Here is a 144,179-nt window from a genome sequence, read left to right as displayed (position 1 = left end):
TGTTGCTCTGGACCATCAGATACCTTTTGGGCCTAAAACAATCCAAACAGCAGGAAAAAGTCAAAACACAACTATAGTTGAAAAAAAGTCATGGTCCTATACGGGAGTTGAAGTCCTGGATGAAAGTTTTCCTCCAGCAGCCTGGTTGCTCCTCATGTGGACTGCATCAGCATGAGAAGACATACTGCAGCTACACTGCTGTATGGGGATGTAGTTTGTAAGACACAGGTCTGTAAAAGCAAGCGTATATAGGTTGTATAAGGGCAAAAGGTCCGCAGCTCCTCTGCTTTATTGGGATCTACCTGTGCACGTGCCTGTTGGAGAGGCAAAGGCCAAAAGTTCAGCATTAGTGGACAGCCACTCCACTTCCTGCTCTCATGCCGTGGTGATTACACCTCAGGCTCATTAGTCGTGGCTACTGCAATCTGAACATATGCTGCTCCTGTGCTATTTGCATTCTTGAGCCTCAGCAGGGAAGAAGAAGAAGACACATTTGCATACTGCGTCAGCCCACCAGAGATGGAAATAGCTGCAGACCTGCCTTCGAATTGTGTAACCAACAACAACAGTGGTCATTATGTTCTCCCACCCCCCTTTCCTTACCTCCCCCTCAACACCTCTCTCTTTTCTTCCTATACCCATCTGCCCACTGAACCTTTAATCGTGTTGTACTCTGTTCTGGGGGTTCTTCTTCTTTTGGTCAGGAGGAACAAAAAAGCTCTACTTTACACAAGTTTCTTTACATCGTGAGTCCATCATAAACTTGAAGTTACTGAGATGCTAAATATGACATCACTAATTTTAACTGCTCTTTTCCTCTAATTTTGAAGAACAACTTAATGTCAGTTACTGATTGTGTGGTGTGTACGCGTACGTCAGTCCAAGACGAATCAGTGCCTCCCACTCTGATAGGTCACTGGAGAAAACTTCAAGTGCATTCAGGGTCAAATGTGTTAGAGCACAGGTGTCAAACTCCAGGCCTTGAGGGCCGGATACATACGTACATACATGCGTGTGAATCAGCATCAGAGAAGATGAGCCTGCTGCTCACCTGATCAGAGTTCAGTAAAGTCTTTCCTGATGATCTCTTTTCTGGCTTCTTGTTTAAAATCTTACCGAATGAAACACGATGAATATTTGACCATTTATGATCGTGTGAACATGTCGTGTCTCTTGGTCTCTCAGTCAAATCCACTGCTTACTACTGATGTTTAGTGTCGAAAAAAGTAAGATGGCCATATTTAGATGCTTCAACAATCAACGACATGCCACCATAGGGCAGGGGTGGGGAACTCCAGGCCTCGAGGGCCGGTGTTCTGCAGGTTTTAGATGTGTCCTTGATCCAACACAGTTGATTTAAATGGCTAAATTACCTCCTCAACATGTCTTGAAGTTCTCCACAGGCCTGGGAATGAACTGATCACTTGATTCAGGTGTGCTGACCCAGGGTGAGATCTAAAACCTGCAGGACACCGGCCCTCGAGGCCTGGAGTTCGACACCCCTGTGTTAGAGCTCTAATTTTTACCCACGTTTGGTACCAGGATCATTGCCTGGTTCAAAATCACTTTATAATTTGATTTTAACGCATATTTAATGAACTTGATTTTTTATACATCTGTTAAAAAATGTATTTTATTTATAGAGCATCAATTCATAACAATAGTAAGATGAAGCCTGGATCAGTTGACCCACTCTGAGCGAGCGCCTGTGGGTGTCTGTCTCCTGAATCCAAACTGGAAGCTGGTTCCACCGAGGAGGAGCTGAAAGCCGAAGGCTCTGCCTGAACCTGCTGCTGTAAGATGGGCTCTGTACTGAAAGAAAACTGCATAAAAAAGAACATATATGCATTCAAATGTGCAAAGCAGGACACTTGCGATATGACATTTTGTCCTACAAGTGAAAATACATGCATCCATTACACATATCCGTGCTTTAAACAATAGTTTTAATATGAGAACGTCTTTTAATCCAAATGTAACTTCAATATGCGTATAATTTTATCTTCACAGAGCAGACAGCCGTGCCTGTAATGCACCACGAGCTGCACGTTCCTCGTTTTCATTCCCGTTTTCATGGAGCAGCACTCGACAGATAGCACAATGGCATTTCCTGACGGCACGCCCAGCGCCCATGCTTTAATTTACATCTTGATTTATGAGCTCCAGAGAGACAAAAAGAGAAGGAGTAAAACGACCCACACAGACTCCGAATATCTGAATGAACAATAGGCAAAAGTACATTAATGTGATTACTGAGACAAATGCATTGTGTTTGCTTTTGCTCCCAGCGATTTCCCTCGTGTCGTTTAGTTTAATAAGTGCAGGCGTTTCACGCCGCGGCTGCAGAGGGGCTGCATGCAGGCTGGTTAAACCCAGCTGCTGCTTCCACAGTATCGGGAAACCCCGAGAAGGTCGATAAGGTTTGCAATCCTCTGCAGAGAAAGGGGCAGATACAGCACTGTCCGCTGGGAAGGATTTCACTGCACGGGGACAGAAACAATAACTTAAAGGAAACAGCGAGAGAATGACTCAAATGATTAATATAATTCAGCAGTGGAGGCCATTGTCCCTGCAAAATGAATAAAGCGAGAGGCTGGCTAAGAGAAAAATGTCTTCAACTAAATTACATGAAAAGCAGATATGTGGTGAATAACTGGAGATTTCATTCAGGACCAAAAAGATTTTGCTGAATTGGTTTAAATCGGAGCTCGCCATTGTTCTCCTCAGTCGTTTGAGTAGCACAGATAAAAAAGTTTAAGAAACTTTGGGGCTGAAATACCAAAGCAACCGAAAAACTGAAGATATGATTAGAAAAATGTGGAAAGTAGATAAAAGCTGCAGCGATGATCACACTGTGTGTTTGTTTGAGTTTCCCGTTTTATTTATTCTGTGTTCCTGATATAATTTAATCTGAGATTTTTTATTTTTTTTATGTTTTTTTGTGTCCTGTTTGGATCTTTAGCATCAGAATTGTTGTCTTAAGGCCAAGAAAGATGCCAAGCGGATTTATTTTACCAAGTGGATCATCATGGCCTTATTGGTCCATTTGATTGACCTTTATTATAATTATGTATTTATTTTATTTTCGGTTGCTTCAAACGGGACAGACATGACTGGGGGACAGGACAGGGAGAAAGAATGAAAGAAAGAGAGGGAGAGAAAGAAACCAGAGGGGAGAAGAGACGGTGAGAAAGGGGGGAGGAAAGAAAGAAAAACAAACAAAACACCTGGATCACCTGTATGGAGATAAGAGAAAACAAACAAGAAAGAGCAACATAACAAAAACAGCACCATCACAATAAACTAGCTAGCAGTAGATAACAGTAGATACTAAATATTAAACGCTATTGTGCAGCACGCAAGATAGACAGCGCACAATGTGCTTTGAGGCAGCAGCCAAGAAAGGTGTAGTCCGCGTCTGTGCACACCTGTGTGGATCAGCACGCTTGTATTCAAAAGGTTTCTCCATGTAATGATCTGCTAGGGAGTGTGGGGAGCCATAGCCCCGTCCCCCAGGGCATGAAGCAGGTATGGAGGAGATCCAGGCCCCAGACATCCAGAGGCCCCAGAGTACGAGGACCCGAGGAGGACCACAAGGGGGGAACCGTGCCACCCCCCTGGGAAGAGCTGAGTAGAGCCCCAAACGAGAGGTCATCCAGCAGCTACGGAGCAGAGGCCAGAGGGGGCTGCAGTGATGCGCCCGCGGCCTTGCCGGCAGCCAGCTGAGCCAGAGAGGACCAAGCTTCAGGCCCAGAGGCCAGAGGGCATCCCACCCCCCGGAAGGGGCCCAGCCGGGCCACAGGCGCCAGGCCCCGCCAATCGGACACCAGGAGTGAGCCGGTACATACATGAGCGCCCAGCCCCAGTTGACAAGAACCACCAACACACCAACGTCTGAGGGCATCAGCCAAATCTGAGATTTAGAGTTTAAGTTCCTCTCGTGTCAGCTCTTTCCCATTTTTAGCTTTGGTTTTCATTTCCTGTTTTCTTTTGATAGTTTCTCGTCTCCACCGGGTTTAGCTTTGGTTCCTCTCGTCGTCTTTGATTGTTGCCACCTGTGTCTTGTTACCTTGCTGTGTCTGAGTCTGGCATCTTTATTGCTGTTTGTCACAGGTTTGTTTACCTTCACTGCACGATGTGTGCAACTTTTAGCATGATGAGTATAGTAATAAACAAAGAAATAAGTGGAGACCTCCAGATGCTGACACGTTTTGGATCAGTAGCACTGCTGTGTTTGTTGCATCATATTGCTGTAATTGTTTATATGCTTTATATATTCTGAGGTAAGTTGATCTATAGTGTTACATCATATTCTATAAGGATGTTATGTGTTTGTAGACTTTCTGCCCAGTTTGACCCATTTAGCAGAAGTCAGCCTGTTTAAGGCTCTGATATCTATTCTGTGTGACTTAAAGCAGTTATGACATGGTCTGATTTTCTCACCCAATAAAGGAAGATTTCATATATCAGTCTACTCTTCATTCTATCAGACACAGTTATCACAGCTCGTACATTTGCTTTTTACACATGTATGTAAGCAATGAGCCAAATTTAGTAATGCCAACATATTAAACGAACAATATTTGTCTCATATATAACACATCTATATATACACTGTCACAGATACTCATCTTTGAGTGAAGATTTAAGGTGATAGGAAATATAAATAACTGCAACTTGAATCTTTGACCCAGAGTTCAAGCTCACTGCTGTAATATATCCTGTAATATTTATAAATATATCACAATAATCTGACAATACTATAATATTGTCCATATTATATTTACATTACCACAGTGAGATGATTTTAATCTCATGAACAACATTAGCTAATTGTTATTACTAACTAATAACAGGATTCAAACACAAGTGTAACTTATAAACACATGTTCATACTTTTATTCCACAATCAGAGAGAAAGAAAAAGAGAGAGAGTGCAGGACACACAGGTGACAGTCTCAGGTGTACACACTGCTACAAAACAGGAGGATTTAGTGTTTGTGTTATTACGAGTGCTGAACGAGAAGAGTTCCAGATGGTACAGTGGACACATGTGTGACTCTGTGATTAAAGCATCTTTCAGCTTAACGAGTGAACCGTCAGCTCGTTCAAACACACGTTAAAGTCCGTTTGGCTCGACACCACCGAACAGAGGCAGCAATATAACATAGCTAACATTAACAGTGCAGTGAATCCTGCTTGTGCCATGATATTCAGGACTGCAAACCGAGCAGCATCACTGACTTTCAGCTTGTTTGTGGATATATGACTGACTTTAATTATCCACAAAATCATCACATCCTCTGTAAGATTAAGGTCGACTATTGAACGGCGCATATTTTAAAGTAGAGGCTTTAAAACCAAGTTAACACTGTAAGTACAAACATCACTAATGTCACACAACTTTGCCGACATGTGGCCAACAGCAATGTTTTAATGTTCTTCATTATTAAACATTCGCACATAAATAAGTGACGTCATGTTCAGTACTTACTTTTGACAGTTCACTCTTGGCCGCTCCCTTCTGCCGTATTTCGCGGCAAAATTATCCACACCCACCGCCGCGCTATGAATTGTGGGATATATGGGACCACGAAGCGTGCACCGGACCACGCTTGATATTTGGGGAAATCGACGGCGCATTTGGAGTATGCATTTGAAGTACACTTTGGATTGGGACAGCCGTCATCGTGTGGCGGTGACGTAATCGCACTCAAAATGCGTACTTCAAGCGTGCGGTCTCTTAATTGGGACACAGCCTTAGACGCGTCCCTACCCCAACACAGCTGAATCAAATGATTGGATTACCTCGTCAGCATGCCATCAAGTTTGGCAAAGGCCTGATAACAAGCCCTTTATGTGATTCAGGTGTGTCAGAACAAGGACGCGTCTAAAAGCTGCAGGACAGTAGCTCTAGAGGACTGGAGTTGGATACAACTGCTATAGATAATATTGAAACTTATTATTATTGGGGGCGTGGCCTCTTTGACTGACAGGTGGATGGTGACACAGGCGGCTCTAGCTGCTAGCTTTCTGCTAGGCCTGACCTCAGCTGAGTTCCTGAGCCGGACCTCTGGACCGTGTGTGTGCTGTCGGAGCATCTTTAATGATGTTATCTGACCAGTAATAAAGCAGACTGATCAAGAGGTCTGAGCTCCAGGTTTTTGACTGAAATTCTAAGACGCCATTGGGCTGTTACTGATTAGCAGGTTTCTGTCTCTGTGTAAGGCTCTTATACGTCCACCTCATCCAAATATGGGCAGGTGTGGAAACAAAAACCAACAGGTGGCGTCATCATTTTGGTCCAAACCGAACAGTGAAAAGCCAAAAAGAAGAATCCCTAAAACATCTCCAGGTTCAACGTTGAGTATTTGACATGCGTGCATCATTTGTGTTTAAATTCACTGGTTTCCTGTAAACACTCCGGCTTATTTCTGCTCCGTCAACAGGATTATTTCACTTTCACTCACTGATGGTTTTGCTCACCGTGTGTCCCTGAAATGACTGTCTGACAACAACTTTCTGAGTATTTTGAAGCAGACCTTTCCTTCAGGCTGTGTCTGTGGTGGAATTATGTATGAAGCAAACATACATTTCTTTTCTTCGCATAATCCTTTTATACCCACGGAAATCTCCAGTCGCACGCTGAGCATTTTCGCTGCAAGGCCAGTGTTCAATCAATTTTTTACTACGAGCATCAGCAGGGGATACTTGACCTCCACCAGAAAGGAGGCATCTGTCCCTCGAGGGTGTCATTAAAGGGGTGGGAAACAAAGAAGGAAGGACTGCATAAGAAATCATAAGAAAAAATGCCACAAAAAGATTGAAAGATAACAAGAAACAGATGAGAGGATGCTGATAGAAGAGGACAGCTGGTCAGCTGTTGTCCCAGACTTTGTCCAAATACAGCAGCTGTAAAACAATAAACAAGTGTAGAGGAAGGAAGGGGGAGAGGAGGGCACATGAGGGCAGGGGATGACGGAGCGAGGCTGGAGGAGGACGGGGAATTAAAAGCACAAACACAGGCACAAATAATGGGAGCAGCAGAGGGAGCAGCCGGCCACAGAAGGAGGAAAAATCAAAGAAAGAGGGACAGAGGCCCGTTCCTCTGGCCTTTCAGCATGAGGATGTGTCAGAGGAGGCGGGAGGAGGAGGAAGGACAACACCTCTGAGTGCTATTCTGCCACTGTTAGTTCAGACCGAGCGCCCTCGTAAAGAGGCCGGGAGACTGGGGGCCGTTTACGGTGCCAGCTTTTTTAGAAACAGATGTTTTACTGGATCAACCTGGCACTGTAGCAGCGAGGGGGGAGGACAGGTAATAAAGACCGGAGCTGACAGACACAGAAAGAAGCTGAAAGGCACAGAGGAAGAAGAAAGGAAGAGCAAGAACAGGCTGAAATAATGAGGCTGGCAGAGACAGAGATGGAGGTCATTCTCAGGATTTTTTGTTTCTGCCAGACTCCGGAGAGAAATTCTTTTTTAGCTGATAATTGTAGAAACTGGAGGCACAAACAAAAGTACATAGATGCAGTATTTATGAAGTAACAGTACTGCAGAGCCAAAGAACGAAGAGAGAGAAAGGAAAGGGCTCTGTGCTCCGTTTCAGACATAAAATATAACCTGTGATAAGACTGAAGCCGGACAATTCATCAGCAGGTGAGCAGTGGAAACACCGTTAAGCTCGTTGCTGGACTCTCTCATGTTGAGCAGCCCTCCGTGCTTTAGCACAGCTAACGAATTAGCATGCATAAATGTGCCTGATCACAGCCTCGAGAGCTTTGGGACTATTCGCAGTTTAATTCAGTGTGTTGTAGCGTGAGGGACTCCACTTTAGCTTTTACCATCTAGATTTGATCCAAAGTGACCATTTGAACAGGCGGGGGTGGAGCCAAAGCCATGTTTCAGGTTATTTACCATGCTGATCACGTTAAAAGTGAGTGATGGCATCGTCCTGTCAAGTTCTCCGATGTAGACCTCTGATCTCTTATCTGACATATTTTGAACTTTTTGGGTTTAGCTTGCAGTGAAACTCAACTAACAGTAAGGAGACAGCTGAAGGCGTGGGTTCGCAGCGACGGCTGAAGGCGTGGGCTCGCAGCGACGTCTGAAGGCGTGGGTTCGCTGCAACGGCGTGCATTTGCAGCAACGTCTGAAGGCGTGGGTTCGCAGCGACGGCGTGCATTTACAGCAACGGCTGAAGGCGTGGGTTCGCTGCAACGGTGTGGGTTTGCAGCAACGTCTGAAGGCGTGGGTTCGCAGCGACAGCTGAAGGCGTGGGTTTGCAGCGATGGCTGAAGGCGTGGGCTCGCAGCGACGTCTGATGGCATGGGTTCGCTGCAACGGCGTGGGTTCGCAGCGACGGCTGAAGGCGTGGGTTCGCAGCGACGGCGTGCATTTGCAGCAACGGCTGAAGGCGTGGGTTCGCTGCAACGGTGTGGGTTTGCAGCAACGTCTGAAGGCGTGGGTTCGCAGCGACAGCTGAAGGCGTGGGTTTGCAGCGATGGCTGAAGGCGTGGGTTTGCAGCGATGGCTGAAGGCGTGGGCTCGCAGCGACGTCTGAAGGCGTGGGTTCGCAGCGACGGCTGAAGGCGTGGGCTCGCAGCGACGTCTGAAGGCATGGGTTCGCTGCAACGGCGTGGGTTCGCAGCGACGGCTGAAGGCGTGGGTTCGCAGCGACGTCTGAAGGCGTGGGTTCGCTGCAACGGCGTGCATTTGCAGCGACGTCTGAAGGCGTGGGTTCGCTGCAACGGCGTGCATTTGCAGCGACGTCTGAAGGCGTGGGTTCGCTGCAACGGCGTGCATTTGCAGCGACGTCTGAAGGCGTGGGTTCGTTGCAACGGCGTGGGTTTGCAGCGATGGCTGAAGACGTGGACTCGCAGCGACAGCGTGGGTTGGCAGCGATGGCTGAAGGCGTGGACTCGCAGCGACAGCGTGGGTTGGCAGCGATGGCTGAAGGCATGGACTCGCAGCGACAGCGTGGGTTTGCAGCGACGCCGAGGATCGTGTCTCAGTGAGACGAAGGTGCAGATCTAAATGTTTTTGACACCCTGATACACGGACAAATTATTCATTCGCGGTTGCCAAAATGCCCCGCCCCCCAGTAACTGCCAGCTTCAGTCAAACTCATTTCCAGGTTCACGATCGCCCTCCACCACCACCTCCACGCATTCACCCCCCGCCCCTCCCTTCAGCACACCTTACTTACTTCCACTGCTGAGCCAAAGGGCTTTTTTTTAACCCCGCAGGCTCTTAAAACTGGATTTTGACACATCGCTGCTGAGCGGCGTTTAATCTAACCGTCTGTAATTTGAAAACTCAACTTAAATTATCTTCTGTTTGACCAGGTCGGTGAAAGGCTGATATTAGAGTAAACTTTTGGCCCCTCTGTGGATTTTAAGGTGAGCACACATCGAGCGTTTTCCTGTTCTTTCATTTATGAGCGGCGTCTCCTCCTCTCACACGTCTCTCTGTATTCCTGTCTCTTTGCGCACTGACCCTGTTGTGTTGCCGTACACTTCACCCCTGCCCCTCCCTCTGCAGGCCAGCGCTCCGATCATGCCTTATTGATGAGAGAAACCACAAACTCGCACATGAGAGACGAGAGGTTTGGGGAGGACAGATGGGGGTGGAGGATGGAGAGTATTTGGGTGGGTGTGGGAGACAAATGGAGGCTCAGACAAAGCGAGGCAGCGTGACGGAAGAAGAGAGGCCGAATCCAATTGTGTGTTTTCATGAACTCGCTGCTACCTGAAGACTCGTGGAGTCCCACAGGTTGCAGGGCTTCCTCGCACTTGTATCTCGTCACGCTGTAAAGCGGATTACATGTCAGAGCCAAACAAAACCCCCGCAGCGCGCGCACGCTAACAGGTATGAAAAGGTGTTTGGAAACGCAGCCAGGTGAAAGCCCGCTTACTTATCCGATTCTGCTGCGTATCTGTGGGATCAGGCGGCTTCTGCTTCACCTGGAGAACAGTTTGCATGACATCGCTCTGCAGTAAGTCGCGAAGAAACAGAAGAGAAGGAAAAACAGAGAAAAGTCCCAGTCGCCCTGAATCCCATCAGCTGGATTTTAAAGGCTTTTATGTGCGATCGGGGGTCAATAGTGTTTGTTCTCTCAGGCGAAGCCATCGACAAATTAAAGCTCCTTACTTTAGCTCTTTTAAATCAGCACAAAGCACAGCGGATAATGGTGATGCTTTACACTGTAGTGCAGCTGAAAAGTTTGTTTTTCCAGCACAAAGGCAAAAGTGAGGACGCTCTCAAAGTTTCCACGAGTAAAAGAAAAACGGAAAACAAGAAAATGTTTAAAACAGCAGCATCGCAGCTGAAAGGTGCTCGTCATCAAAGACGGACTGCTGAGACCAGACTGCTCGAGTCCTCACTAAGACCAAACAGTGGACCACATCAGTCCAGCTCTGAGGTCTTTACACTGGCTGCCTGTCCGTCAGAGGATAGACTTTAAAGTTCTGATGCTGGTCTATAAAGCTCTGAATGGTTTAGGACCAAAATACATCAGTGACCTCCTGACCCAGTATGAACCTTCCAGATCCCTCAGGTCATCTGGATCCGGTCTTTTATCAGTTCCCAGAGTCAGAACCAGACACGGAGAAGCTGCATTCAGCTTTTATGCTCTTTATATCTGGAACAAACTCCCAGAAAGCCTCCGATCAGCTGAAACACTCAGTTTATTTAAATCCAGGTTGAAGACTCACCTGTTCTCAGCTGCATTTGAATAAAGCACCAAATCCACACTTAAGCTTAAATTTCAAAACTTACATTTAACTACTGATTTTATCTACTGTTTTTTAATCAATTTTAAATCATGCTTTTTATTTGTTTTTGTTTTTTAATGTCTCTGTAAAGCACTTTGAATCCCCTTGTTGTTGAATTGTGCTCTATAAATAAACGTGCCTTATACGCTGCTTAAAATATTAAAAAACACATGAATGAATGAAAATGATCAACCTGCAGAGAGCTGAATTTAAATATTCCCTAAAAATCCAAATGAGAAAAACGATGCAGCATATTCGTCCATTTTGCCAAAGTTTCATTGCACCAACGACTGGTCTTCGGTAGTTTGCATGGCCCCCACGTGCTCGTATGCATGGCTGACAGTGCTCCTAATGAGACGATGGATGGTGTCCCGAGGAATCTCCTCTCAGATCTGTGGGATCACTGAACACCTGGACGATCTCAGGTGCATCCTGACCGCATCAGCTGGACCAGAACATAATCTCCCACAGCCGTTCTATTGGATTTAGGTCAGTCCATCATTTCAATTCTGTCTACCAGGAACTGCCTGCATACTCTCAACACGTCAGTCTGGACATTGTTCTGTACCACGTGGACCCCAGGACCCACTGCACAGTGGGGTCTGACAGATCCAGGGATTTCATCCTGACACCTAACGGCAGTCACCTGTCAAAGTCTGTGCATCCCTCTGTGGATATGCCTCCACAGACCATCACTAACTTACCACCAACCAGTTATGCTGAATGATGCAGGCAGGATACGATTCTGCAAACCCTTTTACGTCTGGCACATTTGCTCCCATCTGTGAAAAGCTCAGTTATGATATTCTATGACAAATATTAATTGAGCTCCACAGTGAGGAGCAGTGAGGAGAAGATACCGATCCTGCTGATGGCTTAAGGCCTTTTACGGCCCCGTCCAGCTCTCCTACAGGAACTGCCGGTCTCCTGGAGTCTCCTCCATGCTCCTCAGACTGTACTGGGAGACGCAGCAAACATTCTCACCTGTGCAGCCTCTGTAGGGACCAGGTATGTCCTCATGCTACCAGCAGTGACACTGACCTCCACCTCCAACAACCTCTAACGCACAGGTTAATTTCAATAACACCAATAACAAGCCCCTCCTCCCCTAAACTGACCAGATCAATGCCCCACAAGTTTAACAAGCTTGATGCTAAACTCTGATTTAAAACTGTAGCTTTAATTGTTTAATTGCATAATCTTTTTTTAATACAACTGTAAGATTTTTGCTCTTATCATAAGCTTCATATTATTTTTCTGAGGATGCTGGAGGTGATTTTCCTCCATATTTAGCCCTTATACTGCCGTATTAAAGGAAACTGGGCTTTTCATGGGAGCATAACTCGCTTCTCTGCATGATTGTTTTATGGCCGCAGTAATAATTTAAGGACACCGAGGCCCTAACGTCTGCTGCTCTCACTGCTGGGATGCTCTCTCTCTCTCTCTCTCTCTCTCTCTCTGCGTTTTTAATGAAAACTTTAATGAAGAGTTCATGCAGGGTTAACTCAACGCTCTCCACCGCGCTCTGTAACTGAGATCAGACCTGCAGGCGAGCCGGTTGTCTGTCACGCTGGATCATCCTCACCAGCGCTCGCTGTCAGCACCATTCACCAAACGACCAGCGCTTCTTCTTCAAAACCAGATTCAGCACATCCTTAATGTTTCTGCTGCGTGAACGTCTTTTATTAAGACCACGTGAACTTTTCACGGCTGGTTATATAAACGGCTCATACCACAGATGATGATGATGGTCACTGCTCTTCACTGTGGTTTGTGTGTCCAGTTAAATATCATCACAAACTGCTAAAAAAGTGACGTTTTAATGTAAAAATTGGGTTTTAAATCTAAAAAGTGGGATCGCACCATTTAAACCAGCTTACTGTCGTTAGTGGTGCAATCCATCAAACTAATCTAACTCCGTCAAACACCTCCACGTGCGCTGCTCTGCTCTGCACCACGTGCACCTGCACTGAGGCTCGTTGGCCGGCTGCCCGCTGCTCTGCCACGAGTGAATGAGAATTGACGAGTTCGACCGATGATGCAGCTAATACTGAAAAATAAAGTCCACTCAGGTAACTAGTCGGTGAAAACATGAGCTGAAACAGACACACTCAGCATTCTTAGTTTAGACGTTTGTGTGACCTTTCTCTGCTGTTGCGTTTGCTCTGACTGCTGGAATTATGAATGTGTGTCCATAACCTCTGAAAAAAAGCCAAAGCTGTAATCTACGTACTCCCAGAGGAACAGAAAATAATCTGTTAATGATGCAAATAAGCTGTAAGAAAAGCAGTTTGCCGCCTGAAAACAAACAAGCTGAAAATGTCTTCCTCAGGTTCACAGCTGCCTCCTCCACACACCTCGCTCTCTTCATGATGTGATTCATTCATCCTCCTTTGTTGTGAACGCTGATGATGATTGTTTAGAACTGCTAACTTTTTTCCAAACGTGACGTGTGCGGCGTTTAACGGCGCTGCAGTCGGATTCTGGTTATGATTTCACACGTAACATTCATGCAGGTAACAGCAGGAGGAAACGCCAGCGCGAGTAGTTTCGCTGCATTACTGGGGTCGTGTGGTCGGTCAGCAGATGGTCGGAGAGGGAAAAGAAACAGGAGATAAAAATGAAACCATAAACTTACGATGCAGTTTATTAGAAACGGGACACAAATTCTGCTTTTATTCAGAACAGTTTCAGTTTTTCGCTGACTTTTCTTCGCCGAGCCCGGCACTGTGTCCTTATTATCGATGGCAGGGTGCACACAGGATGGTGGGAACAAATGACATTTATGGCAGAGCTGTTGTATTGGATTAAAGGTGCTCAGTGAGCTTGATAAGAGTATTAATTAAGTCTCTATCTGCCTCTGAAGTCTGATGAAGCACCACGATGCAGACGAGCTGCTCGCTGTCTGCTGGGCTTCACCCTGAACTAGACCTGCAGACCTTTTTGGAGCCTTTCGGAGCATTTTTAATGACTTCATGGCTGCTGTGAGTTTAATCGTACTAACAGACCGTCAAAGAAGGTTTGCAGGGAAGGAAAATTCCCTTCAGGGGCTACGGTGGAGCCAGGGATGCAGATCCACTCTGCACATATTTACTGATCCATGCAATGAGCAAAAAGCAGCATTTAAACTGGTTTGTAATAAAGACAATGGGATGCAATAAACCCCAAAGTGCACCAAATGAATACGACTGAGTGATGTAATGTGCTTATAGTGATTAAAGCGATGCAGATGGGAGCTCTCCAGGATATTGCACTGTCACAAAGAATATGCAGCACGCGTAAGACGTGTAACGAGAAACTAACATGAGCTTTGTTTCCATTCGTTGCATCATTTCTACAAGACAAAAAAATATTCCTCTTCATTAGCATAAAATTGTTTGATATCAAAACATCTATTTGATTTTGTTTTTTTCTGTCTCGCTGTGTACAATTTAATGCATTACGAGTCTCAGTAAATACCTCGTGCAGTAAACTCTGCTGGGAATTTCTCAGGCTCATTATAAAGACCACTTTTCTTTCTGTCCTCTTTAAATCCGTGACAGCCCCGTGCTTTATATTTTTCTCCTCTTGACTTTTATCTCATTTTTTCCCCTTTTGTGTCTCAGCCTGACAGCCTCCCTCCGATTTTCTGTCTCCTTTTTTGCATCTGCCTTTCAGCAGCTATCCACGGAGACGGCTCCAAGAAAAGAATCAACCACAAAGGAAGCTTAATAATTGCCACATAGCAGGAAAGACAAACGTTACATCTGGATAAATGTGTTGGGAGACAGGTGAGAGGAGGAAACGTGGAGATGACAGACAGGAAGCGAAGGGAAAGAGAGGAAGAGGAGGCGGAGAGGGAAAGGGGCGGAGGGTGCCTCGATAAAAAAATTGCCTCGCACTAAATTAGTGCTGCGAGTCACAATTAGTCACACTTCAAAGGAGGAATTTTGTTTGGAAATTGGATGGCGAACATGTTGGATTTGATCAAAATGAGATCGAGACCTTGTAAATCTTCAAACCACCGATGATATAATACGGCAGAGTCAGGCAGATGAGACACGAGTGCACATGCAGCCTTCTTTACTTCATCCGGTGAACGTTTCATCTCTTCTTCATGCCGCCTTGCTCTCTTTAGCAGATGTCTGGGAGCAGGCATGACCTGCCAGGCCTTTCCATCCTTCCCGATACGACTGAAGTGAAACGCATCAAAGCATCGACGTGTGTCGAATCTGAGCGGCGCCCATGACGATGAAAGGAACTGACGCCAGCGCTGTGCATTCGTTTGCCTTTAATGGGGAGAATTTTTGGAAAGAAAAGCATCTTGACTTCTTTTAAAATGTTTCAGTGCTCATGTTTTCAAGCTTCTTCAGTTTTAAGAGCAACACAGAAGAGCCACCTCCACGGGACAAGACTTGGCTTTCCATCTGCATCTAAAGGTCAAAGGTCAGTCTCTCGAGGATGCCAATGTTCACATTTTGGACAGAGAGGACAGATGGTTTGAAAGAGTGAAAGAAGCATCTATGTCCACTGTGAGCGACCATCTTTGAACAGAGGCGGTGGTTTACGACACCAACTCTCTGCCATCTATAATCCAGTTTTGAGTTCCCTCCCCAGACGCCTTAATGCCCACTCACACCTTGGGCCATCTGACCTCAGGAATCACATGATTGGGTGGGGCCAGGTTTCACAATGAACTCACCCGAAACTCTGGCTGATTGGGACCCACACCCAGTTCCACACCTTGGCTCATGTGATTAGGTAGAGGATCAATAGGGGGTCCGTGACCCTCTTGGGGGGAAACTCCCACGGGCTTAAATCTGACCCTAGAACTGAAGAAGCTTCTCGGATGAAACTTAAAGAAGTCCAGACGCTTTTCTTTTTAAACTCCTTAGACTACGACGACCTGGATGACTGAGAAGTTTCACAGACATTTCTTCTTTAAGTCTCGACCACAGACTGGTGGACATGGCTACCCTGAAGCCACCGAAAAAGTCACCCATTGGTTTGTGAAGTCCCACCTTGATCTGGGGGTGCTTTCTGTCAGTCTTGCAGTTTCAGTATATCCTAATCGGATAATCGTCACCTCTGAATGTTTAACGTTACTGAGAACAAGTGACTGAGAAAAACTCCTGTGGGAACTGCGTCGCCCCCTGGTGGCCCTTAAGAATGCAGGAAGTAAATTACGGTGACCAGACTAAGCCGCTATTGGAATGAAAATAGAGTTCTAACTTCAACACTCAAAAGGAAGTAAAACACTGCTTGTATCCAAGTATTGCAGTCATGTGATCATTAACCACGAGATGTTACCTTGGCTGTGATATGAGTCAAGTGAAGTCATCCTGAGTCACATGGGTCTGAAGGCTGCTCGATGACCATCAGGCAACCACCAGGGAAAACTGGATATTCCATGACCAGTTGGGAAATGGACACTGGTGGTAGCTGGGTGAAATCAGTCACAAAGGATGCTGCACTGATAGGGATGGGTACCGGTATCCGGTGTCATGATGGCACCGGTTCTGACATAAACGGTAGTAACCAGACCGAAAAGCAGCGCACATTTCGGTGCTTTTTTTCCTGAGCTGTGATACACTTTAGATTCTAGCCAATCATTTTACGTTTCCGAGGATAGTAGGCGGGTCCAGGTACGTACGTTCTTTTAGAGCAGAGCTACAGATTAAAAACGCCCAAGGCGAAGCGGTCAAAGTCTGGCTGTACTTCACAGCAAAAGATGCAAACTCAGCAGCTGCAACAAGTGCTTTAAGCTGATACTGTGATACTGTCAAAGGAGGTAACACCTCAAATCTGATGAAACACCTGGCGACGCATAGCGTTTTTTTAAAAGCCGAGAAATGCGCCGTATTTGATAGCTTGCTGCGAGACCTCACACCGAGCACATCTACTGCGGGTGTGGTGCCTGTTATCGACCCGGAGTTAGCAACATCCCCCAAAAACCCGAAGAGGAGAGTCCTGGCCCCTAGCCCTGCCAGTGTAGCAGAAATGATGAGGATGATGATGCAGCAGCAGCCGTTCTTCTCTGCGTGAGTAGCTTAATGTTGTTCGTGTGTAATTTACGTTGAGTAGACTAACCACGTTATTACATTAATGCATGTAAGGTGAACTAGCAAACATCATCATAGCTACATGCGGCTGTCTTCTTGTTTGATGGCAGATACTCCCTTCACCCTGGACAAAAAGGCTAAAATGACCAAAGAAAAAGTGGAAAACAGTTAAACATGAGAGGTTTTTGGACAAAGTTTGTGTTTTTTCCATTGATTAAGCTGCTTCCAGCCAAGAGTGATACCATATATGCCCCATAGCTGCAGAAAAGGCTAACATTGTTATCTTTTTACAAAAAAAACAGTTAAACATGAGAGGTTTTTGGACCAATTTTGTGTTCTCCATTCTTTAAGCACCGGTTCGAGTACTGTTTAAGCACCGGCACCGTTTCAAAAGTACCGGTTTGGCACCGGTATCAGATAAAACCTAAACGATACCCATCCCTATGCACTGAAGATTTCCTTGGATAGTCCTGCTGGTTGCTAGCAGGCCACCAGTAGTTTGCTTCTGAGACGAGTCTACAAACATTCACTAACTACTATCTGAGTTGTGTGAAGTGCAACATTTTTATACATGGAAACTTGTTTTTGTTGAGTTTTCCGAGTGAATCTATTAATTTCACAGGTGTAACAGGTCATCTTCATCAGCTGTTCTCACACAGAAACATCACATGTATATGACAACAACTATATCAGGTTTCTTGCTGTGCTTTGCAGATGAGGAGGGATGTAAAGACACTCGTCCAGTTTGCTGTTTAAGTGGACAAAAATCACCATCTTCTCCTTTTTCCCGCTGCTCTGTGTCTGTCATCCATGTGCATGTTATCATTAATGGATCCATTTATAGACTGTACAAACAACAACAGGATGCCCGCTCATCTTCATCTCATGTTTCTTTCATGTACTAACAGCTTCATCGCATGCAGCAGTGAGAGGATCAGAAGCAAATGTGAGATTTTGCAGATTAGTGGCTTAAAGTTCATCCATTAGTATCACATGATCCATATGCAGGTCTCCACAATAGCTTTCTGAGCATTAGCGATAGCAAAACGATGTCTCCCAGTTTTTCTCTGCTAAGTCTGAGATGTATCTGTGGAGATATGATGCAAAATCTCACAACGGTGACCCACAAATGTCTGGATCCACTGAAAAAGTGAATCACACAGTGATTGCAGAGCTCTAGCATCTATGTCAGTTTGAGGGTAAATTGCTGTCCTGCAGCAACTGCGTCACAATTTGTGGAGCAATTTTTGACTTCGAGTTTCGGGTCTCTAAAGTTGTGGCTCGAGTCTGAATGTAAGTAGCTGCTGTGAACTTCTGTGCATGTAGAAGACGTCAGATTGGCTATTTTCACAAGTTTATCACAACCTGATCCCACTCACTCACTGACTGATAGCAGACCGACTCCATCTTATCGCTGTTTCAGCGTGACGCACCGAAGTCTCTTTGAGGATGACAGCAGACTGTGATTGGTCGCTGTCTGGCCCCCAGCTCGAAGCAGCCATCTCAACAAGGCTGCCAGCTTATTGCACACACAGTGATTTACCCATGGACTGTAACATAAAGGTCTCCATGCAGACACCTACACGTCTTTTTGAATAGTCCTGCTAAAAACAAAGCAAAATGGTCACATGACCTCCTCGGTGGCGGTGCAGCTGCTCTAATAACAGAGTTTTATCAATAGTGAAAAAATACGCAGAGCCTAGAGACACGATCGAATCTACCACTGTCAGTTATGCAGGTTATGAAAGGCTAAATGGTATAAATGTCAGCGTAGCCTCTCATTGGTCATGCTAATCGCAGCACAAACTGTGCGGTGATGGGTGGAGTCAGGAAGGCTGTTATCTTATGCATCCGTGATGCCCGTTTGCTAAATTTAAACGGTGGCACGACGCAGATCTGCGTCTGTCCGTGATGCCCGTTTGCTAAAGTACACGTTGTCTGTGTGTCCTCCGGCCGGCTGAGCCAACTAATCAGTTATAATCAGGTAACCAATCAGGGCGCAGGTACACCAATTAGGGAGTGCCGGGGATCCTGGGAATATCAATTAGAAGAACTGATTTGGTCTAATTTAGAACAGCTGCTACGGAGCGCTCTGGGTGACGGCGAGAATTCCCCCTCTGCAAGAACGAGATGTGCACCTGACACACACACAGGAGCAACACCACGTGGTAGGTCCACATCGAAAGCAGGACATGTATGCTATGAGCGTGTGTGTGGATGCACTTCAACCTGTAAACGTGTGATTCTGTTCACGTTCTGTCCTGCAGGATGAACACACACACACACACACTCGGGATAATAATCCTAACTATTTGCTCTGAGCAGCCGTGTGGAACCACTCTGAGCTCCGAGGACAAAGTCACATTCTCGCTGACGCTGTCTCCTCTTCACTCTTTTGTTCAGCCTCTCCTCTTCCTCACAGCTTCTCTGCAGCTCGCCTCTCCTCTTCCTCACAGCCTCTCCTCTGCACTGACTTCTCCAGACAATTAGAGCACTACATCACATACGGCGCATCGCCTCGGTCTTTAATATTTAAACATAATGTTCATTTGCAGAGAAGATAGCCGGCTGCAATGGAAGTGGTTGTTTTGTGGATGTGAAAAAGGACCTCGAGCAATTTCAGATATTATTCTTATTATTTTGCCACCAAACGACAGTAAACATGTCACATGCCACTTCGTACAGCCGCCTGTGTCGCCACCCACCTGTGAGTCAGAGAGGCCACGCCCTCAATACTGCAAACACTGCTCAAACCCAGTGACAGCATCAGGCTGTTACTTACCTGTTTGTTGTTTTATTAATTTCACAAATTGAATAGAAAGTCGACAAATGAAATAAAAGTTGAAACATTTTGGTAACACATGTTACAGTATGACATCATGATTATAGATGGATTTGTTTAGCTTTACATGAATTTGTTGCTAACTGTGGAAACAGAAGAGTGATAATAATAAACAGAAATAGAAGCAAAGTAATAAAAAGTCTGAAAATGGAGTCGATGCAATAAATAAACAGAGAAACAGACGCAGAGTCTTACTTTACTCAAGACAGTCTCTCTGGCCTCCCTAATGGAGTGTGCAGGGTGCTGTAATGGTTACCAGTATAACAGGTTGGCCTCGAGCCACTTTAACTCTCCTCGACTTTATTACCCCTAATGGTTTTGGCCGAGGCCGTATATGCTGTCGATCCGAAGTCCATAATGAATCCCTACTGCTAGCTTTTAGCCGCTGAGCTTTAGGTGGACTTTTAAATGTGGGAATCAGAGAGTTGTTTGTTGGGGTGTACCAAAGATAATCAGCTCGTCTCGATAACCTCTGTTAAATTTAGACAGCCCAGCAACTGTGCGTGTGTGTGTGTGCGTCGGCCTGCACATCCCAGCAGTCATAATAGTGCAGGGCTTATTTTTAGGACGGGGAGACTGAACTCTCTGACAGAACTTACTGACCACTGCTGCTGTTTTTATGTTATCAGAGTCAGAAACACTTTTACATTTTCTTCTTCTTTTCTCTTTGAGCACGAAGATCTGTCCTGTGAGATCAGTGATCAGAAACATTCAGTCAGTTATCATCTACTTCCTGCCAGCTCGGTTATCCAACAGCATCCAAAAATTTATTTAAGTAGCGCCACATCACAACAACAGTCGCCTCAAGCTGCTGTCTGTCTTGAGGCGACCACAGACATGGATACATGTCAGCAGAGATGGGCAGTCATCTCCCCACTCCTGCTTGTTACTTGTAACACGTTACTGTAATCTGATTACTTTTTTCAAGTAACGAGTAAAGTAAGGGATTACTATTGCAAAAACGGTAATTAGATTACCGTTACTTTCCCGTAGGAACGCTGCGTTACTGCGTTACTAAAACCGTGATTTTTTGCGAGAATGTCTCATGACAGTGACGTAAGCGAGTGCGACGTTCGTGACAACAGCTGTGTGCAGATCAACAATGGATCATATATCGAGTGCAGAGAGAGTATGAGCGTGCAGCGTTTAAAGCGTGGAAGTACTGACCTTACTTTGAGTTTGATTCCATAAAAAGTGACAAAAACATTAGTGTCCGTTGTGCGTGGGAAGAAAACTTCTTTTTACAGCGAAAAACCCTAAACTTCCAAACAAGCACCGAGTAGCTACGACGTAATGGGAAACTCACAGAGAAACTCGCGGATTCTTCCACTGACCGCTGCACACCTGCACCAGGGTAACCCTCCGCCTACCCCACTCCTGCTTTACAGGTGAAAATAGAGCAACAGGACCGCTAGTCTTTGACTTTATTTATTTTCTGCTGTGTTTTACTTGCATCTATTTGAAAGACTGAGTGTAAACACACAAAATATTTTATTTTATGTGCTGGAATGTGCAGAAAATAGGTTTAAATGTTAAACTAATTTCTTCCAGTCAGAGAATGTTGCAGATAATTAAATGTTTGCTTGATGCATAAAGTTAAAAGATTAAAACGAATAAAACAAGTTTTAAAAAGAGACTTTTCCATTTGATTACATTTTGTATGATGATTATGCAGAAAAAGTAGAATTGGGCTGAAAGATCTATCACTGTATCACCTATTCAGGTTGTAAATCGTGTTTTTAAAAAGTAACTAAGTAACTAAGTAATTAATTACTTTTGAAAATAAGTAATCAGTAAAGTAACGGGATTACTTTTTGGGGAAGTAATCAGTAATTAGTTACTGATTACTTTTTTCAAGTAACCCGACCAACACTGCTTGTCAGCATCCAATCGAAATCCTAGAATTTCACCGACACTGGACGTTGTGGTAGCACAGTAACCTCACAGCAGCCATGGAGGTGACTGTAGGCAGACAGCTAGCAGCTACACCCGCCTGTGTCACCGTAGGCCACAGGCTGTAATCCCGACCTTTTATTTCTTATTGAGTGAAGTTGGAGATTTCGCTGCAGATTTATTATCACTTTTATTGGCTTTAACTATTTCCCAGACAAACTGAACCCTATTTATTCCTGTCTGTTGTGTGCCTGTATCAGAGTGTGTGCTTGTCTCTTCTTACTACAGAGTCCAGAGTGGGTGTGTTGAAGAAGTCAAGGCTTTGCAGCAGTAATTTATGGACTCTATCAATGCCCTTTCATGCTGAGTCGTATCATAATCATTTGTTTGGGGGGGTTGCAGTGTATTGTCTTTGCACTGCGTGATCCATGTTTGTGGTGCAGCTGGTTTAACAGCCTCTGAGTTGACGTATGCATGCACGTGCTGCACCGATGCTCTTTAGGAGTTCACAGATATTTGTCACCTATTGACCGTATAGCCCATTTCCACTGATATGTAATCTCAGCGCTCCTTCCTGCTGCCAGCTATCTGCACTAACATACTATTAGTCTCACATGCACACACACCTACACACAGCCACAGGCTCGGTGATAAGTCACTCGGACTCTCTTTATTTGGCCTTCCTGCTCACTGCTGATAATCAGGCAGCAGATAATTCTGCAGGAGCCATTATTAGCTTCTTGAACGCGAGGCTGCCGCCGAACAGCAGCAGTGACACAAACAATATGACCTTTATATTCAAAAACACTTCTCGGTTAGCGGCTGCTTTCACCTCGGTGTTGCCGTGTGGGTGGGAATACTCTGTCTTAGACACATGAGCCTTTATTAAGATACTCTGCAGAGCCTCTGTGGGCAGAGCAAGCCGGTAACACTGTCAGGGTCAGAGGTTTGAGTCCCAGTGGAGCGACTGTGCTGAGCATTTAAGAAGCTGCACAAACCTTCAGTGTGTTCATCTCATCGCTGCCTCGTTAGTATGTGCTGGTTTGGTCGGTGCTGCAGATTAAAACTCGAAAAATGCAGATATTGTGTTTGTGTTTGTTGGGAATCCAAGACAAATCCTACAGTTTCAGAGCTGAACTGTAACATATACTGCTGTACGACTCACACACAGCTGCACTCACAGCATGTCTGTCACTGCCCGTCACTTCTTTGGACGATTTGTCACCAACGTCTCGTCTGCAGGACCTGAGGCTCACATTTATTACACTGAATGAAAATAACAATTAATGACAGATCATCTTCTGATCAATGATTTAGGGCAGAGGTATCCAAAAAGTACTTCCTGTTCTGGATTGTTCAGGCCGTCAGCGAAGGCACCTTGATGAGCCGTGGCACTGCCGATGGTTTCCACAAATGTTCCAGAGACTGGATGTCAGGCGCTGCCGTCCTGGCGAAGCTGCTGGTGTTTCACATTTACAAGATGTCCTCAGGCGGCAGCGTGTGGCCCGTTGGGTCATAACAAAACAAGATATGTAGTTCAGGTTTATTGTTATGCAAGAGCCTGTTTTAAACATAAAACTCAAAAAAGCCGTAACCTTGAAAACAGGTGATAGGAACGATCCTCCTGACATCCAGCCTGGTCATTTATGTCCTCTGCTTGTTTGAGCTACCCCACCAAGTCCTGATGTACTAAATAAAGCACATCCTGGGGATTCCATTGATCCAAAGATGCGTTTTGCATGTTTAGGCAGCTAATTAGAAGCTAAAAAATGTTAAACACATAAAAATTAGCCACACGTGAGGACGATCTCAGCTGTCTGTTTGGCAGATAAATGTACTTTTTAACTGTTTTCTTGGCAGAATCAGCAACATTTATGTTATCGATCTGAACTGATTGAACTTTATGAAACTTTGATCGTGTGTAGGAGTTTAAATAAAACTTATAATATATAAATCCTTATTTTGGGGCAAAGTGGCCAAAATTTTGTTAGTTTTAGAAATGATTGCTTAGGCTTTCTGGCAACTTAGTTACAGGCTTCAAAATCAACTTGACTAACAAGTGGCCCCACCCAATGCCAGGGGCAGCCAATCAGAACAAAGTCAGCTGAAAGGGGGAGGGTCTAAAGCAGGGGTGTCCAACTCTAGGCCTCGGGGGCGGTGCTCTGCAGGTTTTGATCCAACACAGCTGATTTAAACGGCTAAATGACCTCCTCAACATGTCTTGAAGTGAGATCTACAACCTGCAGGACACCCTCAAGGCTTGGAGTTCCCCACCCCTGAGCGGTTGGATGTGGAGCTCCACCCACAGTATAAGTCAAATCAGCATTGCATTGGTAGGTCCGTAGCAGACAGATATCCACGTCTCTGTCTGACGCGCGCTCACACTTTGCAGCACGGACTCGCACATTAGCAGAGCCACATACGTCTCAGATTAGCTTGTTATTGTTGAAGGTGAGGAACAAAGGTGGTGACATGAATGGAGAACTAATGGTGCTGCAGGTTACAAGATGGGGAGGAGGCCACAATAATCAGGTCCCATTCTCTCTTTAGTTTTTAATCCAGCCTGAACTGTTGTTAATTATCACAGCACCTCCTGAACCCGGCCTCGGCACAATGGCTGCTTAATGAGAGCACAGGTGATTGGAGAGGCATGTGCTCGTGCACAGCAATAACTACCAGGAGGGCATTCATCACTGATTAGGCTGCGCTTTGCATCTAGCTACATCACGGAGGTGCCGGTAATCACAGTGGAGACCACGCTCGAGGGTATAATGGCTTTAAAAAAAGTACCTGAAAACTTTTCTTCACACTGGTGTAATTAAGAAATATAATTAAGGGTAAAATAGAGCCATTATTATATACAGGGAGCGCATAAAGATGAGATATAAACACATACATGCTGATGAGACGTGAGCGCTGTAATGTATAATTCAGTTCTTCTGTTGATCCTTCATACAACGGACGTTTCCTATAAATACATTTAAATACTCTAATTATCTCACATTTCTCTGCATTTCAGTAGAAGCTCATCAAACAGCACCATTACTTTGTAATCTACTGTATTATTCACAGTATTTATCCCAGCATGCTTTGCTCTATCACATGGAAACATGTTGTGGTTCAGCTCTTGGATTTTTAGTCTTTCAGTGTAAAATTCTCCTGCTGTTGGTATAAAATGAACAAATCTCACTTTAGTTTTCCTGCTTTCTTTAGCTGCGTCTTCATGCAGAGCGTCACTTCCTGTCGCCATGCGTTCAAACCAAGTCTGAAGCGTTTGAGCTGCACAGCCACAAATGCTGAAGCTGTGTAGCATGAATAGATGTTCACCGCGTTCCTTTTAAATAATATATTCAAATTATGCACAATCTTTGCTTCAAGCTGCTTCATCAAAGCCTCTGGCGGGATTTTCACTGTTTTATTGGCTCGACTGTTTTCTTGTAAATTTGTCGTGTTTGTTTCTTTCATGTCTTATTTACTTTTCATTTCTTTTTCATGTAAGATTGACAGATTTTTTAGTCCATTTACCAGTTTTTTAATATAAATTTGCCAGTTTCTTCTTGTCAATTTTGGTATTTTAAAATTTAACTTTTTTTTTTTAATTGAATTGAATTTTATTTCACTCAACAACAACAACAACAGATTATAATTTTACATAAAAGTACTCAAACAGTAACCGAAAAAGGAATAGGCTGAAGCCTTATGGCTTATACTTATCCTATCCCCCATAGAAATAATCAAATCCTTAACCAAGAAAATAAATAGCATTGATAAATAAGTTGTATAACAGTTTGAAAAGAAATCAATGATAAATCAAGAAATTAAAGCAACACAAAAAAATTTTAACAAACTAAATTTCTATTGAATTTTTTTTTTTGAAAAAAATTGAAAAATTTCTGTAACCTTGTATAATACAAATTTTTAAAATCTTCCTGAAGAATGACAAAGAAAAACACATCTTCAGTTCATCATTAAGTCCATTCCATAATTTCACTCCCAAAACTGACACACATCTATACTTAACATTGGTTCTCACTTTAGGTATTTCAAACTTATAAGACCCCCTCAAATCATATTTTCCATCTCTTAGTTGAAACATACTTAAAATACATTTTAAGTATGTTTGCTTTGCTAACCCACCAGCGTAACCTTGCCAGCACTGCTGCCTGTGGGAGCTGTGACTCGTCTCTGTAAACAAGAGGACTTAAATGGGATTGCAGTGATCCAGATTAACTGTAGTCTCTCTCTCGCTCTGTGTGACTCAGATTTAGCAACTGGTGGCACGATGCACTCGATTTTTCTTCTAAAGTTGCAAGTTATCAATTTACCACTTTTTATTGTAAGTTGTAAGCTTTCCCGTCCTTTTCTTGAGACTTTGCCAGTTCTGCTTTGCTTTTGGCAAACTGACATGTTTAGTCACGCCGGGAGAGGCCGAGTTCGGATGCTCAGCTGGTTGCATCGGCTCATACCGATTAACTTTAAAGTTTAAAATGAAAAACATAAAAACAGGTTTGTTTTTCACATTTCTATCAATCTGGGTTTTTCTGAAAACCACGAGGAGCCACAGGAGCTGGGCGGGTTCGAGGCCCCCGGCCCAAACACCGCTTACAGTAAAGAGCATCTTTTAATCGCCATCGTTGCCGGTTCAGTGCCAATATGCAGTTTTATCATCAGCTGAATTCCAGAGCTCGGATTGATTTCCGTTTGTCGGCATCACACGGGAGCCCGGCGGCACACCTCCTCTTCCCTGCAGCACCTGCCTCTGCCTTCGGTGCAGCACGCACTACAAAGTTCTTCTCCTCGCCTTGAAATCCCTGCACAGTACGGCCCCCTCCCTTCATATCCACTCTCCTCCGTCCCCGCACAGCCCGGCCCATCTGCTCTCCCCTCCTCCCAGCGGGCTCGCCTCCATGGATGACAGGGCTTTCAGTGCTGCTGGCCCACCGCTCCGCGATGCCTCAGGGTCTGCGCCAGCGCACATCTGTTGCTTCTTCAAAGGTGCGACTGCAAACACATCTTTGTAGAGCAGCTCCCCTTTCAGCTTCTTAATCTGCATGAAGAAAATGTATCCGGCTCGCCTCACACGTCCTCCTATCACCAGCTCATTTCTGCTCTTTCAGCTTTTAGGAGCTTTTCTTTACTCGTTTACTTAATTCAGTGGAATTTGTACAAAGCAGCACTTGAATGACCAATATTAACAAATACAGTTTAAAAAAAAATGATGTTTTAATGAAAACATCAAGATACTTGGATCAGGAAACATCACTTCATCCTTTAATCACGAGTTATTATTAATCTCTTCCACAGCGTGTCTTTGTCCCGTCTCCATCCCGGAGCTCCCAGCCAAGTGTTGATTGTTGGCTTTTCCTTACAATATAAAGTCTCAGAGGTGGGTGCTGTTGTGATTTGGCGCTGTATAAAATAAAACTGAATGAAATCCTTCACATGGAAGTCATTCCACGAGTTGTTGGACATCATCTGGGAAGATCTCTGAAGTTACATTGCCAATAAAAATATTGTAATACAGGAAAAACCTTCATAAATGTCACATCCTGTGGATGTTACTGGAAAGTTTGTGCTGAATCTGTCATAAATAAATCAGAGTGAAGAAAGGATGCGTGCTTTTTTTTAAAAATTTATTTACGGACCATATAATCTCTTTTGACACTGGTAATAAAAATGTTTTGCATGAAAAAATGTTGCACTTCTAAAAACCAACAGGAGTGTCTGCAGATGTTTTCATCAGAGCGCTGTCAGGTTAAAGACGGACTAAAAGTTGAGGAGGAAGTAGATGTGTGAAAACGGCTCCAATCAAAAGCACTTAGACTATGATTTGATTTCACAAACCTTCTTCTTCTTCTTTTGTCCCTCGCTGGCGCTCGGCAGGGGAGGTTTTGCACGAAGCCAATACATCGCTGTGGGTGCCGCAGGGTTTCCATCTTGACAGTGTTGGGGAGTAACGGAATACATGTACCGCCGTTACGTATTTAAAATACAAAATATGAGTAACTATTCCGTTACAGTTACCGTTTAAAAAGGTGGTATTTAGAATACAGTTACTTTGTTGAAATAAATGGATTACACGGCGGTACTTCCCTGTTTCATATTGTGTCAGGACTGTTTGGGTTTTGTTTGACAGCTACGTTCTGTTGTTCCAGGCGGCAGCGTTACGGTTGCCATGGTTACAGGGTGACGCTCTCTCTCTGCGTGTTTCCTGGGTGAGAGAGGCCTTGTTGTTGTTGTTGTGCTAAGCTAACAGGCAGAATGCTACAGGTATAGCTCTAAAGAATGTAGCATCATGGGCAGTGTAGTCCGTGCTGCAGGGAGAATGGACTGCCATACCCGTTATGTGTCTGTGAGCGAGGGAGGGAGAAAAAGGAAAAGTACGAGCTGTCATCGAGCAGAAACGGGAGCTGGAAGCATGTAAATATAATAATAACCACTGCAGCCAAGAAGAGAGCCTGACGAGCCCAGCTGTAAGTAAGCTGTTAAGACTCGACTGTACACCGTGTTCGTGTTTTCCTCTGAAACAATAAGCTCTGTTGGAGCAGCCTTTCAACGCCTCTCTCTGTCTCTGCTAGCAAAGTTGACCCAGACAACAAAGTAAAGCTAGTTTTCAGCTACGAGCCGACACGAACCCACCGTATTAGCCAGAGGTCCCTTTACTACGGTTCGGAGCCGCGGACCTTCAGTAACAGTAATAAATCACAGCAATAGTACATTCATGTAGTTGTAAACAGCATGATAATATATTAAGTAATCCAAAGTATTCAGAATACGTTACTCTCATTGAGTAATGTAATGGAATACGTTACAGAATACATTTTGGGGCATGTAATCTGTAATCTGTAATGGAATACATTTTAAAAGTAACCTTCCCAACACTGCATCTTGATCAGCGATGCACGTCCAGGCCTCGTGGTCTTTTGCCTTCACCTTTGCTTGCTCGAGGGTTAGACGTCGTTGTTTAAGCTCATCTTCAGTTTGCTTGATCCAAGTCTTCTTGGGCGCATCACTCTTGGTTTTCCAGTGGCGTGGTGCTGCTGCATCGAGAGGCGATATGACAGGCGATGGCTGCTCATGTGGCAAATGTGGCCAAACCATTGCGGTCATTGCTTCCTAACGATCACAGAGGGACACTCGGAGAATCTGATGTAAACAGCGCATTTGGAAGAGGTCGTGTTTGAGGATGACCCAGGTCTCCGACTCATAGAGAAGAATGGGCAACACTAGCGTACGGTGCAGGCGGATTTTGGTGGTGAGGGTTTGTCTTCTTCCAGATGCACCATCGAAGGGAGGTGAACGTCGCCGCTGCTGATGCCACTTTCTTTTCTTGCACCAGAGAGCCGAGGTATTTGAACTCCGCACTTGTTCGATTTGCACGCCTTCGAGATGCAGGCGTGCAAATCAAAGGATTTCACAACTAATGAACTTAAAATAATCAAGCTTGTTTCTAAACTTGAGCTCAGATGTAAAAAGATCAGCAACGAAAGCCGTTAAAGGAGAAATACTCGTGTCTGTGGTCACTTAGGATTTATGCAAGATTTTCAAGGACACGGGAAAGTAACACAGAGAGGAGAGAAAAGTCTCACAGCGGTTGTAAAATATCACTCGAGCTCTATTCTGGCTCTGAGATCCAGTTTGAAAAGAGCCAACAAAGCTGAACTTCAGAGAAACGTCTCCATCTATCTTCATCTCCTTCCTTTGTTGGCCTTTAGGGAGCCAACAGTTTGCCTTTCTTTAGTTTTTCTCTTCTGAGAGTTTTTTATCTTCACCTTTTGATCTAAATTCTTGTGGGTGTTATGAATGTTAGTTTAGTTTGTGCGTGACCTTCATTTACAGGAGAAATTCAAGAATTAGATGGAAAAAAGATCTGGGTTAGGTTTACTAAAGATCAGCTTTTCATTTGATTCAAGCAGATTTCCATCCCATTATTAAAGGTTGTTTTGTGTCGCAGACGATGTTTTAATGTAGCTTTTGTATTTGATAAGAACCGATGGTGGGATTTAAACCTATCATGGTCAATCGTAAGCCCTTTGGCTACAGCCTGGCTTCATTCATGTTTGTATCATATGAGTTACCAGGATGTTAACCCTTTAAAACCGGTCGGAGCTGCACGCTCTGTTTTGCGTAACTATTTTTAAATCCCGGTAGCTCTGCAACCACGTGAGCTAGCGCAATAATTTTTTTTGCATATGAAACCGGAGGAGTTGTACTTACGTCTTATGCCATCAGCTTGTCCTCGGTCACAGTTTCCTTCCACATATAACTTTGCAAAAACTGCATAAAAAGCACTTGCAGCAACAAAAACATAATATTCCAGAAACACGCTTTGCCGATCCGATCAGCTGTTCGTAACACTTCCTACGTTGGAATAGACGTCAGCGCGAACTATCGCATGTCCGCCATGACCTGCCCGAAACCGGAAGTGACGTCATTTTCGCAGAAATGTAGTTTTTTGGGGGGTTTTTTACCATCAGGGCCTCATGAGCCTATACTGGTGTTTTTAAAGGTTATGTTTGACTTTCTGACTTTCTGTGTGGTTTCTGGGATGCTTAGGACTCATATTGCACTGCTGGAAATAGTTTATTTTGATGCATATGCTGTTTTTCTGCAAATTTGCATTATAATATTTATTTTCGTTTTTCCTGCAGTGTATAAAAATTGGTGTATTTCAAAAATAAAACTATGAAGACACTCAAAATAAATTTCCTGTGGTGGGAAACTATTTTGTGCAACTTTTTTGTATTTACAGTTTTGAGGGATAAGCCTCTTAAATTTCTCTAACTAGAAATATATGTTAAAAAACAAAAAGGATTTCAATTTTTTTGTAGTTTATTGCACTTTTTTGCAATTTATGTAATTACTATGCACTTAATGCAGACATATTATTAAAATCTGGGCTATAATGGTTGTATTGATGTATAGCAACTTGAAATGCTCCCAAAAATGGCTCCACAACATGTAAAAATATAATATAAGCTCTGGCGGACTTGGTTCTATGGTAGGTCTTAAAGGGTTAACTTGATTATAGTCCTATAGATGAATTTTGAATTTAAGGAAGAAACGTAGTTTCACACATAATCTGATTTTCGTTCCACTTATTCAAACACGTCTGGATTTCACATATTTCATAAATCTAAACATGAAATATCGAACCAAAGCTGGAGCGTAGGGAATTGAATTAAAGATGTGGAATTTATATTTATCTCATCATTTCAATGTAATGACACTGACAGGAGACATTACTGACACATGAATCGATGCACATCACAGCTCACATTCACCGATGTCCTCGTGTTATCGATCGTGTGGCTGATGACAGCTGGCCTCGCACACATGTTGAATTTAATGAGCGCTGATTGATGATCACACGTTTAATTTGTCACGACGGTGATGTTTTAGTCAAAGATACATATGACATAGATCAGAGGCAGATTCTTCCATTAGTTATCTATAAACACATGGGAGCCGTATTGATTAGCTGATGTTATTTACTGAGCGAATGAATCGATCCATCAGTCCCGTCTGCACCGTGAGAGGATGTCTCCTATCATGTGACGCACAGTCATGTTTTAGCTTTTTGATCCCACAGTCGTGTTTGCAGTGATTATTATTATCGCTGCTCTTCAGACTACAGAATCTCTAATGATTTTAACGCACTGCTAAAGAAAGCTCATCGTTTTATCATCTGTTCATCAGAGAGCTACGGTGGCCCCTAGAGACAAAACACGTACAAACTCCAAAACACAACAGAAGTTCTCCAGGACACTAGGGGCAGTGTTGCCAACTTAGCGACTTTGTCGCTATATTTAGCGAGTTTTCAGGCCCCTTAGCGACTTTTTTTCTAAAAAGCGACTAGCGACAAATCTGGCGACTTTTTCTGGTGTTATTGGAGACTTATTTATGACGACTTTTTGACGTGAAAGCGCGTATCGCTCTTACTCTCAACAAGCAGCGGTGCACCTCACCCGTGCTAAAGCACTCACGGGCGGAGGATAGTCCTCCCCCAGCTGCAGGAGACGTTCACACCTGTGCGTCCAAACTGCAAATGAATCGTGCATGAGCGAAGCCGCTGCTCCCGCACTGACTGTAACGCAGTCAGTTCTTCTTTTACTGTTATGCTGTTTTGTGGATCACAAGGTTTAAAACTACTTATAAACACACACACACACAGTAACTCCACCAGAGCGCCAATTTCGGGTCACTTTTGCCGGTCCAAGCCCGGGTAAAGGAGCAGGGTTGGAATTGTGACATTAAAAAAACAATAATTGTTAAAAGAAATTTAATTTGTAGTTTAAATAAACTCTAAATGCATTTAGGACGTTTGTTACTCACTTTATGTCTCTTCCACGATGTTATTTCTCTCTCCAACAGCGTAGGTTACAATTACATTAGCATGACCAATTATGCAAATTAGGCGATGACGTCATTTGGCGACTTCTAGCGACTTTTAGGACAGCCAATAGCGATTTTCCTTACTGAGGAGTTGGCAACACAGCCTAGGGGCAGTGTTGAGCTTCTCTCTGAGCAAAGCCCACTGACTGTTAGCTGATGTCAGATTTGACTCCACCATAAACCAAACGTTCATAGTAATTAAAAACAAATCAAACAACAGTTTGCACGTTAACTTTCTTATAAAGCGTGTTTGTTCTGTCCTTGCAGGTATCCAACTCCAGGTGTTTGCAACAAACTTGCCGTTTATTTTGCAAATCAAGCTCAACACTGCCCCTAGTGTCCTGGAGCACTTCCGTTGTGTTTTGGAGTTTGTGCGTGCTTTGTCTCTAGGGGCCACCATAGAGAGCTGCTGGGAGGACTGGAAACCAGCTTTTACTGGTGCTCGTACAGTCAAACTGGATTTTGATTCTCAGTTATAAAAAGGTGTTTTGTTACTTTTTTTAATTGTTGAAATACCAATAACAGAAATTCTGCGTTTAGAAGCATCCATGCATCATGTCCTACTGGGAACCAGTCAGCTCACTTCCTGCTGACTTCTAACTCAGCTAAACCTCACCTGCTTCTTCATGGACACCTGGATGTTGAACTTTATTAGGAGGACGACTGTTTTCGATTGTCAGTGGTGCTTCGGTGTGTGGACCTGGATGTAGTTAACATCACAGATTAATATTCGCTCTTTAGCGTTAAGTCTTGGACCTTTTTCTCTCCGGAATTGCAACAGTGGTCTTTGCTTGACTCAGCACAGTCACTGGGAATCTGCTTCCTGCTCTGAATCAAAGCACATGATCTGCTGGGGGCTGGCCAAAGGCTTTTTAGCATGTTGTCAGTGCCGCTGGCTCAAAGAGTGGAGAAAAACAAGCAGTGCTGACAGCAACAAGCTGCTGATTACTCAGCAAGTCCTCGCTAACCTAAGCACGAGCAACACGAGTTCACAATATTAGTTCACATTATTATTAATCTAAGAGGAGCCACGTTTGACCTGTCGAGTCCAGCAGGTCAGCTCCGCCCGGCCGCTTCACCTGGGGAGATGAGATGTTATCGGCCTTCCTCCTCCTCCCTTTTTATTCCAGATAAATGTTGCATGTTGTCGACTGCACTCGTAAGAATCTTAGCAGTGACCTTGGAGCGAGCGGAGAAGTGATTTCGTGAGCGTATTTGCACAGAGTAATCCCATAGATCACATTTCTGACTGCAGTTTGAGGCAGATAAACAGTCGTCTGGGCCAGATTACATTCTGAGTGTAACCTTGCCAGCACTGCTGCCTGTGGGAGCTGTGACTCCTCTCTCCTATAAACAAGAGGACTTAAAAGGGATTGCAGTGATCCAGATTAACCGTAGTCTCTCTCTCGCTCTGTGTGACTCAGATTTAGCAACTGGTGGCACGACGCAGACTTGCTTACCTCAGTTTAGCTGTATTTAATTTGCTTTGGAGCAGCTTTATTAAAGAGCCACTTTTAAACACCTCATGTCCTCACATTGGATGCAGTTACCTTTCACCCCGCGGGGAGAAGCGTTCCGGGCCACGGATCGGCAAAAACTCCTGACAGAGCTGGGAAATGAGTCAGTCCAAAGGTGTCCAAAGGCGTGAGGAGCTTAACACACGATGCCCACACTCGCACTCAGCGGCCTCTTCGACCCACAGGCAGCTGTAGTCACTCCAACAGATGGTAGAGTTACTGTAACTGTGAGATTTGGTACTAAGACGAGTATTTGTGTTGGTAAAGTCCTGCATTCACCAGCTGTGTTCAGATAAGCATCAATCGTTTGACTACTTTAATAAATCTCAAGTCAAGTCAAGTCAAGTGGCTTTGTTGTCATTCCAACCACGTGCACGTACAGTACAGTGTGTCTCTGAGACCACGGTGCTACATATGACACACACAGGGCTGCAAGTGTGCAACAACTGCAACAACAAACACAACAAACACAACAGAAAAGTGCAACAATGACAAAAGACTGAGCGCTGTGCAAAAAGTAACTAAATGAATGAAGATGCGTGAGATTGTGCAACACTGGCTTCACTCGTCATTCCCCAAATGAGGATGAGGAGGCTCTCACAGCACCTCAGCTGGATCCGCTCTCAGGATGTTGGGTTTAATATTAATCTTTAATATCTATTAATTAAACCCAACATCTGCCAGGTGACCCGTGTAGGGTTAGAGCTGTGGTTTGCTTGTGTTGCGTGTTTTCTGACTCTCACAGCACATTTACTGCTCATTTTGGTCTCCTAGTTCTTTGGTCATGAGCTTTTCTGTTTGCCGTACGTTGACTGAACCCTGACACTTGATGTGTGACCAGATGGATGTTAAAAAACACTAAATAAGGTTAATGTGGTTAGAAAACCTGCCCAGGCCTTCGAATCCCCACATACTCGCGTTTTAGATAAAGTGCTTCTTATGTCGGGCTCAGCTGTCACCCTGATGTGATGCTCACCTTCAAACACTCGTTTTTTTAAAGGTTACAGATTAAACTCACACAAACTGGTGCGACCTTCTTTCTCTTTTACCCCAGATGTCAAACCGTTCACAGCTTTTATTTTTTAATGAAAAGTTTCACTTTAAAACATAAAAGTTTAACAAAGGCAGATTTTTGTTTAGTTGCTGAATTTGAATCTTTTTGCTGACCAGTAAGTCTGCTCGCTCGAGCAGCCTGAGCAGCGTAGTTAAGTGAAAGCTGAAGCAAACACCATCATTAGTCATCAAATTAAGGCAACGCTGCGGAGGAAAAAGCGTCGGTGGCATTGTCCACTGGCAGGGAACGCTCACGCTAAGTAGCCCAGGCTTAAGCGGTCGAGTTGTTAAACAGGGATTGGAGGGAAGTGTAAGAGGATTGGCTGTAAGTGACCTCAGATCGCTGCCTTTGGTCTGTAACTCCACACAGTGCTGCAGCTGCCACACGGTTCATAATGAGAGGCCGTCTGGGAGGGAGGACAGTGTGCTAAAATAAAAAGATGGTGCTGGATGACATGACGCTCTTCTCTTCACAGTCGATGCAGATCTGATGAATAAACACAGGGAGCTGAACTGAAGGTCTCAAAGTACGGTCGTCTTTATGTCTCAGCTATGACAGGATCAGCACATGTAACCAGGGTTAAAAGTGAGCAGTGAAGGATTCAAATGGATTCTGAATCACAGTGAGAGCCGCGGGACAGCAGCCAGGATCAGGCTGATCGGACACACTCTGTTAAAAGCAATGAGAAGCTGCTGCTGCTAAAAACTTTGGTTAAAACCACAGAAAACAGACAATAGTTTGTATTTTATACTGAAAAGAATAAAATCTTGATGCATGCTGATGAATTCCTACAAGTAAGAGAGGGACAGCAGCAAAAGATGGTGGAGCTGAAGATGTTCAGATGTTCACTGAGCAGCATGGATCAGAAATGAGTCAGAGAGGAGGGGCTGAGAGGGTTTGGACATGTGCAGAAGGGGGAGGGTGATGAAGATGGAGGAGAAGACGAGCTCAGAGGAGGTTCATGGATGTAGTGAAGGAGGACATGCAGAGGGCTGGTGTGATGGAGGAGGATGCTGGGATAAGAGGAGATGATCCCCTCTCAGAAAAAGAACAGAGAGCTTTTATTTATTTAATTTTTTTTTAAAGAGTATCAGTCTGCTATTAAGAAACGGTGGACTTTTATTTTGAAAATCTGCCACACAGCAGCTTCCGTCTGTTCCTGATGTAACAAATTCAAATGTAACAAATTCAAATGTAACAAATTCAAATGCAACAAATCAGCGTAGAAAACATACAAAAAATAAAAACGACTAAATGTAGTAAAGACAATGTTTTGGGTAACGAGGAAGTCCAGATTCTGCTCACCTCCTGGTTTTAGGAGTAACAATTATTTTATATCAGGTAAGCTCGATATTGATGTGTGTGTGTGTGTGTGTGTGTGTGTGTGTGTGTGTGTGTGTGTGTGTGTGTATTCCTAATAGCAGTGGCCCATGGCACAGTGCCAATCATTCCTCACTCCCCAATTACAAAGAGCAGAGGGCTGCAGGTAATCACCATTGATCAGTGCACACACACACACACAGTGTGGGTTTGGAGCATTGATCGGCCCGGCCCAGCCTGCAGGGAAGGTGGTGTGTGTGTCGGAGAGGAGAGACAATAGAGATACACAAACAGAGACGGGCAGAAAGACAAATACATGGACGTGACAGGCAGAGAAAAGACAGCTTCATGCTAACTGCAGCTGAGCGAATAACTGCAGTCACTTTGAGAGTTTACCTTAAATGTAATATAATGAGCTTAAAAAAGCAGGCATTGTTAAAGATGAAACCAGCTGCTCCAAGGCTTCTCATCCTGTGACCTCGCACAGAAAGCGGTGGAGCTGGACGCCATCCTCACGTTTCAGGGCTCTGTGAGCTCCTCCACCAAGCTGAGCCATGTCTGCTTTAAACTGGCTTCATTTCGGCTGATTACAGTTGTTGTCACGCTGTACTTTATGGAAATAAGCTGTGCTTTATTTCGCATTAGAAAAAACTAGAAATAAATCATTCTTTATCAGAAAAAAGCAGCACAGTCCCTACCCTAATTACACACCTTACGGTCTAATTTAAACCTGATAAAGTGCCATTAGATCCTAAATATACTTTAACAGAACTATGCCAGATTATATTTAGCCTGGATAAAAGTGAGACTCAGAGGACAATACTTTAGTCTTTATTTAACGTAGTTTTTCCTCACAGCAGGATCATTCGTCGCTAACTAGAAGAAAACTGTGTTGTTAGCTTCGACTGAACCACACAGGCTCACACGCTAAGAATGATGGGTAATCCACTGCAGCGCTTACATCTGCAAAAGGTGTTTGGGCTTCTGATCCACCAGGCAAAGGAGCAGCGATATGCAGCGTTCAAGCTCCACGTGTATAATCAGTTACCCAAGCGTGGCGTATAATAGTGACAAAAACCAGAATGCACTTACCAGTTCATCATGAAACAAGGCAAAGCAGGCTGTTGTTCAGCAGACACGACCAAACGATCAGACTGAGCCAGAATGAGCGAGGGAACATCACGGATCAGAACACAAGTGGGAACTAATGGGAACTCATGAAAGCCTCAAACCTGCCACCAGGGGGCGATATCTGTGGCAGTGAGGGGAACATTTTTGGGTTCAGCTCCTGACAGTTGAGTTCATTTCCTCTATTTTAGTCATTCTGGGAGGATTACGCAGTGCACTTTCAAAGCCCAGCCCATCCTCACTCATCACTTCCTGTTTGAAAACATCAAGACGATGCGTGACGTCATTAAACGGGGTCAGGGGGAAATGAGTCGCTGCCTGGTTGATGATGTATTTTGTAAGGACGACGCCAACTTGTCTGCAAACACACTTTACGCTCCGAACTTTAAAACTTGAGAAGTTACAACACAAACCTGAAACAGAGCGTTCGCCTTCAAATTAAAAGTCACGTCTTCCCACCGACACCAACACAACCGAGAACGTTTTGAACTCTCAGCGGTGCCTCTAGGATTTGTTCACTTTGGGAAACAGCCGGATGGAGCTGCAGAAAGCCCGCCGAGCAGCGTCTGTCTGGTAGCTTTTCCTTTTTTCCAGGACAGAGAGATGGTGGGTGTCATGGCGATCGCTGACTCTCTCCTTTCACTGTAATGTGAGCTGTGCCTGCAGGTGTGGGGAGATGGATTCATCATTAGGTAGAGTTTTGCCACCTGAGGCTGAAACCCTGAGTGTATTAAATATGAACTAAGGTCATGTTCGCCTTCAAGATGCTGACCGGTGCTCATATTGTGCTCGGTTATAGTGTGAGTGTGTGTTGTTGTGGACCGTCTGTGCAGTCGTTATGATGCTCTTTATGATTTTCCATCAGCTGGGTTTGAAATTTAAAAAATGGGTTAATAATCTCTGGAGGTTCTTTGTTTTAAATCAGGTTATTAGCCCAGCTAGCCATCTGTCTGTCCACAGGCCAAAGAGCTTTGGTCGGATGGTTTCAGGTTGAGAAGGTTTCAGAATCACAGAATATCTGATCCAGAGCAGATCTGACCAATAAACAGAGAGAGACACTCTTCAGCCAATGAACACGTCCTGGATTGATTATTTTTATTAAATCATAATAAGACTGAGGCCATAAACTCATCAGGACAGCGTTCACTGAGGTCAGCTGCACAGAAGGCTCCTTTTCTCATAGACAACAGTCCGACTTCTTTTCAAATCAAATCAAATCAAAATTTATTTATATGCACATATTAAAACAACAGTGTTGACCATAGTGCTTCACAGTCAGTAAAAGCATGAGACAGTTAAAACAAACAATAAAAGAGGACAACAAACAATAGGTAACAACACAACAAGCTAGAACAGCCAACTGGACAGAATCAAAAGCCAAAGTAAAAAAAATAAGTTTTAAGACGTGATTTAAAAGACTTGGTTAGGTGCCACGGATGCAAAGGCTCAGTCTCCTCTCGACTTCATTCGAGTCCTAGGTTGTGCTAGGAGCCTGTGATTGGACGATCTAAGTGCTCTGTTGGGATTGTATGAGTGGAGGAGTTCAGAAAGATAGCTGGGCGCTAAATTATTCAGAATATTAAAAGTGAACGAAAGAATTTTAAAATCTATACGATATTTAACAGGGAGCCAATGTAGTTTGGCTAAAATTGGAGTTATGTGTTCATGGATTCTCGTACCTGTTAAAAGACGCGCAGCTGCATTTTGAATTAACTGAAGCCGGCAAAGAGAGGAGTGTTGGAGGCCCGAGTAGAGGGAGTTACAGTAGTCCAGTCTGGATGTGATAAATGCGTGGACAAGCTTTTCAAGGTCCTTTAAAGGAAGGAAAGGCTTTGCTTTGGAAATCTGACGCAACTGGTAAAAGCTGTTTTTTACCACAGTGGAGACGTGTTTCTCAAGTTTAAAACACTCCGAGGTTTCTTACAGTGGGCGAGAGATGGCTAGCGAGAGGGCCAAGGGCAGAGTGTGACTACCAAAGACTATGATTTCAGTCTTATTCTCATTCAATGTAAGAAAATTATGTGATAACCAAATTTTAACTTCATGCAAACAGTTGAACAGAGGTTGCAAAGAAGCAGACACATCGGATTTCAAAGGTGAATAAATCTGGATATCATCGGCATAACAGTGAAAGGAGATGTTGTATTTTCTAAAAGCAACATGTACAAAGAGAAAAGAGCAGGACCGAGCACGGACCCTTGAGGCACACCACAATAAATAGGAGCAGAAGCCGAGGAGTGTTGCCCATAGCAACAGAGAACGACCTCTCTGAGAGGATTTAAACCAAGATAAAACCTTTGAGACCAACAACATTTTCACAAGCAGAGGAGTCGCCCCCAGCTGGACATTAGAGCAAATGCAGGTTTAAGACCCTTTGTGTGTCCATCATTTTTATACAGTCTTTAAACCTCACTCTCTGATGCATGCACGTGCACGTGGTTTCTGTTGCAGCAGATCCTGAGTGATTCTTTACCGTCTGAAACATGAGCAGCAGCCTCGCGGACAGCCTGTGTCATCGGTCCTTCACTCACTGCTTGATCAGAAACTGCTGAGTGACATCAAGCAGCGAGTGCTATCCAAAGTAAGAAGACTGGCCTCATGATACAGACATTAGTGGTGTTATTAAAATGACATGTGGATCCATAAAGTGTCAGTGTGGCTAATGCGATGGGGCCGCTTAATGATTCAGTGAAGCGGCAGCCGAGTATTCATCACGCGTGCATTGATTTTCAGCTCCACACAGAGTCATCACCCACCGTCTTCAATAAAAACGTTTTATACAGAGGAATATGCACGCACAGGGTGACCCCGTTTGCTCCGTGCATGCATGAGTTTTAACGTTAACGACTACGTGGACGATCCGGTGAAAGGCTGCATATAGAAACAAATAAATGGAGGCTCTGAAAGCAAAGAGGGCGGCGTGGAGAATGATGTGAGTGCAGGGGAGGGCTACTGACTGCTGCTCACATCCAGTGAAAGGTTACGCTAATCGATTATAAACAACATGTTATCGACTCCTGTTTTCAGAGATGCATTTAAGCTTTCAGCTTCTGTCTCGCTGCAGCTCCTGTAAACAAAGGACACGCATCTACACCTAACAAAAATCAGCACCTGCTCATTTCCAGACGTCCTCTGTGTGTCACAGCTTATCATGTTCCCGGGGTCACGTTTCTGTGGGATTCACAGATAGACCTCCAACCCTGTATTTCAGACCTTTTATTAGTCATCTAGAGAGAACTGATTTGACCTCAGTGTTGGAGATACCTGATGACCTACACATTAATGACCTTTCTGTGATTTCCATACGTGCCCTAAAATATGTAACAAGCCTTCAAAGGCCTCGTCTCCTTGAATGCCACAGAAATGACCGGACATCTCTGATGAGAACAAATGTAACCTCGATGGTCCTGATGGTTTCCAGCGTTCATGTTTGGATCTTTGATTTCTGATTTGGGGGGTTTACGGGTGTTTTCGGAGGTGCACTCCTAAACTTTTGATCAGCTGTAAAACAGCCTGTTTCAGTTTAAGCGTGTTTTGTCTCTCTCCCATTTCTTCTTGTTGCATGTTGAAACTCTACTTGGAGCCTTGTTAAGATCCAACCATGCAAAATAGGATTTTTTGTCATTTTTCAAGTGGTCTTAAACTTCTGATCAGGATTGTATTGTATCAATAAATGACCATTCAGCTATGAGTTTGATTGCAGTAGGAAGTTTTGAAGTATTTTCTCGGTTGGCCGGTTGATTCTTTGGTTTGCTGAAAGGAAACAGAGAGAAATGCTGATGAGTTACAGACAGCTGAGCGCACTAAAAAGTGCCAGAGAAAACGCCGGCCTCTGTTTTTGTTCTGAGGAACGAACGTGTGTCATGGTCTGGGTGGTTTTCCACAGCATCGGCTCCTCCCCTCTGGGTGGAGTTTTTGTTGTTCCTCACCTGATGGCAATTATACCGGAAGTATTTATGACCTGCGCACTCAACTGGTCTTCGCCAGATTATCTGCCAACTTTAGTCAGTTCTCGGCCTCACGTCTGTTCCTTGGTGACTCATCGTGTATATTAACCTTATTTCCTCTGTTTTCTCGTCAGCATCTGAAACCCACCTACCAAGCTCTCCTGGATACAAGTTTGCAGCCGCCGGTAATCTGCTCTCCTGCCTGCCTCCCTGCATTGCACGCAGCACCCACCTGGACCTCTCCTGCCTCCCTCCTCCACGCAACCCCCACCTGCAAGCTTTGCCCTGGCCAGCCACAGTTTCCCCTGCCCAGTCCCTGCACCCAGTTATCCCTGCCATCTAGTCATAGTCATAGTATTTTCTCTCGCCTCAGACGTCTAGTTTGTGTTAGTTCTAATTCTAGTCTGAAATTTCTGTTAGCCTCTGAGTAAATAAAGACTCTTTTCGTTACAGCGCACCTCTGGCCTCCGGGTTTGAAACTGCACTTGAGTCCATCCCATTTCCACGGGCCACTGTGCCATGACAACGTGCTGACACGATAAAGCTGCCGACCGCTCTGCGGGTGGTTCTGAGAGCCGCTGACCCGCCCTCTTATCATGTGAGTCATTAAGCCACCCCACCATCAGGTGAGCCTGGTCGAAGTGTGAGTGGGGCCTGAGTGCTCCAGTTGGATGTAGATGGTCATCTTGGTTTTTCTCTCAAACTACCCGTGTTCTCGGTGTAGCGAGCGTAAGCATCCCCCAAAGATAAATGTACTAAGTGGCATGATAAACAGGAAAGCGTTGCCTCACTCTCAGCAGGGCAGGTTGGATCATGAAGCCAGCTCAGCCTCTGTTTACTTCCCCGGGTGAGAAAGCTTCATTCAGCCCCCTCCGTAACTCTGGAAAGTCCCTTTGTAGGAGTCGACTCACACTCGGCGCATGTGTGCAAATAATCCATTCATTCACTGCATTCTTCGGAGCATTAAATTGAAAACTTTTAGCTATTAAAATCCTTTCCTTCAGCTCTCGTGCTGATGCACTGCGTGTAAATATTATTTGCATTAATGCAACGATGGTCGTCGCCGCAGCCTCCACGGTTCAGATTTCTCCTTCTTCTGCTTCTCTGCCACAGACGGAAGGAAGACAGAGTGTTTAATCTGCATTCACATGTGCAGAGTAAACACAACCCCGTGACCTACAGCGCACACACACGGTCCTGCGGCTCGTTGAAATGCCCCTCTGGAAAATGCTGTGTAATGAGAGGATCCATAAAAGCAGACATTCGGCTTTAAAAGTGAATTAGGTAATTTCACACGTTGCCGCTTGCAGTGAGAACAGGTGAGAGAAAGTGGAAGACTTCAGGTCACAGACGTGGATGTCGCAGTGTGACACATTAGCCTAAGTCTATTAAAACTCCGGAGAAAGGGCTGATTAGCACATAGCACGCCGACTGCACCAGGATTAACGACACAGCGAATGATGCACGCGATAAAGTCCCATGAAGAAACGGATGGATCCTGGATGTTTCCTTCGCCCACAGCGAAGAATCTCAGAGCATCTTTGTTATTGTCTGTCTTCATTGTAACTGGGTCACCAGATATTACTTTCTACATGAACCCCTGCTTTAGGCTCTGTGAGGCCACTGAGACAGCGCGAGGTTTTCCATCGCTCCCTCGTCTCGTCTCATTGGCTGTGTTGTTACCATCAGAGGAGCAACACAAGAACCACATTCACCTGCAAACCAGCAAATCCTGCTCCGATGACTCATAATGAGAGAAAAACTGCATTAGCAGAGCTGCTGCTTTAAACTTCCTTGGATCGTGACTGATGGCAACATGCAGCTCAGCAGTGCGACACTATGACCTCAGCGCGGCGTGTGCAGCAGCATCCGTGCATGTCTGTGTTAAACCGTGTGACAGACACAACAACGGATGCACGATGATGTACCTGATGTTGGCGACGACTGTAAAACTCAAACACACGCCGTTTCTCACAGACTTTACAACCAACGCTCTCCCGGTGACCTTGCAGCAGACTCCTGCGACCTGTGTGAGCCTCAGACTTTGTTTGGAAGGATTGCATCAGTAAGTTGTTTAATGTTAATGCGATGCATTAAAAAACACGTCGCTCAAATTCTTTTCAGACTGTGTCATCAGCAGTGTTGGTCAAGTTACTTGAAAAAAGTAATCAGTAACTAATTACTGATTACTTCCCCAAAAAAGTAATCCCGTTACTTTACTGATTACTTATTTTCAAAAGTAATTAATTACTTAGTTACTTAGTTACTTTTTAAAAACATGATTTCCAACCTGAATAGGTGATAAAGTGATAGATCTTTCAGCCCAATTCTACTTTTTCTGCATAATCATCATACAAAATGTAATCAAATGGAAAAGTCTCTTTTTAAAACTTGTTTTATTAGTTTTAATCTTTTAACTTTATGCATCAAGCAAACATTTAATTATCTGCAACATTCTCTGACTGGAAGAAATTAGTTTAACATTTAAACCTATTTTCTGCACATTCCAGCACATAAAATAAAATATTTTTTGTGTTTACACTCAGTCTTTCAAATAGATGCAAGTAAAACACAGCAGAAAATAAATAAAGTCAAAGACTAGCGGTCCTGTTGCTCTATTTTCACCTGTAAAGCAGGAGTGGGGTAGGCGGAGGGTTACCCTGGTGCAGGTGTGCAGCGGTCAGTGGAAGAATCCGCAAGTTTCTCTGTGAGTTTCCCATTACGTCGTAGCTACTCGGTGCTTGCTCGGAAGTTTAGGGGTTTTTTCGGTGTAAAAAGAAGTTTTCTTCCCACGCACAACGGACACTAATGTTTTTGTCACTTTTTATGGAATCAAACTCAAAGTAAGGTCAGTACTTCCACGCTTTAAACGCTGCACGCTCATACTCTCTCTGCACTCGATATATGATCCATTGTTGATCTGCACACAGCTGTTGTCACGAACGTCGCACTCGCTTACGTCACTGTCATAAGACATTCTCGCAAAAAAAATCACGGTTTTAGTAACGCAGTAACGCAGCGTTCCTACGGGAAAGTAACAGTAATCTAATTACCGTTTTTGCAATAGTAATCCCTTACTTTACTCGTTACTTGAAAAAAGTAATCGGATTACAAGTAACGCGTTACTGCCCATCTCTGGTCGTCAGTACGACTTCACACATCAGTGTGTGTGAGATAGACCAAAGGCAGGAGACAGATGCTGTCCACTGTAGCAACGATTTATTTACCAAAAAATATTTACAAAAATCAAAAAACTCCAAACTCAACTCGGTGCAAATACACAAAACTGAACTTAAACCAACAAAAATGAAGGTGACGTGCGCTGAGCTATTTCTTCTCTGGAATATTCCGTCCATAAACTTACGATGCTGATCTTTATGAGCAATACAAACATTCCAGGGTGTAGTCGATACATATCACAACAAAACACCCATTTCTTAACAAACAATGCTAAAACTGACTTTATTAAATTCTCCCCCTTCCGCCCCCGGTGCCTTCCTGTGACCTCAGACTAAACAGGAAGCTATGAATACAGGAAGTGAAGCTGCACTTCCTCCTTTTGCTCCTGGAACACAGGAGGTGAAATCAACAAAGTAGACAACTAACAGTTAAAACAAATGTTAACTTTTAACCAAGATGTTACATAATCTGTAAAAGTGCAAAACATGAACAAACACGGGATGATTAATGTTTGCAAACTCCAGGATAAAAATAATGTGTGGCCAAGTTTAAAACAGGAACGTTAACTAATCTTCTGGTCTTCACACTCAGACATAAACCGTCACAAACACCTGAGCAGAGTGAAATGAGGTGGTGGTTTGGAAGCTGTTTGCAGATCACATCAACATTAAAGATTCAAACGCCTCCTCACGTTCAGTTTTGTAATGGCTAAATCATTTCTAACAGTTTGTCGGCAGCAAAGACACAACTGGCTTCTTCTTTTACTCACAGATGTTTAAAGAGCAGCTCTCCTTGAAACCGTGGAGGTGTGTGGTGAAAGCTGCACCGCCGCTCTTACCGCATCTTCGCAACAATCCCACCTCATTAACTTTCACACATAATGACGGAGCAGGTCAATGACGTCGCCTGCGTCACTGTTACTCTCCCGCCGACGTGTCCCTCTCCGTCGGGCTGATTGATGTGCGCCCTGAAGTTCCAAAGCAGACGTCTTCTGTTTTCACATTCCTGCAGCCAACGTTGCCCGAGGGGCTGATTTTAGATAGTGGGAAGAGCGGATCAATGGCGTGACTTTGCACGTTCATCTGTAATTGGATGCCTTCACTGACCTGGCCTGTGTGGCCTGAGGTCAAAGGGAGGGTGTCAGGAGCACACGGGTGCAGTCTCGTGGTCAGTTTGCATACTTTAACACAAACCTGTCCTGACAGCGACCACGAAACCTGCACATTCATGTCACGAGTATTTTTATGACCAGTTCATGAGTCCTAAATCTTAAAACATGCAAACTCAAGAAATCAAAAGAGTTTTCTTCAACGTGTTGGTGGTTGTGCACGAGCACACAGCCTGCACTAGTCTCTGTGAGGGCAGTGATTAGGTTAGGAACTAGGAGCCGATTGTATCTACAGATAGTTATTGATCCTGCAACAGGTGTGTGTGTGTGTGTGTGTGTGTGTGTTCAGGATTCCTTCTATTTATGGATCCGTGGCACTCGAATGCCTCGGTGTGTTTGCATGAGTGCAGAGTTACCTCAGAGACTGTGTGTGTGTGTGTGTGTGTGTGTGTGTGTGTGTGTGTGTGTGTGTGTGTGTGTGTGTGTGTGTGTGTGTGTGTGTGTGTGTGTGTGTGTGTGTGTGTGTGTGTGTGTGTGTGTTTGAGCCTGCTGGGAGCTGAGGGCCAAGACGGGGGCATTAACCGGTGACATCTACAGCCGCGGTGTCATCCGTCAAAGCCCTGCTTGATCTCTGGCTCTTTAATTTGCTAATTAGGCCACGAGACCCCCGTTTGTTTCCAAAGACCACTGTTAGATACTCATCACTTTTACAAGATAATTCCCAGACAGCCTGGCACGCTGCTCACACCCCAGCTGGAAATCAGTCGTTCCATGCTGGCATTCCTTCAGCTCTCGGCAAAGACAGAAGTGGAGGAGAGAGAGTCACTGAATTCCCATTTTTGTTCTCGAAGCCATTTTAAACCCGCAGTCAGGTATTTGTGTTGTGGATGCTGCTGTGAAGACAGGTAGGGACAAGCACAGCTGTGGTGGTGGGCGTGATCCCTCAGTTTAACTTTGGAATGTCAGAGGCAGTTCAGAGTGGGTTGTTATAATTCCTTTATTATCAGGTTGTCCTAAAAGCTTCCGGAAAAGCTTTCAGTTCGTCCAACATGCCGCAACAGGAGTCCCAGCAGAGAATAGATGATTTAATCTGGGTATTTCCAGCCTCTGTTGGGGGGTCTGCATGTAGCTAACGCAAAGAGCCAGCGTTACTTAACAGAGGTCTGTGAAAATGTTCCTGTTATTTGTTCTTGCTAGAAGATCCAAACCTCTTTAAGAGGATATTTTCAGGCTTTTCCTTTTAATCCAAACTTGGATCTTTTGCTTATAAAAGTCAGTTTTTGTGTTCTTAAACCATGAAGTGGGATCATTGCTTTGATAAATGTCTGTATCAGCTGTATCTGTATTTCTCGTTTAATATTTTATTTGTTGTTATTGTTAATGTTTAAGCTAAAAGAGATGAACAAACATGACTCCGTGTTATTTCTCAGCATGTAAACATGCTTTTGTTTCGCAGCATGAATATTTAATCGTTTCGGTATTGCATAGCTGAAGGGGAACCATAAAACTACGAGGGCGGCTTTGGAGGGAGAAACGGGTGTTGAGATGAATCGAGTCTTCTTTAAAACAATCTCCCGCTGCCTGTTTGATTCATGCAAAGCATTAATGGATGAATATACTAGCCCTGGGTCACGCCGGACAGCCGTGGTTGTTGCATTTGAAATGTTTCTGAGCAGGGCTGATCAGTTTCTGTCCTCAAAGCAACTTGGGAGACGAGCTGCCTCCCACCCGGTGACCAACACGAGCTTTGAAAGCGGTCGCCCGGAGGTCAGTGGTGTTGCATGGCAAACATCTGTGCAAACTGTTGGTTACTGCGATTACTTGCAGTCTGTCACTGAATGCAAAAAGACAAACTTTGGAGACGCAGAACGAGATCGTTTTATTACAAAGTTACAAGCTGTTAAACTACAGCTAGCATGTGTGTACATGCATGTACATCCTGGAACATCTAAATGAAGCAAATATAAAGACACAACAACAGACACACTTTTATTGATCCGAGTCTTAATATGAGCCGTTTAAAGAGGCGGCCGTGTCCTTGGTGATGGCTGCAGATCCGCTCTCTCAGCTCGCCGTTCTCCACATCTGTGATGTAACAGCAAATGGGACAAATGTCTCACATGCAGTAAATCATAAATGTGTGTTTGGACCGAAGCTCATGAGAGCCATAATCTTTCTGCTTGATCACTGGTGCGTACGCAAAACATGTACACGCACGTGCACGTTCTTGTTTACCAACACAGAGCATCAACATAAAAAATGACCATATAGTAAGTATTATGGTGTGTGCAGTCCCCAGACACTTTATTAGCTACACATTCTAGGTGTGGGTTGCCTGCAGAGGTGCCTTCAGTCTTCCTGACTTAGATTCAACAAGGTGCTTTAAACACTCCTCAGAGATTTTGTCTCAGTGGCAGGAGGAGGACTTTCAGTAATGCATATTTTAAAAAAATCCTACATTTTCTTTGTTTTTTCTTTCAGTTTTCTTTTCTTTTCTGCAGCTATAACCTGCAAACTGAAAAATGAAGCTAAACTGCTTCAAAATTTGACACCAGGCGGACCTGACAGAGCAAACTGGGACAGAGACCAGCTGACAGAGCAAACTGGGACAGAGACCAGCTGACAGAGAAATCTGGGACAGAGACCAGCTGACAGAGCAAACTGGGACAGAGATCAGCTGACAGAGACCAGCTGACAGAGAAAACTGGGACAGAGACCAGCTGACAGAGCAAACTGGGACAGAGACCAGCTTACAGACGAAACTGGGACAGAGACCAGCTGACAGAGCAAACTGGGACAGAGAACAGCTGACAGAGACCAGCTTACAGACAAAACTGGGACAGAGACCAGCTGACAGCGCAAACTGGGACAGAGACCAGCTTACAGACGAAACTGGGACAGAGACCAGCTGACAGAGCAAACTGGGACAGAGACCAGCTGACAGAGACCAGCTGACAGAGACCAGCTGACAGAGACCAGCTGACAGAGACCAGCTGACAGAGCAAACTGGGACAGAGACCAGCTGACAGAGCAAACTGGGACAGAGACCAGCTGACAGAGCAAACTGGGACAGAGACCAGCTCAAAATCTGACCAGTTTTATTAGAAAATAATTTTGTGCTTTCTTGGACGAGAAAATGTTTCCAAAAAATTCCAAAAAAACAAATAAAATGTCCGTCAGTTTTATTAAAAAACAAAATCATAAAAAAACAAAGATGTAACTGAAGAGCTTCACCAAAATAAAAGTCTCAGCAGTAAAACAGGAAGTGTGTGAGTGCTTTGTTTTGTAAAGATTCAGTAAGAAAATACCAAATGTTTGAGACTGTTTTAAGTGTCACACTAACCTTAGAATAGAATAGAATAGAATAGAATAGAATGCTTGTCACTATACACGGGTGCAGTGAGATACAGGAGGTGGAGGAAGTAGGTGGAGTTGTGCCAGAAAAATTGGAGATTTTTTCAAACCCAGACCAAACTGTTTGACTTTATTCGATATTCTTGAATATTTTTAGAATTCATAACCTTGAATTGATTTGTTTTGGTTGTTTGTGTCTGAGTTGTTTTATTGCAGCGGTCATAATAATCAGCTGAGACACTGAGGAGGAAAGGGTTAAAGACGACTTGTGCTGTCCACTGCAGCTTTAAGGACATTTGCTGGAGCTCGATCTTGTGACATTAGTTTCAGGATTATCATTTTATTGCGTCTGTAAGAAGCTTCTCTTTGAAGCCGAGTTATTCGCTCATTAGTCGCCACCGTCAACCAAAAACGACGTGACATTATTTAACGTTTTAACGAACTGAGACAAATCTCTGTGAGCTTCATCTTTGTTTGCGTGGCGTGCTGATGAAGGGTCACGATAGCTGACGAGGCCGCGCCGCGGGATTATCGATGGCCTGTGTAACTTGACAAATCGTCAATCGGCTGCCGGGAGTAATGACCTTTTATCTTGCGGTGGAAAATCCCCTGATTTTGTTTCCACTGTAGCGTTTCAGAGCATCTGAGCTGCACTGTGACACCTCCAGGCCAGCTCCAGCATCACTTATCTTCCAGCACAGGCTGAAAACTCATCTGTTGGAGAAGTGCATCACGTCCCCTTGTCCCCACTGAATCATATCCCCTCTCCCGTATCTCCCTCCCTCTGCTGGCTACAATATGCTCTTATCTCGAACTTAACAGAATCGTTTCTGCCTCTCAGCTCGGCTTTCATTTCTCTCCTTTCCCTTTAAAGCGCTCCTCTCTCTTACAGGGTAATTCTCTGGTCACTGTAATATTGTCAGGATGCTCTGGCCTCAGTTACCGCAGCAGCCTAATGCCTCAGATCAGTGTTGACAGCCGAATTTCAATTTCCTCTTCTTCATATTCAACTTAAAATCAGTCATAATTTGATCGCAGTGATTTTCCAACCATCCAAACACCCAAATCGTGACTGTTTGCACTGATTACTGCAATTATCACCTCCAAACAGTGGGAATAAACACAGTTTCCTGGTTTAATAGATAGTTTGCTCTGTTTTTGCAGCTCTTGCTGAACAGCTTCATCCTTGAATCTTCAACAGGCCGCAGCACAGTGAGCAGCCGAAGGAGATTCCTGCAGCCGAGTCACTGAAAGAATAAATGAATAGATGAAGTGGTTTGGCTGAGATGTGCCGCCAAACGCTGCTGTGCAAAAGGCTTCCACCTACGGCCGTTATAATTCCTACTCTGTATATTTATAAGACATCATGTAGTTTGTACGGTCAGCTGCAGGGAGAGTGACCTATGGTCCAGTTTCTCTCGACTTAATTGCTCGTTCACGGTGCAAAGAACAGATCTGGAGTCAGATTAGAGTAAACGGCACTTCCTGCTGCCAGTCGTGTGGAACACGATGAAATACCTTATATGTGTTTCTCAGCAGCCAAAGAAAATCTCCTTTTTGTTGATTGGTTTTAGGATTTGCATCTCCAACTCTTTGTAATTGCTGAATGTTTCTCTGAATGTTTTTGTAATTCTTACACTGAGAAACACGTTTTCTTTGATGAACCTCTTCTCTCATCTTTAGCTCCTGCAATCAGGGTCCCAACGTCCCAAATGAAGACTAGTTTCCAGTACTTTTTTATTATAATCAGAAGAAGGTTAGTTTGTGTCATGTTCATCTGGGAAAGTTACAAGTCACCAAAAAGTCACAAGTGTAGCAGATTTCACTGATTATCAGAGAAGCACACGAAGAAAATGAAGCAGCAGGACTCAGAAATAGTTTTTGCTCTCAGAGTTGCACAGGGGGAATGTGGTGTGCAGTGACACAGTAGATGTGTGCCATAATTGGGTAAAAATTGCTAAAATTGTCATGGATAATGGCTCCAAAAAGGTACACCCGTCTACGGATACAAACTGAAACACAAAAAGTGCTGAAATAAGAGTGAAATCTAAGAGACTGTAAGACAAACTGAAGCTTCCTTTTATCCTTATTGTATTTACTGGAATGTAATATATGTGGTCTGTACATCCCAAATGTTCAAGTTCACACTGTGTCTCCAAACACCCCGTCTGTCCCCCATTTAGTGCGCTGGGATCTGTTTGTGTTACCTGTACACGACAGAGGGTCAGACCTGCTGACAAAGCCTGAAGCGTACGTTCCTCTGTGTACGTGCACCATCACACACACACACAAAGGCATTAGCTTCAAAAACCAGGCACAACAATACAATCTGAAATCAATAAAACATAAACAAAACTGCACAGACACACACATCCCCCCGTGTTACGGAGAGTCTCTGTCAGGGCTGAGATGAAATATTAACAAGGAGGACGACGCCCTAACCCACATACTGTATCCTGCACTGCCTGACTCGCTGTTTCACAAACACACACACGTATTCATGTGTTGTGGGGACGTCTAATAGACATAATGCCATATACATATATATACATATATACATATATATACATAATCCCCTAACCATGAAAACTAAATACCTAACCATAACCATAACCCTGACACTAAAACCAAAACTGCCATACCAGGATTTTGGTCCCCACAATTGCAGTAAACTTCCAACATTTGGTCCCCACAAAGATATGAATGCACGCTCACACACAGAGGACGTCGCCTTGCTTTTATTTAGTCACAGGACAGCCCACATTTATCCAAATCCTCAATAAGAAAACACAAAAGCAGCCAGCACCGCTCTAAAAATAAGGTTTTCCATAAATGTGGCTGCGGCACGAACACGCCGGAGCATTAATGAAACAAAAACAAAGTACGCGGCGCGTCTGTAAGCCGCAGGATACGCCGACACCAAAGCTGCTGCGCCTCATCGACCTACAAACGCCCACCAAGGATGGAGACTTTATCTTTCTTGTAGATTGATCGAGTGCACTGTGAAGTTTTCCTATCACATGCTCATCAGATAATCTGACACGCTCTGAATACCTGCCATTCAATAATCAATTTACTCGCTATCTCTCAAATTACAACGTCACAGCGTTCCTCTGCCTCGCCGGCTTTTCTCCCCAAACATCTGCTGTTCAGCAGCAACACACCGCCTACACTTTCTCACATTATTACACGTTTAAAGCCAGCCGTCTCTCCGCTTTCCCTGCAGGACAATTACAATATTTAAAATATAATAAGTATTGGCAGCAAAATTGGGGAGCACTTTATTAGAAGGCTGAGAGGAAAGAGATGGGGAGCACTGCTGACGGTGGTGCTGGTGGCGGCAGGGCAAGCAAATCAGATTTGAAGCCTAGCAAAACAGGAGGGCTTTCCGGGAGAAGGGAGTTGTCACTTTTCATTAGCTACAGCGGCACGGACGAGGCCCCGGCTCACCTGACGCCTTCCCTGCATTCATAGTCTGAGACGGAGAGCTGAGCATCTGCAGAGATTTGCCTTCTTCTCCCCTCCAGTGTGTTTGTGCGCTTAAATAAGTGCGATTTTAGTGCCACGTGTCCCACCTCTTCCCCCCGTCTCAGTTTCTTTGTGGACAACCTGGTTTTTGTCTTCAATCTGCAGAGCTGCAAACGAGGGGACGTCACGGTGGACAGCCAGCTCCCTAAAAACAAAAGTTATTTATTTTGTGTGTGGACAATGTTCACTGGTGGGCGAGCACAAAATCTCCTGGCTGAATCCTGCAGACGTGAGCAGCTTCATTAGAAAGAGCAGCTCCTTTGGTACAAAATCGTTAGGAAACGTCCAATCACCGAGCTTCAAATGTTGCGTTGTGGATTTTTGAGGATGGCTTCAGAAGATGAGCATTCAGAAAATAGCGCGCTCTGTACTGTAGTGAGGTGAAAATGCATGCTGTGGTTATGATTATGCACAACTACAAACAAATCTGTAGAGCAGCTTTGCTTGATTCTCAATTCAAAATAATCCTTCTTTGTGTGAAACTCTCTGTTTAAGCTCCTCCCCCTTCAAGCCAACCTTCTGCTGTTTGGTTGCCCCTCCTAAACAGGAAGTTTGGGCAGCAGGTGGGTTTGGAATTTAAGCTCTTTCTGACATCATCCTGCTCCAGGAGTAGAAAGCACCGCCCACATTATTGGAGACAACGTTTAATCTGAACAGCTTTAAGAAGGGAAGTAAAGAAAAGCAGGATAAGGATAATTATTCTATGCAGTATAAATATAATACAATTTACTGCTGTCTCCTCTCATTCTTTGTACTTGTGGCAGGTCTTGCTATGATCTTCTTCTTTCTCGGTCCCTCGCGCTCCGGCTCTTATACGCTCTCTGTCTTTGTCAGACTCGATATCCTTTATAGCGCTCTCCCCAGCCCTCCCCGGCTCTCTCGACTCCACTTTATGCCTCCGCGGTGTTGGTTTACTCCTACTTCTCCTCTCATCCACACTTCTGTCATGTACCATCATGAATATTGAAACACCACCCCCCTCGGTAAAGATGGCCTGTCTCCCGACGTTAGCAGCAATGAATACCTCTTCCAGGGGCGAATGTTTGCTCTGTGCACTCAGCACGAGCAGGCTGGCGCTCCATTTATTAGGTACAGCCGGAGTTCAGACATAAATAAGAGCAAACCAGATTCACACGAGCCAACCGGAGACACAAAGATGATGCAGGAACAAGAGGGAGGGGGTAATAAGGTGAAGGTGAACTTGGTCAAAACGAATCCTTACCTCCTCTGTACACAGTCTGTGATGCTAACACAAAGCTAGCAGCAGGCAGAGTACATGCTGACCACGGCCGAGCAGCAAAGCCCGAATATAACTCTAACTTCCTTTAACAGTTTCCCACCTCTTTCCTTTGCTTTTCTGTAGGGATGCACCGATACAGATACTGGTATCGGGTATCGGGGCCGATACTGTAAAATGTGTGTGTACTCATACTCATAAAAGTTAACCGATACCATGAACTGATACCAACTTATTTCATTAATCAGAGGGTGGCTTGTCATTTCTGTTGTAGTTTTTTAGATTGGCCACTAGGGGCCAATTATTATTTTATTTATTATTTATTTTATAATAATTATTTTGTTTGTTTGTTTACAATATGGACACTCTGCAATAATTTAAAAGTTTATTTTATTCTCAAACCTAATTTGTATTTATTTTATTCCAAACAGAAGTGTTTATTTATCATTCTGAAAGCTCGAGACAGTGCCAATAGTTCAGTGATATTTTGTTAAATTACAATGTGGAGACTCTGCAATAATTTAACAGAAGTGCTTATTTTTCACTTGAAATTTTTTTGTGGTCACTTTTATTAAGATTTTATTTTTTATCGGCAGAGAATATAATAAAACCTGTCTTCCAATTCATTGCATTTGTGTGTGTGTGTGGTAGAAGTATCGGTTTTTGTACTCTGTATCTGCAAGTACTCAGATCCAAGTATCGGTATCGTATCAGTTTGAAAAAATTGGTATCGTTGCATCCCTACTTTTCTGTCATCTTGCAGATACTCAGCATCACCTCAGCTCCATCTTCCTCAGGACTCCAAAGACAGTGAGATCCTGCAGTCGACCACGTGAAGTCGGCTGGCCTCTGCCTAAAGCTCTCAGTGCAGCAATTTTACACGAGCAGTAAAGTTGTGTTTTGCTGAATGAGGAGGCTTTTTATAGCCACTTAAAATCCTTTCACTTTGTGCTTTTACTTTTTGTTGCATTGGTGAGTATTTTACTGACTCATCTGCCCCCACGTGACTCCTTCAAGTGACACAGAAACGTCTGCTTTTGACGATGAATTGGTCGATTGTTCCATTTCGCCTCTTGTTTGTGGCGTTTAACAATACATTTCCAGTTATCTGACGGAGCCTGAGAGGAACAATTTTTTGTCTCTGCACAATTGGGACAATGTCTGCTGTCAGTTATAATAACGCTCTCAAAGATGGCCTAGTTCTCGGACAAAATACCAACAATTTTCCAGATACGTTTCATCCCTCGGCCCCCTCACTCATAACTGCCTCCGCCGGTCCTCGCAGCTCCACTTCAGTGGACGCTTTCATGTCCGGAGATGTTGCGAGCACCGTCGAAGCTAAGTACATACCGTACTCAACTTTTCTTTCACCTCCAGACTTTCGTATATGATCGTTGAGTCATCACAGGGCAGACGGCGTGAGTTTCAGCCTTACACTCCTACTCGCCGATCTGAGAAAACTTAACTCCTAATTAAACACGAATGAAATGAAGCGCGTTTAATGAGCAGATTGAAGTTTTACATCTCACTCACTCTGAAATGAAACATGCATTACTTAAAAGTGACACCTACGCTCATCTCCTACTGCGGATTTAATGACGGAACAAAGCCGTATTAAATGAAAGCAATTTTCTAAAGGACAGACGGCCACTTAACACCGACACAAAGATAACATCTGTGCAGGTGCAGGAGACGAGCACAACAACAGACTCTTGCGCTCAGATCAGTTCACCTACCACGCCATCAAAGAGCTTCTTTTTAAACACTGCAGAGAGAAAACTTTCCTTCAGCTTTACAGGAGAAAACACGTTTGCGTTCCAGACTGATGTGAATGTGGAATTTCCTTCAAGATATCGGCAGTGTTCCATTACAGATTACAGATTACATGCCCCAAAATGTATTCTGTAACGTATTCCGTTACGTTACTCAATGAGAGTAACTATTCAGAATACTTTGGATTACTTAATATATTATCATGCTGTTTACAACTACATGAATGTACTATTGCTGTGATTTATTACTGTTACTGAAGGTCCGCGGCTCCGAACCGTAGTAAAGGGACCTCTGGCTAATACGGTGGGTTCTGTGTCGGCTCGTAGCTGAAAACTAGCTTTACTTTGTTGTCTGCGTCAACTTTGCTAGCAGAGACAGAGAGAGGCGTTGAAAGGCTGCTCCAACAGAACTTATTGTTTTTGGAGGAAAACACGAACACGGTGTACAGTCGAGTCTTAATAGCTTACTTACAACTGGGCTCGTCAGGCTCTCTTCTTGGCTGCAGTGGTTATTATTATATTTACATGCTTCCAGCTCCCGTTTTTGCTCGATGACAGCTCGTACTTTTCCTTTTTCTCCCTCCCTCGCTCACAGACCCATAACGGGTATGGCAGTCCATTCTCCCTGCAGCACGGACTACACTGCCCATGATGCTACATTCTTTAGAGCTATACCTGTAGCATTCTGCCTGTTAGCTTAGCACAACAACAACAAAAAGGCCTCTCTCACCCAGGAAACACGCAGAGAGAGAGCGTCACCCTGTAACCATGGCAACCGTAACGCTGTCTGGAACAACAGAACGTAGCTGTCAAACAAAACCCAAACAGTCCTGACCCGCCACAATATGAAACAGGGAAGTACCGCCGTGTAATCCATTTATTTCAACAAAGTAACTGTATTCTAAATACCACCTTTTTAAACGGTAACTGTAACGGAATACAGTTACTCATATTTTGTATTTTAAATACGTAACGGCGGTACATGTACTCCGTTACTCCCCAACACTGGATATGGAGAATTGGTGCAGCGCCATCGAGATCAAATTAATGTCTAATTCTTGATTTGATCTCGACGTCAGCGCAGTTAGTTCGTTCTTCCATCCATTTCTGCTTTTCCAAGTCCGAGTCACAGATGGACTCAGGATTCACTTCTACAGGTCTGTTGAGGAGAGACAGGAAGTATGCATCTACCATCATTTCTGTCTATGAGCTGTGGGAGCTGACAGAAAGATTGAGACTGAGGACCAAAGTGGCAGAAATGAGCCGTTTCCACACCAAACACTCGCTGGAGGGTTTTTGGAAAATCACCGTCTGTTTGGTTCAGAGTCTTAGACCGGTCGATCACCTGCTCTGTTCTGTTTTGCATCACATGCGAGCTGACAGGTTACAGTCTGACTTTATGGCCTCAGATGTAACGCTTCATGCGCAACGTGTAGAAAGGTTTGGGGCTGCGGTGCATGCAGGACTCTGGCTGCCATCGCCTTCCTCACAGACTCCATATCCAGAAGCTGCAGATGTTTAAATGACGACCATCCTCTCAACCGCTGATGTGTCAGTAATTTTATGACTTGATTATGAGGACTCCTGACACGTCTGAACCTGAATCAGATAAGGAGAAAATGGAAGCTTCTGTGAGCCTCGGCCTACTCCCGCCGCTCGGCGCCTCGTGTGGTGTATGAAACGCCGTTTGTGCCATCAGAATAATGCGAGACATCGAGAGTGCTCTGAAGTGCTCTTGAGATGAAGGCGCAGTCCATTTATCACCACCCTGCTTCACGCTCGCATCATTACGTACCGTATGCTCCCTGAGCAGCGCTGCGTTCGCTTCTCTCCTCATCGCTGGCTCAGATTTTGGAAAGTGACCTTCCAATCAGAGCTCTGCTTCGTTAACGGCACCTTTAGCAGGATAGCACTCAATGCCATGCGACAAACGATGGGTTAAAGACGTTAACGCTTTAGCATTTACACGTCTCCAAGCAAAAGTCTGTTTTTTAAGCCTCGGTCCCATCGTGCGAGGTTACAGTTCAGACCTTCTCCTAGAAACACGAGGCTTTTACTACGGATAAAAAATGATTTTATGATCTCATAAAACACTTAGCTGAGCTTTTATATCCAATCAGCCTCATTTCACGCAGTGCTGAAATGCAGGCACACGCATAAAACCTCTGCAGGTGCTTTCACTCTGTCCATACAGCCAATACAAGCAATGCAGGCATGGCGACAAAGCCTCCGGCCCCACGGAGACGCAGTTTAAAGGTTTATTTTGAAAAGCAGCTCAGCTTCCTCTCTGAAAACATCTGCACAGATCATCTTCATGCTGCAGAGAAGCTCTGATATCACAGGGCTGCTTTATTCTCATTTCTTCGCCCCGACCGACCAGCAGAGCCTGGACCTGCTGCATGTTGCTTCCTGTTAAAAGAGAGTTCTTCCTCCTCACTCTCACCAGGTTCTTCTTACACAGGATTTATTTGCGTTTCGTTTATTTCACGAATCTCTCGTTAAGTTCTAATATATCGACTCTGTCTCTGGTTCAAACATTGGATGAGCTTCTTTGACTGTTCAGCCATCGTTCTCAGCCTCTCCATCTTTTTGTCTGCTCATGTGCAGCAAATTGTTCAGTTCTTAGAGTCTCAGGTTGCAGCCCAGGAGCTCCCGGTGTGCCCATCGCTTCAGTAAAGAGTCAGGCTGACTGAGATCGTCTCTGCCCTTCAGAGACCCTCAACATGAACTTTTACTGAGAACAGTTGACTCCTCATCCTCCAGCTTCCCTCTGCTAATGTGCTTCAGTTGTTTTCAATAAACTGCATGCTCAAAAAGATGTTTTGCGTCACTCCCATTTCTTCTTGTTGCATGTTGAAGCTCTACTCGCAACCTTGTTAAGATCCAACCATGCAAAATATGATTTTTTTTTTGCCATTTTTCAAGTGGTCTTAAACTTTTGATCTTTTCTATTAGCCTGGCCTTAGCTCTGCAGCTAGCCACCAGCTACGTCATATCTCTGCAGCTAGCCACCAGCTACGCCATATCTCTGCAGCTAGCCACCAGCTACGCCATAGCTCTGCAGCTAGCCACCAGCTACGTCGTATCTCTGCAGCTAGCCACCAGCTACGCCATAGCTCTGCAGCTAGCCACCAGCTACGTCATATCTCTGCAGCTAGCCACCAGCTACGCCATAGCTCTGCAGCTAGCCACCAGCTACGCCATAGCTGTGCAGCTAGCCACCAGCTACGTCATATCTCTGCAGCTAGCCACCAGCTACGTCATAGCTGTGCAGCTAGCCACCAGCTACGCCATAGCTCTGCAGCTAGCCGCCAGCTACGTCATAGCTCTGCAGCTAGCCACCAGCTACGCCATAGCTCTGCAGCTAGCCGCCAGCTACGTCATATCTCTGCAGCTAGCCACCAGCTACGCCATAGCTCTGCAGCTAGCCGCCAGCTACGTCATAGCTCTGCAGCTAGCCACCAGCTACGCCATAGCTCTGCAGCTAGCCACCAGCTACGTCATATCTCTGCAGCTAGCCACCAGCTACGTCATAGCTCTGCAGCTAGCCACCAGCTACGCCATAGCTCTGCAGCTAGCCACCAGCTACGTCATATCTCTGCAGCTAGCCACCAGCTACGTCATAGCTCTGCAGCTAGCCACCAGCTACCTCATGACTTTACGTCAGCTGAGGTCAGGGTTCTCCAACCTGCTCTTCAGTTTTCTGTCTTTGTTTACGCCCAAAGTGTTGGCGGATCTGTGTGTGATTTATTTCTGATCAGATCATTTTCCTGGAGTGGGACTTGGAGCGTTTTTAGCTCTTTGGTGCCTCAGAGTTTGACTTATTTGGGAAATGGAGACGAGAAATGGTTAACAAACATCAGACAGGGGGGTATTGTCTGTATCTGTCATACAATAGAAACATAAAAGAATTCAAAATATGAGAGGATTTGGTCAAAGTTAAATGTCAGGTATTATCTTGTTCATTATGAGCTGTTAAGACTTAACTGCAGAGCACAGATATCGACAGGTCCCGCACGATGATTATTCACATCCTGGATCAATGTCATAAGCATCTCAGCTCACCGGAGGAGGCGTTGAGTCAACAAATAGATTATTTGCTCATGATTAGAGGGTGAACGCTTCACAGATAAAGACAGAGAACAGTGTGGATGCTCACCTGAGGCTGCGCTGCAACAGGAGGCAGCCAGAGATCGAGCAGGAATCTCAGCTCGTGTAAAACTGTCACTCATTAACGGTTTAAAGTCTAAATCCAGCGCTGTGAATAAAACTGCAGTTTATCATACATGTATTTATTTCCAGCTGCAACAGTGAAATGATGAACAGCTTAATGAATTCATGAATAATTATAAGTCAACAATATGCACATGATTCTAAATAATATATACTTTTACTTTAGGCGCTTTTAGTACATTTTGGTGCTGTAATAAATGCAAACAAACATCATATATGCAAGTGTGTGTCGTTTACTTGCTAATGTTGACTTATGGCCTTTTCATCCACATCACGGAGTATATTTTTACATACATGTTTTGATAATTTGTTCTTGGTTTTCCTGAGTAAGGATCGTTTCTGCAACACCAACAGAAAGCCCTTCATCTTCTTTATGCAACATCGTAATCGTTTCAGTTATTGTCATGTTGGGATTGTGGTGGATGTGAGACTCCTGCAGAGACCACCAAAACGAGATCTCTCAACGCAAAACAACAAGAAGGGAGGCCCACAACACGCTTGTGTGTGGGAACTGACGCATAATTATGAGATAGGCCATCAAGAGGGCGACAGTTTGAAGGATGACTGAAAGAAAGAAGAGTGGGTGGAAGAACAGCGATGATTGTAGGCAGAAAGTGAGAAGTAGGAAAGGTGAAGATGCATTTTTTAATATTAGCCTCTGACAAACAACCTCTGTGTGATAATAATTCAAATGAATGAACTAATGAAAACTAAAGTAAAATCAGCAAAATCTGCTCCGGAGACCAGCTGGAGCGAAACTGAACTGCAGTGATGAACCTGAACAAACCAAAGCTCAGATTTCAGATACTGTTTATATGTTTGCTGATGACACACAGGTGCACTTATCAGTGCCTAAATCTGCTGCAACAAAAGACTGAAGTCTGTCCACCTGAAAACCAGAATCTCCAAATCAGGACCGAAATCCTGGAATAGTTGCGCGTCTGACGTTTAGACGGAGGAAAACTTGCTCACGTGTTGACGTTCAGCCGGTTCAAGCACAGCAACGCGCACATCCACAAAGCTGTGTGACAAGGACAGACTTGAAAATCCTTTCACTGGTTTAAAAAGCACGAGCGGACGGAGTTACGCTTCAGATGCGCTCGCACATTTCCGCAGGCTGAGTCTGCGCTCCCACGCTTTGTGGTGTGAAACGAACTTCCTGAACACCTGACATCAGACTGTGGCTTTATTTGTTATACGTTTCTATTTTTTCTTGTTCTGTCCTATATTTGATGTGTTTCCACACGTTTTTAACTATTGGATGTTTGAATTAAGTTCACTAGACTCGCAGATCTTAATCTTATTTAGATGTTGTACTTCATCCTTTGACTGATTTGTAATTTTACTGATTAATAACTGTTTGAAAAATGAAAAGCAAACAAACTTTTATATTTTGTATTTTATTTTGAAATCCAGTTCCTGTCTGGTGTATTTGTCTGGTAGATTTGTGTCACACACACATTTGGCTTGAAAACTAAAGAACTAATTATAAAACACAGAATAATAATAATAATAATAAGTGCTGCCCCCGCGCGCAGGCCACTGGTGGAGAGGTGGCGGCGCTGAGGGGAGGGTGGGGGCAGCTTGGAGGGTGGAGTAATTCAGAGAATGCGAGACACTGCCCTCCCTCCCTCTCTCTTCACTCCTCCTCCTCCGGGTGGAAATTCATCCTTCAGGCTGGGTAGCGGACATTTGTGAGGAGGACGTCGGGAGTGCGGGACTCGGAGACCCGCGGTGGCAGCAGAACTTCTACCGCCGGGTTTGGTGCTCTGCGGCTTCTGAGCTTCGCGCACAGCGGTGTGATTTCCGTCTTGTGCTTTTCCGGTGGCTCTCAGCTCTTCTCGGTTCCTCGGATTTTTCCAGCTGCCGTGCCTCCCTCAGCTCCGGCGGTGTTCCACTTGGAGCTTTACGGACATCCGCCTCTGCTTCGTGTGCAACTTTGGAGATCTGACGCCGACACACGGCCCGGTTCGTCCGCTGCACTCCGGAGTGAACAGGAAGGAGGTAACCGGAGCTCCCCGTCGCCTCCTCCGCCACCAGCTCCGGTGTGACCGCGGCGGCAGCAGCGGAGAGGGAAGCGGGATTAATGTCGGGAGGACCCGGACCCGCAGCAGCGCTCACGGTCAGTGTGTTCTCGGCTCTGTGCGTCACCGCGCGGCGGCTCGGCTTCCCGCCGGTGCTTCCGGTGTTTTTAAGTGTGAATATCGGTGCGTTCGGAGCGCGTCGGCTCCAGCACGCCCCGGAGCCCCGCGTGTCCTCCGTGTCCGCGGCTCGGGCTTCAGAACCGAACAGGTGCTTTTTAATTCGGGGGTTGGGGGGTTTGGGGGGGCGCCTCTTTCTAAAACGCCTCTCGGTCACAGTCGGGCTTATTTTAGGCGTCATGTGAGGAACGCTGCCCCTGACGCGGACACGGCGCGGCAGTCAGGCGCAGCGTTCCTCGGACACTCGGACGGAGGCTGAGCGGCTCGCTGACCCGCCGGCTCCTCCGGGCTCCCTTGCACCCTCCCCGGGTTCTCTCGCTCTCTCTGCTGGGCTGGAAGTTGGCCGAAGTGCACCAGGCGCGTGAAAACGTGCCGGGTGGCGTGGACGCAAACCTCCACCTCATCAGCAGCTCCTCGGGACTGCGGGGTGAGCAGCGGGGGGAGAGGTGAGGAAGGTGCGCACCGCAGGGTGTTTTCGCCCGACTCTTCATCATTCCTCTCACGTCCTCTTCGCCATGGAGACGTTTGACAGTCTGCCGCGGCGCGGGGACGTCTCCTCTGACCGGGGGACGGCGGGGGGAGGGGAGTGAGGGGGGCTCACACACTGCTCCGGTTCAGTGTTGCTGGACTCATCAGTCTGTTAATATTCACGTCCTTATGAAATCATCCTGATTTTTAAAGCAGAAATTTCCTCCTGAAAACTGAATATTTTCGCTTTATATCTAAAAAGTGGCGCTTCCATGACGTCATTTTCTCACCGGTGAACGGTCTTCTGGTCCAAGCTGATCAGTAGCTGCGGTTTTCGTGAATTGCGTGAGGCGTGCAGAGGTTTTAACCACAGGACGTGATTGGCTGCTTCACGCCAGCGGAGCAGGAGCGCGTCCGCGCGCTGCTGCTGGACCCCGAGCGGCGCGGGCTCTGCGCTCCGTGCACAGCGGGTTCATTTCAGACACTCTGCTGATCCTGCTGACCTCTGATCTGCTCCAGTTATCTGTTCAACTTCTTCACTCTCAGCTTTCTTCATGGTTTTTTTTTCTCAAAGTAATGTGGCCCCTCTGCTTCACGGGCCCTAAATAAATGAAGGGGCTGTGCTGTTCAGTAATGGGTAATTTGGGGGGGTTTGAGCGTCCCGTGGGTGCTATTACTCTCTGTCTGAAGCAGGAGCAGGCATGGAGGTCCACCTGTTTTCCTATTACCACCAATGGAAGTAGATCAATACCTCCTCAGTACATCACCATGGATCCTGTTCTCTTCTATTCTGTCGAGGCTTCAGTGACGTAAATCAGCAGAGCTGCAGCTGAGCACACTGTGTGTGTGTGTGTGTGTGTGTGTGTGTGTGTGTGTGTGTGTGTGTGTGTGTGTGTGTGTGGTGTGTTTTGTACACATGCTGACTTTAATCCTTCACACTGAGAACAATGTTTGTTTCCGTCTGAGAGCCGGAGCTGATCAGCGTCATGGTGGCGATGAGTGTGTGTGTTTCTACACCGGACTGTTAATTTGTTCACTCTGTGTGTGTGTGTGTGTGTGTGTGTGCTGACTCTGACGTCCAGCTGTGAAAGTGTGTGTGTGCCCCTCGTTTGCTGCTTTCCTTCCACGCGAGGCCGTTTTGTGGACACTGTGGGTGAAAGTCGTCTTATTAGGCGATGATCAGATACATGTTTCAGACGTCGATGCACAAAAACGAGGCGTGCACTGACACGTCGCCATGCTAGTAAACAAAATGCAATGATGTGAGTGGGTGATGGGCCTGACTGGATGATGGCAGACTCTCAGCCTGCTCGTGTAAATGTGTCTGTTAGATGCTGACTGAGCTCACTCACATTTTTAAATGTCTTGTTTTGTTTAGCAGTTTAACAGCTGCTCACCATCGTACTGGACAAAGAAAAGTGGGAATATTGAACGTTTTCTCTGTGAAAAGGCTTCAGTTGGATTTCTGTAGAACCGCAACACTACGGCGGGGGGGGGGGGGGGGGGGGGTGTGCTGTGGGTCATGACTTCATCAGGTGAAGTAGTGTGTAGAAACGTGGATATATCTGTGAAGATGCAGAAGCTGGCTGTGGTTCTCCACCTTCGAAGGGTGGAGTTCCCGTGTTTCTGGCCTGAGAACGCCTCCGTGTCTCCCCAGGAGAGCTGAGGGAGGGCGGGGCGATGCCCGTGTGGGAGTAACGTCGTTCCTTTGGGATTTGCACCCCAGACTGTTTCTGGCTCAAAGGAGCGCCACAGGCGTGTTTATCTACAGGAAGCTGATGTCAGCAGTTTTCCTGTGGGGGTGTGGCTGCTTGCCCGTGTTGCTCCTGTAGGAGGGGAGTTGCTGGGGTTGGGTTATCAGTGAATCGGCTGCTGTGGGGTTTGGTTTAACTTCAAAAGAGGTCGTAGATGCTGACCAGTGACCTGCTGCTTGTTAGGAGGTCCAGATGTGGACTCCTGGTGCTGATTGTTTCAAACGCAGTCAGATGTGAACATGTGAAAAAAGGGCAAACGTGTTCACCCAACTGTCCCCAAGCTCTAAAGAGCAGATCAGTGCTGCCGTCTCGTCTTCTGAGGAGACGCCACGCGCACTCTGAGCCGTCATCGGTCTGTCGGAGAGCTGCAGCGGCACGGCGAGGTGAGAAACATCTTGACGTCTCTGTCTGCATCGGGGGAAAGATGCCTTCGTGCTCTCCAGCTGCTCCTCGTCACATCTTCTCTGCTCGTCCTGTAGTAGACGTCTCTGCGCTGACCCGTAAGGGCGAGCGTTTGCTCTCGCCTCTGAAACGCCCCCCAGCCTTTGTTACAGACGCTCTTCGGGCTTGAATGACCTCTCGGAGCTGCTCGATGATGAGTCTAATAGATGTGGGGCAGCTTCGTGTTTGGCCTGCTGTGGGCTGGCCCACTGAAACAAAGCCTGCTGGCCAGTCTGTGAGGTTTGGAAAGGAAACCCTGGAATTCCACTTTGGGTTTGGGGCTCCCCCCCCCCCTCAATGCTTACATAAGCAGTAATGTGCTGAGTAACTTCAGACCAAGGGGCAACCTCTGGAGCAGAAAAATGAAGGCAGTGTGCAAACCGCAGTTCCTCTAACGCTCTCCTGCAGCGAGCCCGTCTCCGTGGACTCCCGTGTTAAAACGTCCGACTTTACAGGGGGAATAAACATGTTTACAGCCGCTTCAGCCTCTCTGGATAGCTTCTCCTTCATAACAGCTCTGAGTGGGGCCATCTCTTATTTTTATTTATAAGTCGTCCACTGCAGGAGCTCCTGACTGCTTTACGACCCCCTCCTGCGTCGCAGCTGCCCGGCACGGCGGTGCATGGGACGTTTATGCAAAGATAAACCTCGCAGGCTCATTTTTTCATCTTTGTTTCTGTAAATCTGACAGCAGCAATGGTTCAGCCAAACAGAGTCGGCCACACTCCCCTTCCTCCTCTCGCAGCGTTTCTTCTGTCTGAGCGAGTCCCCATCTCTGAAATCAATATCATCCAAAATAGGATCGAGTTCTCGTGTTATGAAAAGCCTTGTGCATCTACAGGATGATGAGTCTAATCTTTGGCTCCCTGCTTTTCAAACTTTTGGGTTACGAGAAGGAAATTTTTCTATTTTTGAAGCTTTGGGTTGAAGCTAAAGAAAACGTGTGCATGCTGTGGAATAAGCCCGCTCTATCACGTCGGAGATGAGCTTGAGATCCTTTAGGCGCGTTCCCTCCTCCTGAGCTCTCGTGGGCTAAAATAGGGGGATGAGGCATCCCGAGTGTTCCTGTGCCCACAGCTGACTACCCTTCTGTCGCTGTGAGTCATGCTCTCGCCACGAATCGAACACCACTTGTCGACGCGCGTTTGTCAGAACTCGAAAATAAAACGGTCATGAGATGTTTAAAGAGCCTCGCGGGCTTTAGGAGGCGTGGGACGGCGAGGGCTATTCTTAGCCTGAGATAACAACGGGGCTTCGGTCGGCGAGCAGATGCCGAAGCTGGTTTCAGACACCGGCCTGCGACCCAACAGGCCTGCTGCTTCGTCTCCAGCTGCTTCCTTTGTCATTAACAGTCGCAGCTTTCATCCGGCGTAAGCGCTTCATCGGGCTTACGGCGTTCAATGCAGATCCCGTCAGTCTGTCAGGGCTCACGGGGAGTTTCCTCCGCCTTCAGCTGCTGTTCTTCCCACGGACGGAAGATCATTGTGGTTAATTTCAGTCGCAGAGTGAGAAATCACTGTGTCAGTGACTGTAAACATTCACAGCCATTCGAGTTGACTTAACACTTTTGGATATTTCCGAACGCTCGCTCGGAGTCTCATCAACACTCCAATCAACACCTGTCAGCTTTAAATAATCAGCACTGGAGTTGCTGGAGTTCGGCTGGAAGTCATTTTATTTCCTGCTTGCAGGATTAATCGATCCTGATGCCACTAATATCATCAGAGAGGAGCTGCGGCGGGGCGATGGTGGCAGGAGAACTCGGTTGTCCTCATCTGTGCGGATGCTCGCTGACTAATGTCACACATGCCTGAAGCGAGGGCCGTGTTGACCTGGCAACAGGAAGAATCCTCCACCGTCCTAAATGAGGAGGACGCCCCCCTCAGGGGGAGGAGCTGCCCAAAGCTTGTGCTCATAGATCAGCGTAGGACTGCCTTCGCACTCTGCTCTCGCTTCGCCATGGCGCATTGCTACAGCAGAGATACTGTAGATGCTTAATGTCCGTCACTTGGGGCGGCCACCCCTCCTCCCACGCTACAGCCACCACCTCGGGGTTGGAGGCGTTACCTCACATCGTAGTCAGGTCACACTTGGCTGGTGACGATCTTGTTTGTTACTGCAGTCGCTTCACTTAAGCCCTGCATCCCCTCCACGACCCGCCACAGCTCACGTTCATTTCCTGCTTTTCTTATTTGCTTTCGGTCAATTTGCAGTTTTGCAAACAAAGCAAAGCGTGGCGTGGAATCGATGAGCCTTATCTTTCAGAGCTTTAGTTGTAACTGAGTGGCAGACGTCCACAGGTGAGTAAAACGTCCCCTGAAGCCTGGTTGTCACGTGCACGTGCGGCTCTGCGGATGCACGGTTGCAGCTTCTTGCAAATCTGACGTCGGCCGCTGCTGCAGAGGAAAGCAGAGCCGGTCATTGAGCGATGCTCAGCGCGGCGCTCGGGCCTGTAGTTGCTGATATGGATCCGTTTTAGAGCTCAGCAGGGGGCAGAGGTCGATCTTGTAGTGCTGCCCCGGCGCTCGTACCTGTGGAGCGTTTGGATCAGCTGCCGCCGTGCCTCATGAACATCAGAGGTCAGAATCAGCCTCGTTACTTCCTTCTGTTTGCCCGGTTGCCGTGGCAGCAGCAGATATCCCCCCCCCTCCCCGTGTGTGCTCACATGTCACACTTCTGATTTGGGAGGAGAGAAAACAGGGTGGCAGTTCAGTAATTAGTTCTGGAGCATTAACTGCTTATCAGTGGGCGCTTTTATTAGCCCCCCTGTTTTGGCTGGTTAGCCTTCTGGACACGGAGCCAAATGGCGCTCCAAGTTGTCCGGTCAACCATGGAGGAATTCCTCCGCCGTGCCAGAACCCTCGGTGCCGGGAGAGGACCTAATTGTGATTCGAAATCGGTGTCAACACAGCGGCCGCACGGCGTGATTTTCACCGTCGAGATGGAGTCTGATTAGCTGAAATGCTTCCAGCGGCGAGCAGATAGAGCGACCGGAGCCTGGGTGGTGCTGTTTGATTTGCTGGGCCAAGCATTTTGTAACCATCAGGTTGACCCGTCTGGGGTTGGGGCTGCTTTTTGTTTCACAGAGCAGAAGAAATAAAGTCTGAAACTCGATAGATTTGCTGTTTTTCTCCAAACTGATGAGAAGTCTTAAAGGCTGCAAGGATAATCGTGTATGTGGATGTCAACAGGAAACACCAGCTTACGTGAGATACCGGACAGCTTCACAGCGTGTTCATGTTGAGCAGTTTTTAAATCCATAAAGAAAGAAGAGTGTGGGAGATGCGGACCTTTAGCCCACACAGGTCAAAGGTTAATGCTTCAAGATTAACTGGACAGATGCACATGGACGCAGAATATTTGTGGGTCACTTCCTGTCTTCCCTCAGTGGTGACCCATCTGGAGCGTCCAATTCTTTCACAGGATGGAATAATTTTATTTCCAACATGTAAACATAACTGAAAACTTAACTTCACTTAAAAACATCGAGTTTTCATGAAATACACAATGTTTAGCAGAAGTTTACACTTTTTCTGTTCCCGCCCCTTATTTTATATTCCAGTATTTACAAATCAATATTCAGAATATGACATTATACAGTCCACACATGTTTACTATATACAGTCTACACTCATATATGATACACTCATGAACTCAGCACCCTGTGGTTAACACTAGGGCGGCACGATTTTGCATAAAATGAGAATCACGATTTTTTTTTCCAGTACAAATATTTATTGCACTTATTAACTGCACATCAACTTCGTAACAGTTGAGACTGAACATAAAAACAATAAATAAACATAAAAACAACAAATGTCTCACGTTTTGTCGTTGCTGCAAAATGTTGTACTGCTTGAAATTGCGTCTCCACCGTTGCTCGACGCTGCGTGTATAGAGCAGGTAGTGCAACAATAGTAAAATAGTTGCGGGACGGCACTGTGTAGCGTTTGTCTAGGGTGTTGATCATTTTCCTAAATCCCTCGTTTTGCACAGTGTTGATGGAGACATATCTTTGGTCAGGTGATAAGTGATAGCCTCCGTAATTTCTTTGTGCCTGCGGGAGTTTGACGGGTATAGGGAAGCGCTGTATAAGGTTCCCGTTATTGATGTTTGGGTGGTTGACCGGGACGGATTTTCTCCTGTCACTTTCTCGTCATCCCTGACGTGCTCTCCGTTGTTTTTTCCCTGCTAATTTTAGCAGCCAGCTTCTGTATCACGTGGTATAAGGCTCCGCCCTTTTGTTGAGCAGGAAGAGTGAGCGCTTGTTTTCATGCAGATTACGTCCCGGATCAAAATGCGGTACAATTGTCGTCTTTTTTTTTTTTTAAATCGTTGTCATTTGGAAATGAGATCGCACATAAGTATGAATCGAGATCGCGATTTTCAGGTGTTCGGTCTGGTTTTAGCCCCATGCTAAATCGTCACGTGTTCAGAAACTAGAAGATGTTAGAGGTGGGAATCACCATACATCCCACGATACAATATTATTGCAATTTTTTAAAAATATTTTGCGATATTCAGATTCTGTACATAAAGGTAAACTTTATCAATCATCATTTTCTCTAATATCAAAGTCTCACACTCAGTCTTTCTCTCATTTCAGTTTGATTGTTGACAAACTGAATGGTTTGTATTACAGTCTAGTCCAACTTAACTGAATCAACCATCTGGTACAATTATAGCTATTCTGAACTATGCAGTTTATGAAAACTATGCAGCCCCTTCAGCAACTGAAGAATCTGAAAGTAAATTAAAACAAAATATAATTTTACATTAAATAAAAAAGTTTTAAACTTAATTAAAATAAAACATGTCTTAAATTAAAATAAGTAAACTGTCATGTTTATTGTTGCCGTAAAACAAGTTAAACACATTTGGACAGTGAAGGAATGTCAGGATTCTTGCTCAGAAAAAGGATCAACATGCTCTGAAGTCAGAGCACAAAAAACCTTTTTTGTAACAAAATATCGATTTCTGCTGTCCCTGTATCCATACATTATTAGCAAACAAAATATCACGATGTTACACAGTATCCATTTTTCCCCCACCCCTAGAAGATGTTCCATTTCAGATGAAGCCATCAGAAACGCTTTCATGGGAAACGTGAGAAGTTTAGTGTAGTTTGTGTCCACTCGCCCTGATCGCAGAGCATCAGTGAGACGTCAGAGTTTCTCATTCAGGCTGGAAAACATCAGTGAAAACAGGGGATTGTAACCCAACCCAGTCATGGATGGGACGCCACCTGGTGGATGTTTCCCCAGCACTGCTGTCCAACGATGAAAGTTGAGTTTAATAAAACCTGTTTGTAAAAGCGTTTCTTCTTCTCTGCCGGTGATCTTCAGATTTTCTGTTTCTTGGAGCGACATCGGTCAGGTTTCCATTCTCAGGCTGCTGTTTCATGACGTGCAGTAGATCTTAGTGAGGTGCTGGAAACAGACTCACATGTGTGGACATGTTGCTTCAGGAATCCAGCTTCAGCCATGGAGCACTGCCCGTTAGCTGGGGGGCCATAAAAGTGCCAAACAGACACAAATGTTTGAATGAACTCAGTTTTACTTTGTTGACGATGTCTGTGATAGCAACGCGCTGAAATAAAGAAAGATAAGCGCTTGTTTGCTTATCTCGTGCGTTAAAAAAGAGCCTGTTATCAGGCATGCGCTGCTGCTGCTTTGGAGACGATTTGCATGCTTTATTATTAAAAATTAATGAGTGTGGTGCAAGTGTGAAAGTGAAAGAGACTTGGGAAGCAAAGAAATGACACATGAAGAGGAAAAGCAGCATTTTTCACATTTGTCTCCGGCGGTGGAAACACATTTCCTCTGATGGATTTATGCTGCTCTTTTTTTTCTGCTGCACTCCCTCTCAGAGCTTTTTTTTTTTGTATTAATATGAAAGCTGCACAAAATTAATATTTTGGACACAAAAGGAGCTGGCCTGCTTTTAAAATGTCAGCTCTTTTCTTTTTTCTTGAGATGGGAAACAAACGTCCAGTCGCACAATTTCTCTTTTTTGGGGGGGTGTTTGATTTTAAAAACAACATCAGAGCGTCACGCCGAGCTCTGACTGTGGCGTGTTGCTCCACACCGATCAGGGATTCATTGATCAAACAGCCAGGAGAGTTATCCATAATGGAAACGATCATTAGCTCCATCCCCGAATAAAGATTTAGAAATGAGCTCCACCTCTGCGAGTTACAGCAGTACGATGCTGATTACACACTGATGCATGATTAATGATGAGCTAATGACACAACGCGACTCTCAGCGCGACCGTTTCCCTTCATTGAGGTCGCCGACTTCAATTAAATTTGTCTGATTACACCTCAAATTTTGGCTTTAGTTTAAAAGGCGTGTGTGTGTGTGTGTGTGTGTGTGTGTGTGTGTGTGTGTGTGTGTGTGTGTGTGTGCGCGCGTGTGTGCGCGCGTGTGTGTGTGTTGTTGACTCAGGCAGACAGCTCGGCCCTTCCACCTGGCCCGGAGCTTTTAAAGCATCAGCGACAGACAAATACAGCCGGCCGAGGAAATGAGACGTGAGAGAAGCTGACATGTTAAATCTAACAGTCAAACACCACCCGGCCGGCTTCACACCTGCCCCTCTGTGTGTGTGTGTGTGTCTGTGTCTGTGTGTGTGTGTGTGTGTGTGTGTGTCTGTGTGTGTGTGTGCAGTTGGTTTCTGAATAGGTGTCTTTACTGGCGTGAATTCAAATGTGTACACACTTGCATACATGCATGCACACACGCAGGAGTAAAGACTGCAGAGACGCATTCTTGCAGGAGGAGAAAGAGGAAGACGCAGCGTCTAAACGTCTGTTTGCATGTTCGGCGATCAGTTCTTCAGTTGCAGCGACGTTTGGATGAACATGTCAGTTAATTGGCTACAAACTCCTGGAGATGTTCAACTCTCAGCAGAGAAAACTGAAAAAATCTGTTGCTGGTTGTTCTTAATAATCACTTCAGCATTATTGCTATTAGTGCGTTAGTGCTGCAGTTAATGGTTATTATGCTTAAGACTCAATTATTTCTCTCAGATAATCAGATTAAGCTCCTCAGATCCTGATGATGGCTTCTTCTCTCTGATCAACAATCACAGTAAAGTCAGATTTATTCTTGGCAACAATACCGGAGTTAAAAACACTCGGAGAACAAAAGCTCTCAGCTCGGCTGCACAAACGACAGCAGTGCAGGCTGCAGTCATTAGTGCGCGTTAAACATCTTTAATATTCACAAATGAGGCTGATGTGAGGAAAGCCACCAGCTTTTCTACTGATGGGTATCAAACACAAAGATTATAACTAAAAGATAAAACGGTAAACTCAGGCATGATGGGTAATTCCTAACGTTTCCACAGATTGCATTAAACATCTGGACTGTGGTGTCAGTCTGCACCCCAACAGGTGTGTCCACACTGCTGTCGGCTCTCTGCGCCCCCCTAAAAGCTTTAAAATATGCATCTGAACAATGAGAGGTGCACGACGGTGCCACGCCAAAAGCAGAAGGTCGAAGTTAGAAGCATGAGCTTCCTCTGCAGGGCGTCTGGGCTCAGCCTCTGAGGTGAGGAGGCTCCTCCTCCACATCAAACAGATCCAGCTGTGATGGGTCAGCAGGACCTCCCATGGGGGTCGTTTCGGGGATGTCCAACTGGGACCCTAAGGGCAGACCAGGACACGCTGGAGAAGATTATGGATCTGACCTGTGGATGGATTAACCAGGAAGGCGAACCCTCGATGATGCACATCGGCGTCCATCGCAGTTCCACCGTCACATGTGCGTGACGCGGCGGCAGCCTGTGATAAAGACCAGGTGTTGGTCTGAAACCAGTGACTGAATGGCTTCATCAGTAATATTTTTGGCTAAATTGTCTTAACTTTATCAGGTTCGTCGATTTCTTTACAATCTGCTTTTGCGCGTCTCCGTCAGTGAACGCCGCCACCGCTGCAATAAAGCCTGATATTTCCTGGATAATCCACTTGTGTGATAAACACAAATTTGGCGGCGACTGCAGAGACATTGAGTTTCAGATACATCCAGAAGCTTCCAGCTCTGTTAAAGGAGCGCTTCGCATTTCTGCAGCAGGAAGTAAACATGAAATGTGTCACGGCGGATGAATGCTCATCTCCGAGCCTATTTGCAGATTTGTGTAACGGATCAGGATGTCATGACTCACCCATTCATCCAGTTATTCACCCTCCTTTTCATCCACCCACCCTCCCGTCTATCCACACACTCATCCACCCATCAAGCCGTTTATTCTCTCCACCCATTCATCCGTCAATCTGTCTTTTATGACAGGCAGTCATTCAGGGGACGAGCGCTGCCGTCTGCCAGCTCGCTCTGATGATTCACGTCCTGGAGACGCCGCGGTGGCGGTGCACGCGCTCGGCGTGTTTGTTGGCGGGCGGCGGGGAGGGAGGAGGAATTTGGGAATGACAGTGGATGTAGTAATGGGATGAGCTGATTTATTGGGACTGCAGAAAGGCACGGCGAAGGGTGAGACGGAGAGAAATGGGGTTAATGGAAAGCCGTGGCGTGAGAGCGGCAGAGAAAATGAGCACAGAGGTGGAGGATGGGTGGAGGTGGTGACAGCAGGAGGATGGGCGAGTCGAGGAAAATTACACGAGGGAGCAGATTATTGCCTTTGAGCATCCTTCCGGCGCTGCGGACCTCAGGAGGACGGCATTGTTGACGTCGCTGCCGCTTCAGAGCGTTGCACTCTGATTGGCCGATAGCCTTCAAGGGCAAACAGACTGCAGGTGGAGCTCACACCCAAACTCCCCGCTGTTCGCGATGTGGCGGCGGAGTCTTATCGACGCCTCACATCTTGCCGACTTTCAGAGAAAGTTTAAAGCAGTTTATCAGATCTAAGAATCATCTGAAGACTTTTATTGGAGGCTGAAACCTTTGCAGGAGTTCAAACTCAAATATGTCTGAAGATGCGGCCGGCGGCGGGATAAACCGGGGCTGACGTCTCGGTTTATTGGGTTCTCACATTTGTTGAGGCCTGAATAAAGTTCAGGATGATGATGACTTCTGTCTGCTGCTTGATGTGGTCAAAATTGAGGCGCGGAGTCCGAGACGACGCAACCCGAAGACTCTTTTATTCATCTTGAATCAAAGTGAACCAAACAACACGTCGGAGCTTTTAGAAAGTTAGAAAACTGTAAAGGAAAGAGTTGCGTTTGATTTGTACACATCGAGCACAAAGGTTAGCTTCAGGACGATGATCTGCTGACGACAGGAAATGAGGGCGGTCCAGCTGCTTGTAGATGGTTATGGTCTCTCTTTGTCTGTAAGGTTGGGTTTATGAAACCTGTTCTCCAGGATGTGATGTGATGTTGGTATTAAATGGTGCCTCTACTGTCAATCTGCATCTTCTCAACTTGTTTTTAATTGCCTGGAGTCACGACCTTTGTTCAGGACGAGATGTTTCTCGTCGTCCTTTTGGTTTCCTCCAGTTCAGAGAATCGGAGACTGAGCCAGTCATATTTGGGAAGGAGTGTCCCACTCGAGTATGTGAAGTTATTGTGGCACTTATTAATCATTCAGAGTTTAAATACTCTGTTTGCTCATAACACAGATGTCTCGACTGTCATATTTGTTGGTCCATTGTTTACGCTTTACTGCTCACGTTAACGATGTCTTATCTAAAAGGATTGCTCTGAATTTTAAGAGTTATCTGTACTTATGAATTCAAATTTCACCTGTTTCCTTCTACACACCTACAAGAAGAAAGTTGACTGAAAGAGGTGGAGCTTAAACGCCTGCACTGACACTCAGTATAAACCAAAGAAGGATTATTTTGAATGGTGACTCATGCAAAGCTGCTCTAGGAGAGTCCAAGAATAATAAACGCGAAGCAGGAAATGAGCAGAACCGAGCCCATCCAGCTTCTGACATGTTTGTGCGTCAGGTTCAGACTCAATGTTTTTGTATCCTGGTAGAGCTGGGCGATAGAACGATAACAATATGTATCGCGAAATAACTTTTTCTCGATAGAAAAATTTAACTATTGCGATAGACCTCACCGAAGAAGAAGAACAGCCAATCCAAATTAACTAGCGCAGAGCCGAACCAATCACAGCCGCAGCGTCACGTCACGTGACTTGTTACGTACAGCACAAGTGCCAAGCCGCCGTGCCGCCCGGGTAATGGAGGAAATGAGTGTGCCTTCTAGAGAAAAATCAACCGAGCGTGACCGAAGGTTACCAAAGATAAAACCGATGATGGTTCCAATACCGGAGAGATTGTCGAACGGAAGAGCCACAGAAGTTCTGTAGTGTCAAGGTATTTCTGCTATTTCAAGTCTGACAAAAACAGAGTAGCGCACACTGTAAATGTGCCGAAAGCAAGTCTGGAAATACAATAAAGCGGTGCATGCTCAATCTCTGACTGGAAGCGCTAATTCGTCATTCGGCTTTTGTCGACTAAAGTAACTGTTAAACTGTTTGAAAAGCTCAGCTATACAACAAGGAGAGAATTTCCTTTTAGTTCTCAGTTTATTTGATATTGACAGAAGTTACTCAATTTTGTCTGTTCTTCTGTAAAACAAACTAAGATTTATTTTTAGAATTAATATTTTGTTTCTAAGTGGAATTGACAATTTAGTCTGTTTTGTTTGTTCTGTTTTGAAACTTAAACGCTTTAGCGGCTGCCTTTTGTGTAGTTTGCAATATTTGCCTTTATTTATCTGAAAAAGTCTCATGTTCCTTAAGTACATCTACCCTGTTGAACTTATTATGGGAAATAAATATTTAAACCAAAACAAGCTGCAGATTATTTCACATTTTACTTGTGAGCAACGGCACATTTAAATCTTACGAATATAATTATTTGGCTTATATCGTGATATATATCACGATATTTATCGCGATATATATCGTGATATATATCACGATATACATCACGATATATATCGTTATCGCCTGAAATGAAAAAAACATCGTGATATGAAATATCTTATATCGCCCAGCTCTATATCCTGGCGTCACCAGTGGTGGATACTCACAACCCAAAAAAGTCCCTCTCATACCATCCCAGGAATATTATCCTGGGATGGTATTCCTATACTGAGGTAAACGACAGCTGTTGCTGGGGGGATGGAGCCGGTAAGGATAAAACTGGAGAGGAGAAACATGAGTGTGAGTCTGTTCAGACCTCAGGATAACGCTGATATTTAGCGTCACGTAAAGCAGCGAATGTTGTACATCCAACAATCGGCTGTCTTTGTGGAGGGATTGCCGGCAGCAGACGTACTGCTGCATGCAGAGATAGCTGCTCGCTCCTGCCCTAATGACTCCCCCTCTCTCTCTCTGCCGGCTGAAGTGGGTCTCTTGAAGTGCAGTCCTGTACATCCCGATAGCGCAGAGCAAACAATGGATGTATTGGCCGTGCTAGTGAGGGTGTTAGCATCTCAGAATAACAACGAGTCGAGAGAGGACACTCCGGTTGAATTACTGCACTTCAGAGAAAATCCTCGCCGCCTCTTCCTGCTCTACGAACAAACACGGCGCAGCCCAGCAGCCCGTCTTTGTCTTTACTTTTAAATTAAAGAGGGCAAAACAGATGCTGATTAGTTTTCTTTCCACTTGGTAAAATTAGATCTGCTCCAAGAGCCAGAACTTTATTCATGCATACATATCTGCTAAGTACGGCAAGCAAAAAGCAAGGGTTCATACAAACAATGAGAGCGTTTAAAAGTCTGCGTGGTTTCTTTGAGGGGGGGTTTGCATGCTTCACTGTGCAGCCGTGAGGGTTGTGGAGCTCATCCTGAACGTTCAAACAGAATTCATATCATTCCAGCCGAGCTGTGCTGATTACAGGCCCGGCTCTGCAGAGGCTCAACACCTGGTTTGAGGTGAACTTAAAGAGGAGCTCTGCCGTAAATCCACCTGATGTCTCAGGACTTAAACGCAGAGCAGATGACGGCAGAGCGCCTTCAAGTTTAGTTTCTCCTGAGATCTTAAAGCACTTTGAAGGTTCCAGAAATGTCCCAGGTGATTGCTGGTGTGTTTTTTGGAGGTTTTACTGTCATTTTTGTGCCTTCGCTGGTAATCATATATATTTAGCCATTACCTAAATGTTCATTTTCTGGATTTTGCATTAAACAAAGTCAAATGGTTGGCGTGAAATCCTCGATACGTGCCCCGTGTGTGCAGAGGACGTAAAGAAAGCCGAGCTTCATACCGAGCTCAGATCCTCCAAACTGTCACACTATAAGTAACTGAACCCAAATTACACTCCAATAACTTTGCAGACGGCACAAATTGCCGACTTTGAATGAAGCAGCGTGAACGTCGTTGTTTTATGAAGCACTCTGCAGTTTTATGACTTGTTTTCTTCAAGCTGCAGGCAGCCGTCACCTACAGTTAAGAAACTCTTTGTGAAATTAGGTTTTCCCTTTTATTAAAAAGAGACGCATACAGCTCAGTTGGATTCGATTTAAAAAGGCTTCATTTTGTTGCTCACTAGGCAATCTGCAAACACCTGAAGTAAATACACGAGGGGACGGGGGGGATCAAACAAAATGAAGGCACAGATTTCAAACCCACCGACCGCACATTTACTCTCATTTTAAAATTACTCATTTCCATTTTCCATGTTTTCTTCTTGGACTCTTCTAGAGCAACTTTGCATGATTCATAGTTCAACATAATCCTTCTTTTTCCCGTCCTGGTCATTCAGCCAATCAGTTCATCCTCTGTCTGACGTCGTAAACATGCAAATATCCATCCTTGATGACATCATGCAGAGCCAAGCGTAGAAAAAAACCTGTCTGAAGGTGACGTCATTATTAGAAACTTTGGCTGTGTTTGAGCAGCAGGTATTTGACACGACCTCGTGTGTCTGAAATGTGAGACCTCTGCATTTAGTCTGCCAGCAAACATGCCGAGCATCCTTCACATCCTGAACAAACTGCTGAGGTTTTAGAAAACTACTTTCTTATCATTCAAAGCTTAAAAAGAAAGAGCACCGCCCAAAAAATTAAGTCAAATGACTGCAAATTGCAGCTGGCTCCAGCTCGCATGTCTTTGAACTGAGGAAGTCAACGCTCGAGAGCCCGGCTGCTCGGCCGTCGCCGCTATGTTTGAGCTCGAACTCGAGCAAAGGTTCCAACCTGCGGTAAAGAATAGGTGAGCTTGAGCTCGGGGTCTTTAAATGATTCGAAAGACAGGCGAGGATTCATAGTGTTAGTCGAACCTTTGGTCTCAAAGTCTGTCCTCATGCACATGGAGCATTTAAAGTCCTGTTGTGCCTCTGCAATGGGCGTACGATCCTTCAACTCGGTCATTACTTTTGGGCAGAAATGACAGATCTGGTGAATCGGGCGGCCGATGAGCTACGATTGTTTTAATGTGGCCAAAAAAACTAACGACGTGGATTCTGGCACACATCAGTTCAGTCATTTCCTGCTGTTCTCCCTCAGGAAGCTCAGGACGTCACAGTAGATTAACCCAGTGTGTGAGGGGAAACTCGCCCAGTAATGAATGTGAAAGCAGTGATGTTGATAGACCTGCTCCCACGTTCTTCCTTTGGTACAGGAGATGCAGTGATTTAATTTAAGACTCTGCGGCTCTTCGGAGTTTCTTGTTTTGACTCTTTCTTCGTGTTTTACTGTTATTCCATCTTCTCCACGTCAGTCGGTCAGGCCTTCAACTGCTGCCATTACAAACCCTTTTTTCTGCGGAGCATCTAAATCTCCTGATGTTCAGGCTCGAGCCTTCAACCTTTCAGTCAGTGCCAGGCGCTGCCTTCTCCGCGTCCTTCCCTTTAATGTTATCAGTTTCTCCTGTTTGTGGGCGCTTATTACTTTTTATTTCTTTGATAACAGAAGTGCAACGTCACCTTCACAGAACCTTCTGCGGCACAGTGCTCTTAAATCAAAGCACGCCGAAAGTCTGCAGAGAAGATCACATTTTAATTGACTGATTAGCATCAAAGAGGCTTTTTTTCCACTTCACACAGAAGCTGCACAAAGACCGAAGTTGTTGATGTGATCCGAAGACCAAAGTAGAGACAGGAGAGCAGAATAACCAAATTACCAACCTTGAATTGTCTCTTTTTAGTTTTTACCTGCACGTCCGAGTTTTGAGTCTTGTCTCTGACCGTCTTTCTTTTCCTCTTTAATATTCGGGCGTTTTTAGAGATGAGCTGTGCTCTCACACCTCCTCTAACCTGTTAGCGGCGTGCAGTAACGGATGTATCAGCGCCGATGGCGTGTTCTCGTCGTTTAGAGGGATTTCAGGTTTGATTCCTCGTGACATTTACCCAAGTCCGTCCGCGGCGTAGCGTCCGCGGCGTAGCGTCCGCAACGTCCGCCACTGAGAGGAAAAACAAAAATGGAGTGATAAATATCAGCTGGCTCTCGCTCCATTGGGCTGAGATAAATTTAGTAGACGGGGGGCATCTTTAACCTGGCGAAAAAATAAAAATCCACATCGTGGTGCCTTTAAAACCCTGCCAGCCAGTTGGAGGTCACATTGCTCGGGCTGTAAGGCTATCAGCCGTGGCCCGCTATTATCATAGAGATAAAGAATGGGGCCTCGAAGCTGAGACGTCTGCAGTGACCGTGGAGGGAGCGAGGGGAAGGGAGGTGGACGAAGATACCGTCTGGCTGCAGTGAATTATGTCCTTTGGAAAAAAAAAAATTTACCGGCTGGCAGAAATGTGAGTTAGCGGGCGAGCGAGCGGCGCTCTGGCCGTATCGCTGGGAGTACAACGAGCTGCACTCACGAGTGACTCAGGAACACGCTGACAGGCTGATGGAGTGAATGAGTTACTCGAAAGCTTCCAGCAGATTGAACAAATGAATAAATGTTATTGATCACCGACCTGCTGCCTTTGATTGACAGAAAAGTCGATTTTTGATTGATTTCTCGTTGTTTTTGGACACAACTCACATTTCTCTGGGATACACTGAAACATTAAAAACACCTCCTTCATGTTGTCTAGAAACCGAACAAGCTCTAACCCGCTGGGCCGCAGAGGCAGGAGGGTTGGGTGGTTGGACAAATGTGCTTGCTGTCTTTGTTTCCCAATAAATATTGTGAATAAGTTCCTCATTTGGTGGATGAACTCCAGCTCCACCATCTTGGACTGCTGCTGGGAGCGCTGGCGACTTCTCCTAGCAGAAACAAGTCTCCACCTGTTAGAGGTTCTGGTTCAATTTGGCTCCACAGCAGAACCGGGACTAATGTTGTCCACTGCAGTCCAAGACGGTGGAGCTGGAGTTGGACGAGAGGCTTGAAACAGCTGAATGGCTGAGAGGAGAGCACCGAACGGTGACCTGAACACAGGGAAGCATGATGGGAAGGAGTGGTGCTAGCTGGCTTGCAGCTTTAAAAATAAAAAAAAGAGGATTATACCTTCAAGTCAAATCAAATAGTTCTTGTAATAATTTTAGCTCTTCATTTCCACAAGCTTTGGTGGAGGCTCTGTTGGGTAAGCCATCTGCATGTTGGCTCGTCTCCATCACTCACATAATCAGGCCCCATCTTATCTTAATGACCTTGTAGTACCATATCACCCTATTAGAGCACTTCGCTCTCGCTCTGCAGGCCTACTTGTTGTTCCTAGAGTATCTAAAAGTAGAATGGGAGGCAGAGCCTTCAGTTTTCAGGCCCCTCTTCTGTGGAACCAGCTTCCAGTTTGGATTCAGGAGACAGACACTATCTCTACTTTCAAGATCAGGCTTCAAACTTTCCTTTTTGCTAAAGCATATAGTTAGGGCTGGACCAGGTGACCCTGAATCCTCCCTTAGTTATGCTGCAATAGATGTAGGCTGCTGGGGATTCCCATGTTGCACTGGGTGTTTCTTCTTCACTCACTATGTATTAACAGACCTCTCTGTATTGAATCATATCTGTTATTAACCTCTGTCTCTCTTCCACAGCATGTCTTTATCCTGTCTTCCTTCTCTCACACCAACCAATCACAGCAGATGGCCCCGCCCCTCCCTGAGCCTGGTTCTGCTGGAGGTTTCTTTCTGTTAAAAGGGAGTTTTTCCTTCCCACTGTCGCCAAAGTGCTGCTCATAGGGGGTCATATGATTGTTGGGTTTTTCTCTGTATCTATGAAGCGCCTTGAGGCGACTTTTGTTGTGATTTGGCGCTATATAAATAAAATTGAATTGAATTGAATCACTCTGATCATTAACAGCTTATGTTATGTTTGCACATCGAGGCCACCTTCATATTAAAGCTTCTGTTACCAGTTTGAGTTTTAGCAGTTTTTCCAGTTTATTCAGGTCTCCATGAATATTCAGATATTCCCAAATATGGGATAAAGTTGTTGTCGTCTTCTGTTGTTGTGTCAGCAGTTGCTGGTGTGATGTTGGGCGACTGAAACATTTGAGCTCAACTCTAATTTCTGATGGATCCTTTGAGTTGTTTGTGGCACGGATTGGTTAATCCATCCCGTGGTTGCATGAATTAATTGGTATTTGGACCTGCAGGTGGACGGTGACACAGGTGGTCTGCTAGCTTCGCCTGAACTGGACCTCTGGTCTGTGTTTGTGCTGTTGGAGCATTTTTGATGACATCATCTGACCAATAATATGGCTGCTGTGAGGTCACTGTACTAACAGGATCTGAGCTCCAGTTTTGGTGAAGAAAATTCATATTTTTGGATGTTACTGAGCAGGTATCTGTAACATGGTCCTGGTATTTATGTGTGTCCCACAAAGGTGCTGCAATGCAACAAGAGAGCTGATGCTTTGTCCTTCACCTATCAGTGGCTGTTGGCAAAGAACTCTTTCCAAGTGACCTCCTTAACTCTGCAAACAGGAGCTGCTAGCAGAAACTGTTATTGTTGCCAATTTAACATAATGTAACCACGCACAGACAAAGAAAAGGGGAGGAGTTAAGCTGCAGAAACATCATTCTGCCTCTGTGCATGCCCTACGGCATTATGGGAAGTGCAGAAGAGTAATAATAGGAGTGTCAAAGATCTGTTGATATAAAGTGACACTGCGTTTGCAGGTCTGTGTGGTAATAAAAGCAGATTTTTATATTGTCTCTCGGTGCAAAAGCGTGCAGCTCGTTCTGTAAGTAACGATGCACGGCACGCTTGGCTAATAATACTTGTGTAAATAAAGAGAGAGGAGGGGAACAGCCCGGGGGTTTACATGAGCGTGTATGCAGCAGGCTGGCTGTCTGCGCTGCTGCCTGTGTATTTATAACTCGGCAGTGGAAGCCAGATAGGACAGGCACGGAGATGAGAATTGATGACCTGCATCAGCTGGGGATGGGAGGAGATTCCTATCACTGCAAACTCATCGCACACTGATGCAGGTAACCACACAAACATGCTGTGTGAGCGGAAACCGACGGCGTACGCGCAGGAAACGCCGTGGCTGCTGCAGTAAGAAGGTCACTGCGGTGTGTGTGGAAGCGAGAGCTGTATCGTCAGGCGTGTACCTGCTCACAGCTGACCCAGATTAGGCCCGTTTTATGTTTGTGGAGGAGGAAGGAGACGTGTTTGCAGTGCGGAGCTAAATGGAGCCTGTCAGAGGCGTGAAGCACCCGAGGGCTCGTCAGTTTGGGAGTCCACCGTGTACCTGACCCGCTTTAACTAACCCAGAAAGAAAGTAGAGCCTCGTATATCGAAGTATGTTTACAGGTAAATATGTTAATACCTCCTTTAGCTGGTCACCAGGTTTAACTAGCTGACAGCCACTGAACTTTCAAAATAAGAGCAAGAAGATCTTTTCTTTGACTTTCTCAAAGTAAACTTCAGTGCAAATATCTCGAGCATCACATCGTTTCTCTGCAGATCCTGACCCTCAGCCGGAGGTTTCTTCCTGTTAAAAGGGAGTTTTTCCTTCCCACTGTCGCCAAAGTGCTGCTCATAGGGGGTCATATGATTGTTGGGTTTTTCTCTGTGTGTATTATCGTAGTGTTGTGATTTGAATTGAAAATAGATGCTAGATGACGTCAGCTGTTTAACGTCTGATCCGTAGAAACCAAAGAAAACGAGGTTGTTGTCGCTGACCTGCAGAGCCGTCGTCCCTCTGCAGTAAAAGACCCGCCTCCGGGAGGCGTCGTGCGTCCAGCGAGTGCTTTTGTTTAGTCTGCGTGCAGCAGGAAAGTTTGTTCGTTATTACTTTAATGGTGCAATCTGTATGATTCCTCTGAAAAACAGATCGTTTGGCAAATTAGAGCAAATTAAGACCTGCTGCGTCGTGTGCCGTTTGCCTGTTTTCTTGTAGAAGAGCAGCCTGAAACGTTTACTCAGCCCTGGATGAATGACTCCCTCTAAAGGTTGCACTAAATTCATAAGTCACAGCTCTCCTTAAATCAGTTTTCCTCAGACTTTTGGACGCATTAATCCGACGACTGCACGACAAATAACAGCTCTTTCTGGGACCTTTTCTCTTCTCCAGAACCTTCTCCTGTAACGTGATTCATCTCAGAAACATAAAGCGACGCGATTATTCATCCGACTAAAACAGCTGAGTGGATTGTTTTTCTGAATGACGAGTGAAGGTCAGACAGCCGGTCCACCCGTAGTGCAGCGGTATGTAAAGTCGGCTGTTCCTGGAGTTTGTTTAACAGTGAAGAAGAAGGAGAGCCTCCGCACGGCTTCCTTTAACCTCTGACTCACTTTAAGCTAAAAATAGTCGCCGTTGGCTTGTTTACTCGTGCCAGAGCTGTTGAAGGGAAAGAAAGCCCAGCGCGTTTGGAGCGAGCTGGATGGCACCTGGGAGGGAAAGTTCATGGATTGAAGCACGCCCTCGGATTAAAGAGTGCAGATTAGTCAGGCTCTGTGTGTGTGTGTGTGTGTGTGTGTGTGTGTGTGTGTGTGTGTGTGTGTGTGTGTGTGTGTGTGGCATATATAAAGTCTTGTGTTACCCAGCTGTCATTTTCAGTCAAGCTAGCAACAGTAGCCAGCTGTCTCTCTCACACACAGAGCTGTCGGCGTATCTCAGCTCTTTGCTGGTGGTCTCAGCATGACCAGGAACACACACACACACACACACACACACACACACTACGAGCTACTGAACATTCAGGTTTTATTTCCTGTTTCAGCTTTAATGAAGTTAAAATGATCCTCATCCTCTGAAGTTCTCCGAGGATTTCTGGTCCGTCTGACCTGCATCAGATTTTGTTTCCCCCTCGTGGGTCAGTCGAGCTTCCTTCTCCATAGCTGTTATCACATGTTGCACTGCAGTCCTGAGTCTTTTCACAGTTAGGTTTCACAGTCGCTGCCGCTCCAGATCCAGATTATTGCACGTGTAAAAGCAGGGAGGCGAGCAGACAAACTGGAATGACCCCGCAGCTCCATCCATGAGGCAGGAGGGCGAGATCTGCAGGAGTGATCTCGACTCTTCAGACCTGAAACTGAAATTTGTGCCACTGCTGAACTTTGAGCCGTGAACACGTCTGATCAGATGTTTGATAGGCTTTAACTTCACCGTGTTGCTAAGGCGACCCAGCTAAGCTCTGTCCAAGTAGCTCCCTCACCTGAACCACATGCAGTGTTTCCTGCAGCGTGACGTGGACGGTTTCCCGAAAATATCCTAAATACGCAAGTTTATGTGTGAAAATGGCTCAAATCCACCTTTGGGCTGTTCATACGTCGACTTAATTATTAGAAACTTTGTTGGTGTCAGATATGAACATCCAGCAGGAGCAGGCATGACAGGAAATCGGGACAGCAGGATGGATCTGCTTCAGAATCGCAGCAGAAACAGGCCGAATGTTAACAAGAGAGCAAACACAACTGCAGAGGTGTAATGGGAGTGAAATGTAATTACTCTTCCTCCTACACATTCTTTAACAATGATTATATTTCCCACTCTGCCCGTCTTTCTCACTGATTGTTAATTCTTTCATATTCCATTTTGCAGCCATTGCACTGTTATAATTAGTTTACGGAGATGTGCAAAGCATTGCCGCATCTTCCCTTTATGAGCCGTTAGCCTCCACACACACGCTCTCTCTCCCCGTCCAAAGCCTATGAGCTTTGTAAGCGGGCGAGCGAAAGCGCTGATGCTCCGCCGTTGCAAAAACACGACTCTAATCAAAGTGGACGTGTGTTTGGCTGCGTTCGCAAAAGAATTCCCAGGATTCTTCCCGCCGGGTTCCTTCTCAGTTATTTATTTATTTCCAGCTTCGCCTCAAATTAAATCCTCATTTTGACAAAGTTGAAGCATGCCGAGGCTTTGGAGGGATGGGCGACGGGCGGGGGACGGCCCTCTGCATCATATGGAGCAGATTCTCAGAGGAAGCCGGCGTGGTCCTTTGATCCGGGCGAAGGTCACGCTGAGGTTTCATTTCTGTTCTGATGAGACCAGAAGGCGGATGTTTTGACAGGATCATCCACCGCCTATCGTCAACGTAGGAGGATCTTGTTGTTGGAGATAATAAATGGCGCTCCTGCAGGTTGCCCGCCCACGTAACTCCAGAGGTTCCCTGGGTGTGTTTGTGGAGACCTGGGAGGTCCGGAAAAGCGGCCCCTCCCTCGGCTGTGCTGTTTTTTTGTGCGACGTCCTTCATGAAGCTGTAAATTCTGCTTCAGCTGCAGTTTCCACTAAACCCACGAACGACACATCGATTTCATGTTACCGGCTCCAGTTTCTTTTACATATGCATGCACATCTGTGCAGACATCTGCACACTGGATGCAGCGGCGCTGGCTTCAGGTTGGCTCGCGTTCGCGTCTGGCCCCGCCCGTCACCCGCTGTTTCCTTGTCCTTCTGTCCTGTTGTTCCCGCTCGCTCTCAGAACTCTTGTTTTATGAGGCAGGTTCACATCTGCTTCCAACTGTCTGTCACACGTGGACATTCAGCCGAGGAGCGGCCGGAAATTTCCGTGGGGAGTTGTTATTCCTGTCGGTTGGATTTGTGCTTGTTCTTCTCATTTCTCAGAATTCGGTGTTTTTAAAAATCCGCTTGTTTGCTTGTTGAAACGGCGCTCCGACTCCCACAGCTCCGCTCTGATCTCCTCTGTGTCATGACACAAACTTATTTATTTATTGTGGAATTAATACGTTTAATTCATTCGCAGCTCTCGGTGGAACAGTTGGGGGATCTTTGGTAAAGCTGCTTTATCATGTGTAATCATTTCTTAAGTACTTTTTAACCTCTAACATCTGTTTTCTTAAACTCTGCACACACAACTCATTTAACAACAGCAACAACATGAAATCATCATAAAAGATTTTTAAAGGAAACCAACTCTGTGGGATTAGAGCTGCAGACACTCGAATGTGTTCTCATTTCTTTGTCTTCAGGCACGTTAAACTGAATTTTGGGTTTTTTTACTGAACACTGAAGTCAGTACTCAGCGTTTTGGCTTTTTCTTTTACTCTAAGTGGGACTTCCATGTTTCAACAAAAGACCCAAATCTACGGTGGCCCTGAGAGGTCAAATGGACTGAAACTGAAGAAAACACCAGCAGTAAGAAAAACACTGCAAAAGCACACAAAACACAACGGAAACAGGAAAAAAATGATTTCCAAAAGCACAACCAAAATATGGTAATATTTAATAAATATGCAGGAACTGCGTTGCGTTGGGAGTCACTTAAAATAAGTGGAGGCTCGGTTTTGTGATTTTAAAAAAAGAAACAAACAAAACCCCCAAACATGAGAGGTCAGTGTGTTAGCCTGACGGTTAGCCTAAAAATCTGTCATCAGTATTACATGAATCATGACATTAAAACACACCGAGCATATTTTGGTTCCTGCAACTGCTTCGTCGGGTTATTGCCTCCCTAGAAACACTTACCTTGTGCTTTTGGAAATCTCTTTTTCCTATTTCTGTTTTCTTTTTTTCCTGTTTCTGTTGTGTTTTGTGGTGTTTTTCTTATTTCTGGTGTTTTCTTCAGTTTCAGTCCATTTGGCCTCTCAGGGCCACCGTACAAAGCTCTCAGCTGAGATAGTAAACTCATCAGGAAAGTGTTGTTAAACTTGGAAAGTTCGGCTCTTTTTCTCATTGACGTTTATGCAACCGGCAGTGTTGCCCCCTGCTGGCCATTTGGAATAATGCAGGTCTATTCTAGCTTGCAGCATTGACCTTTGACATTCGGGTCATTCCATAGAAATCTGAACAATTTCCCCAGCTGATTGTTTCATACAGTAACTTTAATTTTTTTTAATGTAGCCATGCAAAGCTTCACCTTCATAGTTTTTTTGTGTTATTTCTTTGCTTTAGCATTAAAGTATGAGGGATTTTAAAAACGTGTTGAGTTTAGGACCTGAATGGATTGATCAAGTCCAAACTATCCATATGCAAACACAATAAATTATGACTACGGTACGTGAGCGTTTTGATAGAGTTAAGCACAGCTGTACCAGGATCTTCTCCTACAGAGCACCATTCATCTGTTCGTAAGTTGTTCACCACATGCTAATGAAGGTTTACCCACAATGCACTTTTGTGAAGTTTTCTCCAGTGAATTATGAGAAATGGATCAAAGATCCGGGGAACCCGGTAGGGGTGGGGAAAAAATGGATACTGTGTAGCATGGTGATATTTTGTTTGCTAATAATGTATCGATACAGGGACAGCAGAAATCGATATTTTGTTACAAAAAAGGCTTTTGTGCTCTGACTTCAGAGCATGTTGATCCTTTTTCTGAGCAAGAATCCTGACATTCCTTCACTGTCCAAATGTGTTTAACTTGTTTATGGCAGCAATAAACATGACAGTTTACTTATTTTAATTTAAGACATGTTTTATTTTAATTAAGTTTAAAACTTTTTTATTTAATGTAAAATTATATTTTGTTTTAATTTACTTTCAAATTCTTCAGTTGCTGAAGGGGCTGCATAGTTTTCATAAACTGCATAGTTCAGAATAGCTATAATTGTACCAGATGGTTGATTCAGTTAAGTTGGACTAGACTGTAATACAAACCGTTCAGTTTGTCAACAATAAAACTGAAATGAGAGAAAGACTGAGTGTGAGACTTTGATATTAGAGAAAATGAATATTGATAAAGTTTACCTTTATGTACAGAATCTGAATATCGCAAAATATTTTTAAAAATTGCAATAATATCGTATCGTGCGTTAAGTATTGTGATAATATCGTATCGTGGGATGTATGGTGATTCCCACCTCTAATAACAACCATAGCAGAAACCCACCTCTAGAACTCGGTGGGTTTCTGCTCCTGGGTGGAGCTTATTCAAACATCGACCAACCCCGTGATACAGACGTTCACCGCCGAGCACACGAGCAAAACTGTGCCGAGGATGTTTGAAACTACTGATGTTTGAAACTACTTAAAAAGTCACGGGGCTGTAAAAATGCTGGATAAATTAATACGTGTGAACCGTGAATTAAATAAAGATGCTAATGTTATTGATACTCAGGTGATTCTGAGGATTCAGGTGGCCTCTTGCTTTCCATGATTTGGACGTAGCTACGAGTCTCTGGTTCTGTTTTGTACACCCGTCATCCACCCGACCACCTGCTGATGGAGTTTTGAATGCAGTTTCTTAGACTTGCTGTGGAAATTTGTTCTCTCACACTTCCTGTTGGTCTTGTGGGTTTGTTGGGAGAGTTTTCAGGCCGAGCTGGTCAGCGCTGGCACTGCACACAGACGCACTCCTCGCCGCCTTATGTTCTCGCAGATGGCCCATCGGCTCGCCTTTAGCAGCAGCTAATGGCGAAGCGGCTCGGAGGGTGGATTTGCATTTCTATTATTCTGTAGCTGGAGCTTCTTCCTCTTGTTCCAGTTGGAGCCAAGCTAATTACAAATGTAATTACGAGTGGGAACGTGGATTAATCTGAATGCTTTTTACAGCAGATTTTAGAGGAAGTGCAGATTGTTGAGTCACCGAGGTCCCCGTTTGGCTCTCGATGCTTCTGCTTTTGAAACTCATCCATAAGTCGCCAATAATGAGGCCTAAATTATCACAAAGACACACGCGTCCCCCTCTCTTCCTCCCCCACGCTGTAACAGAACAATGTGGACTCCTTACATCCTCACACCGGAAGAATAAGCTGCCTCTGTTTACACGCTGCAGATCCGGCTGGATGAAAGAAGCGCTTAAATAGCTGAAATGTGCCTAATCTCCGTGCTAAATATCCAAATCTCATTGTAAAGGTAAACCACGCCGTAATCCCGAGTTTCGCCGGGCGCAAACACAACCTGTAGTCTCGTCCCGAGGGAGCTCTATCCGCCGCTCGGTTTGTTGTATCAGTGGGATGTAGAGGCGGGGGGCGTTGAATGGTGGGAATATTTGCGTCTCGCAATGGCGTCAGTGTCACCTGTCAGTCTGGGAGCTTCCTCAGGAAGGTGACCGTTTTTAGAGGCTCTCCCTCTCGTTCTGTTTGTCACGCTGCTCTCGTCCTGTCTGTGCTAATAATAGAGGCATCAGCTGTGACTTTGTCGGACTGAAAGGTGACGGGAAGGGGGGGGGGGAGGCAAATGGACGTAGAATGAGGAAGAGACGGGAAGAATTTAAAGTGCCACTGAAGTGCTAATGTTTCACCGCAGCTAAGACGCCTGGCTCTCCGATTAGCTGCCACAGAGGGATGCCTTTCCCCTAATTGGCCCCTGTGTGGCGTTTCTGTGTGCTCATTGGTTGCTCCGAGGATTTCCAACGAAGGAATGTCCTCTCAGGTTCAGACGGGCGCTGCTCCACGTTAAGACTTCATGTTTGGAGGCGATTCAAAGTACGAGCCACCAGAGACGGACCAAAGTCGGTTTGATTAATGAGGACAGTATGAAGACAACTGGTGCAGGTTCACATCTTAAGTTAAATAAGCTCTTATTTTCAGTTCTTCCTTCCATTTTTAACCCTCCCACCTTAACCTTAACATGCAATGACGCTGCGATCATCCTGGCGCCGACACTGGTGGGAAAACAAACTCAAACACAATAGATGTCGTAAAATGTGCAAAACAGAAGCTTCGGGATTCCAATAAAGAAGACAGTTTGAGACCTCCGGCTGTTACCGTGGGCACGCCAAAGCATGGCCGTGACCCGGAGACACAAACGGCATCAAGCGATCCAAATAACATCCTCACCAAGTTCCCTCCACACCTCAAAGAACAGCTTCAAGTAAATCTGAAAGACGAAAATAGCACATCTGTGTGTGTAGCCGTGGTTACAGGAGCCACTGACTTTATTTTGAAAGCACTTTCCAAGATCCACGTTCCAAAGTGCTTCGTCTGAGTTTCAAAATAAAACAATAAGCTGTGATAAAAGTTACAGGAAGTGAAGCTCCGGTGAAATCAGGACGTTTGATGTGAAAGAAGCGCCGGACTCGACCGACCTGGTTTCCAAAGGCAGATTGTCTGAGAACCTGCAGGCTCTGTTTGGAGCTAATAGGTCAGCTGTAGTAAGAGCAAGGCTTTAAATCTGTCCCTACAAATGGTGCTGGGTACTGAAAGTACTACCCCACCTCCTCTTAGAGATAAAAGCTTCTCATCTTTATCAGACAGCAGCACAGGAGCCTCGTAAGAGGTGATGACGTCAGATATTTTGTGTTAGACTCCAGCTGTCTCTGCCCAATCGGGGCAGCGTGAGGAAGAAGAGCGGGGAGGGACACCCACCTTTTTATTAACGTCTGGCTCTCCAAGTTTAGACTTTACTGGCAGCTTTTCACATTTTGTTCTCAAACCGATGATGAATCATCTTCCAGATCTCTCAAACATCCCACTCCCGCTCTGCTTTTAGTTCTGCATCCCACCCCTCACCAGTCCTCACCCTCGTACTCTGTTACCCCCCCCCCCACGACTGTCACTGCCGCTCAAAGAGCAGCAGCAAGTGTCCGGTTAGTTTATTTATAATGGTGGGAGATGGAGCCACGTCTGGATGCTTATTCTGGCCCCTGAGCAGCAGCGCGCCGGATGTCGGGCTACGTTTCGGTAAATGAGTGTTTGTTTTATTGCAGTTAGTTTAAAAACTTGTGCTTTGATATTCTGATCATCGTCTCCGGACCTCCAGGTCGGCACGTCGGGTAAATATTACACCGAAAACCTCATCAACTGCAGGAAAAACCCTGAAACGTTTCTGGATAAATGTCTGGGCTTTGGGCTTGTAGTGTCGGTTCCACGTTTGCTTTTTAAAAGTGGATTTACTTTGACATCCCTCTTAGAGATACGCCCGCGTTCCTCAGCAGCCGGCTGTCATTACGCTTGCATTAGTTTGGCTGGTTTTGCACAGCGTTGCCTCATTTCTTTACATCCTGCAGCTGCTGTGGTTTTACAAGGAAATAAATTCACCTTCAGGATTCTTTGTTCTGTTTTCAGGAAAATCAGCAGCTTACAGAAAGACACAGAAAGGCTTTCGTGTTGAACTCGGATTTATGAAAGCACGCAGCAAGCGCTGGAGCGACACCATCTCCGGTTCGGTCGACCCTGACGAACCCTGGTTCAAGTTACATGGTTATTTGGAGTAAATAAAACATATAGATGATGTGGAGGGGAGGCTTCTCTTTGATGGTTTTGACCAATCAGGAAGCACCAGGTTCTCAGTCTGAATCCAGATTTAAACCCGAGATGCTGAAACCAAGAGCTGCCGTTTCCTTCCCTTCTCGGCTGTCTTTGCCCACCTTCCTGCCCACCTGTGCTACAACACCAGGAGGTGGGTGGAGCATCTTTGGGGGGCGGTGTTGTAGGTGATGAGGTAATGGCAGCTTTCTGTCAAAGACTTCTCTCTGTGCCCTTCGTGTCTCCGTGCCTCTCTTTCTGTGCGCTGACAGCTTCTCTTCATCCAGCTCGCCGGCGCTTTCACAGCGACGCTCCCCCGCCATCGTCAGCCCCATTGTCGTGCGATGAATAGAAAGGCTGTGTTTTTGATAGGTGAGTGAGCGCCAGGAGGGAAAAGAAGAAGAAGAAGAAAAATGGCCTTGAAGGTTTTGGAGATGTGAGAAAAGGCGTGGCGTAGCTTAACGCTCTGGAGGGAGGACAGGAAGTGTTTGAGATGAAGAAAGGCGTGCGAGGACAAAATGTAAAACAAAAAACATCCCGAAACAGAGAAAAGCAGCGAAGGCAATCAGACGAAGAGAAACCGATGACAGATTGAACAGCACAGAAAAGCAATAAGGAGGAAGAGGAGGGAGGGATGTTGCCTCTGGTGCTGCAGTTGAAGGGACCCTATGTGAAAGCGAGGGGGGGCCATCTTGGACTACTTTCAAGAAGCCTCAGTAAAACTTTAACGCTCCAGAAGTAATTCCAAGGAGCTTCAGTGGAAATGAAAACATTTAAAAGTAGAAAAAGCAACTCTACTCTGAAAAAAGCAAATGTCGAAATTCCAGCGATTTTTCCTTCTCTCGCTCCGGATGTTGACTCGTCGTAGAAAAGCTCGAGCAGCGGGGGGAACGACACCGTGGCGCTCCTGATTAAAAACAAAGTTTTGTCCAAAGGTGATGCACGCCGAGGGCGAGGCGGCGACAACAAAGGGTCCTTTGAGCTGGTTGAAAAGCTACCTGGGAGGCCGGGTGTTGTTGTTGCTGGGGAAGTCCTGCGGTGATTTCACTCTCTCCAGCGGGCATCTGCTACGGGGCAAAGTGGAGTCACGGCGGGGGGTCCCTCTTTCTCATTCTCGCCTTCTTTCTGTCTAATGAAAGCAGTCGGGGGAAATCATTTGTGTTGTCACACACACACACACACACACACACTTGCTCAGGAGGGGATCCTCTCCGCCATGAAAGAGCTGTATGAATAACAACCTCTGAGTTCACCCTCCACGCTCACAATGGACACACACACACACCTACACACACTCAGTCTGACCCTGCACACAATAGAGAAGGCATGCATTCATTAGCAATTCCAAGAAGGCTTTGACTGGTTTGGCATTGTTGGCTAATCCAAGGTCCCACCGTATATCACCTTCACCTCCCCCTCTTGGTTTATCCTCCTCTCCCTCCTTTCTCTCAGCGCTTTCATTCTCCTGACTCGACTCGTTGGATAACTCAGCAATGAGTGATTCAAGTGTGTGTGTCTGTGAGAACTAATCAGATTACTCCCCAGCATTGATAATATTATTCCTCCTTACACCCTCCGTGCAGTCCGTGATGGATTTCTATCAGCAATGAGATTTGCGTCGCACAAATCGGTTTAAGGTGCCGAACTCGTCGTGAGATTGACTTTTGATGGAGTGTGAGCTTTGAGTTCGGCCTGTTCGGGTTCAAACCGCTCGTCTAACTGTGCCTTTCTTGTGTTTCCTCACAGATCTCGAAGGTGCTCGGCACAATGGGACTCGTAACCCTCTGAGGGGCGAGCACAAAAGCCGGAGAGGAGCAGGAATAAAGCCGAGTGAAGAAGAGGAGGAGGAAAAGAAGAAAGAGAAGATTCTTCCTTGGCGCTGGAGAGGGAGGGAGATTTGTAAAGAGGGATTTGCTCTATCTGTCGGGGGTGCATGCTCCCCCGAGCCCCCCGCCCTCCCACTCGGACATCCTCCTCTTTATTTTATTTTCTGCATCAGCGACGGTTCGACGAAAGGTGAAGAATGCGCGATAAACAAAGTTCGGGCCGGCTCGGGCTGAGCAACGGCCTCGACGTGAGACTACCCAGGACTAGAGTCGTGCTGCTGGGCGTGCTGCTCGCCGTGGCCGCGGCCGCGGAGCTGGACATCGACGTGCTTGGCGGCATGGTGTTGATAGAAGCGGGCGGAGAAAGCGAGAGGTTCGACGGAGGCCGAGGCGAGCTCGAGGCCTCCATGCACTCCTCGCTCTTGCAGGACTTCCAGGAAGTGACGGAGGGCGTCGCGGCGGCGGACGTTGGCCAAACGGCAGCAAATCAGCAAAACGCGGCTACGCCCACGGCCTTCCCCGACTCCTCGGCGGTGGTGGGTCGGATTTTCCGGATGAAGGTGCCAAACAAGATGGAGGACGTCTACCTGGGTGATATCGTCAAGGTGAGTCGCACAACACACGTTTGATTAAACGCGCCAAGACGTCTTACTTTAAATACATTCTGGTCTTTCTTATGAGCTTATTAAAATCCTGTGTTCGGGTTTAAAGTAGAAGCTCAGAATAGAAACTAGAGGAACACATGCAAAACAAGCAAAACGGCGCTCACAGGAGAACAACGCCACAGAGTATCAGAGGCCAAAAAGTTTTGGGGAGTTTAAAAATCCAAAGACAAAGAGGGACTCTCATTTAAATAACAATTAGAATACATTCATCCTGCTGGTTGAAGGAAGTCCGGATGCATTTGCGTGCACGTGCCTTCATCAGGGAGTCGGACAGATTTCTTCTGCAGCAGCGACGAGTCTCGCTGGATTACATCACAATCGTTGTCAAATACAGGAGAGCTCAACAAGAAAAGCAAAAGCTGTGGTCTGAAAGGACGCCACCTCCTGAAGTGTTTGTGTTGCCGTGCTTTGAGGTTCTTGTACGAATTTGAAGATTGCTGGATTCCTCTTGGTGGGAAGCTACTGGAAAATGGCTTCTGGCCCACTTCCAGTCCATTCCCTCCACCCTGCTGCACGGTGACAGCGGTAGCTGCTGAAGGGTTTCTGGTTATAGGCTGCACAATTGAAAGACTTCTGTGAGTGAAGTATAAGATGAATAAGACCATGTCCGGCTCTTATTTCGCCGGCATGCTGTCGCTTTTAAGTGACCGTGTCGTGTTTCCAAGTTTTGGAGATTTTTTTTGAAAGGTGCAGCCTTAACCTCGTCTGTCAAAACTAAATATAGTTCGGCAGTAAATCAGACGCCACTGAAAAACCTCACAAGAAGCAATACTGTGATGTCGACACAGTGGAGTGGATCAGCTTCAGTCACTTAAAGGAAATGAAATTCAGTTTTATTTACACAGCGCCAAATCACAACAACAGTCGCCTCAAGGTATATTGTAAGGTCAACCCTACAATAATACACACAGAGAAAACCCAACAATCATATGACCCCCTATGAGCAGCACTTTGGAGACAGTGGGAAGGAAAAACTCCCTTTTAACAGGAAGAAACCTCCAGCAGAACCAGGCTCAGGGAGGGGCGGGGCCATCTGCTGTGATTGGTTGGGGTGAGAGAAGGAAGACAGGATAAAGACATGCTGTGGAAGAGAGACAGAGATTAATAACAGATATGATTCAATGCAGAGAGGTCTGTTAATACATAGTGAGTGAAGAAGAAACACCCAGTGCATCATGGGAATCCCCCGGCAGCTATTGCAGCATAACTAAGGGAGGATTCAGGGTCACCTGGTCCAGCCCTAACTATATGCTTTAGCAAAAAGGAATAATTGTGCTTATAAGGTAGAAGAGTGTTTGAACGTGTGTTTACATTCAGACCGATTGTTGAGTGAGGTTCTTCAGCATCATCCCTCGTGGGTTTGGCATCTCTCAGGCTGTTTTCACATGTGGACTCTGGATGGTGTCGGAGGATCTGATCCTCACATAGTGATGTTGCTGCTTCTCACGTGTGAAAGACAACAGTAGGAGATTCTGTCTCTAACAGGTGGAGCCCAAATGGAGAGAACAGGTGAAAACCACTCTGCTGATGGCTGGACTGCTCTTCAGCGAGCTGGACAGTTGAACACAGTTTCATATCTATTCTGTGAGTGGGAGTGGGGGAATGTCAAAGCTGCAGTGTGAGGGCATGAGCACCTGTTGCAGGACGTCTTGGCCTCCTTTATGGCTCTGTCTGGATGTTTGGGATCGTTTTGCAGGGGGAGTTGAGCCCCATCACACGCCCTTCTGATGATGCCGGTCTGAAGACTCTTAAAGTGCCCCAAACCTTCAGCATATGCAGACGCAAAAACCGGACCGCCTCTGGGTGGGTGCTGGTTACAAACGCTTCGTGCTGAGCGAATAGGCCAATTGCAGATGAACTCTAAAGAACAATCAGTAAAAAATATGTCAGGGAAATGAAGCACGCGTGGGCCGTTGCTCAGAACCCGTCCCGAGGCGCCACATTTCTGAGGCCATTCACAGCAAAATGCCCTTTTTGTTAATTGCACCGCATTTTCCACAATAGCCAATTTTCTATAATATGTGGCCTCATATCTGAGTGCAGCATTGGCCTCCTCTCTTTCTTCTTTCTGTTTCCTCTTTGTTCCCTTAATTCCATTTATCTTCCTTACCTCCTGCCTCCTTCTTCATCTCCTTCTCTCCTCCACCCTTCCATAATTCTTCCAGACACCCTTTCTCCCCCCTCTCTCACGCTTGACGCCATCTCCCTCAGCTTCCCATCCCTCCTTCCCTCCTCGTCATCTCTCTGGGCTAAATCTTCATATTTCCTTCATGCCGTCCATTCTTCTCTTCATCACCTTCCTGCTGTTCCTCCGCCCCTCTCCATCTTTCTTCTTCTCCCTAATTATCACTTTTAAACTTCCCTCCTCTCCCTATCACCTTCCAGCCTTTCATATCCTGTTGCTTACCCCCCTCCCCTCCCCCTGCCTTCGTATCTCCATTGCTTTTAAGTCCCATCTCTGCCCTGCACATCCTTCCTCCCTCCCCTTTCTTCCACCCCTGTCAAGTCACATCAGATCATATCAATCAAGCTCCCCCAGCAACGAGCGGCACGCTAATTTACTTTAAAGCGCCTCAGTAAAACTCGACTCTGGAAAGATGTTTTCCTGCACGTGCGGCACAAAAATGTCAGAGGTGAATTTTGGGAGCGATGTGAATGATTCACAGAAGTTCTGAGCAGTTTATTTCATACTCGGTGGGAGCTTCTGTTTAGTGTTTCATTAGCGTTAATGTTCTTTTACAGCTTACGCATGAGCGATCTAGGCCGTTTGCTGAACTCGATGTGGCTCTCTGAAGAAAACGGGCGCCGCGTGCGTTCTGTCTGGAAGTTTAAGGGAATATGACGCAGATTTCATGTGACAGCTGAAATAAACCCGCTGGGTCAGTCCCCTGGTTTATGAGGTTGGCTATTTCCTTCTAATCTAACGTGAGTTTGGGAGTCGGTGCTTTCCATTTCAGCCTCACCTTTCCTTCCTCTTCGTCTCCTTCTTCTGCCCTGACGTGCCTTCTGTTTTTTAATCATTCTACTCATCTTCCTCTCACACTTCCCATCACAATTTCCAGCTCTTCTGTCTCCTCGCTCCCACCCCTTCTCCCTCCATTTGTCCCGCAGGCGAAAGCTGTTCTTCCAAACCTGATTATATCTGTCACACTGGAAGCTTTGGGCCTCTATTAGAGCCAATAGGAGCAGACAGCGTGGGCAAATAAGCCAAAAAATGGAAGAAGTATAAGCAAGGAAGAACGGAGAGATGGGAGGAGAGGAAGAAAAGACATCCTGACCTTAGAAGCTGCAGCTTCTGTAAAATCCTGCAAATAAAAGGTCACAGATTAGATGTGGAGCACGAGATACGCCGGCCTGCCGAAGCGTCCTCGTGAAGGAGTCGGTCCTTCGTCCTGCGTCGCTCTCAGACTTTTAGCCGAGCCAAGAAATCCCCACGACTCTAACAAAGTTTGTTTACCTCCCCCTCCATTTCTAATTTCAGCCCTTCGCCTCCCTTCCCCGCTGCTGCTCTGTCCTCAATTACAAATTTCAACACTTTTTCCCCGCCACCCCCTCCTCCTCAGATGTTAGCCCCCCCCCCCCCCCCCCTCAGGTATTTCGAAGGTCGGCGCTGAAGGTTGTGGAGCGAAAGGCCAAATCAATTTTTGTGCTTGCCGTTGCACTCATACTAATGGCCTTTTCTTATGAAAATCTGCCAGAGTTTGAGAGGTCTCCAGCTCCGTGACAGCCTCGCCTGCCCATTCACCTTTAGCTGAGCAGTCGGGGCCCCATCAGTGAATGCATCGCCATTTAGCCATTCATACCGCGTAGAGATGAGGGCTCTCAGCTGGGTGGGCAGGACAGCCTCAGAGGAGGTTTTAAAGAGGTCGCAGGGTGATTTAAGAAATCTGAAATACAGTATAAACCTTTACAAGTGCACGTTATTTATATCCAGTGATATCTCTGAGAGCCGTAGCGTTTTCCTGTGCTGCTGCAGCTGCCTAAACACATTTCTGAATCCTTTTTGATGTTAATACGACACCATTTCTTCATCGAAGGGTCGCGGTGAGTTATTAGGTGATAAACTGAATGGGCCAGTACTGATCTGATGCATTGGTTAATGGATTTCAATGCTCTTTCTTACACTGTGTCATTATGAAACGGAGAAAATGCAGCTTTACAAGCTTTCTCTGAAGATTCGTTTAGAGCTGAAGTTCTTATATTTTTAATGGCTGATTTAGGAAACGGACAAATGATTGAAGGCGATGTACACAGTTAGCTAACAAGGAAGAGACGCAGATCCCTTTGGTGTTGCGTCTGGACGACCATTTGGGCTAAAATCTGCCATTGTGTGAATAAGGAAGCATCTAAGACAGCTTCACCCCGCCTCTGCAGGTATGAAGCTCAAACATGCACATCATTAAATTGCTGCCCTTCCTCCTCCTCGGACCAGCTGCCGTGCTAAACTGTTTTTCCAACTCGTGCAACAAATGCACATCGTCAGTCTTGTTATTTCAGCTGTATCTGTTGCTACGCTGGTTTCCAGCTGCTTATAGCATAAACAGCAGTTGTTGGGGAGCTCTCCAGCAGGTTGTACCATCAGGGAGGTCCTAGAAGTCTTTGGTCTGAAAGCTGCTGGAACTTCAGATTCAGACACTGGCAGCATTGAAACGCGTGTCCAGTCTTCACCGATTACCTGTTTGTGGACACGCCGCAGCGAGCGGCTCTGAAGCTGTCGTTGGCGAGTTATTAGACAAATGTTTTTGTGCCTGAGATGAGTTCAGGAAAGTAGACAGACTTCTGCTCTGCTCTCCACTCCGGGTAGATTTGTGGCAGGTTAACCTTGCCAGAGTGGAGCGATTTGAAAGCTTTTGGATTAGATGAAAAGGTTTGGACGATGTGTGCAAACTGCAGAGCGCCCAAACAGGTGGAAGAGGAGCTCTTACTTTTCTTATTTTGGATGTTATCATTCAGAGCGGCTGGAGAGCCAGAACCTTTGCGATTGTGGCGTCTGCGTGCAGGTGCTGCTGTGACTCGACCCTGCTGTGGTTCTCGCTGCTGTTATTAATGGAAGTGGCTGGAAGTTTGGGGTTTCTGGCCAGCAGATGAGCACTCTCCATTGCCTCATTACTGCAATTACCAGCGTAATTAGCTGATTGGCTGATGGGCTCGCTGGCAGGCAAAGCACGCTTACCCGCTTTTCCTTTTTTTATTCCAGGAAATAACTGACGCTAGCTGAAAATTCTTTTGTGCTTCGGTTCTCGGAAAACGAAAGAAGCCTATGTGGGTATTTATCTGTTTGCCTGTGAGCAGATGCTGCGTACTGCTCTGTTATCTCAATGCTGTGATTGTGCATGAAGATTAAAGACAGATACTCACAGCTAACCCTTTCATAATTACTTTGTGGAAGGACCCCCACCCTCCCTCCAACACGCCTCCACTCCCTGCGCCTTTGTCCTCCATGTAAAAGCGCCTCAAAGCAAAACTCTGGATAACAAACAGTTTATTTGGTAAAACGCTGGTTTTGCTCTGCTTGGAAGATCTGAGCTCACACCCAGAGGAGGAGGAGGAGGTGTGAGCTGCAGAAAGACAGTGAATCACTCCGACACATGCTCAGTGTGGACAGTGTTGGAAATATCTTATTCAGTGTTACTAGAACTACTTTAGTCAGATGGATGGTTTAGCAGGTGACGCTCGTCAGAAGTCTGTATTTTTCTACCATTTATCTGGATCTGGAGTCGAAGCAGAGATGCATCAACCTTGCTTTCCCCGTCCACCTTTGACTGCTGCCCAATCAAAGCACCAAAGCCCCTTTGGTCCCTTCCTTCAATTGAAATTTTATTGTCATAGCAGCAGTTTTTAAACCACACCAAGTTATGGTTTGCATGAAGGCCAGTGCATTCATATCAGCCTCTGCACCGCCTGATAATTCTGCTGTTGACTGTGCTGCCAAGGAAACGCAGACTGTCACCAAGCGGTCGGGCTTGGATAGCTTCTGTTGAATATCAACACTTCACCGAGTTCTTTTGATTCCTCAGACGCATCCGATGGAAGACAAAACACTGCTCAGGAGACCATTTCAAATTTTTATTCTCTTACACATTACTTCTAGAAGGGTGACGCGTCCTGCATGACACGGTGCCACGGATCTCAAAATGGTGACGCACACTTAACAGTTTTATTACCGGCTACGCCGTTCTAGCCTAAACAACAGCGTCTCAGTAACTGTTTCAGTAAATGATGGTCCCCTGTTATCCACTTTTTCGTGGGCGAGAGTCTACAGCTTTCTACCACTGAAGGACACGAAGTCTAATGCCTTTGTTTTTCAGTGTCCACTTAATACTACACTATATGATTAAATGGCATTTTGGTTAATATGAGACTCAACATTACCACGTGGAGCTTGTGTCCAAAAAGATCCCGTTAGTTGGCAACGGTGGAAAGATTTGGAGTCTTTTGTTGCCAGTGGCTGATTCAGCATCACCTGATCAGCCCTTTATCAAAGTTTGAAGCCTAATCTTGAAAGTAGAGATAGTGTCTGTCTCCTGAATCCAAACTGGAAGCTGGTTCCACAGAAGAGGGGCCTGAAAACTGAAGGCTCTGCCTCCCATTCTACTTTTAAATACTCTAGGAACAACAAGTAGGCCTGCAGAGCGAGAGCGAAGTGCTCTGTTAGGATAACGTAGACCTCTTAATGTTGACTTCCTAAGACCCGAACTCTTCCACGGCATGCATTTTTAATTTCTCTTTGATGTTTGGGGTGATTGATGAATATCAAAACAAAGAATTACCAGATCTTTTTTTCCATCCATCCATCCATTCGCTTCCGCTTCTCCTTTTCAGGGTCGCGGGGGGCGCTGGAGCCTATCCCAGCTGTCATAGGGCGAGAGGCGGGGTACACCCTGGACAGGTCGCCAGTCTGTCGCAGGGCCAACACACAGGGACAGACAACCGTTCGCACTCACATTCACACCTGTGGGCAATTTGGATTAATCAATTAACCTATCCCCACAAGCTGCATGTCTTTGGACGGTGGGAGGAAGCCGGAGTACCCGGAGGGAACCCACACAAACACGGGGAGAACATGCAAACTCCACACAGAAAGACCTGATGGTGGAATTGAACTCAGGATCTTCTTGCTGTGCAGCAACAGTGCTAACCACTGTGCCGCCACATATGAGGATATTCATTTATGTGATCTCCACATATGTGTACGCCTTTAGGCCTGTCTCGTCATCTTCTTGGCGCCTCCTTGGGCTCGCCGTGCTGCTGTAGGCTGAATTTGAGTCGGGCGCGCTTCTTCCCGATGACACGGAGTAGTGGATCCAAATCGAAACAGCCAAATCTTCGAGTTTCCTGCACACATACAGCAGAATAAGTGGCCGCACACTTGTAGATGCATGCATATTTGCGGCTGCGCGTTGCTGTGTGTTTGCACGCGGGGAGGAAGCGGCTGCGTGCGTGCGGTTGTCAGAACACATCGACTCGCTGTTTGGATCACTCCCCTCCTGATGAACGGAGACAGTGGCTTGTTGTTGTTAACGGCGGCTCCCTCGGGGGCATTTTGGTGGGAAAACTTTCTCTTCTCCTCCCCGCTGTATCCTTTTCCCTCCTCTCAATTAGATCTCGTCCCCCTGCCCCCCCCCCCTCCTCCTCTGTCATTCGCCGTCTCTTTTTCTTGTTAAATTTCCGCCGCTCTCTGCCCACGACTGAAGGGAACTCCCTTTCTTTTCTGCGCTTCATCTTTTTTTCTTCCACATCAGCAATCTGTCTCCCATTTCAGCTACTGCAGATTAGCTTGCAACACAAGCACCAGCAAAAATTATTTCTCTTTCTTTCCCTTCTCTGTAATTTTATTGCCAGACTCCCTCTGCATTTTCTTTTCGATGGGTTTTAAAACCGCAGCCGTCATTCTGTTATTTCCCCCTCTTCCCATTTGCTTCCACGTCTCTTTACTCACAAAAACTTTTCATTCGGACTCTCGAGGCTCTCCTCTGATAATGGCAGCGTTGTCACTCTTTGTGGCGGGCCTCTCTGCTCGTCCTGCAGTCTTTATTTACAGACAGGCTTACATTGTGAGCCCCTGCAGCTCCGGAGCTGTTAGCTGGCAGGGTAGCAGTGGAAAACTGGTATTAAGAGAGCAGGAGGGAGGAGGCGACCCAAAGATAAAAACACACCAGAACATATGAGTCACCCTAGCTGTAAGCTAGCACGGTGCGATGGGTTTCCTGGCACCGGGACGGCGGTGGCCATGTTGCTATGTAATTAAACATACAGCAGGCGAGGCTTCTTGATTCATATGTTCCAAATTATAAGCTCCCACAAATTCATTCACAATTTGATGGCTCTCAGTTTAAAACGAGGGTTTGTGCGCTTCACAGTCTGGGACTCTCCTGCTCATAGTGTCAAGCTGCGTCTCTGCTACTCACGTTGATGCCTTCATGTCAGTGTTGGGTTTCAGGGCGTGATTTCTGTTGACCTTTAGCACACATAATTACTGCCAAACAGCCACCGTTTGACTCCCTAACCTCCCAAAGAAAAGCAGGGCAGAGAACGATGGAGCTCGTTTCAGTGGTTTCGCTTCTGAAAGTAAATATTGCTCGCGCTGCTGAAAAAATGCCTCCCGGCGACGTTGTTTTGGTGTGTCCCTCCGTAGCCAGGCGACCACGGCTTCTGGACTGGCCGGGATCCTCCTGCATGCTTGGTTGTCGCCCAAAGGGGGAGTGGAGCTGGAGCGCGGTGGGCTGCTTTCATTGGTTTGCCAGGCTCGGTGAGGCGAGCCATATTTGGTGTGTGAAAGTTACAGTGGCAGTTTATTTTTAGACGCTGCGGTCTTAGATTGTGTGTTGACTGCCTTAATAAGTCAAAGCAGTAGTGATGCTTCACTGTGTGCACAATCAATGTTTGAAAAGCACGGCATCGGCCCGACTGTTGGGCAGAGATCACTGAGGTGCCTGCAACCCAATCAGGAGAGAGTCCTCGTGACACGCTATCAGCCCTTTCAATCAGCTGAAATCACTCCCATGTTCACTGTCAGCAGGCAGCTTCCTCCACAACATGCAGCCTCTGTCGGCTTTTATCACCTTTTCTGTGGTCTGGCTGCTTTGCCGAAAAAAAGAAATAACAGCGCAAATTAGATTAGAAGAGCAGATCTGCTGGGCCTGAGGTTTAAACCCAAACCATCCACAGTGAGGGAGAACCAATCGGTGTACTATTCCTTTTAATAGAATATTATAATTAGGGATGGGTATTGTTTAGGTTTTATCTGATACCGGTGCCAAACCGGTACTTTTGAAACGGTGCCGGTGCTTAAAGAATGGAGAACACAAAATTGGTCCAAAAACCTCTCATGTTCAGCTGTTTTTTTGTAAAAAGATAACAATGTTAGCCTTTTCTGCAGCTATGGGGCATATATGGTATCACTCTTGGCTGGAAGCAGCTTAAACAATGGAAAAAACACAAACTTTGTCCAAAAACCTCTCATGTTTAACTGTTTTCCACTTTTTCTTTGGTCATTTTAGCCTTTTTGTCCAGGGTGAAGGGAGTATCTGCCATCAAACAAGAAGACAGCCGCATGTAGCTATGATGGTGTTTGCTAGTTCACCTTACATGCATTAATGTAATAACGTGGTTAGCCTACTCAACGTAAATTACACACGAACAACATTAAGCTACTCACGCAGAGAAGAACGGCTGCTGCTGCATCATCATCCTCATCATTTCTGCTACACTGGCAGGGCTAGGGGCCAGGACTCTCCTCTTCGGGTTTTTGGGGGATGTTGCTAACTCCGGGTCGATAACAGGCACCACACCCGCAGTAGATGTGCTCGGTGTGAGGTCTCGCAGCAAGCTATCAAATACGGCGCATTTCTCTGCTTTTAAAAAAACGCTATGCATCGCCTGGTGTTTCATCAGATTTGAGGTGTTACCTCCTTTGACAGCATCACAGTATCAGCTTAAAGCACTTGTTACAGCTGCTGAGTTTGCATCTTTTGCTGTGAAGTACAGCCAGACTTTGACCGCTTCGCCTTGGGCGTTTTTAATCTGTAGCTCTGCTCTAACAGAACGTACGTACCTGGACCCGCCTACTATCCTCGGAAACGTAAAATGATTGGCTAGAATCTAAAGTGTATCACAGCTCAGGGAAAAAAAGCACCGAAAAAAAGCACCGAAATGTGCGCTGCTTTTCGGTCTGGTTACTACCGTTTATGTCAGATACCGGTACTCATCCCTAATTATAATAGAAATATAGAATATAAAAGAATATAATAGAAAATTAGGGCTGCTCGATTATGGCAAAAACTGATAATCACGATTATTTTCACTAAAATTGAGATCTCGATTATTTGACGACATTTATTTAAGAATAACAATGTGTTGAATAATGACTTTAAAAAATAATATAAAATAGTGCAAATACTGATAACAGTGCAAATGTTTGCAATATAAGAAATAAATGAAAAATGTAAACATCTATGTTTAGTGAACTTTGCAGTGTTGCTCTGTGGTGCAGCTACGACACCGTAGCAAAGTTTACACACTGTGTCGACTTGATCCACGTCTGACTTTTTTATCGGTTTTCAGCGTTATTTTGTTATTGTTTTTATCGTTAACTCTGTTTTCCTGGGTCTTTTCACGTGTGTTATGAATAAATCTTCTTTTTTTCGGTACCGGTACTAGTTTTATTTTGTTGTATTTATCCGCGACACCTTAAAGGCCGGTCCATGAAAATATTGTCGGGCATAAACCGGTCCGTGGCGCAAAAAAGGTTGGAGACCGCTGCTCTTAATTGTTGTGACACGTTAACCACATCCACCGTGGGCCCCTAAAGGCAGCAAGGTAAAACTTTTAGATGCTTCATCGGCTTAAACTGGGCAAACCAAACATTTCCGTGGTCGACTCGCACTGAAAACACTTGGCAGCCAATCGTTAAGGCTACAAATACCCCAGACCTCGGTACCCAAGTCCCCCGTGTGCTCCGTTCGCTCTCGCTCTTCCAACGGTGTTAATATAAACAGGCTGAAATCTCGACTTGGAAGGAGGCCGTCCGTGTCGTTCCTCTCATCTCAAACCGATTTTATTTCTGTCTCCTCTTCAGGCTGCAGCGTTCAGCGTCGCCGCTGCTTCAAAAGAAGGACGCTCTATACCGTGTCTCTCATTATCCCCGAGCGCCGCGTTTCAAATTTAATGGCTGGTGTCGGCACTAAAGCTCGTTAGCCGGATATAGAGGGCTAATGTTTTATTCAGCAAAGAAAAAGGGCGTAATTGCTGACCTGGGGACAAGCGAGGCCTCGGCCGAGTCCGTCGTCTTTAAGGACGCGCTCGCTCTGTCGGGTCTCCCGATGAAGACGGCTGAGTCCGTCAAACAGAAGAGCAAATCGAATTGTGGTTGAGCTCCTTTTATTCACATCTCAGAAGAAATGATGGGAGCGTAACTTTGGGTGACGTGTGCTTAATTGTCCATTTTTTCCCTCCATTGTAGCCGTGTCACAAAGGATTTAACAGCGTTCTTATTTGGCCCACAGCGCTGTCTTTAGTTTACTCTTCACTGTGAATCACTGCTGAGTCTCTCGGCTCACTCAGGACTGTAATGCTGTGAGTTTTCTCTTTTGCTACTTTTTGAGATTTTATGTCATTTTTTAGACATATTTTTCCAGCTGATGTCGTAAATCCCAGCCGCTGACATAATTCAACGGCGTTGAGCAAATGTGGCCATTTAAGCCGCTTCAGCATGCTCCTACAAGCCACTTTGCAACCCACCTCCACCCCAGGTGTTTGCTTTGTGTTTGGCAACTTTTTTCAGTTAAAAATGGAAAAACTTTGAATAAGACGGCTCGAGTTCAGTAATGAACGGGAAGAGTTTACAAGATGCAAGGTGAGGAAAGGTGAGCTTCCAGGAAAGATAACAGTGAGAAAATACATTAAGAGACAAAGATGGAGAGAATTGTGGAGACGGAGGTACCGTGTCATTTTAGAGGACGGCTTTGGAGAGCAGATCTGTTTCATCGGCTCACAGATATTTAGGCCAGTCTCTATTCTGAGGTATTTGTGTTCGAGCGCTGCAGAGGAAGATGAAGATGTGGGTGTGTGTGTAGGTGTGTGTGTACTCCTGTGCTCTGCCGTCCTCGTGAGGCTGAGAGTAAAGAGATAGTGGAACATTTTCTACTGGTGTGTGTGTGTGTGAGTAATTGTGGTGTGGTGGGGCTGCAGCATTAGTCAGAGCTGAAAGTGAGAGTCTGCGAAAAACGAGCCACATGCTGAGACAGAGATAACAAACACACACGTTTATTGTTTTTAGCACACAGTACACGTGCATGCACATATATGCAGCGTGTGTGTGTGCACGCAGTCTTTCACTTTCTTTGCCCTTCCAGCTCAGCTTCTCTGCTCTCACACACACATCTGTCTCGGCTGGCTTTGTTTACACAGTTTCATTTTTCGTGCGTCCGGCGTAGCGCGGCAGGAAGCTCGGCTCTGTCGCGTTTGCTAAGTCGAGCCTGCTCCTCGGACGGCCTCTGCAAAGGCCGCAAGCTGCGCGCTCGGCTCCTCGCTCATCCACGACACACGCTCTCCTGCAACCTTTTTTCTCGGCCGCTTCACACACTCGTCTTTTCTCCTCCTGCAGGAGCAGCTGATGCTCGCACATCTTTCTCTTCCCTCCCTTTGAATCTCTCACCCACACAGCTGGAATCCCACAATGGCCGGCTTCTGTTGGCTCGTTATTGTAACGGCAAGAAGAGAGAGAGCGATAGAGAGACACAGGAGGAGAGCTTTGTGAGCGTGCCGCAGGCCTTGGCGGCCGGGTTTTCCACAGTGTGTGTGATATAAAGAGCGCATACTTCAGCACAGGTTTTGTAGCCGAGAGCCGCTTCATCGTCATACTTTAACGACTTTATAATAGGCGCGTGCGTGTGGTTGTGAGTGTGTGTGACGTGCACACACGTGTGCGTGTAACTGCAAACTTCTGCGCAGCAGTCGCAAACATTTTAATGACTTCTTAAACTCCCACAGCCCGTAATGTCTTCCTGATGCCGCTGATTCCTGTGGATCCCACATTGATCCTGAAATAGAGCCTATTAATAGGAAGAGTATATTTTTCCTGGAACGTGTTTCATCTGTGGGAATCTACAGCCCTGTTTGACTTTATGACCGTGAAGTAAACCCACCTTCCACAAACACGCAGAGTTCTGGGTGGATATTTTTATATTTGAGGATGTATTCATTCAATTTTAGTTTATAATGCAGGTATATATAATATATAATAATTGCAGATGGCAGCTGTTATTGGAGAAATGCCGACATTAACACTTCTCTTTTTAGTTATACTGAGAATGGAAAATCATGTTTGATACATTAACCCTTTAAAGCCGGTCAGAGCTGCACGCTCTGTTTTGCGTAACTATTTTTAAATCCCGGTAGCTCTGCAACCACGTGAGCTAGCGCAATAATGTTTTTGCATATGAAACCGGAGGAGTTGTACTTACATCTTATGCCATCAGCTTGTCCTCGGTCACAGTTTCCTTCCACATATAACTTTGCAAAAACTGCATAAAAAGCACTTGCAGCAACAAAAACATAATATTCCAGAAACACGCTTTGCCGATCCGATCAGCTGTTCGTAACACTTCCTACGTCCATCAGTGCGAACTATCGCATGTCCGCCATGACCTGCCCGAAACCGGAAGTGACGTCATTTTGTGGAAATGTAGTTTTTTACCATCAGGGCCTCATGAGCCTATACTGGTGTTTTTAAAAGTTATCTTTGACTTTATGACTTTCTGTGTGGTTTCTGGGATGCTTAGGACTCATATTGCACTGCTGGAAATAGTTTATTTTGATGCATATGCTGCTTTTTTGCAAATTTGCATCATAATATTTATTTTTCGTTTTTCCTGCAGTGTATAAAATTTGGTGTATTTCAAAAACAAAACTATGAAGACACTTAAAATAAATTTCCTGTGGTGGGAAACTATTTTGTGCAACTTTTTTGTATTTACAGTTTTGAGGGATAAGCCTCTTAAATTTCTCTAACTAGAAATATATGTAAAAAAACAAAAACGATTTTCAATTTTTTTGTAGTTTATTGCACTTTATTGCAATTTATGTAATTACTATGCACTTAATGCATACATATTATTAAAATTTAGGCTGTAATGGTTGTATTGATGTATATCAATTTGAAATGCTCCCAAAAATGGCTCCACAGCATGTAAAAATATAATATAAGCTCTGGCGGACTTGGTTCTATGGTAGGTCTTAATGGGTTAAAGCTTTCAGCAGATTACAAACCAGCACTGTGTCTAACTTGCCTCTGTAGCTGTGTGTAAATCTGTGTTTTTTCCACGAGTGTGTTCTGTATGATTTTCAGTGTTCGTCCGAATTCGCCAGCAGGAACTCCAGTACTGATTACATGTTTGTGCAGATAACAGTCCCGTGAATGAGCGCTTAGAAAATCAGAACAAAGGGTGGTATCAGTTCAGTTCGGTTATTTCTAATAACACCAAAACACAAGAACTGTTGCCTCATGGCGCTGTTTATTGTAAGGTAAGGATCCTACAATCATACAGGGAAATCAAGCACTTGGCGAAAGTGGGAAGGAAAAACTTCCTTTTACCAGGAAGAAGCAGTTCCATTGATGAAAAACGCCAAATATGATGGTGTTCTCAGCTTAACTGAGGCTCAGACTTGGAGTACAAGTGCTTGCTCAAAGCAGGTTGTTTTTGACACTTAATAAACGGTTCCAGGAAACCAAATTATTGCTAAAATACTGCATAAGTCGCAGAGGTAGAGCAGGTTGGTGGTTTGATCCACGGCTGCTCCAATCTACATGTCGAATGTTCTTGGACAATATTACTAACCCCAAGTTGCATCCATCAGAGTATGAATGCGTGTCATTGGTGGATAGAAAGGACTTGAGCGCTGTGTTAGAGTCATTCCAGGTAAACGGTCCCAAATACAAACCTGTTGCCTCCTGGGTAAAAGTCCAGGGTTCAGTCCTCGCTCCCAGCATGACCTCCTGTCGTTGGACGTCTTTACTGCCGTGCTGCCGTAGAGGCCGAAGCCTTCGAGGTGTCAGACGGAGGTGCGTGCTGTGCAGATGCTGGGCTCAGCCTGGCTCAGCGTCCGCGTGTGTCTCGGATTCAGTCGCAGCTCCTGAGCGGCGCCTCGTCAGACCCCGTCACCGATAACAAACAGAGTATTTCCAGGAGTGCAGAATGTGTTTCCTGTGCCGCGTTACAGAAGGACGACTGTGGGGGGAAAGTCCACAGTGACCTGTGTGAAAATGGCTCGAGTGGTCTCCGTAGTGAATTTGGAGAGCGGCGTTCGTATCGAACTGCCTTTAAACCCATTTTCCAAACTCAGAACTTTTCCACTTTAAAAACGTGGTTGTTTTTTGCGATCAGGCTGACGTGTGGGAGTTGGACAGCTCGCGGCCCTCGCTGCTCATATATTTCCAATTCCTTTACTGCACCGCGTGCCTGCTGTGGACGGGGCCTCGAATTTTTAACAGCAGAAAATAGGCTCTGAGATGGATTTCCCCCCATAAACATCCGCCTGCCTGTTGGCCAGCTGAAGCCCCCCCTCCCCCCATAGCTCGTCCGTCCGTCTTCATATTTTCCACTGGAAACCTTCGACTGTGCCAGGCAGCCATTCCCATCTTGCCCTCTCTCCCTCTGCAGGTTGGGTTTCCTGCAACCCCCCCACCCCCCTGCTCTCTGAATGCAACCTTTCTCACTCGCCCCACGCTGAGCCTCTCACCTCGCTCCACTTCTCCCCTCTTTGCATTTCCTTACACTCCTCTGCTCCCCCCATCATTCCTCCTTCATCTCGCTCTGAGGTTCATTTTGCCCCAAGTCATCATATCACATCACTGTGCTCCCGCTGCACCTCCTCATCCTCGTCCTCCTCTCAAATATGAGGCTTATCTGTGGAGCTGTCACCGGGTCCGCCGTAACAATGGACTCCTTTCTCGGCGTTCGCCTCTCGCTGCGACAATGAGCTGCTTTCTTTCTGCTGCGAGACTCGACGCCTCCTCGTAATATGTCCATGTTTAGGAGATCTCTCCCTCATTTTCTCTCATTATTCTTGCCTGACCTCTCGTTTCTTTCTTTCTCTCGTTCCTGCTTCCTGTCTTTGTCACTATCTCGGTCTATCTGCCTCTCTAAGTCCCACTCTTGGACTTCTTTGAAAGAGCTCTGTGATTGCATTTTTCTCGAGGTAACAAAAGTGTGTGTGTGTGTGTGTGTCCAGTGTCTCATAAAGGCGGTGCATCTATGTGCCATATTATCAGGTCATTAGAGCGCCGGGTGTGAAGAGAGTGAGGACAGAAGGGAAGTTAATTATGTGTCACACCACCTGAGATCCTTAACGTGTTACCTGTGTCCAAATCCAGGGTGTGGCTAATGCAGGCCACACCTTCACAAGCCAGAACCGGGTGGGACGGTCTATAACAGCGCTGCTCCTGTAGCGTAGCAACTGTGATGCTAGCAGCGAGGGTCCTTTTGGTCAGAGAGGACATGAAAACCTTTGTTTACTCTCAGGCAGAGACGCTGCGCTCAACTAGAAGTGATCGTTAAAGCGTCTGCTAGTGTCCACGCCTATGTGCCAGAGGTCAGAGGGGGTATTTCAAAATAAAGCTCGTGCCCTCTGTATGTCAGACACGCTGCGAATACTCTGCGATCCGTCTCTGACTTTGTGTCCAGGCTGCGTCTCCGACTCTGAATGAGGAAGCTGAGCCTGCAGAGCGAGCGAGCCCAGCGACGCGCAGGAAAACGAGGATGATGCTGCTGATATGCGATAACGTCTCCTCGTGTTTCATGGCTGTCGCTCACACAGACTTCAAATACATTTTCTGCCTAGTTTGTTGCAGCTGATAGTCACGGTGGCTTTGTGGCTGACGCATGTGTCAGCCACAAAGTTGGGACTTGTTTCAGAGACGATGAGACAAGTCCCAACTTTGAGATTATCACGTATTTGGTTTTAATTAAGTCTTTTAAGTGGGGGGGGGCATCCACACCTCTGTCTGCATGTCAGTGATTCGGTCTTTGAATCGGCCATAAAGCACCAACGTCATCATTAAGCATTAAGTCTTTTTGGATGCTCTCTCTGCTGTAAAGTCCTCGAGCATTTAACCGAAGCTCTGAAAGGTTCTCATCCCGCTCGCTGCTTCGGTACGTCCGTCCTCCTCGCCTTCACCTTTAATAACGTCCCACAAAGTGGTTTAGCGCCCTCCATTCTCCTCCAGACCAATCCTCCCAAAGTTTCCCGGCTGGTTCAGAGGGGCTTGGGCTGTAACCTCGCCAGAGGTGCGTGCTGAACGGGAGGAAGAAGGGAAGCCAGAGGAGCCCGTGAGAGCGCACAATAACCTTTAGGGCCAAACATCAAACTCCTCTGCGCCGCAGACTTGTGCCAGGAGAAGATATGAAATATTTTTCTTGACATTTTGAGAGGATTTGATGTATTTTTCATGTTCTTTTAGGGAAGCAGGAAACTCCACGCTCTCTGCTGGGTTCATGTAGGAGTTAAAACGGCGCTGTTGTGTTCTGTTTTAACGTACGCCGAGCCAGGAACGCTGCCTCGGAGAGCAGCTTTGGGGAAGTGCAGTGGAGGGGATGCTCGTACCCGATCACAGCTGGAGTCGGGCCTGTGCCGCTGCCGTGTTAGTGTCATTCGGGTCAGGAAGATGGGATTTGGGGTTTTTTAGTAAAAGAACACATCAGGTTTGACTAGCTTCGTCTGCCGTTTGTATCCACACAGCTAACGGGAACAGCTGGCCTGCAGCTTATCATTCAGCACCACCTCTCATTGTCATCTTTTATTTTCTGCTCCGCCCTCGTCACGTTCTCCCGACATGTCTTCACCCTGTGGTGGATGCCTGGTAGCAAGCAGCGGGAGATTTTTATATTTCACCAAGATTTTTCCTGCATATAAAAATGTATATAGGAAGGGAAGTCCTGAGAACTGAGATCCACAATAAACTAAAGTGGAGATGAATTTACTCCTTTTATTTGTGAAATGTCCAAAAATAACAGGAAACTGCCAGAAAAAGCTACACACGAGTCTAATTCACATCTCAGCCAATTCCGTGAATCGCTCCATTTTTATTTGATCGCTTGTTCGGATCATGTGAAGAATGTGAAACTGTTCTGCAGCCGACCCGAACCTGTAATCACGGCTCTGATCATCACACGAGAGGAAAATGAACTTTTCCCTTTGTGTTTCCTTTCATTCATTTCTTGAATTTGATTCGTCAGCAGCTTTACTTTTCAAATTAAAATCTCTTCAGTGAATTCGGGATCAAACGCACCCCCAAAATGAAGAATAAATCATTTTAAACTTCACATTCGTGCTTCAGTCTTTCAACTTCTTTTCAAAATTGAAAACTGAAGTCCAAAGGAAGATTTTAATAGACGAACGAGTCCGATTGGGTGTTGTCCTACTGAATGATATAAGAATTAAACCAAAAATTATCATTTGATTTTATGCTTTTTTTAACCTGCAGTACCTTCACAGCCCACCAGGGGGTTACATCCCTGCAGAATAAGAAATGAGATCATAAAAATATAGTAATTACTAAAATTAGGTTTATTGAATATTATTTGTTTGAATGTCCGTATAAAGGGTGATATGTTTATTGTTTATTTATTTGTGTTTGTCTGGACCTGGGGCCCAGTTTGGTGTTACTGGGGTTCCCGTACGGTACTAACACAGCACAGCAGTGAGTTTTTCCTGATATAGGCCTCGATAAGTGAAATGATCACCCGTGTTTTTTCCTCACACTCATATTTAATTAGCACCTCTTAAGTAAGCGATCATCCTTCTGCTATTCGGACACAAATTAAGCAATTTACCTGCTAATTAGAGACGAGTTGGAGGAGATCGCTGCCCGACAGTTCGCGTGTCCTTCGTCGTCTCTTTGTGATTTAATTTGCAGGCGCTTGGTTTGAAGTTCTGTCTTTGGAGAACGCTTTGTGCCAAATTCAATCAGCCGAGGAAGCTGAAGATTTTTGTTTCTTGATTTCCAGCCGTTGACCCGTTCTCTGATGTTTTTGCCGCCTCTGCTTTCTCGCCGCGCAGCTTTGCAGAAGGCTGCTGGTTTCAAACAGCCTATGTTACGAAGCTCAAGTGTCGGTTATAATGGGCCCTGTCTGCTTTTCTGTAATCTATAATTATGTGGACAGAACTGTATCTATAATTTGTTTTCCTGCAGTAATAATTTTCGAGCTGAATCGTGACATCCAGAAATGAGCTTTTATCTGGCGGCGGGGAAAAGGAGCATCAGATTTTAATCGTGACACTTTGAAATGACGGCAGAAAAAGGAAGGCGGGACTAAAGAGGAGAGCATGGCGATGCAGAAAGAAAGGGAAGTAGAGTGAAGTTGACGGGAAACTGAGGATGAGAAAAGCAGGCGAGGCAACAACGAAAAGGCAGGAAGATATATAAATAAAATGATTGGAACAACTTATTTCCACTATGGCCCTTTGCTGTTTCCTCTGCTTCTGGAAAAAAGGACGAGATCCAAGAGTTTCCCAGAGAAGGCTTGAGGGCGCTTATCCAGCAGGGGGCGTGAAGGGGGGTATTTGGAGACTTGTTGTCCACGAGGGGGGAACTGGTAGAAGTCCAGCTGCTGGCATGCTTTTGATTTTTGTTGAGGTGGCCACATGCGCTGCACCTCTCATGGAAAATAGGCTTCTGTGTGTGTTCGACTGTTTGCATGGCTGTGTGTGTTTGTGTGTTTGTGTGTGTTTTCCCCCGGCGACGCCTGTGTGCTGGTTAGAGCATTAATGATGTGTCTAGGGAGCGTTGCCTCTACATAATTTATCAACCAGGATTTATTAGCCGCAGAATTAACTTGTAGGGGCTGGTGGAGGGTCGGGGGCAGGGAGGCGGCGCAGGATGCATTCGCTCTTGTTTTTGAATTTATGTGCACGGATGCATTGTCAGTCCCCTGCGATCCATTTCTCTCCATCAGCCTCCTGCCATGTGGGCGTCCCCAGCCGTGTAATTGGCCGAGTTATTTTAATTTTAGTCGGGCTTAAATTACAATTCTGTTGAGTGTGTCCATATGCGCTGAAGGAGGAAGGCTTAAACTGGATTTATGGTTGACGTAGGGGTTATGTTAATGCCGCCGCAGACGCTGATGACAAACTATGATTTATATTTGAGCATCGACATTTGTGATTGACTGCTAGCGGCACGAGCACCGAGGGGCCGTTTCAGATTTACACAAAGAAGCTACGTTTACATCGGGTTTGTTGCAAAATTGAAGTAGAGAGGTCCCAAAACTTTCATACCTGTCTTCTGATACTGTTAGACTACTGTCAAAGCTGACCAGAAATCATGTTTGATTAGAGCCTAAACCTGGGGTGTCCAACTCCAGGGCTCGAGGGCCGGTGTCCTGCAGGTTTTAGATCTCACCCTGGGTCAACACACTTGAATCAAATGATTAGTTCATTCCCAGGCCTCTGGAGAACTTCAAGACATGTTGAGGAGGTCATTTAGCCATTTAAATCAGCTGTGTTGGATCAAGGACACATCTAAAATGTTGCCCACCCCTGGCCTAAACCAAACCACATCATAGTCAGTCTCCAACTCCCCTACCAACCCAGTTTTTTGGATATTTTGTAGCTACATGCTAAAACCGTTAAGCTAGCTAATATATATAATTATCTGGCTCTTTTTTTCCCCTCTTCTGTCTTCCAGATTACAGAGATGGGTAAGGACTCGCTCCCAGAATGGCTGCACTGGGATGCCAGCAGCAGAATCTTGCAAGGTCTACCTTTGGAGGAGGATAAAGGTGTTCACTACATCACCGTGTCCATCTCCAACCACACTAAATCCTCGTCTTCTTCAGAGGTGTTTTCCATCGCAGTGCACCCTGAAGATTACCTGGATTCAGATTCAGCTCAGCTGACGTCTAACCAGGCGTCCACTGAAAATGACGTCCAACAGTTCATGTGTGGGAACGAGGAACCGGTCACAGTGCTGACGGTGATCCTGGATGCTGATTTGACAAAGATGAGCTCAGAGCAGAGGGTAGAGCTCCTGGATAACATGAGGAGCTTCTCTGGTGTTGGGCTTCAGTACATGAAGATGCTCCCTGTGGTCAACAACAGGCTGTTTGACATGTCTGCATTTATGGCTGGACCTGGGAATGCCAAAAAGGTGAGTGAATAGTCATTTCACTATACTAGCAGTAACCCTCAAAGCTCTTTTCTGAGCAGTTTGTGTCAATTTGAAGGGCTTCTTATAGAACAAAATTAGTTACCTTGTGCAGCTACTTATAAATAATTCTAATAGTCACCAATGGGTTGAACTGGTAAACATCTAATCAACATTTCTGATGTCTCTCCAGGTGGTGGAGAACGGCGCTCTGTTGTCCTGGAAGCTCGGCTGCTCGCTGGACCAGAGCACAGTCCCAGATATCAACAGCGTCCAGGGTCCTGCAAAGGAAGGCACAATGTCAGCCAAGCTGGGTTACCCCGTGGTGGGCTGGCACATCGCTAACAAGAAACCTCATGTCCCCAAACGAGTGAGACGACAACTAAACAACACTCCGACGCCTATTCTGGTTGTGCCTCCTCCAACAACTGCAGTGGAGCCACCAGTGCGAATTATCCCAACCCTCTCCTCTCCCTCTATCGCTGCACCGACTGAAAGCTCTGCCCCTCCCGTGAGAGGTCCCGTCCCGCTTCCGGGAAAGCCTACTTTTAGAGTACGTGACCCTATTGCTCACACTCCGACTACGGGACCTTCCCAGCCAACGAAGGTCATGGAGTCCACCAGCAGCATTGCTATCCAGCCGAGCATGACCAGGCCTACCTACGTACAACCCACCGCCACACCAGCCACAGCCTCCACACCCACATCCACCAGAAAACCTACCAGGAAACCAGGAAGGAAGCAGAAGACGACCACACCAGCATTCAGAACGCCAAAGACCCCCACAACAAAGTCTCCTATGACCACCACATCACGCACTGTTCCAGATCCATTCAATGAAAAGCCCGTGTTAAGGAACCCCATCGACCAGGTCAATGCATTGGTGGGCACTTATTTCGAAGTCAAGATCCCATCTGATACATTCTTTGACAAAGAGGATGGAACGACAGATAAGCTGCGATTAACCCTTCGACAAAACCATAATGAAATAGTTCCAGAGGACTCCTGGATTCAGTTCAACACCACCAGCCAACTCCTCTATGGACTGCCTGATGTCCAGCATGTGGGAAAACATGAATACTTCATGCAGGCAGCTGACAAAGGTGACCTCAATGCAATTGATGCTTTTGAGGTACGCGTAAACCGCTGGCCAACCAATGACAAAACCCCCGTTATATTTACGGCACGATTGGAGGGTGAGCCACGGTCTGTAACGAACAACATCCACAAGAAGATCCTCCTGGTTAAAAAGCTGGCATATGTCCTCGGGGACCGCAACAGCAGCACGGTGAGTTTAAGGAACATCACCAAAGGGTCCATTGTGGTGGAGTGGACGAACACCAGCCTGCCTCAGCATCCATGTCCAAAGGAGCAGATCTTAGTCATGAGCAGGACGCTGGCCAATTCTGACGGAAGACCCTCACAGAGCTTCAAGCACATAATGGACCCCGAATTCAAACCACTGGACGTCAAGGTGAAGGGGAGGGCAAGCTGCCGAATGTATTCCTTCATCCCACCAGGAGACATCGATATCCCAGAACCTCCAGCTGTCACTCCAGCTGTGGGATCAAGCCAGGATAGCGCGGATGACGTCTACCTCCACACGGTCATTCCTGCTGTGGTGGTGGCAGCAATATTGCTAATAGCAGGAATTATTGCAATGATCTGCTATAGAAAGAAACGAAAGGGCAAGCTTACCATCGAGGACCAGGCCACCTTCATTAAGAAAGGTGTGCCGATTATCTTTGCAGACGAACTTGATGATTCCAAGCCACCTCCGTCCTCCAGTATGCCCTTGATTCTCCAGGAAGAGAAGCCCCCACTTCCACCCCCTGAATACCCCAACATGGCCACGCCAGAAACCACTCCCCTAAATCAGGAGCTGCTGGGGGAGTACACGGCTCTGCAAGATGACGACCCCAACGCGCCTCCCTACCAACCGCCTCCTCCCTTCACCACTCCTATGGAGGGCAAGGGCTCCCGTCCGAAGAACATAACTCCCTACAGATCTCCACCTCCTTATGTGCCGCCCTAAGACTTGATTAACCCTCCCCTGATAGGGCGGAGGGTGAGGATGCCTGAGGAACTCTGACAGTTTCCTTTCTGGTGTTCGTCTGTCTGGACATTTGCAGGGAGTGATGACAAGAGGTGCTATAGTTCAAAAAGGCTTCAAGCGACTTTGGTTTGGGATGGGTCGGGGCGCAATGATTTGGGTGGGCTTTACAGTGCACAGGGAGGGACTACTGTTTTCGTGGTAGCCCACCTACTACAGTGGCCTAAGACGAGCAAATTCTCATCACGCTGGCTTTGGGTTCGACCAGCTGGTCTGAAGCAACAACTGGGAGACGTGCGCTCCCGTCCCAGCATTTTCTTTTCTCCCGAGTTTGGATACTGGATTATTTTTCACCTTTTAGCCCAAGATTCTTTTTTCTTTTTCCTCTGGACTGAAGTGTTTGCCTAACTCTTCTTCTGCCTGGCTTTTAAATAATGCGAGAAGACGGCGTCCTGTCATCAGACCGCTGCAGGCGACAGCTCGCATTTTTAATAAAGGGAGACAGATCCTTCGAATATGAGAAAAGCTATCGCGAGGATCTCAATTCAGCCCTGCAGACGACACAAGACAATAGGAGGCCGAAGTGTGTGCGTGAGTGTGTTTGAATGAGCGGGCGTGTTTATTCAGATTCAATACGGTTTGCCTTTTAACACTAGTTGTCTGTTTTTATCCTTATTCACAATGTGTAGTAAAGATGAGAATAACAAGGTAGCCTAAAAAGATTTAGAGAAGAATAATAATTTTTGTTTCGTTGGTTTTGAGTTTCACTGTATATCTGGAAGACATTATGATAGATTGTTATATTTTTTTGGAGGTCGAAGAAATGTGGAAGAAAGGGACTGCCTCACTAAAATAACCTGCAGGAGCTTTCTATTCCTGTTCTTATATATATATGAAACACCGATATCACAATTCAAACATGAACCGTCCTCCCTTCAGTACAGCCGACAGACTCAATCAGATGGAAGCAACAAGGAAATTTAGTTGACAGTTTGACGAGATTTGGAGATCAATTATTAAATGTAGCAACACAACTCTTGCCCTTTTGTACACACCTCCACGTTGTATAGTAACAGGAAGAACATCCCTGCAATTTATTTTGGACCAGGGAGAATTATTTTTTTATGTAACGAGGCAGTTCTTCTCTCCGCTCGGACGAGGAACGCCGCGTGGCAACCCCACGCGGGACTGTACAGATAATCCCATTTTCGATTTCACGGAGGAGACGACGGAGGCCGAGACGCGGATGCGATTAGTCACCGAAACGATAAGATCACGTTTTAATTTTCTTTTTACGAGAGTTTTTGATACAGCCTCAAATTGATTAATGATTAAAACGAGAAAACGATTCAAGATTAGTCTTCTGTGATTTGTAAAATCTTAGCTTAGAAGTTCAATTATTGGTTCAGTTATGTACTTTGATTTTTTTGTCATGGGTCACATGTTTTAACGTTTTATTTTACTCTGTGTGTGTTTGCATTTAAAGTGTATTTCCCACTATTCGAGAATTGAATGATCCATATTTTATGTATTCACAACTTTTATTTCTTTATGTCCTTCTGTTTGATGATGAGTTCAACTGAAAGTGACCCTTTGCAATAATAATGTATGCTGCGGTCGACCCAGCAACGGGTCGACGCAGGCTCGAGTGACTCGTACGGTCGTGATGTTGTCGGGTGTGCAGATGCCAAGGCTTTTATTTTTTGCTTTTGGAGTGTGCATTGTAATAATAAAACCAAGTGGTACCTTAAACAAAAGCAAAATCCCCCCTTTCTTCATTCTGATTTAACTCATTTCTGCCGGGAAAATATTTTCTCCCGATCCCACCCCGACTGATGTTTATGGATGAGATTTTTGGTCACTGTCACTTTTCTACTGCTCCACTTAGCCTTGAATTGATAAATCAATCCGTCTGAAGTCCACAAGAGGTTTTACCTCCCTAGACAGCTCGCTGCCTGGCAACCATCTACGGTCTTTGGACTCACTGGAACGGTTGTACCGCTGTCCTTTTTGTACTAAATTATTCTGCCATTGAATGACTAGTTGGACAATTCCGTTTGAAAGCTCTTCCCATTAAAAAGGCTACGCTGTGAAAACAGTCTCTCAGCTCACTCTGTCTTTCCACACGCTGCATACAGATAATTTGCATTGATTACTTGGAATATTGATTAGATGTAAACAATTTGCCAGCTCTGTTGTCCCTCTGCGATAATTCACGACAGAGTTTAATTTGGAGGTAGGGGAAGCGATGATCGATGTATTCCCGGGACGTCCGTAGATGCTGAAATGGATAAACAGGTCGCACTGATGACAAAGATTAACGGGGGATTGATCTGGGTTTGATTGAGGCAACCCACGAGGTGGCTCAGTGTGCGCATATATGACAAGACTCTCGACCTCTGAATTAAAATGAGCAGCGTGGTCATAAAAAGGGTGAAATTGACGGCTCTTTAGCTGCAGTATCTCTGATGACCAACGAGACGGCGAAGAGGTTTCACGACAGCCCCCGAGGATTGGGGTCAAGGTGAAGACTCCGACCTCACTGGGCGAGCAAAGAAGTGTGAAAGGCTACTGGCTTCAGTTCATGTAGACCAGCACAGTCTCAGAAACGGGTTAGACTGCATCTCTACAAGCTCAACAAGCTCAGCAAGCTGGCCTTTCCATTTGGATATTTCACACAGGTAAAAATTACACAAAGGGGAAGATCTGGACCTAAACAACCCTTAGACATTCATCTGAGCGCAACTACAAGGTTAGTGGGCTAAAGTGCCACAAAGGTGCCCCTGATTTTACCTGCTCACTGATCCCAACCTGCTGCAAAGCATCTTTAAAACTGTGCTCACACCTGTTCTCCTGCTACGCTTTGTAGTTACACCCCTCTGAAGACGTCGGCATAGGTCATACACTGCTCATTGTGTGGATGCCCTCAAAGGCCACACTATTGAGTTCCTGTTTCTCTTTATTCTTTATTATTCTGGTTGCTTCCGTACGTTTTTTGCCGCTTAACTACTCCCTCAGTTTCCATGCTATTTGCACCGTTCAAACTTATTAAACTAATTATTGCTATGACTTTTGGTGCTCATAACTTCTATACTTTTTGAGATATTGAATTTTTTATACAATATTTTTGCCCATTTCTGCCACATTATCAGTGGGATCACTAGTTTCCCTTGCCCAGTTGAGCTGTGTTTTAGCTCAGTGAGATGAGCAGCCGTTCTCAGAGTGGGAGGCCGGGGTTCAAATCCCGCTTATGGCAACAATATTTTCAGTTCACAGTTGAACTTTTTTAACTCTTTTCGGCACAGATTTTAGCTTGTTCACCCATTTTCAGCACACATTCCAGTTCTTTCAGATGTTTTCAGCAAAAACCTCTTTTCAGCAGAAATTTTCAACCATTTCACCTCTTACCAGCATAATTCTCAGCAGCTTCTGCTCATTTCAGCAGAATTGTAAGTCTCTCCATCTCTTTTCTTGAGAGAATGAGTTTGGCTCAGTGAGATGACCAGCCGCCTTCAGAACAGGAGGGCCGGGTTTGAATCCTGCTCATGGCAAAATTTATTTTCAGTACAAATTTCAGCTTCTCTATCCCTTTTCAGTAGAATTTATTGCTGTTCACCACTTTTCAGCAAAAAATTCCTGCTTCTTCACCTGTTTTCAGCAGAATTTTCAGTTTCTTCACCGCCATACATCTTTTTGCAACTTTTTCAGCTTTTTTCAGCAGACATCTTCAGCGTTAAGGCATCCACACAGCATTTTCGCAGGAAATGCAAATTTTTCTAGTTAATACTGATTCTGATTGGAGGAGAAACAAGAGTGTGACGTTTACAGTACGTTATAAAATAGAGTTCAGGTGCACGGCACTGATGTGTGGTACTGCTGTGACTCCTGCAGGCCAGAGGCCCTGAAAAAACTGAATTTAGTCCAGTGTTGTCGCTGTAACGCTAAAGAGAAAAGCAACAATATTCAGATCATTTACTTGTATATAATGAACTGTCATATCAGCAGAACTGTGCCGGTTGTGCTTTTAATTTAATCGACTTTCACAAACTCAGCGACACAAACGACTCTCCAGAAGCACCGTCAGTCATCCCGCCGGGACAACGCCAAGCACCTGTCTCATTTCCTCATGTCTTAGCACCTCCTAGCAGAGCTGTGAGGTGGCGAGGCAGCAGGTAAAAAGAGAGAGAGACATCCTCACCTTCATATGAAAGCGACGTCATTTGTGTCATAGTTTTGTTACAGCTGAGCTGCAGCTCGATTTATGATAAGAAGTGCAACGATGCTCAGGACAAGTTTTATAATTAGAGACGCTTTTAATTAAATTCACAGCGTGGCCGGATGTGACAGATGTCACACAGAAACGGTGAAGGGCAGAAAACCTGATCATTTTTATAACTGAAACGTCTGAGGCACACCCTCGCGATGCTTTTTAGCTTTACGTGTCGAGGAGCTCAGACTGACTTCAGGAGGAAACGCTCCCAGACTACGAGCTCCCTCTGCTCACAAACACAGGAAGCTAAACCTGTAAACGTGCAAGAAGGGACCATGAACCCATTCAGAAAGCATTTAAAGGCCCTTTCCTCAGCTTTGAGATCAGCATGTGCATTACTGTCACTTTCCCTAAACACATCATATGATTTTCCCTGGTTTCTGGTGCTGATTTCCATTTCTTTTACGTGCATAGTTTAGGTTTCTTTTAACGCTCTATTCTGATCTGAAGGATGTATCTTTTATATCATTTTCAGATTTCATCTACATCACAAAAAGCACACCCTGGTTTGACAAGAAACCGTTAACAGCACGGGGAAAATTTCCCAGCAGGTAAAACTGGATCGGACAGAACGGAGCAGGGGAAAGGCGTTTTTGCTTGAGTCAGCCTTCTGATACATGATTAGTTTTCTCTGGAGTTGTGACAGACTTTATGAGATGTAATTTCAGCTGACTGAATCTCTTTTTGTCAGTAATTGAACGGTCTCATAAAAGGTACAAGATTGTAGCTTTTGACAGTTTTTCAGGGCTTTGTTTGAGGGAACATTATAGCCGCAGCCACAAAGGCTTCACTATCACACTTCTTCTGCAGGGAAGGTTGATTAAAACTCTCGTTGGCCACACAGGCCGGCTGAATGCAGTCGAGTGCACTGGGTCTCTATTAAAGGTGTGTGTGGGGGGGGGAGGGGGGTGCATGGAGTCTGATAGGTGGGTGGAAACTGTGCAGCTGAGGATCAGGACTTTAAATTGGAAATAAATTGACAATCAATCCCAGGAAAAGTCATTCAGAAAACAATTCAGCTGGTTTGCTGCAGCCTGGCTATTACCCGTGCGGTCATGAGGACCGTCCACGATGACATGCTCCTTCATTACAGCCTGACCTGCTTAGCAGAAGTGTTTGAGTCCCCAAGGTCATTCGCTGATGTGCAAACCACAAACAGATACTTAACGCAGGCTGAATATACGACTGCAGAGCTGCATTGGTGTGTTAGCCGCTAAATGTGCACACTGGTACCAGTATAGTGTCATCCCGTGCAAACATGAGCAGCCTCAGTCGATGAACTCTGCTTCTTCTCCGGTGAGTCCCTCGTCCTCTGGTTTCACACCAGCTCAGACAGCGAACAGCAAACGTGGTCGCTGCTCGTCAACCAGGCCTCCACCTGCTGCAGGTTCTGGTTGGAGTGGGCCTCCATCCTCCAGAACAGATGATGTTGAGGACCGCCACTTCACTGACGGTCAACCAGCTGTCATGGAAACAAACCAGGAAGATGGATCAGCAGGGATTTTCAAAATAAGAGCAAGAAAATATTCATAAATTAGGATGGTCTTTCTCTCAGGTGCATGACAAGTAAATAAATACCAAATTAGTTCTGAATAAATAATAGTGGTGGTGAGTTGTTTGTTGTCTGCTTCAGTATGTCACAGTACATGTTGGCATTCATGGTTCCCTAAGTTAATTGTAGCTCCCCAGTGACAGCAGCACTCATGCAGCCCCAAACAATGACATCCCCCCCACCATGCCTGACTGTAGGCAAGACACACTTGTCTTTGTACTCCTCACCTGGTTGCCACCACACACCCCTGACACCATCTGAACCAAATAAGTTTATGTTGGCCTCATCAGACCACACGTAATCCATGTCCTTAGTCTGCTTGTCTTCAGCAAACTGCTTTCTTGTGTATTATCTTTAGAAGAAGCTTCCTTCTGGGACGACAGCCATATGATGCAGTGTGGGGCGTATGGTGTGAGCACTGACAGGCTAACACCTAACCCCCACCCCCCCCCCGCCTTCAACCTCTGCAGGAATGCTGGCAGCACTCATACATCTGCTTTCAAAAGACAACCTCTGGATATGACACTGAGCATATGCACTGAACTTTTTGGGTCGCTCATGGCGAGGTTTGTTCTGATACACTTTAGATTCTGTCCTGTTAAACTGCTGGATGGTGTTGGCCACTGTGCTGCAGCTCACTTTCAGGGTGTTGCATCATTCTTCTCAGAGAGTTCTTGACCATGATGTGCCAGGTTACAGAGGACTTGGCTCAGCTGTTTGTATTCAATAACCAGGATAGGGATCTATGTCCCTATCCTGAGCGAGCTGTGGGTAGTGACCGAAAGAATGAGATCATGGATACTAGAGGCAGAAAGGAGCTTCCTCCGAAGGGTGGTTGGCCTCTCCCTTGGAGTTTGGCCATCTGGGAGGGGCTCAGAGTAGAGCAGCTGCTCCTCCACATGAAAAGGAACCAGTTGAGGTGGTTTGATGTCTCCTGGGTGAGGTGTTTCGGGCATGTCCCACCAGGAGGAGGCCCCGGGGCAGAACAAGGAGACGCTGGAGAGGTTATATCTCTCGACTGACCTGGGACCTTGGTGTTCCCCCAGATAGTTGAGGAGGTGGCTGGGGAGAGGGAGGTCTGGGCTTCTCCTTAGGCTGCTTCCCCTGTCACCCAGCCCTGGATAAGTGGAAGAAGATGGATGGATGTTTGTATTCTGGTTATATTGCAATCAACCAAGGTTTTCAGGTGCATTTGTCATTTTGCAGTAACACTATCGTCCTGCTTGCCTCACTGTCTGTTTCAGAGCTGGACTCTTAATGTTAGGAAGCAAAGCATTTGCGATTTTTGCTGGTTTATCACAAACAGCCAGCTTGACCCTGTTCAGTCTCAGAGTCATGGGAGACCGACTTCAGACTGATAGAACCAAAGTCAATTTGATGACAGCAGTGGATAAGGAAGTGAGGCACTGCAGTCTCAGAGTTCATCCATCTTTCATGCACAGCGAGTGGCATGGTGGCTAGAACTGGTCCTCTGGAGCTGCTTAACCAGCTGCGTTTCATTAAGCAGAGCTCACGTGGAAGAACTGGACATCACTTACTGAAGCAGAGTGTTTGAGTAGTGACCTGCTGATCAGATTCAGATGAAACGACATAGCAGAGAGGAGCGCCAGCATTAACAGGAAGTAAAGCAGAGTTGGTGGTGGTGGAGATGAAGTAGGTGGAGAGTTGGGTGAAGATAGTCATGATGAGAGAAGACAAGAATGCAGACAGACACGTGTCTCTCGCCTGAATGTATTCATGACCTTCGTCAGAAGATTCTGGTTCGGCGAGGCCACTTTCACTGCGTTTTAATGACACGGCTCGCACACCCTCGTGTTTGTTTGGAAGCTGTGCAGCTGTGTGGTGATCATGCAACAGACAGTGCAGGAGACGGATTACATTTAGAGACAGTTTTCCTCATTACTGAGCTGTACCTGTGGCTGTTTGTGTGCCCAGCGATCCAGATCTGTCCATCTCCGTGTGATGTGTGGACAGACGCTCTCGGAGGCGCCGCGCTCGCCTCGTTCCCAGCTATTCTAATGGAACACATTCTGCTTTAAACTCCTTTCCATTCACGCGTCTTGTCACGCTGAGTGTTCTTGGCCTTGCATCATCCAACAGAAGGGTGTGAATAGAACCCCCCGCCCTCCTTTCTATGCTGCGGCCCCCACCACCCCTCCATTGCTTTGGTAAATCACATAATGAGCTCCTGTCTGCCGTTCTCTTCTTTTTTTTTGCTCTGAAATGCTGCACTACTGACAAGTTCCTCCCCGTCCTCTTCAAACCCATCATTCTGTGTGTGTGTGTGTGTGTGTGTGTGTGTGGATGACCCATTTTGAGAATTACACATAACTATAGAAGACGTGATATGTTTTGGTTGACAAGGAAAATGTGTCTTTTCTTTGCACCACTTTTCCACAACACATCAGGAGCATACTCTCAGTTGCCGGTTTGTTTGGCGCTTCTCGCTAAAATGAATGCCGACGTTTAGAGAGCCGCTGGCTCCGTGTGGACGCTTCTCTGGAGGCTGCAGTTTGTGCTGCTGCTAAAATATTTTACATCATAAGTGACTGTGCCCTTCTAACTTACAGCCTGAACCATGTTTGCACATTTCTTCTTTGCTCTTTGGCCATATTCAAATTAAAATAAAGTTATTATAATAACATAGCTGTTTAGTTTAGCAGACTTGTGTTTTTTACCCCTTTAACCCTTTAAGACCTACCATAGAACCAAGTCCGCCAGAGCTTATATTATATGTTTACATGCTGTGGAGCCATTTTTGGGAGCATTTCAAGTTGCTATACATCAATACAACCATTACAGCCTAAATCTTAATAATATGCATGCATTAAGTGCATAGTAATTACATAAATTGCAAAAAAGTGCAATAAACTACAAAAAAATTGAAAATCGTTTTTGTTTTTTAACATATATTTCTAGTTAGAGAAATTTAAGAGGCTTATCCCTCAAAACTGTAAATACAAAAAAGTTGCACAAAATAGTTTCCCACCACAGGAAATTTATTTTGAGTGTCTTCATAGTTTTATTTTTGAAATACACCAATTTTTATACACTGCAGGAAAAACGAAAATAAATATTATAAAGCAAATTTGCAAAAAAGCAGCATATGCATCAAAATAAACTATTTCCAGCAGTGCAATATGAGTCCTAAGCATCCCAGAAACCACACAGAAAGTCATAAAGTCAAACATAACTTTTAAAAACATCAGTATAGGCTCATGAGGCCTTGATGGTAAAAAAAAAACTACATTTCCGCGAAAATGACGTCACTTCCGGTTTCGGGCAGGACATGGCGGACATGCGATAGTTCGTGATGATGGACTGGGAAGTGTTACGAACAGCTGATCGGATCGGCAAAGCGTGTTTCTGGAATATTATGTTTTTGTTGCTGCAAGTGCTTTTTATGCAGTTTTTGCAAAGTTATATGTGGAAGGAAACTGTGACCGAGGACAAGCTGATGGCATAAGATGTAAGTACAACTCCTCTGGTTTCATATGCAAAAAAAATGATTGCGCTAGCTCACGTGGTTGCAGAGCTACCGGGATTTAAAAATAGTTACGCAAAACGGAGCGTGCTGCTCTGACCGGTTTTAAAGGGTTAAACACATTTATAACGTTTTGTTTGTTGAAGCACTTCAGTCTGATCTATGAAGGATGAACCAGTCCTCAGTCTACACATTACAGACAACTTAGAAAATAACTCATTTTAAATCTGATCTTTAGAGACTTTGTTACGAGCGGACAGCTGCTCCTCCTCCACATCAAAAGGAGGCACGTCAACCTTTGACACCTCCTGAGTGATGTGTTTCAAGCGTCTCCAATCAGGCACAACAGTAGTTGCCTCAACGTGCTTCATAGTGTAAGGTTAAAATCCTACAACAATACAGAGGAAACATTTCCTTTGATGGGGCTGTCTGAATCTGTTTGCCTTGGGAGGGGGAAAAACAAACGACACACAAACCCCTCCACGATAAGGTGGTGACTTACAGAAGGCAAGTGTAATGATTATATTTTATTATATTTTAGGTGACGGCAGTGATTGTCCTTGAGATGTCAGCTGTATCATTAGTTTGTTCAGCCAGACCTTCATCCTCCACCTCCTCACCATGACCTCTTCAGTTGCGTTGGCTGTGTTTCCCACCATATCGCTGCTGAAAAGTTTAGATTTAGAATTTGTCTGAATGTAAGCTGCTCATCCCGCTGCTTTCCTTCACAGCGTAGACATTTCTATCGGCAGCCCAGCTGTTTCAGAGTGTGGCTCGACCTCATTTAGCATTAAAACAAAATTGATCTCATCTCTTGTTTTTACCGCTGCTGGGTAGTGGTCGACTTTCCAACTAGGGTTGCCAAAATAGATAAGGGACACCTCGTGGACAGGGCTGGGCGACCCGATTGTCTTTACCCTTGCCAGTGTGGTGAATTTTTTAGGTCTTTTTTTTGTGTGTGAAATTATTTTTTAACCATTTGACTTGAAGTTGATTTAAGTAGATGCATATTATTTGTGATATGAACACATGGGAAACAAATAATCATTTAGCCATTTATTTTTAGCGCAAAATGACAACATTAACACAATAAAACACGTTTCTAATCTACGTAACTTTTGAGAATATAAGTAAATCTTTCTTTAAAAGAACTCTGTCCTTTTTTTGGGAAAAGGAATTAAATATAGAGATCAGTGACGAGGTATGGGACAAAGTCTGGGAGAAATCTCTGAGCGTCTGTAATAAAGTTAAGGCAATCCAAATTAAAATCCTACACAGAGCTCACATATCATCTTCTCAACGCAGTAAATACAATTCAGACCTTTCTCCGCTGTGCCCTAAATGTAAAATAGAGGTGGGCAACCTCACGCACTGTCTATGGTCCTGCCGGAAAATACAACAATTCTGGTTCCTCATAAAGTGTGAACTGGATAAGATCTTCACCACTGACACTGAATGCAATCCACTGTGTATGCTACTTGGAGTGGCAAACGACAAAATTAGGGGGAAGTTTGGAAAGCAGCTCTATGCACTGTTAACATTCTGTGTCCTCTTGAACTGGATCTGGATCGTCTAAGACTCAGTGGCACCGGACGGTATTGGAATATGTGTCACTAGATTTCGTAACATGCAAGCATAGTCGGGACAAAAAGTTTCATAAAATATGGGACCCATTTATGGCGTATGTCGGTTTGGATATTTCTGCTATTTTCTCACGGGCCTTGGTATAATGCAAGCAGATCACTGCTATTCTACATATATGTATTGTTAATCGTATCTCATAATCAAAATGTCTGGATTTTCCACTTATTTCTTTGTATTCATGAGCCGGGTTGCCTGTCTCTTTGTTTTGTTTTATCGGTTTTGTTTTGTTCTGCTATGTTGTTGTTGTTGTTTTGTTTGTTTTTGTTGTTGTTTTTTGTTGTTGTTTTGGTTGTTTGTTGTTGTTTTGGTTGTTTTTTTTTTTGTTTGTTTGGTTGTTTGTTTTTTGTTGTTTTGGTTGTTTGTTTTTTGTTGTTGTTTTTGTTTGTTTGTTTGTTTAATCTTGGTGTCAGTGTAAAGTTTAAAACTCAATAAACACACAGTTATACCAAAAGAACTCTGTCCTCCTTAACTTAAAATTATATAAATTAATAGAAAACAAAAGAAATAAAAACAACAGTGCACATTTAGTGCAATTAGAAAAGTGCAAACAGAAAGTCTGTGGAACACCTGTAAACACCATATTTGTGCCTCAAAGGCCTCGACTGTAGCAGAAAGTTGAAGTAAAAAAAGAACAAACTCAGGAACTCAAAAGCTCAAAGCCATATTGTAGCCATGTATTTTTTTTAGCTCTTGCTGCAGTTAGAAGTTGTTTGTCGTTCAGTACTGCAGAGTAAAACTCTGAGCAAGAAATATCATAAGCTAGACTGACAATGAGCTCACTTCTAATTAATTCAGTAGAACATTTGTTCCGCACATCCACTTATTCTTCATAGGAGAGAAATCCTCTCCTCAAACCCAGTGGAAGTTGGGATGCTGAGTACAAAGGATCCAACAGCCTGGATATTGGGGAGGTCAGCTGCTGTTCCCTTGGACTCCTGATGTTCTTTGCTGAAGTGCTCCAGAAGGCAGCGACACACTCTTCATAAAGCTCATCCATAGAGATGTTTAACCTGCCAATAGAGATGAGAAGTTGACCTGAGTCCTAAGTGGCACATGGTAAATAAATGGAAAAAAAATTATTATATATGTTTATAACGTTGTACAGCATTTAAACAATACAAGTATAGTTTATTTATTATGTATTTATCCATCCTTATACTAAGTATATGAACTGTTTGAATTTGTAAAATAGTGTATAAAAATTGCTTGTTTGTGTATACACACTCCAAACAAAGTTAATGATTATGGTTTTATTTATATATGTTATCTATCAATTGTAGTTATTTGTTTCTAGCCATCAATAATATTAAAACATCATCATTTCACTGGCAAATGTTTTCTTCTTACCTGCCAACCAGTTGAAGTCACTCAATGATCTTCTCCATGTCATCAAAGGAAATCTTCCCGGGTGCCAAGAGACGGGCTGCAGGTGGAAAAACCAGTTTTCTTCTGAAAAGTCAAACCACTTCCGGACATAACTGATGGCAGTGTGTAGGAAGGCTGTAAACTCCTGCCTGGCACCATCAGCATCAGATGGCGAGAGAGCCTTGTTAGGTACCATCATCATCAGAACCCATCATCGCTTCTCTGAATAAGTCTTTTCAGGAAACGCTCCATAATGGAATAGAGGTCAACAGACGTGGTTAGTTTCTTCTCCAGTTTTTTCACCACTTCTTCAAACAGATACATGACATTATTCATTTCCACAGAGAGCTTGTCCAGGGCTTTTTTCACAGTGTTATGAACAATATGTGCATGGCAGTTGCCACGAAGGATCTCACTGTTGGTCTCTCTCAATTTTGTGAAGACTGAGTTGTGGATGCCATAATTTACATTTGCATTGTCAGCACTGAATGCAGAAACCTGATCTAAGGATAGCCCCACGTTTCAGGAGAGCTTTGTATTATTTTTACTATTCCCTCTACAGACTCATCTGGATTTTCAACAAAATCCAATATCTTGTTGACAACTCCAGCCTCTGGTGTGAAAAACTGCAAGGCCAAGGGAAACTTCTTCCGATTTCCCTTATCTGAAGAATCAGTGTGAAGAGAGAATGGGAGTGGAGTTGCACCACTTTTCAATTTTTTGATCACCTCTTCTATTGCCTTTGCAGACAGGACATCTGTGACAAATGCTTCAGCTTTCGTCCTCCCACAGGACATCTTCTTGGCAAAACTGGAGTCATTCAGCGTTTGTACAGTCAGTTTGAGTGCACAGTCAGCTGAGTTATAACTTAAACCGTGGTAGATAAGGGCCACCTCTGCAGCAGCCACCTGTAAAATAGAAATATATATATTTTACAGTATATCTGTATAGTTTGTGTAGTTTATCAACTGCCTTTAAGTAGAAATTACACATGCAACTTGTAAGAAATGGGTATGGTCATATATATGTATGTTTTCAATATAATTTCAATATATTCATTGCACACGCCCATATTAACCCTGGAGAACCCATGGGGTAGAATTTGACACCATGGGTTCTCCAGGGGTAAACATTGTTTTTTTTAAACCCTCTGGTTAAGGTTAACCCTGGAGAACCCATGGGGTCAGATCCGACTCCATTGGTTTACTAGGGAACCCATGGGGTCCAATTTGACCCCATGGGTTCTCCAGGGTTACATATCATATCTGCTCCTGCCGTGGTGGACAACCAATTGGTCAAGGGTTCCCCGAGCTTTCACGCCCCTCATGTTCTTCATGTGCCCACCACTAGAAGGATGCTTCTTGAGGTCAGTCAGTCCACCATGGCCTATGGAAAGAGTGCGCCGGCACACAGTGCAGTGCGCTTTATAGGTGTTATCCCGCACTTTTTCCAGCCAGGTGTTTTCCTTTTCCCATTCCTCCCTGTATTTTTGCAGCCTTTTTTTTTTCTCGGAGGGGTACAAACATTGCTGTTCGAAAGTGTACTGTCGTCCGAGACTTGCACCGCAGTGTCGGCGTTTGTTTCCCTGTTGGCCATGCTTCTTGTTGTGGTGATCTGTTGTCTTCCGGTATCTTCTCCGCAAATGACTTTTCCTCGACCAATGAGATAAGCGGTAATCTGAATTGTTATACTCATGCGTAAGTGTGTTGTCCAGTGTTGCCAACGTAGCGACTTTGTCGCTATATTTAGCGAGTTTTCAGACCCCTTTCAGACTTTTTTTCTAAAAAGTGACTAGCGACAAATCTGGCGACTTTTTCTGGTGTTATTGGAGACTCATTTATGACGACTTTTTGACGTGAAAGCGCGTATCGCTTTTACTCTCAACAAGCAGCGGTGCTGCCGTGGGCACCTCGCCCGTTCCAAAGCGCTCACGGGCGGAGGATAGTCCTCCCCTAGCTGCTATCAGGGCAGGAGATGTTCACCCCTGTGCGTCCAAACTTCAAATGAATCGCGCATGAGCGAAGCCGCTGCAACCCTAGTGCCAACCACCATTTGAAAACAAAAACAGAAGAGCAACACGTGGCTTCCTACCCAGACCTGACTCCACTGTGAAATATAAAGCTAACACTTCACATTTTCAAACTTTCATGTTTTGTTCGTCATGTTTTTTCTGGTCAGAAGTAAACATATTTGGAAGAGAAGGTGAAACTGCTAAACTGTTAGCATAGGCTAGCAAGGCACATAGCTAGGCTACAGTGACACACACAGAGATGCCTGTTAATTAGTACGAAGACACATAAAATAATAGTAACTCGTTCAAAATGCAGATGTGCCAAAAACTCAAGTCATGGCCGAAGGTAGGAAAGCAGAAATCTACATCTTTCTCTTCACCACGTCTGTCAGTCTCCCGCTGTTAGTGCTGTCACTTACACAATGGACCCAGAGTCGGCACAACAGAGCTAACAGTGCACAGGAATGCATTTCTTACTTGGCACCACTTCACTTTTAAAGAAGAAGGGCACCCAAATCTGACCATTCAATGCTGCTGCCAAGCTGCTCTCAGCGTAAGACTCAAGCCTAAAGAAACATCTGGATGTAAGTTATTTTTTAAAAATTTATGTTAACCTACTACAACTAGCATGTTTCAGTTGTGTTAGCTAACTGTGCCACTTCAGTATCTTCGATGTACTATTGCTGTGTGATTTATTACTATTAATAATCACACAGCAATCTAACACTGTTAGCTGAGGTTAGTTCATAGACTGTAGACTGTTAGACTTGATGGATAGCATTAACAACCTGCTAGCTGCAAATAATCATGTGCAACTCTGAAAGCAGTCTATGAACTAACCTCAGCTAACACCAGCTAACAATGTTAGCTCGGTTGTGAGTAACCTTCAGTAATAGTAATAAATCTCACAGCAATAGTATATTCATATAGTTTTAAAAGGCATCACAATATATCAAGTAATCCAAGGTATTCAGAATACGTTACTCACATTGAGTAACTTAACAGAATATGTCCAAAAAGTTGATTCTGTTCATCTGGACGGCAGGTTTCCCCAATCTTATAAACAGTAGGGAGGTCAGTTCCTTAATATTAATTATGCAAGGAACTGACCTCCCAGCCCATTGTTCCTTCAGTGGGCTGGTTTCAGTCATTATGCAAATGTCCTGTTTATAACATTGGGGAAACCTGCAGTCAGCTGAGACTGAGGAAGTCACAAAACGCTACGTCCAGATGAACAGAATCAACTTTTTGGAGATTTACTTCCCTGGATGATTGAGAATGCATCAAGACGTTAACAGAATATGTTGCAAACTACATTTTGGGTCATGTAATCTGTAATCTGTAGTGGAATGTCTGGGATGTTTGGAAGGATTCTTTACAAGACAGGGTGTTTAGTTTCATACTTTCACAAATATATCAATTTAAAAAAGAAAACAGAGAACACCCTGCTTTGATACTTGACAGCTGTTCGAAAGACTCAAAAGATATTTCAGACTAAGTCAGATTCAGATATCCTTTCAGACCCAAGGGCTCATTTCAGGGATGGGGTGAAGGGAGTTCTTCAAACTTGTAGCCTCAGGCTGTTCCTGTTTTAGCCGTGTACCTAATAAACTGACAAAGTATGTGATACAGTCTATGTAGAAACAGAGATAAGCCTTTTCTCCATGCTTGACAAGGTAAAATGTTTGTTTAGTGCTGAAAAAGAACCCACTGCAGCTACATCCAACCATCCATCCACGATGCTCGCCCTCTGTGACTCTGTGGTGGCCATGCATCATATATATCACACAGGAGGTAAAGAAAGTGGATTTAAGATGAAGGAACTCCTCTGCGCCTCTCTCTCTGTCCTCGGTTGTATAAGCTGCTCTTCTTTGAAATCAAATGATTAGACAGCACTATATGCAGCCATAATCCTTAGCATATTGATGGGAAAATAAAGAGCGCATACATACAGATAGATATCTCAAGTGTACAATAGAAATGAATAAATCTCATATTGATACCTGTGAAATAGCTCAGGCATATTTCAACATCAATATCTCATCTGATTCATGAGCTGTGTGGAGATTTAAGCTGATGTTGTGGCTCACAACAAAAAACCCTCTGAGATCACATGCTACAATCATCGCTACAGACATCAATACGTTTATTATCCTCTGATATTCACTGAGTAAATATTATTAGTATTAAATCTTCCTCACTGCTTCCTACCTCATTCTTTCAACTTCTGTTTGGCCTTCTTCTTGTGACCAGCTGGTCTTTAGTAGAAATGTTCTTGGTCCTTATTTTCATCCTCTCATGGTACCGAGGTCGTGGTAGCCTTAAGCATCGCTGATGTTTCACCTCTCATCGAACCGGAAAAAGGCCGTGCTTGAGGATTCATAACAGGACGGCCAACATCATGACAGTAATGTCCAACTTTTACACTCTGTGATACAATCACCAATCAAAACCCGGTTCCCTAAGAGTTATAAAGTAACTGATTATAATGGGGATGCTGTGACTTTCACAAGGAAAGAGTCACGATTAACGTGATGTTAGTTCACTGAACTGAACACCATCCGCGGCAGTACACGAGATCAGACGCTTTAGTATGCTCATTGCGCTCTCCAAGTATCCTGACTGCACTCTGAGAAAGTTAAAGTCAGTGAAAGGCCAATCAACCTCTAACTTCATTGTACAACCACCAGAGTGGAGACCTTAAATACAGAGGTCAACGTTTTCGACTTCAAATCAATACCTGGAGTCCATTAAGCTGAGAGCTCTGACATAGGTGTCCGTTTGGATCAACGAGTTTATGAAAAAGTCTAAACTTTCAGTGTCAGAACAATCAGAATCAATCAGCCATCAACATTTCATATCTCCTGCTCCCTGTGTCCGTCTCAGGATGGATCTGCAGGTTGAGAAAATCAATTATGCTACCTTGATTAATGTTAATGTTCATTCATTTAGCATCTACCACTGAAAAATCCAGTATTTCAGACTCCCAAGAACAACAGATAACTGACCTAAACTCATCTGACAGAATTAAACATATTGGTCCATTTAATTAAGTGCAATAATGAAAATTAAAACTTGAAGGCAGGATTTCACTTGCACAAAGAAGTTTTTGGTGAACCCCTCAAAGAGGAGGAGAATTCCACGTCCGGCAGTACACAATCCTCTCTCTTGAGTACTCCCTTCTCTTCTTTGGCTCTTTGTTAAATCCAGAATTAAATTCAAAATCCTTCTCCTCACATACGAGGTCTTGAATAATCACACCCCGTCAACCCCAGTCTGGTCTTTATGTGACATCACTTAAAGACCGGATTAGTTGGCCTGCTGGCCAGCCCATGCAGCAGTATATTAATGACTAACCTGGTGGATGGATTATCTCAGTTGTTCTCCTGACTGAAGTTTGGTCCGTTTACAGCATCCTGCCATGCGATTGCATTTGTCTCTAACTATCGGGAACTCTCACGTTAACTTTTATCGAGTGGAAAAAAGTTAGCGTTCATCCTCCAGCTTCACTGTGTTTATGCTAACATAGCTGTGTTGCTAGCGATCACGTAGCGCATCGTTATATAGCAGCTAGCCCAACTTCAGTAACCCTACAAACGTCACTGCTGTTTAGTTTTCTGTCTTCATTTATGTTGGAAGTGATAGCAGAGCTGTACGTTTGAATGCTTCAGAAATCTCTCAGTCAGAACATGCTATATCATGTTTAGTGGAAACTAGCGAGCTAACTTCCTGCTAACTTCTAACTCCGTTACACTTCATAAATTCTTTTTTGATGGATGCCTGGAAGTTAAACTTCATTGTTACACCTGGTAAAGCAGCAACGCTGATCAACTCTGAGTGATGCCGCAGTGTTCGTTTGGGACCTGAAGCAGAGTTTGGACCCAGAAACGTCTAATGACATCAGACTTAAAGGCCAGATAGAGCACGTTGCTCTCTGAATGTCTGCGTGAGGCTCCCTTACAGTCTTTAGACATAGCTTGCTAATAAAGCTAGCTGGAATTAGCTGATGAATTAACACTCCTCTGTCTTGTCTAAATACGGTCAGTTCTCGCTCCAAAAACAATAAAGCAATGCTGCAGGTGCAGAGTTTAGACATCAAAGGTTATCCATGTTTTTTATGTTAATGGTTAATGTAGATTAGAGCCCCACCAACACACTGATGAGACCAGTATATCAGTAAATATGAGCTCTTTATCTGCATTTTTAACACTGATGAATGGCAAAGTAACAAAACAACAGGGAAACCCCCTTTAACCCAGTTATGAATGTGGACATTGCATAGTTTGTCGATCAGAGGGCACTCTGGACTCTGGGCTGTTTTATTATTAATTTCTAGTTCTTGCTTTGTGTTTGATTATGTTAGTTCCTTATCATGCACAGTCTCTTCATCAGCGTCTCCTGTGGAAGTCAGTCTTTTTCCATCATAACTAAAGCTGAGTTTACTTCTGCCTGCAGAGGCCTGTATTCTGGGCCCACTCTCTCCCTGCTGACAACTTTTAGGGAATCTCTTGATGTTTCATGCATCTGAAAGAAAAAAATATATCATTCAAATCTTAGATTTTATGATCACCAAGTACTGTTAGTGGTCTAAAAAATCCTGTACCGTAATGTGATTTTCAAACAGAAAATGTGGAAGGTTCATAAAATCAGAAGATAGAGCTGTTGTAATGTGTAACAGCCCTTATTGTGTTATAGCACCACTAGGGGGTGGTTGCCCTACTATTGTAGTAGTTGGGGGGAGTCTCCTAGTGGGTGTGTGAGTCATTAAATGCAGCTCATGTTATGTTCTCAGGAGAAACCTTACCGTTGTAACGGGCTGGCGCCGGCGACTACAGAGTAGAGCCGTGGAGACCTGGCTCGTATGGTCTTATTTTGCTGACGACGAATAAAGGTCTGTTGTTTGATTTAACTGACTGAGTTTGAGTTATCCAGCTAACCTCCACACCACACGCTCGCTGGACCTGCTAGCCGCTCCTTCCTCGCCAGACTGCTGTGACAAAGGGATTGCATCAGATTTCACAGGTGTACTTAATAAAGTCTCCAGGACAGATGCTCAGAAATGATTCATGCAAAATCACTATTTATCTGTAAAAAGCAACATAAATCTCTTAGAAATAACCTGGAATATATTTAACATAAATTTTGGGTGCTTCAGATGATTACCTCTGCACACTCTGCAGTAGGACTGATGCTGTGCTGATGCTGGCTAGTTATGCTACGCTGCTGCATTTACAGATTAGGTTAATAACATGTTTTGTCCTGCAGCCATTTGAGCTTAATCTCAAGTCTCTGGTCTGCAGATAAAATAAATACAAGTGAGCATCAGTGTCTCCATATTTGATTATTCTCCTTTCAAATTCAGCAACACTGCAGGCGACAAACATCCACCACACGCACACACATACACACACATACACAGTGTACACAACGCTGCAGAGGGAATCGCAAAGGCAAACACACACAGCAAGGTGCATGGACACACACACACACACTCCACACAGGGGAACCACAATTCAATGTCACAGCCATTTTACTATCATCTCAGCCATGGTTAGTATTCTGTCACCGTGCCCGGTTTACTATGAAGCAGTGCTCATTTGTATGTTGATAAAATGTAATCTCCCAGGTGCCTGGCTGCATTTGTGAACACTGTCCTTCTGACATTTGCAGAATGCCAAGCAACACATTTCTCTGCCAGTCGGGTGAAAGTGTGCGTTTCCTCAGCCAAATGTGTGTGTGAGACATTAACTGTTTTTCCTGCATGTGCCAGTCAAGACCCCTGAACTTGTGTGTGTGTACCCTTGAATCTGTGTGCCCACTTCCTCCCAGTCCCATGAGGTGTGGGAGAAACCAAGACAACAGTAATGATCATGTCTGATTGGAATTAAATCCTCAGACAATAAGATGAGTCTGGCATTTCAAACCGAGCGCTTGCAGTACCACATGTGTCACAGAGGGAGGGACGCTGGTGGAAACTTTAAATTTTGCAGCCCACAAGCCAACAGAAATCAACATACCCACGCTGAGAGAGCTTGAGACATCAGTGTTCGTGTCCCTGTCAGGACTCTTGCTGCAGCATTTTGGATTAGCTGAAGGCTTTTCAGGGAGTTTTTTGGACTTCCTGATAATAATGAATCACAGTCGTCCAGCCTGGAAGTAATAAATGCATGAACTAGTTTTTCAGCGTCACTCTGAGACAGGATATTTCTAACTTTAGAGATGTTGCACAAATGGAAGAAAGCAGTCTTACATATTTGTTTAATATGTGCGTTGAAGGACATGTCCTGGTCAAAAATGACTCCAAGGTTCCTCACAGTGTTACTGGAGGCCAAGGTAATGCCATCCAGAGTAAGAATCTGCTTAGATACCATATTTCTAAGCTTTTCAGGGCCGAGTACAATAACCTCAGTTTGATCTGAATTAAGAAGCAGAAAGTTAGCAGCCATCCAGGTCTTTATGTCTTTAATACATTCCTGCAGTTTAACTCATTGGTGTGTGTTATCTGGCTTCATGGACAGATAGAGCTGGGTGTCATCTGCATAGCAGTGTAAATGTATGCTATGTCTTCTAATGATGCTGCCTAAGGGAAGCATGTATAATGTAAACAGAATTGGTCCTAGCACTGAACCCTGTGGAACTCCATAATTAACCTCAGTGTGTGAAGAGGACTCTCCATTTACATGCACAAACTGGAGTCTATTAGATAGATATGATACAAACCACTGCAGCACAGTACCTGTAATACCTACAGCATGTTCTAATCGCTCTAATAGGATATTATGGTCGACAGTATCGAACGCTGCACTGAGGTCAAGAAGGACAAGCACAGAGATGAGTCCACTGTCAGAGGTCATAAGAGGATCATTTGTAACCTTCACTAAAGCTGTTTCTGTGCTGTGATGAGCTCTGAAACCTGACTGAAACTCTTCAAATAAGCCATTCCTCTGCAGATGATCTGTTAGCTGTGTGACAACTACTCTTTCAAGGATGTTTGATATGAAAGGAAGGTTGGAGATTGGCTAAGACTGCTGGGTCTAGAGATGCTTTTTGAGTAAAGGTTTAACTACAGCCAGCTTGAAGGCCTGTGGTACATAGCTGATTTTTAGAGATAGGTTGATCATATTTAAGATCGAAGAATTAATTAATGGCAGGACTTCTTTGAGCAGTTTTGTAGAAATGGGGTCTAAAAGACACGTTGATGGTTTGGAGGAAGTAATTATTGAATTATTATATATAAGAGTGGGGGTGGGGGGGTTGTCTGCCAGTAAATCATCAGCCAATTTGACATCACTTTGACACACATCACAGAGCATGACGCCTCGGCCACACAGGCCTAGAGGCTGGGGGCAACGCCCTGGCAACATCCGGTAACTAGGGAAAATGTGTATTGGCTGACTGGATGAATTCTCCAAAATCTCAAAGAGGGTATTACAAATAGTTTGCATGGAAGATGCCGACTTTTTCAGAAAAAAAATCCATCACTGAACAAATACACAGATATTTTTTCCTGATGAGCAGTGATTTCCAGGGAATCACCCAACAGTTTCTAGGCCAGTCCAAGTAGAGAAATCCAGAAATGGACACAGAGATAAAAAGGGTCCAGAAGTGCAAAGAAAAAATGGTCATGAATGTGGAATGGGTCAAAATGAAATCAGACCTCGATGTTCTTTTTAGGGGAGGTCTCACAAGACAAAGTACATTCAGCTTCATATTCTTACAGCTCGCCTGTTTCGTTGAAGAGTCGAGATGTCAAACTGACCTCACAGCAATCCAGACCTGTCACCCATTAAAAAGATTTGTGCCATTATGAAGAAAAAAATATGCCAAAAGAGCGCCTGAAGCTTTTAAAACTACAGCAATCATCCTCTTCAGTTCTTACAGCGTGCTGTTAAAAGAAGAGGTGATGCACTCGGTGGGAAACATGCCCAGCTTTCTTGAAACATGCCGCTGGCATCAAATTAAAAACGAGCTGATAGTTTTCAACAAATTAAGCATTTAAAAGATCTGAAGAACGTTGCATTCTGTTTCCTTCTTAACAGTCATCTTTGACTGTTTTTGAATCAGCTGTTTAAGTGAGCATAGCTGTCATTAAGTGACTCACTGTTACATATAAAGGCCATAAATATCCTCTGTGACCGATCCATTAATAGAATAGATCGGATAGAATCCATGTATAGAATGTAAAGGAGGAAACCTCGAATACCTGCGAGCTTGTCCAGTTTAGCCTTGACTAGGAATGGGTATCCGGTGCCAGACCGAAAAGCAGCGCACATTTTGGTGCTTTATTTCGGTGCTTTTTTTCGGTGCTTTATTTCGGTGCTTTTTTTTTTCCTGAGCTGTGATACACTTTAGATTCTAGCCAATCATTTTAGGTTTCCGAGGATAGTAGGCGGGTCCAGGTACATACGCTCTTTTAGAGCAGAGCTACAGATTAAAAATGCCCAAGGCGAAGCGGTCAAAGTCTGGCTGTACTTCACAGCAAAAGATGCAAACTCAGCAGCCTGCAACAAGTGCTTTAAGCTGATACTGTGATACTGTCAAAGGAGGTAACACCTCGAATCCGATGAAACACCTGGCGACGCATAGCGTTTTTTTTAAAAGCCGAGAAATGCGCCGTATTTGATAGCTTGCTGCGAGACCTCACACCGAGCACATCTACTGCGGGTGTGGTGCCTGTTATCGGACCTGGAGTTAGCAACATCCCCCAAAAACCCGAAGAGGAGAGTCCTGGCCCCTAGCCCTGCCAGTGTAGCAGAAATGATGAGGATGATGATGGCAGCAGCAGCCATTCTTCTCTGCGTGAGCAGCTTAATGTTGTTCGTGTGTAATTTACGTTGAGTAGGCTAACCACGTTATTACATTAATGCATGTAAGGTGAACTAGCAAACATCATCGTAGTTACATGCGGCTGTCTTCTTGTTTGATGGCAGATACTCCCTTCACCCTGGACAAAAAAGCTAAAATGACCAAAGAAAAAGTGGAAAACAGTTAAACATGAGAGGTTTTTGTACAAAGTTTGTGTTTTTTCCATTGTTTAAGCTGCTTCCAGCCAAGAGTGATACCATATATGCCCCATAGCTGCAGAAAAGGCTAACATTGTTATCTTTTTACAAAATAACAGCTGAACACGAGATGTTTTTGGACCAATTTTGTGTTCTCCATTCTTTAAGCACCGGTTTGAGCACCGTTTAAGCACCGGCACCGTTTCAAAAGTACCGGTTTGGCACCGGTATCGGATAAAACCTAAACGATACCCATCCCTAGCCTCGACTCTGAGACGAACGGGTCCTGTGCATCGATGCAAACAAACTCTTCGTGCTTCCTTTCCACACAGCAACACTGCATGAGATAAAAAAGTTATGTTTCAAGGACAGGACAGGGGTGCTAGTCCAACACTGACCTGAGGTCAGTTTGCTGGCTGGCATCATGAAAGTAATTGTGTTATCTGGCAATGCTGACCTTTAGAAACGTGTCCTGTTTGTAATTCATCTGAAGCATCTAACTTCTCGTCCAGCAGAGTAAAATGCTTCTCAGAGTTTTTTCACGTGTTCACGCTAAAAGCACTGACTGATGGTCTGTCATGCAACAGCACACTTGAGTTAAAGTGCTGCGATATTTCAGACATCCATCAAACACTCAGTATTATTGTGTCTCTGCTTAAAGCTGGATTCACTTTGGCATCCGTGGCAGCCTATAGATGCTCGAAAGGATAAGAGGCTGTTGAGGGTGGATTTTAGTGGCAGAATAGCAATGAGCTAAGAGACGATCCAGTGTTCCTGTAGCTCTGGTGTTTATTTTTACCCTTCATGATGTCACATCTGTGTGGGATTCGCAAACGGAAGCAGTTTGCAGTTAGCCTTTAAGATGTAGACTTTTTAAACTGTGAAGAACCTTGCAGTTATTTTTTAACAGGAAATGATCAGGACAAGTCATCTGATCAATATCTCTAAAATTAGAAACATGCTGTTTCAGAGTTACGCTGAAAAACTAGTTCATGCATTTATTACTTCCAGGCTGGACGACTGTAATTCATTATTATCAGGAAGTCCTAAAAACTCCCTGAAAAGCCTTCAGCTAATCCAAAATGCTGCAGCAAGAGTCCTGACAGGGACTAGAAAGAGAGAGCAGATTTCTCCTGTTTTGGCTTCCTGTTAAATCCAGAATTCAAAATCCTGCTCCTCACATACAAGGTCTTAAATAATCAGGCCCCATCTTATCTTAATGACCTTGTAGTACCATATCACCCTATTAGAGCACTTCGCTCTCACACTGCAGGCCTACTTGTTGCCACATTTTAGACTTTTACAGGAGCATTCAGGAAGCTTTTCGATCACAACTTTAATGCTCCAGCTGCACGGCTCTAAGCAGCTAAACTCCTGAAGTGCAAAGTGGTGACCCAGCAACAGCTTTAAGAAAGCACCTGTGTTGAAAATGATCCAGAGGTGCACGAGAAGATGACCTTCTTTAAGTACGATTTGATTTCTATGGATCTCCTCTGAGAATAATCTGATCACGCCGTGTCTGCCTGAAAAATAGAAAAAATAGAAATGTGTTCCTGTAAATGTTTCCACTGCGGACATCACATTATTCCAGGAAACTCTTATGACTTCACATCTTAAATCTGACGTGCCGGATCACCTTTACAAGTCCTGCTGAGGCCAAAGTTACAAATGCACCCGTTCAGTAAAGCTTCTTAGAGCTGAACGTGACTTTTGCACGGAAAAGCTGGTTTAATATTAAGGCCCCGATGTGAGGTAAATTGTAAAGGCAAGAAAAACAGTCCATCTTCTCTCTCATATGGCAAGCTTTTCTGTGTTCGTGTCCTCTGTGCACATACCGCCACTTACAGCAGCGTGACCTATGTCTCATGTTGCTGCATTTCTTGCCTGGGGCAGTGAGATATACAGACCAAGTCATCTGTTTCAAAGACAGTGGCGTTTAAAGTATCAGTAGAATCCAACTGTCCCCCCTCTTCTTCTTCATCTGCTTGCTCTTCCTCCATCTGGGTACATTCGTTCCCCCGAGGAGTCGTGTCAAACAGAGAGGAGCCGTTATCAAAGGTTGCGTTAGCCCCCTGCGGGTTCGGGATCAGAGGGGTCGAACCAGAAAAAGGCGAAATGAGACTGGAAGGGGAGCAGAGGAGGAAGGATAGGAGGTGAGGAAAATTATTTTAGAGGGAAAAGATTTGCCATATTGCAGCAGGGCAGAAGGGGCAGATGAGAGGAGGAGGAGGAGGAAGAGCAGAGCCAAATGTACTGGAAAGCAGAGTTAGAGGAGCAACAATTGCAGTGGATCCCAGCTGCGGAACAAAAGAAAGTTGAGCTGCTTTTTACTCTTTCCAAGTCTTTCATTCGTCCTTCCCTCCCATGGGTTAAGAGATGGCGGAGGAGGGGCGGAGGAAAGGAGGGGTGGAGAGGAAGAAATGGAAAAGGATGCACCCGAGGGAGGGGGTGTAAAATAGCACAGTCAAGGAACAATATCTGTCAAAAGAGAAAACCAGCATCAGAAAAATGTATTACAATGTCAACATGTTACCTCATTCAGCACCAAACCCCATCATCGCTGCACTCTTCTCTTTATACAGCCCCGTGCTCTCAGCTCTGTCTGCCTCCGCTGTTTCATCACGTTTGTTCAGATTCAATCTGTGCAACCAGTGTTTGTGCAGCAGTTCTGGGCCTGCACTCAAAAACAAAAACACGACTCAAAAGAAAAAGGCAGAAAAAAAGGTCCTGCATCGGACATGATCATCCAGCTACGAGATTCCTGACACATCAGTCACCAGTCTGAAGTCCTGTTTAGTCTATCAAATGTTCACCGTTTAAATTATTGTTTCAGTTTTGAGTAAAACGGACGATAAAACGTGGCCGCTGTTTCTATCAGACCTGAGTGAAAAGAAACTGTGTTCGATGACAAAACAACCAAACAAACATGATGAAGAAAAAACTGCCTCGCGTGACTTCACAGCTGCTGGTTTGTTAATATCCTGTCCATGAGTGACAGAAGGATTCATCTACATCGTCACATGTTTAGTTTATCAAATGTTCAAATTAACATTAACGTTTAAATTATTGTTTCATTTTTGAGTAAAACGGACGATAAAACGTGGCCGCTGTAAAGTTTCTATCAGACCTGAGTGAAAAGAAACTGGGTACGATGACAAAACCAAACAAACATGATGAAGAAAAAACTGCAGGCCTCGCGTGACTTCACAGCTGCTGGTTTGTTAATATCCTGTCCATGAGTGACAGAAGGATTCATCTACATCGTCTCATGTTTAGTTTATCACTCTGAAGAACAACGTTGACCTTTCAACATGTTTGGTAAAGATATTAAAATGAAGAGGCTAAAGAATAAATATACCATTTATCAACTGAAGTTAAATCTGTTTTTAGAAATCTTATACAAAACCTCTCTGTATACATATGTTCTCTGTTAAATATGTGAGATAAAAACATATTTATCATTTAACACTGCAGTTCCCTCACTTAGCAATTCAAGCAACTGAAAATATCGCTTCAGAGAACTCGTTCAGATATTTGAAAGGCAGAATTTAGCTGGCAGGATGATGGTTTTTCCTTGGCAGGACTTTCCTTAGCCCAGCTGGAGTGTTAAAGGTCGAGAGAAATGTGGAGATGTTTACAGCGCAAATTATATACGAGCACAGAAGCCTGGGGAGCGCTTACAGGCTCCGGTGGGCCTGACTTCACTCATTAGTTAGAACTGCTGTGGCTCCATCGCTGTGTGGGCTTCAGCAGATCCGACAACAGCTCTTCACAAATAAAGCAGCCCCATTCATTTTCATCAAGAGCGCTGTAAAGGACGCGTCGCTGAAGAGGTGCTCAGATAGCTCCTCGGCTGAAATAACCTGAAGGTAGAGAGGGAACAGACCAGCTTCCTGCAGCTGCCACGTGAAGCTTCCCTTTCATCAAATGTTTGGTCTGCTCACAAACAACCATCACATTTAAGGTGCTTCTGTACCTGGATATAAAAAGCAGAAACCTCAATCTAAAGGCATTCCTCCTTAAAGTAATTTTTCTAAAGGACATTTGAAGTGTTAGATTAAATATGTTTACCATATGCAACGACCCACGTAGTCATCGGCAGCCTGTCAAGGGCTAATAAAGCAAACTGTTCTTCAAAGGTAGCCTGGGGGCTTTAAAAAGTTTGATCAAACGATTCATCTATCCATCATTAGCCGCTCATCCCAGTCCAGGCCACAGAGGAAGGACTCTATACAGAGTGCCCAGACCCCCACTCCCCCAGCTACATTTCCCCCCAGGGGGGCTTCTGGTGGGACACCGAGGTGATCCCAGACAAGCTCGAAGATGTAATCTCCAGAGGTGTGGACTCAAGTCACATGACTTGGACTCGAGTCAGACTTGAGTCATTAATTTTATGACTTTAGACTTGACTTGAAAAAATGTTCTAAGACTTGTGACTTGACTTGGACTTTTACACCAATGACCTGGGACTTGAATTGGACTTGAACTGGTTTACTTGAAAAGAATTGATATTTCACCCCAAATATAACATTTAACATACATATTATATAGAAAGTGTGCACCATTAATTCAATTCATTGATTCATTTATT

At 45.1% G+C, this 144,179-nt stretch overlaps 1 protein-coding gene across 4 annotated transcripts; it reads left to right on the top strand.

The window, feature by feature from the left end:
• Positions 1-60,990: 60,990 nt before the first annotated feature.
• Positions 60,991-118,356, top strand: dag1 (dystroglycan 1). Of its 4 annotated transcripts, none has more exons than XM_087841139.1 (4): positions 60,991-61,443; positions 92,321-93,005; positions 113,749-114,210; positions 114,401-118,356. In XM_087841139.1, exons 2-4 carry the CDS (start codon positions 92,598-92,600, stop codon positions 116,240-116,242), a joined length of 2,712 nt encoding a protein of 903 aa, XP_087697265.1. In that variant the 5' UTR covers positions 60,991-61,443; positions 92,321-92,597; the 3' UTR covers positions 116,243-118,356. The 4 variants fall into 4 exon arrangements, with proteins under 4 accessions (XP_087697265.1, XP_087697266.1, XP_087697267.1 ...); XM_087841140.1 differs by lacking the exon at positions 60,991-61,443 and adding an exon at positions 89,919-90,010; XM_087841141.1 differs by lacking the exon at positions 60,991-61,443 and adding an exon at positions 90,040-90,102.
• The last annotated feature ends 25,823 nt before the right edge of the window (positions 118,357-144,179 follow it).

This window comes from Neolamprologus brichardi, chromosome 5, assembly GCF_056152115.1.
Source record: "Neolamprologus brichardi isolate AB-2024 chromosome 5, ASM5615211v1, whole genome shotgun sequence".
NCBI classification, from domain to species: domain Eukaryota; kingdom Metazoa; phylum Chordata; class Actinopteri; order Cichliformes; family Cichlidae; genus Neolamprologus; species Neolamprologus brichardi.
This window is presented reverse-complemented; position numbering and strand designations above follow the sequence as displayed.

Coding starts and splice junctions, on each gene's coding strand:
- dag1 (XM_087841139.1), top strand. CDS start 92,598: ATGCGCGATAAACAAAGTTCGGGCCGGCTCGGGCTGAGCAACGGCCTC. Junction 93,006..113,748: donor ACCTGGGTGATATCGTCAAG/GTGAGTCGCACA, acceptor TCTGTCTTCCAG/ATTACAGAGATGGGTAAGGA. Junction 114,211..114,400: donor GACCTGGGAATGCCAAAAAG/GTGAGTGAATAG, acceptor ATGTCTCTCCAG/GTGGTGGAGAACGGCGCTCT.